Below are 144,179 nucleotides of genomic sequence, written 5' to 3' on the forward strand. Positions count from 1 at the left end.
TAGGAGCTCCTTCTTTTTTACCGCTGCGTAGTATTCAATTGTGTAGATATACCTCAGTTTTTTAATCCACTCATCTGCTGATGGGCATTTAGGCTGTTTCCAAATCTTAGCTATGGTGAATTGTGCTGCTATGAACATAGGGGTGCATATATCCTTTCTGATTCGTATAAAATGGTTAATTATTTCCCTGAAGATGTCAAACAAACTTATGTATCTAATTTTCATATTATCTTTATTAATGGAGCCCCCTCCTCCCCATCTTTCCTTTCTAAACCCCCAACTTATGTATGTTCTGTCCACTCAGCTCCCTCGTGTGGATTTGCTCATGTGAACTCATCAATAGATCTATACATTGCTACTGTTATGAATCGTAATGTAAATATCTGTGTTTTCCGATGGTCTTAGGCGGCCCTGCTAGTGGTTCTCAACCTGTGGGTTGCGACCCACAGATTAAGAACCGCTGCTGTAGAGCCTATAACCATCAGAAAACACAGATATTTACATTACGATTCAGAACAGTAGCAACATTACAGTTATGAAGTAGCAACGAAAATAATTTTATGGTTGGGGGTCACCACAACGTGAGGAACTGTATTAAAGGGTCGCGGCATTAGAAAGGTTGAGAACCACTGCTCTAGGGATTCACCTCATGTATCACCTCCTCAGAAAGTCTTTTCCTGACACCTACCACCCCCCCCAACCTGCACCTCTCCAACCTGTTCTCTACTTCATCACTGTTTATTTTTCTTTACATTTTTTATTGATTTTTAGAGAGAGAGGAAGGGAGAGAGAGAGAAGCACTGATGTGAGAGCAAAACATGGATGGGCTACCTCATGCACACACCCTACCGGGGATTGAACCTGCGACCTGGGCATGTGCCCTGATGAGAATCGAACCAGCAGCCTTTTGGTGCCTAGGACAATGCTCATCCAACTGAGCCACACTGGCCAGGGCTTCTTCATAGCATTTAAACACATGTCTTCAAAGTATTTAATGTTTGCCAAAACTACATAAATCATAACTATACAACTGAATACATTTCTACACAGTGACCTTCATAGATCCCAAAGTAGAGCAGCATCAGCATCCAGACACCCGCCCCCTGGCCCCTTTTGGGCCATTCATTCTCTTCTACTCCAAAAGTAGCCACATCCAAACATCTAGATTAGTTTGGGTGTTTTAAACTTATAAAATAGAATGTGCTCTTTCGTTTTATTTCTTCCATGCAATATAATATTTATGAGATTCACCCTTACTGTTGCTTATAGTTGTTGTTCATTCTCATGGCTGAACATCACTTCATTGTGTAACTATATAACACTATATTTATCTTGTTACTAGTGATGGACAATCCGGGACTATTGCAAATAATACTGCTCTAAACATTTTTGCCCATTATTTTGACGCACATATGTATGCATTTCTGGTAGGTATATATCTAAAAGTTACATTACTAGGTCTCTGAATAAGATTTTTTTAGGTTTAATATACACTACAAATAAGTTTTCTAAAGTGGTTGTACCAATTTATATTTGCATCACCAAAGTGCAAGAGGTCTACATTTATACCAAAACTTGATACTGATAATCATTTAGAAAATTTCAGCCATTTTGGTGAATGTGTTTTTATATCTCATTGGGGTTTTCATTTGTATTTCCCTAATGACTAACAGGTTTAGCACATGTTCACATTTCTTGGCCATTTGAATATTCTCTTTATGAAGTGCCTATTCGAATTTCTTGCCCATTTTCTATTGTGTAATCTATATTTTTCTTACTTATTTTTAGGAGTTCCTTATATAGTCTGGATATGAATCCTGCAATGTATATGTATAGGAAATGTCTTCTGGCTTAACTTTTCACTGTATTAATGATGTTTTTGATAAACAGAACTTAATTTTTATAAGGTTCAATTTGTAAACATTTTTCTTCATGGTTAGTGCTTTTATGTTGTTGTAAAATAGCTTTTCATCCCTAAAGTTCAGAAAGATGTTCCCATGCTATCTTCTGAAAGTACCGATGCTTTACCTCTCACATTTAGATCTACAATTGATGTTTGGGTATGAAATTTCATTCAGTTCCATAAATAGTTAGCCAATGGACTCATCATCACTTAATGAAAGGGACTGTCCTTCCCTCACTGTGAGCAGGACCATTATTGTCACAAATCAAATGTTCTTTTGGGTATAGGCCTGCTTTTTAATTCTTTACAATGTTCTTTTCTGAATACCATATTGTTTTATTAATTGTAGATTTATGATATGTGTTGATATCCACTAGTGTAAATCTTTCGACTTTGTTATCTACAAAATTGTCATGGGTATTTTTGACCTTTTAGCATTCCCATATACATTTTAGACTTAGCTTCTTTGTTTAGTCTTTCTCTCTCTCTCTCTCTCTCAAACATGCAAAATAGTAACTATGTAAAGGTGATGAAAAAGTTATTTAGCTTGATTGTAGTGATCTATTCACAATATATAGATATATCAAAACATCATGCTGTATCCCTTAAATATCCACAATTTTGTATATCTAAGATATCTCAATAAGTTGTTTAAAAATTTAATTTATGGCTTTAAAATATTTAGACATATGGTATGGGGGCTTCCATTTGCATTCTTGACAGGGCCTGGAAAATGTGAGGTGGATCTGTTCTTGAAATCAAAGGCCATATCTTAGTCCCCACTCCACCCCCAACCTTCCATAAATGCCAAACACAAACTCTGCACAAGATAGGTACCCTCTCTCACCAAAATGTTTAATTAACAAATGTATCCTTGATGAGTACACTTATGGTGAGAACATAGGTACTTTAGAGCTGGTAGGCCTTTTGTCACCTCTAAATTATACTTTTAGACATAGAGATATTTAGGCCCTATCTACTCCAGCCCTGAGCAAGATCACTGCATGCTCAGAAACTCTGCCAAGAAATGTACTTCTTCCTTCTTAACCACTTCCTTCCCCAAGAGCTCAGGCATTCCTTCAGAACCCATCTCTTGGGGCTATCAGATTAAACTGAGCAGGAAAACTGGTAGGAAGGTTAATACGATTGGATGCAAAACTTGGAATGGTTTAAATTCATGGGTTTCATTGCTAATTTTAGTTCCAGGGTAGGATATTCAAAGAGTAGACTGTGCCTCTGTTTAAATAATCTTTCTTGATGATGATGTAGAGTTAAATAAATTAGTTTTAAAATGTCCTGGAGACAGGCAAAAATTTTTTTAAACTTTTTGGTTTGTGTGTATGCCCACTCAGACCTGGTATAGATAAATACAGCCACATAAACTTGCCAGTTTAGGGGGTGGGGGAAGAAGACCAATACAATTTTGAGTTTATTACAAATGTAAAAAATATGATATAGACCTCCCACTGAGTTTCTCTGAACTAACTGATTTTGACTTAACCACTGTGGCACTTCTCTTTCTGTAACTCTTTTCATCATCCTCCCCAAACCCCAACCATCCCTCACCCAGAAAAAAAAGTTTAAAAATAATGTAAGAATAATAAATTAGATTTTAAATATCTTAATTTGTTTTCATGCTTTTGCTTAAATTCTTTATTTAGGTTTAACCCATTATTGCCATCTGGGCACATGGCACAGCATTCATTTTGAAATTAGAATCCTTATTTAGTGAAACTCTCTCATACTCATAGATCTACATATAATATTTTCTTTCCTGAAGTACCTAGAAATACTCTGTAGGATTTCAATTCTCAGAATGTCTCCACTTTGAGGTTTTAATAGACATTCTGTGTTCCACCACAGCATCTTCTATTAAGCAAGAAGTGCTTGATAAGCCAATAAATAAGACCAATAATTGCCTCCATGTTTATATTCAACTCAGACTCCTTCAGCCTTGTGTTCATCATGCATTTTGCCACTTAAGGCAAAGTCAAAGACTTCAGTTTGCTGATATTTATCTATTGCTTGCCAAACGATCTTCTGCTCTAAAACTCCCCAACCCTCCCCCAAACCAGGAGAAGAAAAGAAGTTTAAGTTCTTCTTACTTGATGCCTTTATTTGGTTCTTTCATATTTCTGAGGCTTACTTTTCATCCACGAAATTAAAAATAGAAGTGAAAGTCATCTTTGTTTTTCTAATTAAACCCTCATTTCATTAAATTGGCTTTCACTGGCAGGACTTAAAGGCATAGCCTTCCGCTCATTATCACCAGCCTTTATAATTCCTGCCATCATTACTTCTGTGGCAGATGACTGTGGTTTGTGCTTTGTTGTTGTTGTTTTTAAATCTATGTCCCTTACAGCTCTTTGGAAAGTGGCCATTCTTAACATGGAGGTTCTTCCATACTTCCAAGTTTATGTTTGCCAGATGCTCTAGGATAAATGGGTTATTCAAAACATATTGGAATTCTTTATGTGTTCTTCCATAGCTTAAGTTTTATATCCCCAAACCAATGAACTTAAATTTTTTTCTCCTTATGTATTTAAAAATTAATCACAGGAGAGTCCCTTGTCTCCTGCGCCCCACCGCCTCCGCCGAGGTTCCCAACGGGGTGACTCATATGGGCACCGGCTCCTGGTCTCCCCCAGCGCCCACCAAGAACACCATCGGCCGGGCTGCCCACTTGCCTCGCTCTACATGGGCGACCTGCACCCCAAGGTGACCGAGGCTGTGCTCTCTGAGAAGTTACCCCCTGCCAGGCCCACCCTATCTATAAACGTGTGCCGCGGTGTGGCCACCTGCCCTCGCTGGGCTGCGCCTACATCACTTTCCAGCATCGGCCAACTCGGCGCAGACACCGGACACATGAACTTGGAGGTTTTCAAAGGCCAACTGCATCGTGTGGTCCCAGCGAGACCCAGGACTTGGAAAGTTGGGTGTGGGCAGCATCTTCATGAAGAACCCGGAGGAGTCCATTGACAACAAGGCCTTGGATGACACCTTCTCCACCTTTGGGAAGATCCTGCCTTGCAAGGTGATATGTGAGGATCGTGGCTCCCGAGGCTTTGACTTTGTCCATTTGGAGACCCGTGAGGCTGCGCAGCAGGCCATCAACATTTTGAATGGGATGTGGCTGCATGACCGCAAAGTCTTCGTTAGCCCCTTCAAGTCCTGACAGGAGCGGGAGGCGGAGCTGGGGCTCGGGCCGTGGGGTTCACCAACATCTATGTGAAGAACCCGCAGATGGGCATAGACGAGCAGGTCCTGGAGGACTCTTCTCCCAGTTTGGGAAGATGCTGCGTATGAAGGCGAGGAGCGACGACAGCGGCCACTCCCAAGGCTTTGGCTTTGCCACCTTTGAGAAGCAGAAGGCTGTGAAGAACGGGAAGGAGGTTAGCAGGCAGCTGCTCTATGTGGGTCATGCCCAGGAGCGGCAGAGTGAGCTCAAGTGAAGGCTCCAGCAGATGATGGAGATGGAGCTGGACTGGCTGAACCATTATCAGGGCGTGAACTTGTATGTGAAGAACCTGGAGGACTCCTTGGGTACTGAGAGTCAGGAAAGAGTTCTCTCCTCACGCAGTCATCACCAGTGCCAGGGTGACGACAGAGGGCGGCCAGCACAGGGCTTGGTTTGTGTATCTTTCCTCTCCAGAAGAGGCAACGAAGGTTGTGACAGAGATGAACGGGTACATCCTAGGCACCAAGCCGCTGTACGTGGCGCTGGCTCAGCGCAAAGAGGAATGGAAGGCTATCTTGACCAACCAGTTCATGCAGCAGCACCACTCCAGTGTGTGGGCCCTGGATGGCCCCCTCTTGGACTCTTTCCAGCAGCCCTCCAGCTGCTTCCTGCCCACTATGCCCCAGTTTCATGCTACACGCGCAGGGATAGGAGGCCTGGAGGGGGTGACAAGTGCAACTGGTGAGCACTTTGGTGAGCACGCCTTGTTTCAGAGTCAAGAAGAGCTTCCAGAATCATATTTTGGTCTTCCTCCAGTTCTCAGCACAGTTGCTCTTCTTCCGTCACACCCAGTTCTGAATCAAAAAAGTATTTTTAAATAACTATGACTTCCCCCTGTATTGCAGCGAGCCCTGATACTGCTTGTTGGTACCTGTCACCAGATCTCCCAACTGTACTCATCCAGCCAAGTTCACAGATGTGTTTAAACAAGACCCCCCCCCCAAAAAAAAAAATTAGTCACATACATTTGCAAGACTTTGTCTACTGGTATATACAATGCTAGTGTCATTAACTCTAAAGTCCTGTAGGGTCCCCAGTCACCAAGTGTCTGAGGCCTAGAGAAGGAAGGGGGAGACAAATTGCCAAGCCACAGGAGAACACTGTGGGGGTCTCTGTGTTCTGGGGGCAAGGTTAAAGGTTAAACCTACATATTAAGACTGTCTGTCTAAATCAATGGTCCACCAACATCCACTATCAAACAAGCATCATGATTTTACAGTAAAAAGTTGTTTACTATGAGGTATTTTTGGTTACCAAAGCTCAATGTCTGTGGTAAAAATACATATAGGTTTTGGTGATACTTTTCTTCATCAACAAGTTCTTTTTGTTGTTATAGATGCTTATGTTACTGTCTTCTTAGCAAGTGCCAATAACTGTCATAGAAGCATAGCCAAAAAAAGGGGGGGGGGAAATACCTAGCCACTGGGCTCAGTAGGAGTCATAGAAGAGCATAGGTAGTTGTAGGTGCTGAATACAGTCTGAATGTGCCGGCAAGCTCCCAGAAGATGAGGTAGCCTGTGTGTGCAATCAGGAGAACAGCAAGGGGACACAGGAGATAGCATCATGGCTCACCCAGCAGGGCGGCCACATTCAGAAACAGAGTAGGAACTGAAGGGCAAGTGGGATGCTTATACGTAAGTAAATATTATAGCAGAGCTACCACTTTGGAATCGCCTACTAGAGTTCCTAAAAGCAAGTTTGGCTCCTGGGCAAGCTGAAAGAAGGGCACACAAACCAATGGAGGTATGGAGAAGGGTGTTTCTGTTACACACACACACACACACACACACACACACACACACACACTCCTCTTGAACAAGGCAAACTCCTGCCCTTTATCTTAATTCTCAGATTCCATCCATCTTAGCACTGGAGTTAGAGAGAGTATGGGAAGTTTAAAAACATAAGCATTATTAAAAATGTTTGTAACCCAAAGTGAATTCATATGCAGCCACAAAAACTGTCTTCTGACAGGTTAAATGGCTTAGGCCTTTTGTTGTTATTGGTGTTGAAAGCCAGGGCAAGGCTGTGTCTGCTGTCCAAGGTCACATGAACCCAGAATGAGAAAGAGGAGCCACCATTTTGCATAACTAAGCATCTAAGTTTTAAAACACTCCTCCCAGAGAAGCTCTTTGCACCTTGCTTCTTCTACATGACTAATCCTATTGGTTGGCAGCAATAAAGTAAAAACCCATGGCTCTGACTTTGCCCTAGACAGAGCACATTGTCAAAATCACAAACAAGAAAGGATTTTCCACAATCTCCCTGTAATTCAAAGTTGAATTGCGTAATCTTTGTTGAATCTTTCAGAGCAAGAAAAATAGCATTTAAGAGGACAAGAATGCATTTTTTTCCTTATGGAAGTAATGTAAAAACAGATTTGGGATTTTATATTAGAGTGGGAGAGAGAATTGAAGTATTTGCCTTCTTTTAAGATGAGGTAACATAGAATCAAATTTTGTTGATTTTTCAAAAAGTTAGTCCTAAATAAAAAATAGCAGTATATACAAATAAACCTGCAATTGTTTAAAGTATCTATATATATAAAAGCCTAAGCAACCTTTATGACCGAACTACCAGAATGACCAGAACGACCAGTTGCTATGATGCGCACTGACCACCAGGGGGCAGATGCCCAATGCAGGAGCTGCTCCCTGGTGGTCAGTGAGCTTCCACAGCCAACCTCCTCTGGTCCCTCCCCTGGGCCGGCCCAGCCCCAATGGGCCCTGGACAGGGGTGGGGCCAGCCAGCCAACTTCCCGTGGCCCCTCCTCCTGGCTAGCCCAGCCCCAATGGGCCCTGATTGCTGGCCAGGCCATGGGACCCTACCTGTACATGAATTCATGCACCAGGCCTCTAGTATTTTCATATATTTCTAATTTTAATAAAAAGAATGCAAATTATGGTGGACTTAATTTTTTACTTAATAGATAGGAAAATGTTATTCAAATGCTCCCTTTTCAAAGTATGGCCTGTAGACTTGTAGCATTTAACTCCATCTGGGAGTGTGTGAGAAACGAAGAATCTTGGGCCTGCACATGGACATATGGATCAGAATCTGCATTTAAACAGATCCCTAGGTGATGCACATGTACATGGATGCTTTTTGAGGCACTGATCTAAATAAACCATTCACCAAAGGCAGGATCAAGTAGGCTTGGGAAAGCCACCCTTCCCTCCTGCAACTGCACAGGAACTTCCAAGAAAAGCAAAACATTGTTGTGTTTGCTATGTAAATATAACATCAAAATTAGTCCCCTAAATGCAGCCTTCAAACATTTGGAGCCACCTTCTATTTCTTTACTTCTGCATTTCTTTCTCTGAAACACTTCCTAGGGTAACAGTTCAGTGTTTGCAGTTTCTTGGGTCTGTGACTTTGGATGCTTGAATAATTATGGAAATATAACAGAAAAAGGTAACACTGAGAGGTTTATAGAAAACAAAAATAAATAAGTAAAAGATAAGGCAGAAATACAAAAGAGCAACCATAGCATGAACTAGAGAAATAAATAGCTGTCTACATGATTTATATTGAAAATAGATGTATTTTTAAAATATAAAAATTATGCAAGCTAATAGTTTTTCATAGGTTTTGCTAATTAAAAATGGTAAATTCTCAAAGAGCACATAAAAGTAGAAAACAGAGAATAAATATGTCCAGAAACATCATCATGAATAGACAAACTTCTTTTGTTCTTTTAGTAGCCAAGCATCCACTTACCCTCTCCAGGGAATAATAATGCCACCTGTTTTCCTTTCGGGAGATTGCTCCTCTCTCTCCCTACCCAATCCAAATCTCAGGCTACAAGCTGTAGGTATTATCCTGCATTATCTGTGGGCATCATGGATATATGGTGGACCATGTGATGCACAGGCCTAAGCCAATAGCAATCTTACATTCTCTAGAGCACAGAGTTGATTTTAGTATGGGCACATGTCCCAAGTGAAGTCAACCAGGCCCAATGAAACCAGAGTTTTAAACTGACTAATCAGAAGAAAGACTTTCTTTCATGTTAGTGCTGAAATGGAGAGGAGGCGCAAAAACTGTGGCAGTCATCTTGCCACCACGAGGGGAGATACCATTCTGAAAATAGAGCCACCACAGAAAAAGCAGAGCAGAAACTGGAACAGAGAAAAACTGACTCTTCCTGATGACCCTGGTTGAAGCCTGGGGAAGAGATGTGCCTGAAAACAAACTAAAACTCTATACTTTTCAACTATCTGAACTAAAAATTTCCCCTTTTGCTTAAATCAGTTTGGACTGAGTTTCTGTTACTTGTATTCAAGGGAAATATAAGTAATACAGGGTGGTAAACGTTTGTATATTTCTATGTGCACAACATCTACATAGATGGGTCTTATCCTATGTAATAAAAGCCTAATATGCTAAGTATCTAGTAGTCCATTCAACCAATCAAAGCATAATATGCTAATGATATGCTAAAGCTGCTCAACTGCTCACTATGATGTGCACTGACCACCAGGGGACAGATGCTCCAACCAGTAGATTAGCTTGCTGCTGGGGTCTGGTGGATCAGGACTGAGCAAGATGGGCTGGACATGCCCTGGAGCCCTCCTGTGGTCCTTCCCTGGCTGGCCAACTTCCCATATCGCTCCCTGGCCCCAATCATGCACCAGTGAGGTCCCTCGGCCTGGCCTGTACCCTCTTGCAATCCAGGACCCCCTCGGGGGATGTCAGAGTGCCTATTTCAGCCTGATCCCGCAGGCCAGGCAGAGGGACCACACTGGTGCACAAATTTGTGCACAGGGCCTCTAGTTACATATAATTTCACACTCAGTTTATTCTTTACCTACTAATTTTTAAACTTCTTAACCAAAAAATATGTCATGAGCATCTTTCTGGGTAATTATATGGAGATCTATATTGGTATTTTATTGGATATATGATGGTTCTATAATTTTTACCATAATTAATTGAATCAGTTTCATACTGAGGGACATTTATAGATTATTTATATACATTGAAGAGAATCCTCATACATATATATTAATTTAACCCATACAATGATCTCCTTGGGATAAATTTTTGTAAGTTGTTAGGCAAAGGTATCTAATTTAAGATATATTACATACTCCCACACTGCCTTCCAGAAATCTATAGAGTTATGTTCACACCAGTAGGACTTGGACACTTCAGTGTTCCCTACAGTCACATAAACATCTACTAGTTTCATGAGTGAAAAATAATATAGCTGATTTCTTTTCCATTTCTCTATTAGTGAGAGTGACTAATTTTCCACATGTTTATCAGGCCTTGTATTTTCTCCTTGTTTGAACTGCCTGTTATTTTTTTACCCATATTTCTGTTGGAGTGGTTCAGTTTCATTGATATGCTAGAGTTCTTCATATGCTAAGCATAGTAATTCTTTCTCCTATATTTGTCAGCTTTTATTTTGTGTTTGGATTTACTTTAAGTTTATTACATGGTACAGAAAGTTTACATTATTATATAACCAAACTTATCAAAATTTAATTATGGATCCTGAATGACTTATATTGCTTAGGAAGATTTTTCCATTCTAAGATTATAAAATTATTCACCCATGTTTTCTGGTTTCTTTTTTAATATATTTTTATTGATTTTAGAGAGGAAGGGAGAGGGGGGAAAGAAACATCAATGATGAGAGAGAATCAGTGATCCGCTGCCTCCTGCACGCCCCCTACTGGGGATCAAGCCCTCAACCCTAAGCATGTGCCCTTGACCAGAATCAAACCCAGGACCCCCCCAGTCCGCAGGCCCATACTCAATCCACTGAGCCAACATGGCTAGGGCCTGGTTTCTTTCTTCCCTTTTCATATCTTTTCAAAAATATACATTTAAATCTTTGATCCATTTGGAAGTTATTTTCCTTTAAGGGATTTAGCTTTCTTTTTTCCCAAATGTCTAGCCAGTAACACTATGATTTATTGGAAATTCTTTTCTTTTCACTAATTTAAAATGCCATCTTATTTATCATATAATTAACTACCACATATTCCTGAGTCTATTTCTGACTGCTTTATTATGTTTCAATTCAGACTGTTTCTGTGCCTCCTATAGATGTTCTGTTTTAAATACAGTAATTTATAAATTTTAATATGTAGTAGGATAAGTACCCTTATCATTATTTCTTTTTAGTCCTTCCAAATTTTCTAGGCTTTTTCATTTATCCATTTTAAAAATTAATTTTAGGATAATTTATAAGTTCTTAAGAAAATATTGCTTCAATATTAAATAAAAATACACGGATAGTATAGATTATTTTGAAGAAACTGACTAGATTAGTAAGCTTAAAGTATTGAGTTTTTGTAACCTAAAATAGGACATATTTTCATTTACTAAATTATATTTAATGTCCTTTAGTAGAATATTTTTAATCAGTTGGCTATACTGCCCCTTTAATAAATGTAATAATACTGATGACAAAATATTAATTAGGAGATCACATTTGTACATTTAAAAGAGAATTTCTAATCATTTAATTATTTAAATTTTAATTTTAAAATTTTAAACAATTTAATATATCTTAATTAGTTTATTCATATATAGTTTTATTTACTATTTTGAATATAATTTTTCTTACAGTATCTTTTTTTGCCAAATTTATATTATTATTATTACAAAAATATCTTCTTATTTATAATTTTTGGGAGTTTTAAAGTTGTTTTTTTTTAAGTCAAGAACAGGTCCTAAATTTAATCAAATACCTTTTAGTATAATGAGATTTGTCTGATTGAAAGAAATCAATGATTTCTAAAGAAATCAATGTAACCAATATTGAATTGGATACATTCTTGAATTAATCCCACTTGGTTATATAGTAGTACTCTTTTAATGTATACCTAAATTCTCTCTGCTAATATATCAATCAGAATTATTCTGAGGAAAGAGAGAGGGAGAGGGAGAGAGAAAATCTGTCCTATGTGACTATCACACATATGCTGGTGTCATAAAATAATTTGAAAGGAATTCCTTGTTTTATGTTTCTCTGGAACAAATTTAAATCATATTGGAATAATCTGTTTCTCAAAAAAATAAAAAAAATTACCAAAGACACCTTCTGTGACAGAAGCTTTTTGGAAAAGATGACAACATTCACAATTTGCAATCTATTTCTTCCTGAAAACACACACACACACACAAAAGTCACAGGTTTGATTCCCAGTAGGGGTGTGTATGGAAGGCAATTGATCAATGTTTCTCTCTCACAATGATGTTTTTCTCTCTCTCTCCACCTTCCTCTTTCTCTAAAATCAATAAAAACATATCCTTATGAAGCTTGCAAAGGATTTTCTTACAATGATTTTCTCATTTTCAGTAGACATTTCCCTTTTTATTTGTTATTTTATTTTTTTAAATGTTTTATCTATTTTTAGAGAGAGTGAGAGAGGAAGGTAGAGGGAGATAGAGATAGAAACATAAGTTAGCTGACTCCTGCACACCCCCCTCCAGGGGATCGAGTGCATAATCCCGGTATGTGCCCTGACCTGGAATCAAACCTGGGGCCTCCTGGTCCACGGGAGGATGCTCAACCACACTGGCCAGGGCTTCATTGTTTATTTTACAAATTTGTGTTACTTCTCTCTTTTGTTCTCTCTCATATTTAGCAAATGATTTATTTGTTTGATTTTTTTCTCCCACAGAACCAAGTCTTGAATTTATTTATAATTTCTATCATTTGTTTCTTTATGAATACTTGCTTATTTTAAAAAATTTCTTCCTTCTGTTTTTTTCTAAAGTTATTTTGGTATTTGTTTTTCTAGCTAAACAAGTAACACCTTACTCACTTATTTCCATTGTTTCTTCTTAATATAAATTATATGATTTAAATTATTTTCTCACTTATATTTTAGACATTCTGTGCTGTGATTATATTATTTCTTTAACCTAAGAATTATTTAATAAAGATGTTTTGTTTCAAATTTCCTTATTTGTTTCTAGCATTGAATGCATTTGGGTTAGAGAACATTGTCTAATGTATTTCTAGTTTTTAGAACTTAGCAGTTTTATTCTTTCAAAAGGATGATAAATTCTCTGAATATCTATAGGTCCTTGGGGAAAAAAAGATGCATTTCTTTGTGTTTAGGGTTTGATATTTGACATATGAATATCTATCAATTACTATTACACATATTACTATTAAAATATACTATATTTAAATTTTGCCCTTTTTATCCATCAAGAATTGAAAGTGAGGTGTCACCTTCTACCATTTAATAATTCTTATAAATATATCTTTTATCTTCTGTAATTTTATATTTTATTTGTATTTTTACTAATAAGAAATAAGGAATAATTATAACTTCTCTGTAGCTTTTAACCTATATCATTAAGTGAGTATGACTTTCAGCTTGAATTGACCTCTGGCTGATATTAGGATAAAGTTTCTTCCATCATTTGATTTATTTACATCATTATGACATTACTTTTATCATTAAGCCAATATATCAGGACTTTTTGTCATACTGATATCATCTTCTGCTTTTAATATGCTGCATCTCCTTTCTTTGCCATTGTCTCATTTGACATTTGAAAAAATTGACTATTTTAAGTTCAAATAGCAATTGCAGTTATAATTTTAAATAATATGTTTAAACCTGTGGTTCTCAATATATCAATTTTCATTTACAGTAAAGCTATTTCTACTCACTTTGAGATATTAAGAACTAAATTTAAATTTTAGCAATACTACTCTCAACTCCCTTGTTCCAAACCTAGAAGGGCTGACGTTCAAATTGTTTTATTATTATTTTGTGCCATGCTTGTACCTCTAAGTTGGTGGTCCAAGGAAATATCTATTACGCTCCTAAAAATGGAACCAAGGACATAGCAATCCATAATAATTGTTCAAGATTTTAAAACTTAAATTTTAAAACTGAAATTTCTAGTAGACCACTTTATCTCATCACCTTGAATGACAACAGAGAGACTTCAAAACTGAACATTGTTAATACAAATGGCCCACTCTTGCTTTGCTCTACAGTGACTGCAGTCATTGTGTTTTAGTTTCCAGCCCCCCTTCTCATTAAAATGCAGAAGAGGAAAATGCAGTCAGTCTGACTCCCGTACAAACCACAGGAAAACAAATTCACTGGAGGGTAATGCTCCACGCCACTCTGACAGGGAGACCAATCCTATATTGATTAAGAAATTAGGCAGCTTGATCCCTTTCTGACTTTTTGAATCATAATATTCCTTATGGGCTATATTAAAAATTAACCCATGGCAGGGGAATAAGGGAGGAAAATGGGAGTGAGTATATCTTCCCACCCACCCAAATTATGGCCAACTGGCAGAAAAGACCAGACATGTCAGCATGTCACCCTGCTCGGGCTCAGAAGGAAAGTAATAGCCTCCATTCCTGTCTAGTCCCCAAGCAGCAGAGTGAATTCTGAGAATCACACCATTTTCTCCACAAGTTTGCCTTTCTGGCTGGCTGTGTGTGTGTGTGTGTGGTGTGGTGTGTGAATCTACATTCATACACAGATGCCTGCTGGAAATGTACTGTTTCAATCCCTCTGTTCACATGTAATTAACATTCCCACTCTCTTCTCACGCTGAACTTTGGAAGGAGAGCCCTTGCAGTGCCCCATGCCTGCTTTAATTAGGCAAAGAATGGGAATCGGGAGAAACCAGCTCTTCTAAGGGATTTCTTAGGGTGGGATGGCAAGGAAGTTTGCATAGAGACGGAATGATTTAGGAGGACTGCACTTCTTTTTGCTGCTTTAGAAACTGAAAGGGTTGTTTTCTTTTCTCTTTTTTCCCTGTTACCATTAAATTTTATTAACTATATATAAAGTATTAGAAATCTTTTGGATCTGATTATGGTTTCGGTCCAGAAAATATGTAATCCCCAATGAAAAATATATTAAAAGAACCAACTCCTTTCCAAAACTGTAGTAATCAGATATTAGTTTCTGAATAGCTGTGGCTTGGCTAGGAAGCTTGTCGCTTCACCCCATCTCTTTTTACTTACACTATAAAATGTTGAGAGTAATTTGTTTCCTTTATCAGTAGGGGTCTTTGCAGAAAAACAGCTGGCATATTTAAATGGGATAATTTGAGGATTGTTTAAAAAGAAACCTTTACAAAGGTGTGAGCAGGGTAGAGAGAAACCTCAAGTGATGGTGTAGTTCTTAGGCAAAGTAACACTTGGGGAACCATTCCCAACCTAGGCTTGAGAAGTCAAGGGTGGATATTGCTACTGGACTAGGGGGAAAAAATGAACTGGGTGGGAAAGGCCCCTGATAAGAACTGGGATCTTCAGTTAAGTTACATGGCCAGCCCAAATCAACCTGCAAGGAGGGCCCTGCTCTCACTCTCCTCTTCCACAGCATCTCCTCTGCACTCCCATTGGTCAGCCCTACCTCTCAGGGTAAAGGAGCCCATGATGCTGAGTGTAAGTCAGAGTCTTGGTGTACCGTCATGGCAGAAAGGGTGAAGGGGTGACTGGAAGAGATCGAGCACATTTCTATTAAAATCAGCCAATTGTCTACTAAACAGCTCCATTTGAAGAGTTCCTCAGTTCCAATATTTCATCATCTACATGAATTGAAATCCAAGGAGCATTTTCCTATGAAAATTGAGTCTCAGGATTGTAGGAAACTGTTATGATAAAGGGAAAGTAACTGGGCATTTGACGTCCTAAGATGTGTATTCCATACTGACGTCATCACGTGCTAGCGGTGTAATTTTGAAGGAGTCACTTCTGATCCCTAACACTGCCTGGCATCCAGCAGAATGGTGATGATAGACATGTCTTTTCTATTTTAGGCACAGAATTGTTGCTAGTATAAAATTATCTAGTGTATATGAAACTACTCTATGAACTAGAATAAACTTTAATTATAATTTATTTTGGAAAACTTTTTCTGAAGCCATGACATTTTCAACCTCTTTACAAATCAAATTTTCTTCCTTTGGAAAGGAGGTACTATTGTCAAAGTCGTTTAGTTGTTTAACAGTTTAGACGTTTGCATCTTATGGAAGTAAATGAGTGCTCAGAGTGTATACAAAGACTTTCACCAGGGAATTCCAATTTCCTTCATCACATCCAGGAAATCTTATTAAAAATGTCATATAGAGAGAGATTGCTTTATTCATTAATTACATTCAGTTGCTCCAGAGAGGGTCTAGCTTGCCAAGAGTACTGCTGATTTGGCTCTAGCTAGAGAAGTAAAGATATGATGCAACAGGCATTGCATTAAGGCTGCAATTTTCAACCTTTTTCATCTCATGTCACACATAAGCTAATTACTGAAATGCTGTGGCACACCAAAAAGCATAGTATATTTTTTACCCAATCTGACAAAAAAAAAAATAAAAATAGGGATAATCTTGATTCATTCACCCCGGACAGTTATTGTTGTGTTGGGTGTTGTCATTGTTTTTATTTGACAATCCAAGGGAAAAAAGGTTAGTGCTCCTGACTAAAAATTCTTGCAGCATACCGGTTGAAAATTGCTGCATTAAGGTATTGTTCTTCCAGCTCTCTCTCTCTCTCTCTCTCTCTCTCTCTCTCTCTCTCTCTCTCTCTCTCTGGAACTCTGAGTGCAAACCATAGGTATTTTGTGTTATATGTGCTGGGATTAGTCCAGCAACATGACTGTATCTTAATTTGGGAGACTTTAATAAACCTTTATTAGTAGACAATACAAGTAGACAAAAAATATATATGAAGTAGACCAAAAAAATGCAACAAAACAAAACAAACAAAAACTTCTAAAGAAAAGAAAAAAAGAGAAACCGACACAGGAAAAACTATTCATTTCAAATTTAAAAATACACAAAATGATAATAATAAAAATTTAGGCTTAAAAGTATTTAATAAATAAAAATTAAATATAAATAAATCAAATAGTCAAGATAAACTAGAGAAATAACCAAAAATACACCCAAAGAAAGTAGAAGACAATTCAATTCAAAAGATAAAAACAGAAATTACTTAATTATAAATAAGCACACAATAGAATATACATGTAAAGGCAAATGATTTTGAAAATGCCAATAAAATCTAATTTGTAAATCTTTGCTAACCTGGTCAAGAATAAAAACATTAAAATGATAAAGACACCAAAACTATAAATACAGGAATTTTTTAAAGTAAGAGAACATTTTTATACAAAGTAATTTTTAAAATATAATTGACTTTCCTAGAAATATAAATTAATAAGAATGCATCAAAAAATTAAAAACAAAACAGACCAGCAGCATAGACTAATTGAAAAATATAGTCAAAAGCCAGGACCAGAACATTTTATGGATGTTACATAATTGGATTAGACTATTTTTAGAAAGAGAACATAATAGGCCTTTTTACTATAAAGCTACATGCAAAGCCCTAAATAAAATATTACCATTTTTATTAAGATACTAGAGGCCTGGTGCATGAAATTATGCACTGGGGTGGGGGGGGGGGACTCCCTCAGCCTGGCCTGCACCCTCTCACAGTCTGGGAGCCCTCGGGAGCCGTCAGTCAGACATCTGTAGCGCTGCTGCGGAGGCGGGAGAGGTTCCCACCACTGCCGCTGTGCTCACCAGCCATGAGCCCGGCTTCTGGCTGAGCGGTTCTCCCCCTGTGAGAGTGCACTGACCACCAGGGGGCAGCTCCTGTGTTGAGCATCTCCCCCTGGTGGTCAGTGCACGTCATAGTGACCAGTCTTTCTGCCATTCGGTCGATTTGCATATTAGCCTTTTATTATATAGGATTATATAGGATAATTGACCTACAACATATATTAGTTTCAGGTATACAGCATAAATGATTCAATATTTGGATATACTGTGAAATAATCACCATAAGACCTCTAGCTAACATCCATCACACACAGTTACAGAAAAAATTAGCACTTTTAATAAAGAACTTCATTAATAGAATAATGTACATCATGATCAAAAAGGTCTTAATATGGCATTACTAAATATTGGAAAAATAATAGACAAATAGGCCTGTGGAACAGTATAGAGTATAAAAAATTCATAAACTGTGAGAAATAAACTTCTTATTTATATTGCTTACAAGCTACCCAGTCTATAATAGTATTTGGTTTTAGCCTAAATGGACTAAGATATAAATTGGTACAATGTCAGGTGCTGCTGTAACAAATATCTAAAAATGTGGAAGTAGCTTTGGAACTGGGTAATGAATAAAGGCTGGAAGTGTTTTGAGATGCACGTTGGAAGAGGCCTACATTGCTAAGAACAGACCTTTAAGGGCGATTCTGGTGAAGAGCTCAGGAGGAAAGTAGGAGAACTATAGAGAACACCCCAGTCTTCCTAGAGCATACCTAAGTCCCCCTGAAGAGAATGCTGGTAGCAACAGAGACTATAAAGGCCATTCTGATGAGGTTTCAGATAGAGAAGAGAAACATATTATTGAATAAAGACTGAAGAAAAGGCCATCTTTCTTATAAAGTGTCAAAGAACTTGACTGAATTGCATTTCGGTCCTAGTATTTTGCAGAAGGTAGAACTTGTGAGCAGTAAAATCAAATATTTAGCTGAAAATTTTCCAAGCAAGTGTTGAAATTATGGCTGGGCCCATTCTCCCTGCTTATGGTTAAATGTGGGGAGACAGAAATAACTTAAAGATGAACTAGTTAAGCAAAAAAGGAGACAGATATTTAAAATTTGAAAAATGTTCAGCCTGTTTATATTGCAAAAATAAAGAGAGAGAGAGAGAGAGAGAGAGAGAGAGAAAATGTGTCTGGGAGGGTATGGCCACGCATCCTTTTGGTAAAGAGAGGAGTGTGGACTTAATCCACACACCGTGGATTTAATTAGCCACTTCAGCAGGAAAACTGCCAGTTTGAACTGAAGCAGGAGGAATGGGAAGGAAGAAGGAAGACTGTTGGACTTCTAGGATTTTACAAGATGTGAAGCTAGAGAATGTGTGTTGTTCCTCAAGACAAGGGAAGAATAACTCTGAAGGCGGCTCAGGGATCATGAGGGCTGCCTTCTTGGTTTCAAAAGGGAAGACCATCCCTTCACTTTCAACCAGCCAAACTCATGGGATGGGGCTTCCCAGAGCCTTGAGGTCCCACCCTGGCCTGGCAAAGCTCAGGGCAAAATGGCCACAGGGTGGGAGCTCCCCTGCAGTGTGTCTGGAAGGTGGGCCCTCTGTCCACCAGACCTTCGGGGCAGAGCCTCACACCAAGGGGAAGTGTACTTGAGCTTCAAGATCTCATGCAATTTGCCTTGTAATCTGGACTTACTTGAGACCCGTTACTTTTTTCTTTCTTTCCTATTTCTCCCTTTTGGAATGGAAGTGTCTCTTCAGTTTGGCCTTCTTGTAGATCCTGTCAGGCAACAAATATTCTGCCTCGGGACATCTGCCATTGCTGGACTGCCCCAAAACCTCCTCCAGCTCTGGGGATAGACTCCATTCTCTTTAAATTCTATTCTCAAATATCTCACAAGACACTTCTCTGAGTATTCTGTCTAAGTAGAACTCCCAACACTCTCATCATACTTACTCTCCAATCCTGCTGTAGTTTCTTCAAAGGAAAATATTGTTATTCTCCCTCCCAGCCCTTCAATGAAAGCCCCATAGTTCAGGGATTTTGTGTTTTCCATTCACTGTTGTATTCCCAGTGTCTGGGACATGGTAGGTACTTAATGGGTACTTGTTTTCTGTTAGTTTAAGATCAGCACTATTTATATTCTACAGAGAATTATGTGGTGCACTTTGAGTCTCAAATATTTGCTATCCCTTCCTGTTGGGAGATTATTGCCCCCTTCCCCAAAGACTTCACGCAGAGCTGTGTGATTCTCCCTGCGCAGAAGTTTTAAGAGCCTGCTCATGGTGCCCATGTCTTCTCTGTCACTCTGTCACAATAACCAGCAATGTTCTAGACAGAGGCCGTTCTGTCTGCCTGAGCCCCAGAGAAAATGCTGTGGAGCAAAGCCAAGGTCGATCATATGGATCTGTATCATGCGTAGTAAATAAACTTTGTTGTATTAAGCCACTGAGATTTGGGGACTGTTCGTTTCCATGGTATAACCTAATTTATCCTGACTGATACAGATATCCAGGTAACCATGGACAAAGAGAGGGCTCGAGGGTAACTAAAACAAATTTGACAAATTACATAAATTTGCCTGAGCTGGCTCTTCCCAAACAATCTAGTGCTTTGCCATCAAAGTGGTCTCTTTGAAAAAATAAAAGCAACAAAAAAGCACTAGGACATTTATTTTGGCGTGATCAGAAGTCATTATTTAATTTCTTCATGGAAAAGTATTATAGGAAAAAGTAGCTAAAGTATCTTATGGATTTAAAAACTGTTTCCCAAAATTGCATTTCTTAAAATTGAGTAAGAGACTTACAAATAAAATGATTCTAAAACTTTGCCTAAGACCAACTGACTCAGAATCCTGTGACTGGTGTCTTCAAATCTGTATTATTTTTAAAGTTCCCCAAATGATTATGATACAACTAGTCCAAAAGGCAGTACTGGATGTAAATGGCTCTGGACTTAGAACTCTAGGAGACATGTGGGGGATACATAGGTCAGCAAGAGCCCTGGTTCACCCCACTTAAAAACACATTCAAAGGTATAGCTTCCATGATTCCTCACTGAGTCACAACACTTCAATTATCAATGGGAATCTTTGTAGAATAACTTTCTAAAGCAGAAAATATTTGCTTTAGTTTCAATTGTCATTAAATGGAAATGTGTTACGGTTTATAAAATTCTCAAGGCAGTATCACTTAGGTCTACTCTTGCAGAAATAGATAGGACTAAGGATGCCAATATAAACCCACAACAATTGTTTTCTGTGCAGGCATTGTGAGACTGACTTGGATCCAGCAGGAGAATTTCCTTTATTAATACAATATGAGTTAGTTGCTTATGTTATTTTACAAACTGTAATTCAGATGAAATAGCATCAGTTACCAAGACTCGAAGAGAAGACCAGAATTCGACTGTTAGGTGCCAGAAACTGCCAGTGTTGGATGTGAAGAAAGAAATCGAACACCATGTGGATATTTCCAAACACAGGCAATATAATGAAGGCTTGCTTCTTACACAAAAAGGCCTTTTACCCCCACTGTGCCTTGCCCCAGGATTCCCTCCCTCACAGGGATAAGAAATGAAAGAGTGCAGCCTTCTGAAGTTCTATTTGACTTTGATGGCAGTGTTAAAGCTCTCATAAAATTAAAATGTTGAAGGGAGGAAGAGGGGAACAGGAAGACATTAACCAAAGAATTTATATGCATATATGTATAACCCATGGATACAGACAATAGTGTGGTAAGCTTTGGGAGGGGGGTGCGCAGGATGGTGGGGGACCAAAGGAGGGGGGGAGAGGACATATGTAACACTCTGAACAATAAAGATAAATTTAAAAAATTTAAAACGTCAAAGGAGAGGGTGTTTGTGCTACCAATAGAGTTAGAGAAAATACACTCATCTGATACATGTTCTGAAAGAAAACCAGAAATCTTATGACAATTTGTAATGTATGTGCTTTTAAGAGCAAGGGACAAGCATACTGAACAATCTCTGTCCAAAATGAGCTGTGCAGTGTAGTGAGGGTCACCAAGCCAGAAGCCATAGCTGGGAGCAGTGTGGCTTGCTGGATAGCAAAGATCAGTTCTGCATGCTTTGGCAGAAAGCTTCAGCCTCATCCACATACACATGCAGCATTCGTGGAGACACAACGATAAACATCTACCATTGCTGACAGATGAAGAGAACTGGTCTACCACATCTTGGCTTCTTGGCCTTCAGATTCAATATGCAAACACAAATGAGATTTTTCTTTCCCATGAAGTAAGTAATTACTAGGTAAGTTATTTCAAGTCCTAGCATTACTACAAAGAAGAATAAATTCCCTTCTGGCACCATCTTAAAAGAAGAATTTCAATTGGATTAGATTCCTTCAATCTAGATGAACATAATGATACCTTCTTTTTAAAACTATCCCTCAGCTAAATCCCTTCCCTATCCCAGGCTTTCTTTATTCCCACTTAAAGATAGTTTTATTGCTTGGATTTTATAACCAAACTTTGCCAATATGAGGCCAAGTACAGATTTTAGTAAATTATCTGCCTAATTTGGAATAATTCACAAGTTAAAACACAAATGTTTGAATTATCCAGAAAACCAAGGCGATAAGTGTACACACATGCATACAGAGAGAAACAGAGACACAGAAAGCCTAGTCACCACAGGTCTACAATACCAGCTGATCCTGCTGATTTGCAATTTTTTTTTGCTCTAATCAACCTGTGAATTGAATAAAGCTGAGATTTGTCTAGAAAAATCTCCCTGTTTTTGCTTTTCTAAGATTTTAATTTGGAGTGTTTATAACTAACCACAGTTTTATATGTGTTCTCCTCTTCCTCATTATTTCAATGCACTTATTTTAATATTTAACAGATTAGATGTTTATAATCACAGGCTGTAGTCATCGAAATGTAGTTAGTTATAAAACTTGACTGGGAAAGATGAGAAAATTCTTTCAGGTCTTAAGTCTACTTTACTGATTTGAGAAGTGAAATATGCCCCTTCTTTTCTCACATGCTCCAGTTCTAATTCCTACATAATGGCCAACAAGTTTCAACTTTTTCTCAAAGATTATCAATGGAGCAAGGTCTTCTTTGGGTAAAATTGAGAAGAACATATATATTTGAGTTCTTATTTCTTATTTACCTACAAGATCTAAGACAAAAAAACAACACCCTCAATTATTTAAAAAGTTTTATAGTTTTGTATCATTTTCATTGATAATATATGTATTTTTGAAATTCGAGAGAAAAAATTCCCATTATGTTCTTTATCTTGTTTCATAGTATTTATTTCATTTATAATGTTTATAACAGTATTTTCTTATAATTATTTTTAATTTTTAATTTCCCAGGAACCAAGAAGTTTCATGAAGGCAGAAATGTACCTGTAGTATTCACCCCTGTGAAATGTATTTATAAGTTAACACATAAATTGATTTGAATAAATGAATGGGTCAGAATGACTAGGCTAATCTATACAGTGGGAACAGAGAGTCCTTTTGTGTTCTCACTAAACACAAATTGTCCCAGCCATCTACAGGACCTTAATTCTTAGTGCATAGATCAAACATCTGATAACATTTAGAAAGTAATCTGAAAGTTGAATGTGTGGGTGTTTTTTACCAACTTTTCAAAAGTTTCCAAAAATAATGCTTTGAAAAGAATAATGATTGAGTGCAGCCACTGTTACACACACATAGGTTAAGTTTCTGAGAGAGAAAGCAGTGGGTCAGCTGAGCTAGTAGTGGGATGCTAGTTTAGTATAGCATCACAGTGGTCCATACATTAAGAATCCTTGTCAGGGATTTTGTACATTAATATTCCTTGGGATCGTTTTAAATTTGGAACTCTGTGTCAAGAACTGGGAAGGGTCTAAGATTTCAACTTACATACAAATTAGCTGGCCACAGTTTCAGGGAGGCTGGCAGAAGATACAGGACTCTTGGATCAGAGTCAAAGAACAGTTTATTACACACAGTTTATTACATAACATTACCATAACACACAGTTTATTACATAACATTACCATCCTTCTCACTGAGCTCGGTTCCCACAGGCACTGCAAGGAGAGCCATAGTAGATCTGTACATGCAGTGTGCCAGGTACCCAAGCTCAGGGACTCCGAATCTTTTCTAAGGCACAGTGAGCATGCCTGCACTTCACTTCTAGAGGGAGACACTATATATTCCATGGCTGTTCACTATATAAACATCCTTAGAAATACGGCTGAGAAGAAAGGACAGTTCGTATCTCTTGCAAGATGTGCAGAAACATGACACTCTTGGAGAATTGTTTCCCAGCACCATGTCTCTGGAAGGTTTTTCCTGGGGCCTTAATTAAGTTTGTAGATACAAAAAGGTGTACGCAAAGATAACCTCCAGTATTCTACATGGCTCACACTCATGCTAACCTCGGGAGAATGAACTAAGATGAGTGAAGAGCTAGAAAGCCAAGTGTCCAGCTAAGAAGAGAGGGCAGGAAATGAATATGACTTTCATCAACTGGTTTGGGTGAATCTGACGGGAGTTACAGACTGATGCAGAAAAGCACCAAATATGCTATTCTTCTCTCCTATTAGAATATATTGTCATTTGGGGCAAGTTAAATCACTTGTTTACTTTATTCCTAATTGGAGCTTCAGAAAGCCAAAATAACCCTTTCAAAATCTACTTTACCTCTGCTTACCCGGCAGCTGCTTTATTTATCCTCAAAGACCAGAGAAGATACAAGAGCAAGAGTGCAGATATGTCAGAGGTTGCAACAATGAATGAAAAAAAGAAAAGCCATTTGTCACCTGCCCTGCATGGACCCAGCACTGCTGACATGGAGATCCTACGAATCTGGCTTTCTCCTGCTCTTGATGATGTACTCAATCTAAAAGCAAGCAAGATTTTGAAGTTTTGGAGTGTAATGGAGCCTCAGTCCAGCAGGGCAATTATGCCTGCCTTTTTTTTTTTTTTTTTTTTTTTTTTTTAAACCGATGCCTGCCTTTGTTCTTTAGAGGGAGAGCCCTTCCCGTACCGCAGGCCCTCGGGGCACACAGACAGTAAGTGTAAAGGTTTTTTTTTCAAAGATAATAAAAAGCTCTGGAGGATTTATAAACTGTTTCATCTGTCAGGAACTATTTATGCTGACTTGGCACTTAGAGTGAATTATTCTTATTAAGCAAAAGTTGAGAAAATTGCTTAAGTCTCACCAGAAGGTACCTGCAGTCTATCAGAAGCAAAGACATTCTATAAGCTATAAACTTAAGAGGAAAGAAATTATGCGTCTGTATGGATGTCTGCAGGGAGATAAATGAGTCCAGAGAGAATGTCTCTTAGCTTTGCTCCTCAAGCCGCTATGCTGGGCATCTTTCCATTCCCCCCTCCCCCCTACCCCGGAGGGAATTTAGGGATGGCATTAGCAAGGACTGCTTCCCAAGGACACGTTCTTCTTTCATTTCTCCAGTGACATCTCCCTCATACATGGTACATTCACTGTCATAGAGCAAGTGCAAATCTATTCAAGGACTTTTATAGAGTGCAAGGTATTGAGCGGAGTAGTCTACATGAATTATCTTATTACTTTCTAGCAACAATCCCATGAGCTACTGTACAAGTGGGGAACTGAGAGATTGAGGGATTAAGGAACCCAGCCAACATTGAATGATTGTGGTGATAGATCTGGGATGTAAACTCAGGCAGCCTGACTCCAGACAGGCTCTTCGAACCACTCCATATAATGCCACAGATGCCTCTCCTCCCAGAGGTCACAGGATTGATCGCCTGATTCAGCTGGTAACTCCTGAAACTTACAAGGGAATCTTACTGGTAGTGGCCACTTGGGCCAAATTCCGCTCACCTAACTTGCCTAATAACAAGCTTCAGTTCTTTTCCAAACCCTTTGTATCTTTTACCTTTTCCCTCTTGATGCTGATTTCAGAAAGTCTTACCAGTTCCAGTTTTTTCATAAATTTGCCAAACACACTCCATGTAGTGCTTAACACAAGGTATAGGGACTCAAGAAATGTTTGTCCAATGAGCTCAGAAGGCAGATAATTCCCATCTGAATGGGCTCATTAGCATCAAAACCATTCATTGCTTACATCCTCCCTTAGGACAGTGGTCGGCAAACGCATTAGTCAACAGAGCGGCAAACCGCGGCTCGTGAGCCACAGTTTGCCGACCACTGCCTTAGGATATCCATCTTTGCTCCTTCCTTTGAATATATAAATTCCCACATTTAGATCTTATAACATCTCTTCCATCAGTCTGGGACCACAGGCATAGCATGCCAAGCTCACTGGAGCTAATAGCCCTATTATAAAAACATTTTACAAGGAGAACTCTTTTTTTTCCCCAGTTCTTATTTAAATATTTAATCAATATTTCTAGAACTGCTCCATCAAAGTAAGTTTCCTAAGACTATTGAAAATATGTATTAGATTTGCATGTTGTTTCTGTCAAATGAGCATGATTCTAATAGCAATCAGCATCTAAGACATGATGTCCTGATATTCCCAATGTCACTAGAGCCATCTTTAAAACTATAAAGAAATAAAAAGGGGAGAGTCAAGATGGCAGCATAAGTAAACACCTATACTTGCTGCCTCTCACAACCACATCAAAATTACAACTAAAAGGCAGAACAACTACCACCCAGAACTGCAGGAAAGTTGGCTGAGTGGAAGTTTCACAACTAGAGAGGTGAAGAAAGCTCAGTGAGACTGGTAAGAGGTACGGAGGTGCGGAAAGTGCTGGCACCTGGATGTGCTGATCTTTTAATTGGGAAATACAAGCTCCCGCTTGCTCTGAATTCCAGTTCCGGGCGAGACTCTGGGGGACCCAGACACATATGGGGAGAAACTGGACTGTCTGGTATTGGGACAGGAATGCAAGAGTGGCTTTCAGAGGTGCTTGCAACGATCATTGTTCCTGCACGGGGGAGTGGGAAACGGAGACCCCAGGACCTCTCCAGTGCAGGGCTGATTGGCAGCCATTGCTGTTTGCTATGCCCTGGTGATTCCCAGAGACCCCGCCCCTTCCAATTTACAACTCCACCCAAGCTGTGCACATCAGTATTTGCATATGAATGGCTTGTCCTTTCTTCTTCTAAAATCTGTCAAACTGCAGCTGGGTCAGAGAGCCCCTTGTTTCACAGCTGGGTCTCGTCTGGGCACTTCCAAACCCCATACAAAGAGGAGGAATCTGCAGATGTTTCTGTAGCTCCTGCTGGGCGGCCCCAGACAGTGGCTAACCTTGCACCTCCTTGGAGATCCAAGAGCCAGTGTACCCAGTGATCAAAGTGAGACCATACCAGATTACAACTTTCCACATCCATAAGACACCCACTCAAGGGGCAGTCTCAGTGAGCACCAAAGCCCCACTGGAGCAAGTCCTGCCCCATAAGGGTGTCTCCTGTGCAACAGATCTTCCAGTGTAGACATAGCTGGTCATCACAGCCAATTGGCCTGGAGGTCAATTCCTCCCAGTGATACCAACAGCAATCAAGGGTTAACTACAATAAGACTATGCAAATAACCCACAAAGGGGTGCACCAAGAGTGTCTACCTCAGGTGACTGGGGAGGCTGAGCCACTGGGCCCTATGGGACACTTACCACAGAAGGCCACTCTATCAACTCAAGGAGACTTAGCAGCTACCCAGTACACAGAAACAAACTCAGGCAATCAGCCAAAATTCGGAGACAAAGAAACAAGTCAAATGAAAGAAATGGATGAAAGCAAAATACTGGATATAGAATTCAAAACCACAGTTATAAGGTTACTCAAGAATCTTCTAGAAACCTCCGAGAAATTTAGTGAGACCCTCAAGGATATGAAAAAGGACCAATCAGAAATTAAGCATACACTGACTGAAATAAAGAATAATATACAGAGATCCAACAGCAGACTAGAGGATCCCAAGAATCAAATCAACGATTTGAAATATGAGGAAGCAAAAAACACCCAACCAGAAGAGCAAAAAGAAAAAAGAATCCAAAAATATGAAGATAGTGTAAGGAACCTCTGGGACAACTTCAAGCATACCAACATCAGAATTATGGGGGTGCCAGGAGAAGAGAGAGAGCAAGATATTGAAAACCCTATTTGAAGAAATAATGACAGAAAACTTCCCCTACCTGGTGAAAGAAATAGACTTACAAGTCCTGGAAGCGCAGAGAACACCAAACAAGAGGAATCCAAAGAGGACCACACCAAGACACATCATAATTAAAATGCCAAGGACAAAAGACAAAGAGAGAATATTAAAAGCAGCAAGAGAAAAACAGTTAGTTACCTACAAGGGAGTACCCATACGACTGTCAGATGATTTCTCAACAGAAACTATGCAGGCCAGGAGGGAGTGGCAAGAAATATACAAAGTGATGAATAGCAAGAACCTACAACCAAGATTACTCTACCCAGCAAAGCTATCATTTAGAATTGAAGGTCAGATAAAGAGCTTCACAGACAAGAAAAAGCTAAAGGAGTTCATCATCACCAAACCAGTATTATATGAAATGCTGAAGGGTATTCTCTAAGAAGAAGAAGAAGAAGAAGAAGAAGAAGAAGAAGAAGAAGAAGAAGAAGAAGAAGAAGGAGAAGAAGAAGAAGGAGAAGAAAAAGGTAAAGATAAAAAAATTATGAACAACAAAGTGACAACAAATACATATCTATCAACAAGTGAACCTAAAAATCAAATGAATAAAAAATCTGATGAACAGAATAAACTGGTGAGTATAATAGAATCAGGGGCATGGAAAGGGAGCAGACTGACAATTCTCGGGGGGCAGGAGTTGTGGGGGGTGCGGGAAGAGATTGGACAAAGAGCTTACACCTGTGGACAAGGTGGGGGGAGGAGGCCTTGAGTGGGTAGGAACTGGGTGGAGGGGAGCTATGGGGGAAAAAAAAGAAGAACATCTGTAATAATTGGAACAATAAAGATTTAAAACAAACAAAAAAAAGTTGGGAAGAGAGAAAATGTCTAATTAATAGTGTAGAGAAAGATCCTTAATGATACATAAGTTGTGTCTGAAACATTACCACAATCAATCAACAATATTCACTGATCATTGTTTTCCAGAGCTTCTCATGTCTACTTAGCTACTCTTGGCTATCTCCCCTGACTCCTCTTTTTCTCCTGATAGAATACGCCTATCAGCTGGTTATTAATTCTGTGGCAAATACTATCACTAAGAACTGACCGGTAAGAATGAAGCAGCCATGGTCAGTTTTCCATAGAAGGATACGTCTTCCTTTCAGTTGCTCAGACCCTCACAATCCCAATTCTATATTGTGAAAGGTCACTAATGCTGAGTTTTTCTTCAAGAAATCTAGAGTTCACTGTCAACTCTGGCTACTCCTCAAACTCACCTCTGGTCAAATGATCTTATTTTCAGTGGATCCAAGAAAGAAAGTCCACTCCCTTCTATTCATTAGACTTGTAGCGCAGAGTCCTAAGTGGACTTCAAAATAATAGACACATTTCAGGCAAATATAACAGGGTCTGGACAATAGAACTGCACTGAAGGGCTCCATTGGCATTCAGCAAAATTCTTGCAAGTGATTTTTGCCTTTTCCAAAGTAGGATCTTTGCCTCCATCCACCTACCCACCATTCCCTTCCCTCCATTTCATTACTAGGCTAAATCCTTCCCTGGCTCCAGTCGCCCTCATTAGAAGTCATTAGTGACTTTTTTTTTTACTCCAACAAGTCTAAGCTCTAAGCTCCTCCTGGCTTGTGTGACCCTCCATAAATTCATCTCATCCTCACTATCTGTTGGAGAGCAGATTTTGAGATGGAGATGGGAAGCACTGGGCTTACTTTGGAAATTGATGCCTGTGGGCAAAGACAGATGTTAGGCTGTAATACAGGAGGCTTTAATATAGTCACAACAAAGGCCTCTGACAATCTCATGGGGAGCCTGGAGCTGGGACAGCCCTGTAGAATTATCTTTTCTTTTTCAATCCTCACCTGAGAAGGACATGCTTAGAGAGAGGAGAGAGGAAGAGAGACACATCAATGTGAAAGAAAAACATCGATTAGTTGCCTTCCACACGAACTCCAACAGGGCACTGGGGATCAAACCCAAAACCCAAGCATATGCCCTGACCAACAACCCTTCAGTGCACAAGACAATGCTCAACCAACTGAGCCACTCTGGCAGGGTTAGAACTGTCTTTCCATTAAGGCAAGAAGCCCAATCTTTACACCTTAGTGTTAATCAATCTCTGGATATGGGTTGCCCTGAAAAGAGAATGAGACCTTAGCCCAGATAGGTCTCTTCAGCTGAGGTATATTAAGATTATATACTCCTTGAGGGCAAAGACTATATATATATATAAAATTGATTTTTAGGGAGAGGGATACAGAGATAGAAACATTGATGACATGCTCCCCATTGGGAATCGAGCCCACAATCCAGGCATGTAGCTTGACTGGGAATCGAACTGGTAACCTCTTGGTTTCTGGATCAACACTCAATCACTGAACCACACCAGCAGGGCAAAGACCATGTTTTAATTTCTTGTGCATTTACATACACAATGTATGAAGAGTGCTGTAAAAATGTACACGATCCTCAAACACACACACACACACACACACACACACACACACACACACAAATGTATTTAGCACTTACTATGTGCCAACCACTATTTTAGGTAGTGGAGTTTCAATGGTTAAATAAGATAGATAAAATCCCTCTTTTTATAAAGATTACATTCTGTTTATTAAGAACTAGAAGTTAGCCCTAACCGGTTTGGCTCAGTGGATAGAGCGTCGGCCTGCAGACTCAAGGGTCCCAGGTTCGATTCTGGTCAAGGGCATGTACCTTGGTTGTGGGCACATCCCCAGTAGGGGGTGTGCAGGAGGCAGCTGATTGATGTTTCTCTCTCATCGATGTTTCTAACTCTCTCTCCCTCTCCCTTCCTCTCTGTAAAAAATCAATAAAATATATTTTTTAAAAAACTGGAAGTTAGTCAGCTACTTATTTTATCTCAACATTTTATTAGTCATTATCTAGAATTCCTAATAGTTAAAAAGAAACCCTAATAGTCAAACCTTACGTCTTCCTTACACAGTGAAGCTATGCTGTGGTAATAAATTAACCTTGAAATCTCCGTGACACAACACAACAATTTATTTGTCACCATCATCATACCCTGATGTGGGTTGTGTGGCTCTCCTCCATTTGGAGCTGTACCATCTGGAACACATGGTCGCCAAGTTCCCTTCCCTTCATCAGGGAAAGGGAGATCTCAAAGGCACACTGGCTCTTAACTGCCTCAATCCTGCTGCTCCAATTCATTGGCTATAATTAGGCACATGGCCTTAATCTGACTGCAGATTCTGAGAAATATAACAGAACAAATAAAGAAGCATGGAGCACTAATTGTCTCTGCCACAATAGCCAATGTCTATTGATTATGTCCATGTGACAGTATCATTCTACGTGTTTAAAGGTTCTGCACCTAATCCCACCAGGGTAGGGTGAGGGTTCCACACAAACAACATTTCTCAGACATCAGCTGAGCGTCCTACAACAGAACTCAATTCGGACACTGTACCTAAAGACAGTGTCATATCCCACAGGTTAAGGGTCAGTCCTACAAGACTGCCCCTCGCCACCATCCCTCTCCCCCAGATAACAATCCAAAGTCCAGGTTATCACCTGTGCTTCTGATTGACCAGTTATAATTGGAGATTCCAACAACCCTCTCTTTAGGTTAGATTAATTTGCTACAGCGTCTCAAAGAACACAAAGAAACATTTTACTTACCTGATAAATGGCTTATTTTAAAAAGGATGCAACTCAGGAGCAGCCAGATGGAAGTGCTGCATAGGGCAGGGTATGGGGAAAAGACATGGAACTCCCATGCTCCTGGTCCCAGGGATGCCATTCTCCCAGCTTCACCTGTTCACCAACCCGGAAGTGCCAATACCGTCCTTTTGGGTTTTTATAGTGGCTTCATTTCGTAGGCATGAATGATTAAATCATTGGCCATTGGCAACAGATTTGACTCACTCCCCTCCCTAGAGCCTTCTAGACACATGCTTGGCTCTCTTTGCAACCAGCCCCCAGCCCCCATCCTTAGGTTTAGTAAAAAAGTACCTCATTAACATAACAAAAGACAACTTTGTTGGCTCCCCTTAGTTAAGAAATTCCAAGGTTTTTTCGCAGTCCTGTGCTAGAAATAGGGACTAAAACTAAATATATATATTTCTTATTATAAATCACAATATCACAGTGCTTAACATTGATTACTGACAACCCTATGAGGCAAATCCCAATATTAACTCCATTTTACAGATAAAGAAACTGAGGCACAGAAAGGGTGAATAATTTACTTGAAATCCCGTAGCTAGTAATTAGTGGAGGTGAGATTTGGATTCAAGCTGCAAGATCCAAAGTCTATGTTATTTCCACCAGTTATACTTTAACAATTAAATAAAGACCCTAAAAGAAAGGTCTGTCTTCTTTCAAGACAGATCTTTGAGAAACACCCATTAGAATAATGTCTTCTTTTCCAGGTGTGACCTAAAAATACTAATCCAACCTAGTGTAGAAGTATCCCTTTTCCAAACCCTTCTTGTAACACGCAGTTCTTTCCAGGTTCTGCATGAAAACACTCGGGGTTTAAAGTTTTTGCTTTTTATAACAGTCATTAGTAGTTCAAGCATTGCAATGAGCTCCCTTTGAACAAATAAGCCATACCAAACAGTCTGCCAAGAGCCTGACTATTAAGCTGAAAACTATTGATGATTAAAATTTTATTGTCCCTCCCCAGCTAAAAAAATTCTATGGTAACATGCACAGAGGCTATTAAAACATACATGTTCTTTATGAATAGGAGTCCTCAGTGACTTGAGAAAGCAAAGTCCTTCTCAAGGGCTCAGATTTTATGTAGACGCTTTCATTCCTCCTAGTGTTCCCTGACTGCTCCTATTCTTGTTTCCATGACAACAAGGAGACCGTAGATAATTGAAATTAGGTTTGTCTTCATGATGGTTTAGGAAGCTGGCTAACTTTAAATGCCTGCACATGGAGGGGAGAGAAGGGCCTCTATTGCCACCTGCTGGGCTCCCCAGTTTTCCTCAGCCTCTCCAGTTCACCATCTCTGATTCCACGTCGCTTGGCTTTTGGCTTCTTTGGCAGGCTCTACACCCTCTGACATTTGTCAATCTTTCTGTTTCAGTTTAGATGGAACATTGTTGTGAAAGAGAAATAAAAACTTAGCCCTCAGCATCAACTACTCTTTAAACTCATGCTAATTCATAAACAAGGATCATAAGTAACCACTTCTCCACAGCACTCAATTGCTTCCAAGTGTTTTTCATTAAATCTAAGTGAAAACACTTCCCAGGATGCAATTTTAAGGGAATATTATTAATCACATGCCTTGATTAGCCTTGGACAGTGTAATAAGTGAATTGGCTGGATAGAAATGATTTTCTTCTTTCTGCATGCCCTCATTTTACAAGATGGGCATTACTAAAGTTTTGGGTTTCCTGAAAAGTAGAGGGAACTATGAAGGGTGCTTTCCCAACGGGATATTGATTTGCAATGATGGTTGGCATTTAATTCCATATGGCTTTGCTTTTTAACTATCGGATTACAGAGGAACTATTGATGTGGACATCTTCAGGGTCTGAGGAAAACTTTGCAAATATTTTCTAGAGCACTTACGGTAATAAACAATTCAATTTAACAACGTAGATTTAAGAAATGAACGAGGGCTACTAGTAGTTCAAAAATTTGTGTGAAGTTTTTACTGTCCTCAAACTCTTCATTCATATGTGTTCACTGCCCCTCAGAGTTATCTGAAAACACATCGCCGGGGAAAGGGAGATGCCAACAGTTCCACAAATAAGTAGAAGACACGCAAAGAGACTGTTATTGGCAAAACAAATTAGCATGGATGGGTGAATGGAATTCGGGATTAAAGATTTATGATTTTAAACAAAAAATGCATACTGTGTTCCTGAATGGAACTCATATTGTAAAAACGTTGATTTTTCCTAAAAGTGTTTATCAATTTGATTCAATGCAAATCAATATCTTAACAGAATTATGTTATTTGACACACTTCATTCTAGAATTCATCTAGAAGAAGAAATAAGTAAGAAAACCAAAAAAATGTTTGAAAAAGAAGCAGGCTTTTGCTGTACAATATCAAAATATACTCTAAAGATATAGCATGTAAACAGTGTGATACTGTTGCAAAGATAGGAAAATAGATAAATAGAATGGCATGGAACATTAAAAATGGTGCCATTTTTATTAGGATAAACTAATTAACAGTGCTGGAGAACTTCATTGAACAAAAATGTTAGATCTCTACCATGCACCAGATAATAATAAAATCTCAGATGAATTAAAGCCTACATATGAAAAATAAAAATTGTTAGAGGGAATTTAAGAGACCGACCTATAGTCTTGGTGAGGAAGAAAGCTCTTTCAGCTGGACATCATACTCAGAAAGCACAAAGAAAAAGTCTAACATATTTTACCACATTCAGATGTATGGCTCCTGATAAGACATTGCTCTTTCAGATACAGCATTGCCTATAGTGGGACTTAAGGGAAGCCCCCGAAGCTCCCTTTAATCCTGCACCACACTTTATCATGCAGTGTAGAAAGGAAAGGACTGAGCACCTAAGTGAGGCCTCACATTTTGACCAGAGCCACCTTTCCTGACCCACAGACCAGTAAGTGCCCCTGGAGCACTGCCTCTCTCCAGCACCGCCCCCCCTCCCTTAATTAGAATGGTGAGCCAGCGTTCCTTAAAAGACCAACAGTACTAATCTCCTTGGGAATTATATCCCTGTTTAAACCCCACCAGAAGTTCAAGCTTCCCAGAGCCTCATGGAGACTCTTACCACAGACTCATCTGTAATTCCCTAGTCTGACTTTAGCCACATTCCACATGTCCCTGCCTCCAGCTACAGAATTTACAGCCCCGAATGTAAAATGAAAATGTGGGGCCCCTTGTTAAAAATTAATAAGATGCATAGCTGGCATGGCTCAGTGGTTGAGCATCGACCTATGAACCAGAAGGTCAAGGTTCAATTCCCAGTCAGGGCATATGCCAGGGTTGCAGGCTCAATACCCAGTAGGGGGCCTGCAGGAGGGAGGCAGCCCATGAATGATTCTCATCATTCAATTTCTCTCTCTCTCTCTCTCTCTCTCTCTCTCTCTCTCTCTCTCTCTCTTTCTCTCTTTCTCTCTCTCTCTTCCCCCCCTCTCTCCCCCCTTCCTCTCTGAAATCAATAAAAATATATCTTAGAAATTAGTAAGAATTTCTTAATGGTTGCAGTACCCAAGCATGGGGCCCTTCTAAGTGAAGGGCTGCAACACATGTTGTATTCTCATAAGGTTGTTCAGTTCCCTACTCTACCTTTTTTATTGCCTTATAGTTTGTTGTCAGCAGAATACCCTGTATCTTCCATTTCTCCTCTAAATGGTCAAAAGAATTCTTCTTACTCTAAATAAATCTTAGCTGTCCCCAAGGACATTGTCAGATTCCCTTATCCCGCATCTCGCAGGGCCTGGGGATGGGGCCTCTCTATTTCCCATTGCTTTCCCTTTTTAGAACTTCTGTGTCTTTTTCAAAAATCCAGTTTCTTTCAAGCTCAAGTCATCCATTTATACCCCCCAGTATCTCTTTTATTGCGGTCATCTCTGAACCTCTCCCTTTTTCACCCTATAAGTGCTCAGGAAATAATTGTTGAGAAAGTTAAAAAATGATCTGTATAATCATTCTGAAAACAAACAAAAAACTGGGTAGCAATCAAATGTAACTTGACAACTGCATAGTAAGAGCAGTCATACATGTGTTGTTTTTAATCCTCACCCAAGGATATGTTGAGAGAGAGAGAGAGAGAGAGAGAGAGAGAGAGAGAGAGAGAGCCAGTACTGGGAATCAACCCTCCAACCAATTGAGCCACCCGGCCAGAGCAGAGCAGCCATACTTAAAGCAAAGCATCTGTTTTGCCTGAATCACTCACAATATCTAGATATTCGCATTCTACTTCTATGTAACTTTCATCAAAAAAACTGGCCAAAGCATGGCCTGTTATGAACTAAGTTGATATCTGTACCCTAAATATTTATGATTGTTCCTTAAAAAAGCTGAGAGGAGGGGCAGATGAAGTCACTTGATAAGACTTCAGGAGTATATTCATGTCCCTTTTATAGTTTGTTACCAAAGTAAAAAATGACAAACCAGTCTCTGGCCTGGTGATGCCTGTGCCTGCCCTGTGAGAATTTCTAGCCTCATTGCTTCCGAATACTGCCCTCTTCTGGCTAGAGCGTGCTTATTGCTAGAGCTGTGTGAAATGAGCCTGCCTGAGCAGAGAAATGAAATTGGGGACAGAGACAAAGATTGTGAGAAAGTGAAAATTAGAAAAAGGCAAGTGTGGGAAGAAAATGGCAAAAGCAGATTTATACCCCTCCTCACCTTTAGGTTCACTCACCACATTTTTCCTGCAGAGGTTCTCTTATCCAATGCCCTCCCGAACAAAAAACAGACAAGTCACCCAACTTGTCCCATTTGCTTTGGCACAGCTGAGGGCTTGGAAAGATGAAGCCAGGACTATTCTGATCTCTTCACTGTCCCCGCCCCTCACCTTCCTAGCACACGAATCCTGCACGCACCCTTCCTTCTTGCCCAGCCGGTCCTCTGACTTGCTGTCCACGTCGCTCTCCCAGAAACTGCACACAACATGCCCACTTTTGAACGCTGATGGGAGCCTTGCCTGATTGCCCAGCTGTACACAGGTTTTTCCCTCTAGCTCTCAGTGCCAAAAGGTATATGGAATTGCTTTACCACCTTCTGGATCTGGGTTCTTAACCTCTCTGGAAAACAGCACATTGATAATAGGAGTTGGGCAGGGGCACGTCAGAGAGAGAGAAAAAAAAGGCAATTTTAGGCAGAGCAAGTAACTGCAACGTGAACTTTGATAACTTTTTTTATAAGCGGATCCAACAGTCTAAAGTCTCTGTATTCATCTCCCCTACCGCGGCCAATGCCATTTGTCAATGTAAACAACGTAGAACTTTCCACTATGTTTCACTTTACAGCACATCTAGAAAATGCTGATATTGGTACCGCACACTAGCGTTAGCCAGCGGGGCTGCTTACAGCCAGAGGCCACCTCCACAGACCCTAGCAGACAGAACTGGAAGGCCGAGGGGATTAATGTGTTAGCACATCAATACCGGGCATACTGGTTAGGAAGCTGTGGTCTAGAAAATGTGCCAGATTCAGGCCAAGTAGCATGCTTTATCAAAGTATCAGGAAATCCTGTGGACAAACCCCAGGGAGCAATAGAGAAAAACAAGCCAATTAGAGTGGAAACAAAACATACCATCGGCAATCCTTGGGGTAGAACACAATCCCTGTGGCCTTCCGCTTGGGGTGGTGTCCTTTAGTGCCCCGTCTGCCTCTACCAGTTCATCCTGTCAGGGCCAGCTCCAACCTCCCTCTGCCAGAAGGTCTTGCTAACAATGCCAGTCCTCTCATCTGCACTGGCTGCAGGAGTTAGGGGCTCTACAGCATCGCTTGTCACAGTTACACACCGTCTTGGGTTGGTCACTGATGTTTAATTGGAGCATGCTTAACCATATACCCAGGTTCTCTGGCCTTCTGAGGCTGCAGACCTCTTTTCCAGCCAAATAATCAGTATCTAAGCCCCCATGAGATCCTGTCAGAAATCCCAGTCCTCTACTGAGATGATTCTGAGGATGACCGGAGAGTACGCACCTGCCTTGGCTGTTGCTGGCCATCCGTTGCTCCTAACTGCTGCTTGGTGTGGTCCATGCAGTTCCAAGTGCTTTTTCTGTTTTTCCATGTGTAGACATGGACTCCCCTCGTACTTCACAACTCCATCCCACACCCCAGCACAGCTAATGAGTGAAGGCTTGACGATAATACACAGAATTAGAATGCAGGAAAGGAACATTCAAAACTTGGTATCAGCTCCACTGCTATAAAGGTAGCCATTCACATTATTTTGCAAAATTCTCTCTCTCCTCTTTGTTGCAACTAAATCCTCAGGAGACTAAACCCAGGACTAAACATTGCATATTTAAAATGCCGTTTAGAGTGTTTCCTTAAACAGTTAACAAAAAAAAAAATCTCTCCTTCAAAAATTGATACTGCTATTCCTGACATATGAAAATAGCTGTAATTTTTTAATTTCACTTTTTTTTGGTCTTAATTTATCCATCTTGTCTGTCTCGATGGTACAAACAGTGTCCTGTCCTCCTGGGTTTGTGTCCAAATATTGTCAATTTCCTTCAAGAGGGAAAGTGGCCCCCTAACAAAAAGCCAGGGATAGATTTACCTTTGAGGTGCATGGCAAGACTACTATTTGTTCCTCCAAATTCCACTCACCTCTGCCTCCTGCTGCTGCAGTGAGAACACAATGTCCAGCCCCCTGTGCACTTAGGAACGCCACGTGGCTGAGATTTAGCCAACGAGTGTGAGTGGAATGGTGAACATTTCTTCCAGGTCTGGCCCATACAAACCTGCAAAATGTGTAATTCCATGCAATTTTCTCTTTGTGGCTGGGCTGTAAGGAAGGGAGCTCCCAGGGCAACTTTTGAGTGTCACATGTTGAAAATGGCAGAGAAGCGGCTTAGGGCCCTGCATGATTTCATGGAGTTATATATCATTAAACTGTTTACTTGCTCCAGGCTCTTTTTAAAGCAAGAAATAAGTGTCCCAATTATTTAAGCCATTATACTGTTTGGGTCTGTTTGTTATAGCAGCTGGCCCACCTTAATACAAGCTGCAAATGGATATGCTATTAGAGATGCCCTGGCTCAGACATGGAGTTAGCAGAGGTCTGTGTTGTGATAAAGGACATCAATGGTCCAGAAGAGGCCCACTCCCCATGCCTTCTTGACTTCCATTTCACCATGTAGGTTTCATTATTTTGGATAAAGACATACTACTTCTAAGAAACTTCTTTTAAAACAACTGTATCATCTGAAAAGATTAAACCACTGTCATCCATAAACCCCCTTAATGTAGATGACTTTCTTACATTTATCTCTCATGAAATACCTAATGAAGAGCAGAGAAAGAGACCCAGGCAGAGAAATGTTGAAGGGAAGGTTGGGAGAGATGGAGAGATATCTGGAGGATGGAAATATCTGTTTCCAAAAGAAACAGAAGTCTGGGCAGTAGTCAGTGGAAGGTGGGGCCCTGGACAAACCTTGACGAGTGAAGGGGAAGGCCAGAAGGTTCAAAGAGGGGAGACGAAGACATTGAAAGCAAACTTTTCTTGATAATTTGCTGGATTATGGTCCTTAGATCAGGTGCTTTGGCCCACCCTTTCTCTACACTTTAAGCAAGTCATTTTGATGGTCCAGCATATTTATAGATGTGCACATGGCCCCTCAGGAAAGCCCTGGTGAAAATCATGACATTGGGATTTGCTCACACTGTATCTGCACTTTCAGAATTTGGGTATTTTGACTATTTTCAGTCAATACCTTACTGAGAGATTCCTCTAATTACCTACTACTTTAGCCTATGCCCCTATTTTCCTTCCGTAGCTCATGAAAAGGACAGACAGATGGGCAGGGCAAGGCCATGGAGTCACTGGCACCAAAAGTCAATCATCAAATAATTCAACTGCATTTGTCCATTCATTCTTTTTAAAACAAGTATGTACATATTACAGAATCCATTTTATGGTTAAAAATATTAACAGAACATTAAAATTACAATAATTAAACATAACATTAACTATCTGCATCCACATTTGTACATGCTGGGCGATAGCTATGTATTCAGGGGTAGCAAATCTTGGGCCCACTGCCCCTATTGCATGTTGGCTATGGTGCCCCCTCACTAATGCCAGCAGTGGAGGTGGCCAGTGTCCCTCAGGGAGCTGAGGGCTCTACTTCCCTGATCAATAGAAAATTGTATTGGTCCTACCCTATGCCACATAGATGCTTCTTTTTTAGTTGTCTGTTGCTGCCATAACAAATTACTACAAACTTAGTAACTTAAACACCAAACATTTACTTAGTTATGGTTCTGAAGGTCAGAAGTTCAACCCTGGATTCAACATATAAAAACAAGTTGTTGGCAGGGCTGCATTTCTTCCCGAAGGCTCCTTACTCATTGGGGTTGTTGGCAGAATCCAGTTCCTTGTGGTTATAGGACTGAGGTTCCAGTCTCCTTGCTGGTAATCTGCTGAGGCTGCCCTTAACTCCTGGAGGCTTCTCTCGGGTCCTTGCACTTAGTTCCCTACATTTCAGGACCAACAACAGGGTTTTAAACCCTTTATATGCTGCCATCTCTCTCGCCCCTATTTTTCCTTCTTCTTCTTCTTTCTCTCTCTCTTTTTTTTTCTTATTCTTCTTGTAAGGACTCATTATATCACATTGGGCCCATCCAGGTAATCCCAGATTCTCTTCCCATTATAAGGCCCATCACCTTAACCACATCTGCAGAGTCTCTTTACCATGCAAGGCAACACAGTCACAAGTTCTGGAGACTAGGGCATCAACATCCTTGAGGGCCATTCTTTTGTCGAACACATTCTCAACTATGAATCATCTGAAAAAGCTTGGCCTTTAGGGTGATCAGTGTGAATCAATGAGAAGACCCAGCCCTCATGATGCCTAGGTCAGGCTTCTTTACCACACTTGCAGCTGATGTAAATGCATGCTGGCTTAGTGTCTTGTTTCTAGCAGTAGAACTAAACGACACGATGAGGACATTCAGCACCTGTCCCTGGCACCTCCATCTTCCTCTGTATAAGAGTAGTATTTGAAATGTAAACCATTCAAATCCAATCCTAGGGAAATGTCAGAAACTAAGTTTGTCTGGGTGTAGAGAACATAAGACTTTTCCTTCTGAGTATATCTACTTAAACATTTTTGTAACAAAATACTAAAAGAGCTAAGCATAGCCCTGGCTAGTTTGGTTCAGTGGATAGAGCGTTAACCTGTGGACTGAAAGGTCCTGGGTTCGATTCCGGTCAAGAGCACGTTCCAGGGTTGCGGGCTAGATCCCCAGTAGGGGGCGTGCAGGAGGCAACCAATCAATGATTCTCTCTCATCATTGATGTTTCTATCTCTCTTTCCCTCTCCTTTCCTCTATGAAATTAATTAAAAAAATATTTTTTAAAAAGAGCTAAGCATAAAGATGTACCATCCTGTGATGACTTAATGTTTTTCCTGGTGTACATTCTTCCTATAGCACCCAGTTTGGCCCCCACTAGAAACTTGACTGCTTTTCATTTGTGCTGTTTCTTCCAAGTGCAGGAAAATCTTATTTTTTTTTTCCTCTTCATTTCTGGTCATAGTGCACACAGAGTGGGCAGGGCAGAAACAGGCACAGCAGTTCCTGTGGGCCAGAAAGTGAGTCAGTAGGAAAGTAGTCAATGGTAAAAGAAGATGGACTGTCGCCAGAGGAGGGAATGGACCCCTCAGCATTGGGAAAGGAAGAGGGCCAAACTTCCTGCCCTTTAATCTGATACCGGATTAAAGCCATATGAGTTGTTGGTTTAGACAAGGGTGCAAAGAAAAAATGCTACTAATGTCAGAAGCAGACAAGTACAGAAGGACCAAGGGGGTACAGGACTTGGCATGTCTGCCCTCGGTTTCTTCCCTGCTCAGAAAAGGGTCTGCTTGACAGTAGCAGCTTCTTTACCATGAAGGACTCGGGCCGGTATTCCCCAGACTGAGGCAGTGTCGTCTGGGAGCCATTCTTGGAAACACTGGGACCCCATTTGGAAACACTTCCAAGGCTGCTTGATAAGGCTGTCGGGAAACCTCTTGTTGGGAGCGCTAACCGATTTCCCTGCTGCTCACAGCAGATTCTTTCTTTTCGCTCCCATTCCCAGGACATGCTTGTTCTGTCCCCAGTGGTCCCTTCTGATAGGACAGGCCCTCATCTTTGATGTGAAGTCAATGTGCAAAATGAGCATCAAAAAGTCCTGAAATTCTTCCCATAACCTCAGCTAGAGGGGAATTCAAGATTGTGCAGCACCAGTTAACAGAGGGAAAAGAGGTGTTTGGTGTCTGGAATAACATTACGGCCCAGATCAGTAACTGCCTGGGTGAGGGTAAGAACTCCAATACCTTCATCTAGTTACTAGATTCTAGTACCTGCTCTTCATCCTTTAGGAGAGTATCTATGGGAACCATGAAAAGGTTCAAAGTCATGGCTCCTGGAGGTGCCAACCATTGTTAACAAAATTATTTCCTTTTGAAAGTACACAGCTCTGCACAGGTGTGAGCTGACTGCGGTGAGGGCAGTTGGCAGAGAGCAGATGAACTCTGTCCTATTAGAGGGACTTTGATGACTCGCCTTGATAATGGTGGGAACTCTTAGACTGATGTCCTTACAACTGAGCTTGCTCTAGATTTACTGATCTTGTATTACTATTATTTTTTTGACTTCCAGGAAAGGCAGTACGTGTGCAAACAGCAGCCGCTGTGGGTGCCAGAGCCCCATAAGCAGAGACTCCGATGGGGCCTGTGGTGCTATCTGCTGGCAAGTCCAGGCCAAACTGGGGAACACCACTGACTGTGTCTCCCTCAGGGGGCAGCGGCCAGCATAGCCCCAGGATTTAGAACAATCCAGGACAGAAACTCCATGTAATTCTTATGCTAAAAACAGCATCAACCTCACTGGGCTGCCCATAAGCTCCCTGTGGCTGGGAACCCCCCACCCGCCCCACCCCCCCCCCCCCACCGAAACACCAGTCTCCTTCCTCCTGTCTTCACTGCTTCCACAGCACACAGCTAGAGCCATCCCACCCTGAACGTACCTGGTCTCGGACGCTCAGTAGGGTTGGCCTGGGTAGGACTTGGAAGGGAGCTTGCTCTAGATTTAATTCCGCGGAACATTTGCTGGCGGGTGGGGTGGCCCTCACGCTGGCTCACGGGTTCCTTGGACGTCACAGTTCCTACAGAAGCTCATCTTTTCCCACCACTTCAAGAACTCACAGGCTTGATCATTCCTCCAGATAAAGTCGTTTCGTTTTATATATTTATTTTCTGTCGTGCTGTGAAAGCAAAGTGCCCCAGAGTCTCTTCATAAAACCCTGAGTGGCAACTCATTTCCAAGTGGAGGCCAGAAGTTTTCCTTTCCTTCCTTGCTCCTTGACTTTGAACGTTAGCAGAATGCAGAATTGTCTTTTGGAACACCACACTGTTCAAATGTTTGTCTTTACCTCTGTTTAGGATAAATCCAGACCGGCAGGCACACTGTAGGTATGCTAACATTCCCATTTGCCTGAGTTACTAAACATTGTACAAAACTTTTCACCTTTGTCAGCTCATTTGTGTGAGTCTAATTAGTATAATTAATGATGGTATCTAGCCTATAAGTGGAAATGGATGAGCTTATGGGTTTGGAATTCCAACAGTTCTGAGTTTGCTTTCCTGTTCCATCCCTGAACTCAAGCTCAGTGTGACCCGGGAAGACTGTTTAGTCTAAGTATCAGTTTCCTCATGTGTAAACTAAGGATACCTACATGTAGGGCGGATGTGAGATATACGTAATCTGATGCATAGGAAGCACTAATCCACAGTACAATGACTATGTATTAAATGTTGTTGCTTTTGTTAGCAAGACTAAACCATTCACTGTGAGTCATTAAATGCTATGTCTTTCACAAGACGATAATGTTATGGTCGGGGGCTAACTGTGCTATGTACGGTCATGAATGCAAGCTTGCAGGAACCCAGCAAATGCAGAATGGCCCTGAAATTCAGCCACAAAATGAACAAAGATCTCAAGCAAAGCTGCTGGGAGTCCAGACGAAGCAGTGCTGCCTGGGGGAGCAGAATTTCCTGGGCAGAGCAGCGCCCTGGCCCTGGCCTCCTCCCCGGAGAGCCCTGCCTCTCTGAATACACATTCAAAGACTCGAAAACACAGGGCAGTCTCACAACCCACTTACTGTGCATGGACTTGGGTGGGGAGGCACAGCACTTCCTGGCAGGAATTTAGGACTCAACAATAAAACACCTCTAAGCCCCTATGAGGGCATGAGAACTCTCGCTGGACTTCTCCTATAGAAGGAAGGGGCTCCACCCATTTGATGAATCGCACTTGAGCAATCTCCTGACATCTGAGGCTGGCACTGGTTCTGAAATTTCCCTGTTGCATTTCTCACTTTTAGTAAGAGAATATGCGTTAGATATGGTTCCAGTATTAGAAGTGCTCAGCCCTTTTTTGAATGTCTCTCCTGTTGAATGATCTCCTAGAGAAAAGAAGATTCCAAATCAACAGCTCAATTAAAAACACTTCCCTGGATCCAAGGGAGCAGGGAGTGGCATGTTATTTCAGTTAGCACAGGATTGGGAAGGAGTCCAGCTTTCCTTGGGAGTAAGGAGTTGCCTGAAATCGCTACCCAAAGCCTCTGTTCACTGAATAATAGTCCTGATTGCGAGGTTCAAACTCTCACTCAGGGAAACAGAGTGGGGGGAAGATGGTAACAGTTGGCTCTGAAATTTCCTTGAGACAAAAGTGCCAGGTCTGAGGAAGGGCGGCCCACTTGTGATTCTGCCTGACACCAGTGTGACATGCGCAAGCATTTGCCCACCGCACAGTGATTACGCGTGTGCCACCAAAGCAGGGGGCTTCCAGTGCTAGGACTTCGATTCATTCCAATTTCCATTGTTCCTCTCCTCACCAACTTCTCCTCCTTCTCACCACACCCAGATCTCTTTCAAAAGGATTCATTCCTGTAACACTTTCACAGAGAGAAAGGGCTTTACTTGGTGACTTTTGGTTTACAGGATCGTTGGTGAACAATCAGTCTGTCTGGCAGGAAGGTACGCCCACAAATATTGCAGGGAACCAACTGGCTCTGGGCACTTCTCCAAGCAGCTTCATTTAAGGAATCGAGATCATAGAAACCTTTGGCTGGGAAGTTAAAGAAAAAAAAAGAAAGAAAAGGAAAAGAAAATGGTAAAATGGATCCGTTTTCATTGTGGAGAACCATATTCTACTTTTTATGGAAAATATTTTCAGGAAATACCTGTTGACTGAGGCTTTTAAACAAGTTATATTACTTTGGCCAAAAAAAAGTTCTGTTCACTCAAGGGTTGAGGAAAGTTTGCTATGAACCAGAGACTTTTTGCTCCCTGGATTTTAAAAAGGGAAAGACATTGTTTTATGTGTTACGATATGCATTCTGTACTAATTATTAACATCTTTGTTTACACATTATTATGTTGCAAATATAACTTTTGACTTTTTTTTCAGTTGACTCTAAATATAAACTTACAAAGGAAAGAGAACATGTATTTGTATTTTCTTCTTCCGTAATCCTTCAGTGGAATGTTTTTAGAGGCCAACACTGACAGTCACGAGTGAATTTAAGATAAATTATATCATAAACATTTATCATCTCTTTAAGGCCATAAACTCAGAGATTCTTTAAGTAATTAAAGTGAAGAATGCAAACAGAATAGTTAATCTGACGAAAAGAAGTGCCCTTAGGAAAACAAAGAAGACAGCTGAAAGATGTACAATCTTCATTGGCAGAGCATAGGAAAAAGGCATATGGCTTTATTTTAGAGAAACAGTGTGGGATTTAGCTTTAATGAACCTTATTTAAATAGAACTACTTTAGTACATTAAATTGATTATGTCTTAAAATCTCCCAAAATAGGCCCCCAAAGTGTAGCCAGGCCCTCAAAAATATATAACATAGTTTTCCTCATTTTCATAGCATATATTTCCTCGTTAAAGCCCAGGCAATTCTCAGATGATTTCTATCTCCATAGCAAACTTCAGATTCCTTAACATGCCTACTTCAATTATTGGTTTCTTTTCTTCATGGAAAATTAAAATCCAGCAAATCTAGTATTTCTCCTTTGGATAAAGCAAGTGTCAATTTCTACATAGGATATGAAAGTGTTTTTCAGTGCTTTGAAAACGGTTGCAAAAATAATGGCACTGACTTTCTTCTTACTCATAAGGTTTAAAATGGACTAAAAATTCCCGAGTATTCATTGTCAGATGACTCATCACATCTCTCACAGTGTTTGCATCGGGCTCTGACTTTGGATCTGTAGGAAGGGTTATTTGAACTCTATGGCTACAGTAACTCCATCGGGTGGAAGTGGTCATGGGAATTCTTTTGGCCTAGAAAGGAAAGACACCTTCAGAAATAAAAATAACCCAAGGTCAACGGAAAATCACAGGGGGTGTGGTTGAAGGGTCTAATTTTTCCAACAATAACAGATGAATGAACCCACCAGGGCTTTCAAAATGGTCATTTCTTGCACCTCTTCTAGACTTGTGATAATTATGTTCAAAGCAGAGAAAGTGATAAAGATTGGAAGTGAACAAAACACATTTTTGATATCAAATGAGAATTGCTGGGCGAGAGCTTCAATGAGGCAAACAATCTCTTTGTATGCAAATGCTCTAATTTTCATCTTGAGTTTTTTTCCCTTCTCTACTCAGAGATCCTCTCTAACAAGAACTGTGAAAAGTTGAATTCTAGAAGCATCTAGAACTTTATTATGATAATCTAAATTCCATTGTGTGGGTCGTTAAAAACTCTTTTAGGTGACATCTCTAATAGGAGTGCTTTAGATCAGTGGTCGGCAAACTCATTAGTCAACAGAGCCAAATATCCACAGTACAACGATTGAAATTTTTTTGAGAGCTGAAAACTGACTTCTGCGCATGGGCCATGAAGTTTCAATCGCACTGTACGTGCGCACCCACATGTGGTATTTTGTGGAAGAGCCACACTCAAGGGGCCAAAGGGCCGCATATGGCTCACGAGCTGCGGTTTGCCGACCACTGCTTTAGACTAAATGATACTAAATAACCTCCAAGGTACCTTCCAGCTCTGGAAATCTATGGCTACTTAAGGAGAATGAAGGAACTGAATAATACTCCTCTTAAAACCAAGAATGATACTCTTTTGAGGGGAGTTAGAGGATCAACTGAGAATATGACAACGGTAGAAATGAGAAAGTCAGAGCTTATATGGTAAAAATACTCTCTGAACTACTTTATTCTCATACCCTAACAGAATATGCATAAGTTTCTGTAACAAGGCCACACATGGTAGTGTATGGAGTTCCAGTTTCATTTGGCTTGTGCACTGCTTAACAAAGTACTAACGGTAAAGTTTTAAAGATGTGGATATTTCATAAATCTAGATGTGGATGTCTAGATTTCCCGTTTCTTTTGTATTTTTGAAAGGCATGACCCTACTGTGCTAAATTTCTTAATGATAGCACAAGCTGAAACCGGGCAACAGCTGCCTACTTCAGAGGAAGCTAGTGCTTTCCAGCTCCCATAGTCTTCACTGTCCCTCTTTTCATACCTGGACCAACTTATTCCATTTTGGAACCTGATTAGTGGACTCTGTAAGCATTTGAGTTTGGTACTTCTGTTCTACAAACTCTAAGATGCATTCATATTTGCAAACATTCACCAGATGGCCCCAAAGGTGTGTTTTTTTAAGCTTCATTGTTTTTAAATATTATGTTTGATAACATATGAAAGTAACTTTTGAGAAAGATGTAAATTCCAGCGGGTCCCTCTCCTTGTGCAGTTTTGCCAAGACATTGTGTCTTTATGTCTCAACATCTGTGGGCAACACTTTGGGCAGGCATTCCAGAACTATTTTTTCCTATTCAACTGTAGCCAGGACAGTAAATATTGCTGATTTTAGTTGTGTGAACAAGAGAGAAAAGAATATCTCTACTCTTACAGGTTTAGAGAGAAATGTCTCCCCTTATGTACCCAAGTCTTTTCACCCAAAAACTTACCACTAATGGTCCTGACTTCAGGTTTCTTAGGTTCTGGTCTCCTTAACTCTTTAGGCAGCAAGTTGTTTTCATTATGCCATTTTTTCAGACATTGTGGCTCATGGATGGCAATCGATTTTGTTCCATATTCACGACCACAAATGTAGCAAATGATTGTTGGTGGACGCCTAATCATTGCTGGCTACAAATAATAGAAAATTTCTATTAGATAATGTTTAGGAAATTATATTTTAAAATTATAAAATGTGGAAATTACATTTATTATACATTCAAATTAGCTAGAAAATCAATGTTTTTTAAAAAATTCCAATCAGTCTGTTAAAGTTCACCTTCTTGAAAATTAAGAGAACCAAGTTATGTTTTCTGAGTGGTTGGGGTCAAGTGAGGTTGTGGGTTTGAGAGGAGGATAGAAAATAAAGATGAGCTAAGCATAATTTTACATATTGGTACTTGATAAAATATATTTTTTCCATTTAATAAATATTGTCTTCTGACTATTCTCCATGATGGGAGAATACAATGATAAATTAGGTATGAATCATCCTCTCAAAAACATCAGACTCTAGTACCCCAATATATATGAGAAATAATGTGTCATTGGAGAGTTTATAACAGTGTTATGCTGCCCACATTCTCTCGTGTAAACAACTTGGTACTACAAGTTCCTGGGATTCTCTGCCATTTTTGACATGGAGTAGGCGCCACCCACAGGCAGAATAGCAACTCAGTTACAGGTGGAAGTTAGTGGATGTATACCCAGCTTCCTCCCTCAGGCTAATTCCAGACAGTCTTCCAGAAGCCCCCACTGGGATTGCATCTCAATTGTTCATTAATACACTATCTAGGCTTTCTTCTCTTCCCTGTCTCTCCTCCCACTACTTTACTGGGGTTTCCTGAGATTACCTCCCAAAAAAGTACTTGAACTCAAATCCTTTTCTTAGCATTTGTTTCTAAGAGAATGAAATCTAAGGAAGAGTGAAGGTAAAATGCACTAGGGATCTTCTACTTCTATTGAAAGTTACAAGAATAAGGATAACCAATGGACACAGACATTGGCGGGGGAGGGTGTTAGGGCATGTGCCGGGGAGTAGGGGAGGCCGGTGGGAGGTCAATGGGGGAAAAAGGATACATATGTACTACTATTTGTAATACTTTAAACAATAATAAAATAAAATAAAATAATAAAATAAAATAAGAAACATTGCTTCCAAACAATCCAGATAACCTACAGAATCATAATTTTTGAGGCCATGGAGACTTTGAGTTGCAAGATAAATTAATGAACTAAAGGAATTGCCTAAGTTTGATGGTGGATCAGCAGAACCAAGAGAAAACCTCCCACACTCCAACTTTACGTGAGTCCTGACAGCAGTTGTCTGCTTCATAAAGGGGAAGGACAGATGACCAGAACCTCTCTCCCCTACCCAGGAGGTCTTACACCCAGTAACAGGAGGTGACCAGCTAATGCTGGAGAGAGGCAGGAGCATTGAGAGAAACCATCACTAAGACTAGAACTCAGGGCCTGCCTAAATCTGAGGGTAGCGTTAAAGAATTAGGCCTTGTACTGAGTACCAAGTAAGAGCAGTTTACTGCTGGGAGATGAGTGACAATAAGAGGACTCCCTTTCTGTTGCAGGCATGCAGGGTCCACCAGGGTCTGAGAGTGCAGCAGGAGAACGGGGAGAAGCCCTTTGGCTCCAGGCCTTACACTAAGTGCAAGACAGGGCAGTCTACCAGTGGGGGAATTTAAAGGCGGTAGTGCACAGAACATAACTAAAGCCAAGACCAGGTCCAAGCCCTGCTAAATTACAGACTACATTGACAACTACTTATACTCACAGCCTGACAGAAGAGGCATACTCATTTCTGGGCATAAGTATAATTTACCTCAGAATCTTACAATGTCCAGCATTCAATCAAAATTATAAAGCATGTGCCCATGCACACACACACAGAAATTAGGATCCATGAGATCTTAAGCATAACCAGATCAAGGCATAGCTTACATATTGTGATTATCAGCGTTTTTAAATACTTATTTAAAAATAATTATTTTAATTAATACTTAAAATAATTATTGAAAATAATTCTATGTTAAAGAACCTAGAGGTGGGCAGCATGCGTAAATATATGGGAAATTAAAGCTGAGAGATGAAAGCAGGTAAAAATTATTCAAGAAAACCAAAATGAGCTGAAACCGGTTTGGCTCAGTGGATAGAGCGTCGGCCTGCGGACTGAAAGGTCCCAGGTTTGATTCCGGTCAAGGGCACGTACCTTGGTTGCGGGCACATCCCCAGTGGGAGGTGTGCAGGAGGCAGCTGATCGATGTTTCTCTCTCATCGATGTTTCTAACTCTCTATCCCTCTCCCTTCCTCTCTGTAAAAAAATCAATAAAATATTAAAAAAAAAACACAAAAAACAACAACAAAAATGACAGGAAACTGTTAAGCAGGGAAATAACCTATAACTGCACTTAAAGTTAGTCTGGTTGTAATGTATCTAAATAGGCCATCAGGGCAGCACATCGCTGAGAGCTTGAACTCCTGTGGCTTTGGGGATAAGGAAATCATGGTCCAAGAGAATGCCAACGTTTTATCCTAGGTAACTAGGAAGACGATGGTGTGACTTCCTGAAAGGGGGAAGTCAAGAAAGGCAGGTTGGGGAAGGAGAAAAAAATAGAACCTGTTCTGGACCTGTTGCATTTGACATAATGATAGAATTTAAATGTGAATAAATCCAGCCTAAACTGGAAATAGAGGCCTGTAATTCAGGACTAGTGAGCTCCGGCGCTGTTCACACAGAAAAGACATCTAATACCATGAAAATTCCAGAAAAGGAGCATATAGAGTTTGGAGAAAAATTCTTGGGTGAATATCTACGGTAAGGAGATTGAGCAAGAGAAAGACATAAAGGTTCAAGTTTGCAGTTCAAGTAACAGGGAATGGAGATAAAAGACTCCATCCAGAATTCTGGAAACACTTTTGGATTCCAGAAAGACGGTGTCAAATGCTACTTTGTCAAATACTACAGAGAGGAAGGGTGGTTGAAAAAGATAGATTTGGTTCCCAATAGATTACAAATCAGTGACTTTCGAGAGTTCAGTTGCAATGGATATAAGAATAAAAACTAAATTTTTAGGAGGTAAACAGCAGATCAAGGAGAAGAGGAATATATAGTACGTCGAAAAAGTTTTCAGAGAGGAAATCTGAGAGTTAAGTACCATTGAGGAAGAATTTGTGTTGTTGTTTTTAGGATAGGAGTATGTTTGACAGAAAGAGAGAATGCAGGCCTAAGAGGAAAGGGATAATCAATTTTGAAAAGGCCTCAGAGGAGGCAGGAGGAGTTGTAATCAAAGGTGTAATGGGAAATGGCAGCCTCCCAGGCAGGGGAGGAAATAGATGAAGTTATGGAAGGTTGTTGTAGAGAAGGGAGGCACTCATGGAGCTCACATAAGGTGGACTTAGTTTTCTAAGGATGAGGCAGAGCAATCTTCAGAGAATAAAGAGATTCAAATTCTGGAAAACTGAATAGTGAAAAATACTAGGATTAGGCCCTGCGAGGAATGTAATGTGATTTAATTAGGGAAGAATACTCACCTAGTAATGGAAAAGACCCAGTTATGTTGAGCTGCAAGAAATTATAGTGGAATTAAAGGACCTTTTCCAATATGTTCTTAAGTAGCACTGGATGGCATGAAAGCAGAAACTAATTTGGTGGTGTGATCTTCCTGGGGAAATAAAACATGGTAAAATGTGTGTGTGTGTTTTAGAATTAGCCTGCTTTACACTAAGATTGTTGGAGGTTACACCTGCAGTGCAGAAAGCACAGAAGAAGATTAAAAGCAGAAGAAAGTACATACATGATGTCTGCATAGCCAAGCAGAAACAACAGATTATGGGTGAGTAGATCCACCATTAATTTAGACCAAGCAAAATGGAACATGGAGTTACTCATTTGCGGATCTAAGTTGTTGTTTTTTTAAAGCACATTAATTTGAGGTAGAAAAATTTTACTCTATTATTCTGTATTGCATTATGGTACTAGGTTGCATTCATCAAAGTAACTAAATGCCAGTCCTTCCTTGTTATTAGCCATGTAGCATCTAACATTTAAAATGTGAATTAAAAATATTAGTGGAATTCAAGACTTAAGAGAAAGGATAAAGCAGAAGCAATAATTTTAGAAATATCCAAAAGTTCCTTACTATGTTTTACATATTTATTTACTTGAAACGTTAATTAAATTCAGGCTTTTTGGCTTAAAAAGGAAAAGTTATTATTTTTGCTTTGAGGATAATGGATTTGTTAAAATTCCCTATGGAAAGTATGAGACAAATTCAGCATTTAACCAAGCGTATAAGCAAAATAAATGGCATGGGTCATAAATGAAGGCATTCATGTCACATTGTCAGGAGGTTTCTTTTAGAAGGAAAAATTAGAAGAAAAGAGGCAGACACAGAGGCCAGAAGATACACACAAAATAACTTAAAGGGATGTGGGAGAAAATTAATACCATAAAAAGGCTGAGATGTTCCATATTATATTTTCCAAAGCATGCCGCGTGCTCTGCATTTGTGGTTGAACTGCAGTTGAACCTGCAACATATTCCATACTCTTAGGTTTTAGACATCTCACTCCTAACCCATGCTCTGGGGAAGCGCAAGCAGCCCAGGCACAGCCGCAGAGAAAAATGCATCCCTGTGGGTCTGAACGGAGATAAGAGACCCTCTTCTGTTTGTCCGTTAATTTCACAATCGTCAGCCTGAAATTTCCAGGGAAAACGGAACAAGCTCCAACTTGTGGTTATTGCCAGTACCCCAACTGCCAAGTTTTACCCTTCAGTCTCTCTGTCCAGCTTTCAGAGGGAAGCGGATGTGGGGGGGTGGAGAAGACGGGAAGAGGAGACCCTAAGCCGGCGGGAGGGGCAGAGGCCTTTCCTGGCTCCTGTGCTCATGTGACAGGGCCTCGCAGAGCAAGGCCGGGCCGCGGGAGGTTTGCCCAAGGACCTGTCCACACCGGACCTTGCCGGGCCTGCCAACTCCAGGAAAGTGTAATCACAGGAAGGCAAAGGGGAAGCTGATAAGTCCGAAGTTTCTGCAGAGTCAAAGATTCCATCCACAGCTTTCCTGTCAACATTTCAGATATTGGAGGGTAGAGGCACTATTAAAACACTGAGGTGAAAGATTTTTTGAAAAGTGGATCTCTGAATCTCCATCAGAGCTACTTCAGGTGTAAACTGTTTTATGGGAGGAGGGGGACCACGTGCGGTTACTCCGCAGTTTCCTGGCAAGTTCTGTTTAGGCTGGATACAGACGGGGCACTTGAACACTTGAGGGAGAGCTTTCATGTGTGCATTTCTTTTAACTTGAATCCAGTAATTTTCATATGTTTCCAATCATTTTGCTGGCCCCTATTGGAATTATCATTTCATGTTCTATGCACATTTTTTTTTTTCTTTTTGTTAATGTCTTTTCTCTGTCAGGAACCCCACATGTTCAATCTTTCAGGCTGGGACTGAGCAATGCAAAGGGAACTGAACATTTAACAACTTTTCTCTTCCTTAGTGTCATTCATCCATTCATTTTTACAATTTAAAACAAACAGCGATAGTACCACCATTAAAGCAAGGGGAAAAGAATAAGGACCGAGAAAAGAGGGTGGTGTGGTGAACAACCTTAAAGGAGGTATTCCTGGGAGAAGAATGGTCATAGTTCCATAAAACTAGACCAGGATGCCTATTTCAATCAGCTCTTGCTGACCTCCCTGATAACTCAGGCTGAAAGGAACCCACTGACCTACACAACTCAATAGCAAATAGAGCATACAGAGGAAGTAAAACAATTGGTTAGAAGGGAAAAAATATTTCTAACATTAACTATTATTGCATGAGTCTTAACAAAGGAGATATTGAAACTAAAACTAAAATGGAAGTCATGCCCTAGCTGGTTTTGCTCAGTGGACAGAGCATCGACCCGCACACTGAAGGATCCCAGGTTTGATTCCAGTCAAGGGCATGTACCTTGGTTGCAGGCTTGGTCCCTGGACCTGGTAGGGGCGTGTGCAGGAAGCTATCAATCCATGTGTCTGTCTCTCCCCCTCCCTTCTACTCTCTCCAAAAATCAATGGAAAAATATCCTGGGGTGAGGATTAACAAAAACAATAAAAAATATTTTTTTTAAATGTAAGTCACTACTAACAGTTTTACAAAAGATCAGAAACACACTGCATTTGGTCATTTCTTGTATTAATCCCATAATACATACTAAGTACTAATAGTGTGAAATTATAGTTGTGCAATATTATTTACAGGAGAGTTAGGAGAATATGATTAGAGGATGTAGCTTTTTGAAAATCTGATGTGAAATACATATTAGTAAGTGATAATTCTGGGCAATATGCCCCTTTGAAATTCTGATGGCTATGATCATCTCCTCAGAAAAATACACATGTATATAGAATTATGGATAAAATTTTGAATAATTGGTAGACTCTATAAAACTCATCCATTAACCATAGGAAGTGAGCTGTTGGGCATTAGTCAGAGACATTTTTTTTTCCCCCAAATAGATGGTCCTTTATATAAGGAGCCATTTGGGACTATTTAAATGCCTCAAGAATTTATGAAATACACCACTTCTTGCTTTAGGGTTATCTTAAGTTTTGTTTTGCCGAAAACAGTCCCTATTATACCCATTGTCATTTATTCTCTAAACTGTTCCTATTTAGTCAATAAATTATATAATCACTCTACTTCCAATCCTCTTTATAAAAACATCAATTAATAAAATATAAGCAATCGAGAGATTAAACAACAACAAAAAAGCTCAGAAATATTGAAGCTGTGGACTGTAAGACTGCCAATGAATTCATTTAAATATATAACAAGGCAAGATGACTATAATTTCTATAGTCATCCAGAAATTATGGTTAGAGAATATAAAAGAAACACACCTTGACCAATAAAAATGCTTATAAAAAATGGCAAGGGAAGGAGAGGTACAAAGATTTTAATGATACTAAGTTCTTTAGACCTCTCATGGCCATCAGTCAATTAAAGCAATATAAAATTAAAGCATGGAGTTAAAAGTTTAATAATTTATCTTTGTTTTTTTTTTTAACTTTGGTGGGTCCTTTAAAAACTATTATTTTTAGTGAAGAAATATTTTTCTGAGGTTCTGCAATATCATTAATTATACTGATTTCTTTTTGTCAAATTCAAGTAAAATAAAATACAATATCTATTAATAATAACTTGGATACAATGAGCTCACTTCTATGAAAATATCTGTATATCTTTATTTATATTGTAGAGGCCCGATGCTCGAAATTCATGCAAGACTAGGCCTTCCTTCCCCCTGGCACCCAGGACCCGGGCTTCCCTCACAGCCCCGGCTTCGTCCAGAAGGTTGTCCAGAAGGACGTCGGTCTAATTAGCATATTACACTTTTATTATTATAGATGTTTGTCTACACAGAGCTGTGTTTGGAATGATATTCACTAAGGTCAAACTAATTTGGGGGTAATTTTATGCTAATTTTGATACTTTCCTAATGGCTTAAGTTTTTGTGATGAATTTGTGTCATTTTTATAAGAATAATTTTTTAAAGTAAACTCGAGTCAAAACTTAAGCAGAAATCAGCAGTTAATGGAAAAATCAGGTGGAGCTCAAGTAACTTTCTGAAAATTCCTTGAATAACTGATAAAAGATTATAGTCAAGGCTTTGTATAATAATACAGTTTAGTATCATAATTAGTAATTGAAACGGGAAATAATATTAGGGATGAATACAGCTTTGCATAGCATAAAATAACAGTACAATGTAAAATTAAAATATTAATAGTATCTTAAATTATATTACCAGTATTCTAGTACACTGTTTTATTGTGTCAACTGTGCACAGCTGAATATGCATCAGTTAAATCCTTGCATGATGCAACTCAACCGATGTCCTAGAATTCTGCTCCATTACTTTAAAAAGCAGTAACAAGGGCCTGGAAAAATAATCTGAGGACAGCATTTAGCATGAGTCTGTTTCTATCATAAGATAATCTAAATATAGTTCTTCTAGATATTTTAATTTTGTTCAGGCTTGTTTTCTTGGCTTGGTTGCATTAGTCAAAAATAAATTCACAAATAACTAAATGGGACCATATGGTATTAGCCAGCATGTGTTGAAAGTGACAGCCAAAAAGATAATTTGGGGGACGGCTGTATTGAACCATCCCTTGGGTCCTGTGTTGCCCATTGTGGCTGGACTGACAAATCACCATAAATTTTCAGCCTCCCACCTGCCCCCTTCCCCTCTGCACTTGACTGTGTTCTCCACAAACTTGGTCTGTCTGATGTGACACCAGAAATTTCTGTGGTTTCCCATGGCTACAGAATAAAGGCCAAATACTTTATACTGAGTTCATTCATGCCCAACCTTAGCCCCATGAAACAGGTCTGCTAGCCACACCAAACTCAGCTCCATTCCCCAAGTGAGAGGCCACACTCCTCAACTTTGCTGTCTCCATGATTTTACTCATCTGTTCCTTCTAGCAACAAGCATTTAAATTGAATATAGCAACTGCATTATGCTGGAGGTTATGGGGAAACCCAATCCTTAGCTTTCCTTAGTAATAAATGCAAACAAATAAACTACTAAATCAGAAGGCAACATTTGTAAGTGCCCTGATAGGGAGACAGAATGCTATGGGAGGCAGAAGCAGGAAAAGGGGGAAGAGTTTTGATCAGAAGACAGTGACGAGGGTGATATTTGAAGTGGCTTTGTTGAGTGGGTAGAACTGTACTGATGTGGTGAGTGCTCCCTCAAGCAAACATCATGATCTATTCAGCAACTGTTCAATAGTACTCTAGTATGCTAATATGGAAGTTATATAGTCCATAGTGAAAAAACTGGTTAGAGGAAGTGTGAAAGTAAGAATCAGTCTGTTCAATATAGGACTGAAATAGGAGTGGCCAGACCTTGAGAGCATAGTCAGTGTTGTCACCTTTCCTGTGTCCTCCAACCTTCCCACCTTGGTGCTGGTCCATCCTCACGTCATTAGAAGTTAGTCATGACTCAGGGGCTGGGTAGGGATTTGTACTAGAAGCAAGTACTTTCTATGACAAGATAGCAGCAATAACCATGTTGGGGTATTGTGCTATTGTGGAAGTCAGGCAGAGAGAGGGCTATTAAAAAAGTAATGCAAAGTGTCTTGATCTTGTTGAGACCCAAGTTCAAGGATGAGGACTTAATACCCATGAGATGGAATCAGATCAAGAAGCTGGGGGCAATTTATAATTTTCATATACTAAAACAGCCGTGGGCAAACTACGGCCCGTGGGCCGGATCCGGCCCGTTCAGCTATTCTATCCGGCCCGCGGAGCCGAAAGAGCGGAGGGTTCTCTTGCTCTCCCCTCCGCTCCTTTACTTTGAATTTATATTAGTTCACACAAACACTCCATCCATGCTTTTGTCCCAGCCCTCCGGTCCAGTTTAAGAACCCATTGTGGCCCTCGAGTCAAAAAGTTTGCCCACCCCTGTACTAAAACATCTTGATTCTCTCATATTGAGGAAATACAACCTCGTTCTGCCTGCACTGAAAGAGACTGAAGAACTCTCAAGTGATCCTATCTAATAAAAGAGTAATATGCAAATTGACCGTACCTCCGCTACGCCCACAAGCCAATCAGGAGTGAATATGCAAATAAACCCAACCAAGATGGCTGCAGCCACAGAGAACAGGAGGGAAGCTTGGGTTTCCCCGGCAATGGAGGAAGCCAAGCTTTCTGCCTGCCCTTGCTGGCCCAGGCCTGCACGCCAGGCTACAAAGTTTCAATTATAGAAGATAAATAAATCCAAACAGAAATGGCAGCAGCCACGGAGCTGGAGAGAGAAGGAGGCTAGGGTTGCCCCCGGCGATGGAGGAAGCCAAATTTCTGCAGCCCTGGCCTGCTTTGGCCTCCGCTTAAGGCTACAAAGTTTCAATTATAGAAGACTAGAGGTTTGGTGCACAAAATTCGTGCACGGGGGTGTGTGTCCCTCAGCCCAGCCTGCACCCTCTCCAATCTAGGATCCTACTGGGATTGGGCCTAAACGGGCAGTTGGACATCACAATCCAGGACTGTTGGCTTCCAACTGCTGGCAGTCCTGATTGCCCCTAACTGCTTCTGTCTGCCAGCCTGATTACCCCCTAACCACTCCCCTGCCAGCCTGATTGATGCCTAACTACTCCCCTGCCAGCCTGTTTGCCCCTAACTGCCCTCCCCTGCAGGCCTGGTCACCCCTAACTGCCCTCCCCTGCAGGCCTGATGCCCCCCAACTACTCTCCCCTGCAGGGCTGGGTCCCCCCCAACTGCCCTTCCCTGAAGGCCAGGTCGCCTCCAACTGCCCTCCCTTGCAGGCCTGGTCCCTCCCAACTGCCCTCCCCTGCTGGCCATCTTGTGGCGGCCATCTTGTGTCCACATGGGGCAGCCATCTTTAACCACATGGGGGCAGCCATCTTGTGTGTTGGAGTGATGGTCAATTTGCATATTACTCTTTTATTAGATAGGATAGAGGCCTGGTGCATGGGTGGGGGCCAGCTGGTTTGCCCTGAAGGGTTTCCCGGATCAGGGTGGGGGTTCCCTTGGAGCATGGAGCAGCTGGGTGAGGGGCCTGTGGTGGTTTGCAGGCTGGCCATGCCCCCCGGTGACCCAAGTGGAGGCCCTGGTATCTGGGATTTATTTATCTTCTATAATTGAAACTTTGTAGCCTTGAGTGGAGCCAAGCCTCCTGCTTGCTCCGTGGCCGCAGCCATTTTTGTTGGGATTTATTTATCTTCCATAATTAAAACTCTGTAGCCTTAAGTGGAAGCCTAGGCCAGCCAGGGTGTGTGGAAAGCTTGGCTTCCTCCATTGTTGGGGCAACTCAAGCCTCCTGCTCTCTCCAGCTCTGTGGCTGCCGCCATTTTTGTTGGGCTTTATTTATCTTCAATAATTGAAACTTTGTAGCCTTGAGAGGAGGCCTAGGCCAGCCAGGGTGTGTGGAAAGCTTGGCTTCCTCCATTACCAGGGAAATCCAAGCCTCCTGATCGCTCCATGGCCACAGCCATCTTGGTTGGGTTAATTTGCATACTCTCTCCTGATTGTCTGGTGGGCGTGGCTTGTGGGCGTAGCGGAGTGATGGTTAATTTGCATATTACTCTTTTATTAGATAGGATAAATAAATCCCAACAGAAATGGCTGCTTCCATGGAGTGAGCAGAAGGCTTGGCTCCGCTCAAGGCTACAAAGTTTCAATTGTAGAAGATAAATAAATCCCAGATACCAGGTCCTCCACTTGGGTCGCCAGGGGGTGTGGCTGGCCTGAAAACTTCCACAGGCCCCCCACCCAGGCTGCCCCACGCCCCAAGGGAACCCCCACCCTGATCTAGGACACCTTTCAGGACAAACCAGCTGGCCCCCACCCGTGCACCAGACCTATTATTCTATCTAATAAAAGAGTAATATGCAGATTGACCATCACTCCAACAAACAAGATGGCTGCCCCCATGTGGTCAAAGATCCTGCCCCCCATGTGGACACAAGATGGCCACCACAAGATGGCCAGCAGGGGAGGGCAGTTAGGGGTGACTAGGCCGGCAGAGGAGGGAAGTTGGGGGTGACCGGGCCTGCAGGGGAGGGCAGTTGGGGAGGACCCAGTCATGCAGGGGAGAGCAGTTGGGGGGTACTAGGCCTGCAGGGGAGGGCAGTTAGGGGTGACCAGGCATGCAGGGGAGGGCAGTTAGGGGCAAACAAGCTGGCAGGAGAGTAGTTAGGGGGTGATCAGGCTGGCAGGCAGAAGCAGTTAGGGGCAATCAGGAAGGCAGGCAGGCGAGCAGTTGGGAGCCAGCAGTCCTGGATTGTGAGAGGGATGCCCGGTGGGATCGGGCCTAAACGGGCAGTCTGACATCCCTTGAGGGGTCCCAGATTGGAGAGGGTGCAGGCTGGGCTGAGGGACATCCCACCCCCCCATGCACAAATTTCATGCACCAGGCATCTAGTAATAATAATAACAACACTAATGCAATGTGAAATATTGTGAATAGATAAAGTGTAATTCCACCATCCAATGGACCATTACTCAGCAGTAAAGAAAAAACTGCTGTTATTTGCACCATTATGGATGAAACTCAGAATCATCATGCTGAACAAAGCAAGACACAAAAGAGTACATTACTGCCTGATTCCATTTAGATAAAATCCGAACTAAGCTATGATTGAAAGTCAAATCAGGGGTTGCCTGGAAGCTGGAGGTGGAAGAAGGAACAAAGGGGATAAGCAAGCTTTGGGGGTGATGAAATGTTCTATATCTTGATTATGGTGGTGATATAACAGGTATATAAAGCTGTCAAAACTTATTGAATTGCCTGTGTTTAATGGATGCAGTTTAGGGTTTGTAATATTAATCCTCAATAAAGCAGATTAGACACCACCCCATCAGACCTGGTTTAGTGAAGTACTTTTGTATTGCCATGTTCATGCAATGCAGTCAGTTAAAGTCAGCAGTACACACTGTCAGATGAAATTCCAAAATCAAATACTGTATTTGAGTGGCTTTTGCCAGGGACTGGAGAATATTTTTAAGTGGTCTAAATTATAAACCTTTAACTTGTCTCTCAAGAAAATCTTCCAGTTGAAAAAAAGAAAAAAAAGGGGGGGGGGAGAAAACTAAAGAAAATGAGAAAATGTTTTATTTAATTGAGAATTTTTCCCCTAGGACATTAACATTTTTTGCCACAGAAAGTACATGAGGCCGCAATGCCATCCACACACAATCCCATCCAGCAGAGATGGATCCGTTTGAGAAGCAGGCTTGTTCCCCTGTGCCCGGGTGCGTGGCATCTGGTCTGCTGGAGACATAACCGACACCAGCTTCTCATCTTTCAGGAAGAGGAATTTCATGGCCCTTTAGTTTATGAGTGTGAGTGTGTGTGTATGTGTACACTAAAGACATAAAAGGTTAATCACTTCCTTCAGTTGATTTCAGAAATATTGAAAGGCTCCCTTTGCCTCAAACTAGTCATTCCTTTATAGTATTTTCTTCCGTTTTGTATTTGACCTTCCTCCAGCCCCAAATGATCATCTTTAGGCTTATTCCCCTCAGGAAGAGGCACTGAGAGCTTTGGCTGGAGAAGGTCCTAAGTACAATCACATATCTGCTCCCCTGGGGCACAGACTGGGAGGCAGTGGTTGGCTGCGTTTATTTGCTGTCAGTGACGCAGTCCGCCTGTTCTTTTTGAGGAGGTCGTTTTAGTGGGCTGTGCCCAAACAGCCATATCAAAATGTAAAAGGTGCCTTTTTTATTACCAAATATGTATGCAAATGAAATGCCTGGCTCTTTCCCCTAGTAACATGTTTCACACATTACTTGAAAAGAAACAAACAAAAATGCAGAAAGTTTAATGGTCTCTCTTTCTCTTTTTTAGTTTTCATCATAACAATTCCTGCATCAAAACCGCCATATGCCCTTTGTTCCTATGGGAACATTCATTAACCTCAGAGTCAAAGAGAAATCAAGGAACCCAGAGGTGAGAAAGCATCTTGAAAGGGAACAGTCCAATTGGCTTTAACCATGACTTTGAGTAAATTAAAGGTGCTCCACCTTTAACATACTTTCAAACCCTCTGGTTGTGATCATTCATCTGCATGGTACAAGTCACAAGATGCAAAGCTTGAAAATGGTACCCATGGGAGAGATACACATGACAGTCCGTACCCCATTCCCAGACTCCACCTTGATCCCACCCTATGTGTTAGTGGCACTTTGTTCCTCAGATGGAGCATGACTGGGAACGAGCACAGTATGGCCAGTCTGCAAATATCTGGATTTAATCAGATATTTTTCAACTGCACAGAAGCCAATAAAGCAATGGGATTCTAAACAGTGATACTCAATTTGCTCTGGGAGCAGAAAGAACTCAGAGAGATCTGTTGAAAACACAGCTGAGAGTGATTCGGGGGTTTGAGACCTGCTCTAAATGGAAATGCATCTAGAGGAAAGGCCGTCTCGCGGGACAATGGCGGCCCAGCTGCTGTGGCTCAGGAGGAATTATCTGGTTGCAGGCAATGTGCCAGGCACTGTGCTAGGTTCAGAACCGAGAACTGGCCCTCACAGTGGGAATAACCACACTTAACTCACCACCTTTACTCAGGAACTATTTACTTTTTCCTCAGCTCTTTCTCTGGGGCAGTAAGTCAGGTAGACGGTTCCCTGTGTGGCAGCCACAGAGCCCATTCCTCCGGAAATCAGTCAAGGCACAGGGCAGGGTGAGAAAGGGACCTGCTGAGTGGAGGAAGCATTTTCTTGACTTCTCTGCCCATTGGTATGTTTGAGTTCAAATGGATTAGTTCTGAAAACTACTCTCCAAATGTGGAACCTCTCTAGATTCCTGGACTTTTTTTGTGGACTTTCTGTGGCCCTGTAAAATTCTTAGAAGGTTTGGCTTCCAGATGTCTGACCCACAAGCATGGCCTCACTGTTTTTGGAGACTCCCACAGGTGATCCAAATGGAGGTTGGCAGCTGGGGTGAGTTTCCCTACACTCAGGTATTAAGTGTGTGTGTGCCAGTGGTCCCTGCACATGACTATCACACAACGATGTGGGTCCCTTCTGACCCAGCTTGTCCTATTTAGCATCTCACTATGTTACCCACCAGAAGTATCTCCCTTCTGCCTTATACTCTGGGATCTCAATTGTAAACTAATGGACCAAAAGCCTTTTCAGCCAACAGGCATGTTTTCCTTGAGCAGCACAATGTTCTTAAAACTTTTATATGTGACTATCTTTAGGTGAGACTTACTCCAGGATACTACAGGCTCCACCACTCTCTATTGCCTAACATGTAGCCTGCCTAGCCCTGAAAGCATCAGAGCATTTGACTCTGAGCAGCCAGTTTTCCCACTCTCTCTTCCTACTCATCTCCCCAATAAAAAGTATTTACCTTATATCTCATTTGTAAGAAATGACCCAAACTTATGGTTAATTTTCATGGATGTGCCAATGGCTAAAGAAGGTGTATTACCTATCTAGGGAATTTGTAGCTGCTATCTCCTATAGAGTCAGTGATATTCATCAAAAATCGGAATCTCTGACTGTGGAATTAAGACAGTTTGCAGAGAGCTTGACAGGAGGCTTGAAGCCTATCCTTAGGCAACAGAAGTGCCTACTTTAAGGGTTAAGACTGGTTTCCAAAGCCATGTGCATATAGTAACCATTGATCCTCCAGTTTTTCACTTGCTGGCGTATTTTTTGCTTCCATGACTGCTAGCTGGATCCCAGGCTGTCAAAAATAGGGTCCTTCCTGCTAGGGCCTGAGGGACATATGTGGTTACGCAGTTGTAGGAATGGATGTCATTGCATATATTGTGTTCTTTTCTCCATGTGACAATATTAACCATAAAGAATTTGAGTCTGGGACTGGCCAGTGTGGCTCAGTTGGTTGGAGCATTATTGTCCCATACACCAAAAGGTTGTAGAATCTATTCCTAGTCAGGTTGTGGGTTCCATTCCCTGTCGGTTGGGGTGCATGCAGGAGGTAACCAAATGACCTCTCTCCCTCTCTCTCTCTCTCTCTTTCTCTCTCTCTCTCTCTCTCTTCCCCCCTCTCTAAAATCAGTAAACAAATCCTCTGGTGAGGATAAAAAAAAAATTGGGGCCTGAGCTGCTGTTTTAGATTTTCCACACTGTTGATCTCTTCCATTAGGCCAAATAATTGAAATATCTGTGGTAAGTGCACAGGGCATACCATAGAATGCAGAAAGTTTGGATGAGGAACTAAGAGGAAAAGTGTTCCTCCCCATACTTGAGGCAAAAGAGTAAAACCTCTTTTAGAAATCCTTGTGAATATTCCAATATTGAAAATGTCTGACCAAATGGCAACTAACAATTAGCCAGTGCTCTCTAAGTGCCCGGCACTGTACTAAGTGCCCCTGTTGTACAAACCAGGAAACTGAGGCACAGCGGTGCGTGGTGAGGCTGGTTTCCACTCAGACAGTGGGTCTTGGTCACGGCCACGTGAGCAGGGCAGGAAGGAGCTGACGAATGATGACTCCCCAGGTGCCATCTCAGGCCCTTTCTTTCCTTTTAACCTCTCACAGTGGGGAAACTGAGGCTGGGGAAGTTTTATAATTTGCTCAATGATATGTGGGTTCATTGGGCAACTATTACTTGATTCCAGCTGCTTCTAGAAACAAGGGGGAAGGTCATCAATGGTCAGCAGAGTATCATGCTCTAGGTCTTATGTGTCCACACAGTCAGCCATTGGGTGGGATTTGAGAGAAACCAGCAAAATTCCCACATTGCTCTCTCTCCATTACCTCAAAAGTTCATTTCATTGGGTTCAACACATCCCTCTCTTTATCCACTTACAAAATGCAAATACTCCTATGAGATTTTCCTATGAAGGAGTTTTATCAGATTTTCCCAACTTGATTGCAACCATAAAAAGGGATGAGGTTGCTGGGGGTGGGTGGGGGGAGGGTAGAGAAGTGCTGAAAGAAAAAGGAGCTCAGACTACCAGGCCAGGCCATCGAAGACTCATTCCCAAAGTTAGAATTTTGCCTGTGGCCATTTAAAGTTCAATTTCAACAAACTTGACTGAGAATGAATGTATAAATTTCCATTCCCCCAGGCACATCCTACACAGGCAGACAAAGTACAAACAGCATTTGAATATATAGGAATAACCCGCATAGCTCAATCTCAAACCTCAACAATTTCAGAGCTTGATTGTCTAGAAACCACTGGTATTTCACATTTACTTCTGGTGTTTTCAAACAATCATACTCAAATGTCACATCTGGAAGGATCATTGTTTGAAATGAAATTGTTTTTTGAAATCACTGGATGCCACGTAAAAGAATTTTTCCAATCTAACCTATTGGCCAACTACTAGAGAGTCCATTACCTGTGATTTGGAGTTTTGCTTCTTTTAACAATAAGAAAGACTTGGTCATTCATTTGGAAATGCTGTTAATATTCAAGAACCTTCATGTACCTGATTTTTAAAAATAAACTGTTGATATTTTGAATATATGCTTGCATTTTAGTTCTTTAATTGCTCAGCCTGAGATACAAAGCTGGGAAATCTAAGTCAAAGAACAAATTCCAAATAAGATTCTCTGTGTCTGAAGGGAATATGGTTTCTTAGCTGAAGTTGTTTATTCTTTTCTCATCTGAGAAAAAAAAAACTGCTTTTTTTGTGATCGCTTAGAATTATATTGATTAGAAGATAGGGTATTTAAATAAATCTCTCTGCAAATTCTTGTAAGAATTACTTTTCTTGAAAAACATGGACAGAGGATGGCCCCAGTATTTGGTTTCTCTGTGTGGGACCAGGCCTGACCCTTCTGGTCAGATGGCTTCCAGGTCACAGGGTAAAATGAAGTAACAAAGGAGCAACGGGGTCAAGACAAGAAAACCACACACTGAGATGATCATTCAGGTTTTCCAGCTACTATAGGTAGAACGGGGTGGGGGGAGGGGAGGCACTTAGGAGGTGGGGATTTCCAATGCCTGATTTGTTTACAATTTATATGCCAAAGGGCCCCCAGCTCAGGGGGAAGGCAAAGGAAAGAAATGTTCGAATCAAAAAAAGAAAGAAATCAAGGATAGGCCAAAAGAATTCTAACACCAGGAGACAATTTTTTTTCTTATCAGAGTCGTTGACCCCAATCCTTCCCTCTCCTCTCCCTGTCCCTCTGCCTCCAATTCCCTGAAACTTTAGTGATACTTTTATGTTTTCAACTTCTCTGCTTAAATAAAGGTAGCTTGGGATGTGAGAGCTTCTTGGGGACCTTAAGTGACAGGATCAAAGCATATGAGCTGGTGCCTGGAGCAGGGATATTGGAAAGTTACAGAGTTCCTGGATTTATTAGGCCTTTCTTCAATTTGCAAGACATTTCTTACATAGAAGACAGCCTCATAGAGGTAACATTTGAAAGAGACAGTGGATGTAAGGACGAGGTGAATCACATAATGTAAAGGGAAAGCAAGAGATGACATCCTAAGTCAAATCCTCTCAATGCTCCACCTGGTTGTGAAGCTGAACTTGAGCTTCACATTATCTGTGAGAGGCTAGTCACAGGGACAGCCACCTCAGTTTCAATAGGAATTCCTTCAAGGTTGTGTCGCACTACTTTTGGAGAAGTTCTAAGAATTTTGGGTGATATTTTAGTTATTGACCTTGAAATTCGGATTTCTAAAAATGATATATATCCACTCAGTCATGACAGAAAGATGTGCTAGACATCCAACACTAGACAATATGGGCATCTATGTATGTGGGGCTGGAAGCAAGGAGATGCAGGTGGCAGGGAAAAGTGTTATCCTTCAGTTTTTTTTATATTAAGAAGCTATACAGCCCTAGCTCTATCAGTGGATAGAGCATCAGTCTGCGGTCTGAAGGGTCCCAGGTTCAATTACAGTCAAGGGCACATGCCCGTGTTGCAGGCTCGATCCCCAGTGGGGGGCGTGCAGGAAGCAGCCAATCAGTGATTCTCATCATTGATGTTTCTATCTCTCTCTCCCTCTTCCTTCCTCTCTGAAATCAATAAAAATATATTTTTTTAAAAAAAAGAAGCTATACAACAATTTTGCAAAGGATGCTGTTACTCTAAAATTTGTAACTCCCTCCCACCCCGACACACACATATTCCACACACAATATACAAGATGGGGCAAAAGTAGGCTTATAGTTATTCATATGGAAAATAATAATAAATAGTAATATAAGAATAAACTATGTTTTGCATACTCACAACTGTAAACCTTCCGTTGCCTCACCCTGTATATACATGGATTTCTTTGGGTTGGTTTTTAGAAACAACAGTGCAGAAGAGAATTGTCTTGTTACCTTAAAGTTGTTCTTAGTACACCTGAGAGCTGTGGGATCCTAAAATGCTGCCCTGATGTGCGGGCATGATTGGCACCAAGGAAAGATGACGTGGCATATGGGGTTGGATATTAGTGGTCCAGCTGCCAGCATCATCAGGGGGCAGTTTGTGAGGTTGAGGCTGGCTTTTATGACATCAGCAGAGATGAGGAGGTGAACTAGAGCAATTGAAGATGATTATAAGGGTGGAAAACCCTAGAAGAATCCCACTGAATGTTCTAACATCTCCAAGAGTTCCAACTCATTCTTGTTTGGGAATCATAGAGGCAAAGAGTTCTATGAACCTCAGCCTTGATTTCAGGAACTCATTGTAACTGAAAGTATGAAGAGACAAAGGACTAAGTAGCTTCTTAAAATGAACTTTTTCTCTCTCATTATACCTCTTTCTCTCTCATGTAATAGGCTTGATCAGCTTGCCTGGTATTCCATTGAGAAGATAAAAGCTAACAGACTATAGCTCCTTCATCTTTCCATTAGCACCTCCAAACTTACCTCCATTTGCAGTCGAACTCTCCCTGAAATGAAAAAGTGCCCACTCTGAACTGGGATCCCAACCCCTGGGGACCATTTCTCCTTCAGGTTTTACGCTTACCCTTATCATTCTACTTTTTCAACCTTCCTCTCTCCACTGGATCACAATCCTGAACATTCAAATATAGTCTGGAAGTTCCCATTTTTTAAAGAAACTTCTTTTAATCCATTATCTATTTCTAGCCTATCCATTATTTCTCTTCTAGTCACCAAAGCCAAACTTCTAAAACCACATCCAGTCTTTATCAACCATGCACTCAGCAACCCTCACCACTATACTAAATGTGTTCTTTTCAAGGTTATCAAACTAAATCCATATTGCCAAATCAGAGAGATTTTTTGGCCCTCATCCTGTTCAACTTCGGCATTCCACTGTTTTCCACACCCTTATTCTTGACATCTTTTCTGATCTCAGTTTCCGTGGCACCATACTCTAGTCTTTTCTCTAGTGTCTCCAGGCACTCATTCTCCAGCTCCTTCCTTTCAGATCCCCAAATATGGTAATGCCTCTTAGCTCAGCCCTGGGTCTATTTTCATAACCCTATCCTCATTCTGATGACTTTAAATATATGTCATACTACACAAATCTATACCCCAGCCTAGTCTTTTGAGACCCAGATTTATATATTCAGCTCGACTTACCCACTTAGATATCTCATAAGCATTTTGAGTGTGATATGCCCAGAATAGAACTATTTGTCTTAACCCTCAAGAGCTACCCTTTCTCAAGTCTTTCTCACCTTAGAAAATGGCACAACTAGTACAGTTGCTCAAACTAGACATGTGGGAGTCATCCTTGACCCCCTTCCTCACCCTTCCACGTCCTAACTATCACCACGTCCTAACTATCACATTCTCATTATACCTGATCTCCATCTCTGCTACCAATATCCTAGGCCAAGCATCATCAGCTCTCACCTGGACTCCTGCAGTAGCCAAACTGATGCCATGATGTCCACATAGCAGCTGGAGAGAACGATGCTGTTTCTGCAGCTTTATCTTGTGTGTCTGTCTCCTGTTCCATTAGGCTCTGGCACCTGTGGACTTCCTAGTTCCATTTAAAGGTCTTTCTTACCTCAAGGTCTTCACACATGTTTCCTTTGGCCAGAATGCCTTGGCTAATGTGTTCATACCTTTTGTATCTCAGCTAAAATGTCACTTCTTCCCAGAGGTTTCTTGACCCAAGAATATCCACTCCCACCATGAAACACTGTCATATCACACAAATTTCATATTTATTTCATATTTCCTCCACAAGTCTCCATGAGATCAAGAACTGTGTCTATCTTTTTTATGACTCTATATTTAGTACTTAGCCAATCTCAAACAGTAAATATTTGTTGAATGAACAAACTTCTGTCCTCTTTGTTCTACTTAACACTCACAGCCTGGCAAGATAACCATACCCTTTTTGTATCACACATAATCCTCTCTCTTAGTGACATGCAAAGGTAATGAGCCTTTGAATCTGGCTCTGACACCCACTACCACACCCACTAGGTGACTTCGGTCAAGTTGCTTAACCCTCAGTTGCTTCACCTGGTAAGTGGGGAAAATAATATATGTCTTTTAGTAATAGTATGAAGATTAAAGTGAGATCATGTATATAAAGTGCTGATCAAGAAAGTACTCAAAAAAGTTCCCTTTCTTCCATGCCTCCCAATAAACAAATACTTCTTACCTAATAATACATGTGCATACATAAAACTTTTGATGAGACACCATCCATCCTGCCCTTCTGAGTCTTTCTGATGGTGGCTTTCCTATTGAGATTTTTGCCTTTAGAAGATGAGACACTTAGCCATGAAACAGAATTTATAACATTAAACCAAATATGTAACTGCTGCCCTAAATAACTAGAGTTTGTGTTATAAGGGTACCTTCTCAAATATATTTGGAGGTAACACAAAGAGAAAAGGAACATTTTTGATAGTGTAGAAGACATTACTTTAAAAGAAAACACCAGATGGCAGCACCAGACGCTAAAGAGGTATCTGAAGGGACTTTTAGCTCAAACCTGAGCATAAAACTACATTGAGAGAGACGATCATTTATAGAAAAGATAGTTTCCCTACAGAAAAATAATGCCTACTTTGTAATGTAATAAAGGCTTTTTAGAAAAGAGAATTCACATGTGACCAGCATGATCCTAAGGAAATAACCCCAAGCATTATCTAACCAATAAACAGAACAGATTGCAAAGTGCCCATTGAGGTCTTGGAAGAGAACTTGCCTTAGTGGCGTTAGTTTATGTTTAGAAATGATTGAAAGGTGACAGAAGCATCTGTGTCCTAAGAGAAATGAGCCAATCTATGTTGGAAGAACATTCTGAGCAGAAGGTAATTCACTCTGCCAGCAAAACAGTCATGTTGCCCGACTGGAGTGAATTGTTTTCCAAGCACTGTGATCATGGTTCTGAAAAGATTTTCCTCACTTGAATTCACTACAAGACTGAGCCCCCGGAGAACATCAGGCAAGATCATTGATTCTAATCAGAAGTTAGATCAAGGATTCTAGAGGGAAAGTGTTAGAATTGACAAGAGAAGAAATGAAGGAAACATTTGAACTCTAAAAAGAATGCATGTGGCCACGGCGGTGTGGTTGAGCATCAACCTATGAAACAGGAGGTCACAGTTTGATTCCAGGTCAGGGCACATGCCTAGGTTGTGGGTTTGATCCCGGTGAGCGGCATGCAGGAGGCAGCCAAACAATGATTCTCTCTCTCATCATTAATATTTCTGTCTCTCTCTCCCTCTCTCTTCCTTTCTGAAATCAATAAAATATATTTTTAAAAAGAATGCATATGCATCATAGTCAGCCAAAAGTCGACCATCACAGGCAGATGAAAATCTGAAATCTAATAATGCATAGGGTAGTGGTCTTTATGGAAAATGTATGGTTCACTGCACTATCTAAATTTTAAATGATAAAAGAAATACAGCAATAGACAGGGTCAAATCATAAACCAAAGAGAAAACTACAGTTCCCAGGAGAGCTTTTCTGCTGAAAGTACCACTGCACAGCAAACATCTTTTTTAGCGAAGGAATAAAGTGCATTGCTTCCAGAGTATTATGCCTCTCTGAAGCCTAAGGAGATTTCTCCATTGTCATTAAACCAAGCTTGCTTTAAATCTGGCAACTAAAGGGACCCTATGTTAGATGACCTTTCTATGACCCCCACTAAAGCCTGCATGGTCCCCAAATAGGCCAGCACACATCTGACAGCCGTGGGCGCCAGGTTCTCACTGACACATGCCTTTTCACGTCTGGGAGCAGAGCTGGCTGTGCTCTCACACAGCCATGCCCTCTAGATGCCCTTGCTCTGATGAACTCCCCCTATGCTCAACGCACGAGTCATCGGGGCCCTTGCTGGCCTCTCCTTCTGACATTCTCCCCTCCAGACGACTGCGTGAGGCAGGAGGTGTCCTCTTGTGAAGCCGTGGGGCCAGGCCAGCCTCTTTTAGCAGTCGTGACTGAGTGAGAACATGCTGTGCTCAGCCTGTTGGCTCCACTCTTGGGAGCACAAAGTATGTGTTATAACAACAAGCCCAAGAATCCTGACCACACTCTTCCCTATCTCAAGATCTGTAATGAGAACATTTGAAGTAAATGCATACAATCAGGAAACAGGGCTGAAAGTCACACAGGAACAGAGTTGCTGATTATGACCCCGAGACACGATCCTTTTGCTCTTTGAATCCAGACCTCACATGTTTTGAAAGAAAAACAACAGCCAGAAGATGGGAAAAGCAGATCATGTTTGTGAGACCAGCCTGCAGTCCTTGCCACACTTAAGAGTTTGGGTTTTCATCCGGCAAAGAAACCAGCCATTCTTTCTTCAAAGTTCATCGGAATACTTAGCCAGCTTCTGTCAGTGTGACTCTTCAGCTTTAGGATCATTATCTTGAAATCTTCTAAACCAGCAAGTCCATATAATGTCATTTTAAACATGGAAGTTAGAAAAAAGTACTAGATATTTGCCAAAATAATGCAGTGAAAGAGCAAGGAAGAAACACCGAATTAAACATAAAAGATCCCCCACCCCCTTTTGGTTTAACACTTTGCAATACCTTGAGTAACCTCAGTTTCCCCAAAACAGTCCATTTATTTTTTATTTTTATTTTTTCAAAACAGTCCATTTAAAGAACCATGCAGGTGGGTGTTTCAAGTAGCGAATCGAAGAAGGAGAAGGAGAAGGAGAAGGAGAAGGAGAAGGAGAAGGAGAAGGAGAAGGAGAAGAAGACTGACCACATCCTATTTCTGATTTGACATCTGTAAGCTGTGACACAGACAGCACATCCATCCGCCTGGCTTAAGGGTAGGACAGAGTCATGGACCGTGCCCCGTTTTGCAGGTAGCCACCGTCATGAGCATCCTTCCCCAATCCTGGTTGATGAAGAAACTTCAGGTGAAAACCCAACAACACTTCACCCTATGACTGAGAACCCCTGGGTCATGCTTATTTATAACAATTGCCCTAGTGGCAAGTCAGAGCGTGGTGTCCAGCCCAGATACAAGGTACAGAGTAGCAGTGGGAATTCAGCACTTCCCAGAACCAGGAACACATGCCTCCCTTCTTGGGTGTCTACACTGGGTTAATTCCCCACATACTACAATCATGTAAGCGTTAACAGAAAACATGCCGCATTCGCAGAGCACGTCTATTCCTGCAAGTGCGCCAGTGTTTAATTATTGCTAAGGTCATTTGGGGTTTTTGACACAGATTCTATTTTAGTAAGATAAACTCAGCATAACTCAGCATTGCCAAAAATGAATTCCTAAGGTAGATGACTAAAATAAACTGGTAATAAATATTGGCTTTTGGAACGGGGATTATAGCTCTGTAACGTAGACATAGCATTAATGACTCATTTTCAAATAACAGTCTCTCCCAAGGATTATTAGTAGGAGGGGTCAGGGAAGAAAGAAGTCCTCTCTCTCTCTCTCTCTCTCTCTCTCTCTCTCTCTCTCTCTCTCTCTCTCTCTCTCTCTCTCTCTCTCTCTCTCTCTCTCTCTCTCTCTCTCTCTCTCTCTCTCTCTCTCTTGCAACAAAATGGAAGAGTACTATGAATCTGCCAGGCAAGGATGTTCTTATGTCTACTTTGCCATCAGAGATACAGCCCCTGGAGTGGGACAGGGGTCAACTTGGACAGGCTGCAATGAGTCAGAAATAGGCATCGAAAGAAAGCACTCCAGGGGTTGAGACAGTTGATTCGGGGTCTGTTTTCTCTCGTTCCCCTGGAGGCAGTATGCACTCCCGGGTCCACCCAGGGCATCTCATGTGGCATGAATTACCTTATCAGTCACAGTGGGTGCTGCCACGTGCCTTTGCTGCTTGAAATTAGTGGACTCTTTCAGGCCACCTGTACTCTCTAAAGTCAAATTCTGAACGCGTGGCCCGCTTGGTTGAGCCTTACAACTTCTCAGATGCACCAGAAGGCGCTGGGGAGCAAAGGTCCGGCTACAGTTTGGGCAGGACTCAAGCTGAGCTTGACTTGGCCCCTCGCCAGGTACAAGGGGCTGAGGCTTCCTCTGTGGGAATGGCCGGCGGAGCTCCCTGGGGAGCCGGTCATTTTCTATTTTCCACTTTTCCAGGCATTTGGGCTCATGAATAGGAAGGGAGAGGGAGCCAAATTCCCTGCCACAAATGTAGCAGATGAGAGTCCTTGGTGGAGCTGGGACGCCACCAGAAGCTTTCTTAAGACCAGTAAGGTCATTGCAATTGTTGTTGTTTGGTTCTCTGGGCCCACTACCCTTGGGCTTGCAACTTCTCTGGTGAACAAGAAGACGGTCTGGCAAGAATGTGCGGCCACAGGATTCGCAGGGTAGCAGCTGGGCCTGCGAGCTCTGGAACGCTGCCTCGTTCAGTGCCTGAAGAGTGTAGGACCCATTGCCGCCGCCCAGAGGCTGTGGTTTGGAGGGTTCTGGCCTCCGCTGGTTCTTGGGCAACTTGCTGTTTTCAATTCGCCACTTCTCCAAGCACTGGGGCTCATGAATGGCGAGTGATTGGGACCCAAATTCTCGGCCACAGATATAGCATATCCGGAATCCGGGCCTGCGGGAAGGGATCACAGGTGGGGTAGGCTGGCTTTCTGACATAATTCTCTTACCAGGCCGTTTTGAGAGGATCACAGTTCCAGGCCTAGTTTTATGAGGGTTTGTCTTTATTTTTTCACCAGGATTGACTTGCTCTGTTTCTGGTAAAAGGCTAGAAGAGGAATCACTAGACAGAACAGCTTGGTTGATAAGGAAGGTAGGTTCTTTAGAGCGATGGAAAGTTTGTTGCAAGTTTTTGGAAACCCTTTTCTCCTTTCCTCTTTCCATTAACAAAAAAATCTTTCTCTAGTCCTTGCTCTGATTTCAGCCCAGTTTCATTTGGGACTTCTTCTTAGAGCAAAGAGTAGTCAGGTTGGCTGTCCTGGGGATCCACATTGTAGCCAGTACTTTAGCCCTTCAACTCATAGCTTCATTGAGGGGCCGCAGTCTGGAGCACTGCAAAGTCCCCATTGAACTCCCCGTGCCTCGGAGATCTGTGGGAGAAACAAATCCAGAATTATTACACACACACACACACACACACACACACACTCACACACACCCTGTTAGATTAAAAGTTCATAAAGAGCAGAATTTTTTTGTTTTACTTAGTATCTCTGGCTAGCACAGCAACTAACACATGGGATTTTTTCAGTGTTCAAATAAAGTTCAAGAAAATTTCCATTATGAATTGCACTGTCACTATATTGAAACTAGTATTCTACCCAAAGAAAGATCGACATTTACTGCACATCATAGACACACCTGACACAAACCATCAGAGGCACCGTGGTGAGGTTGTAAGAGAGAGAACCAAGAATTGTGAACATTAGATAATGAAACCACAGGTCACATGAGAGGACCTCCTCCCACTGCCTGCGGGAGTCGGGATGTTGCAGTGCCAGGATCCCTTTGACAGGCCTTTGAAGCCTACAGACTTCTTTTTAGAATAATGATTTTAAAAGCAAAAAATAATATTCTTACGATGACAAGTAAAACTAATTTTATGGAAATCATTTATCAAATATTTTTATTTGCTATATATATTTTATTTGAGATATAGCAGTGTGCCAGACTTTTTGAGTGTCTGAGGTTAAAAACTCCTACAGAAGAAGTAATTCAACAGTGAATACCATGAGAATATTATGAAATAGTAGAAGCCCGATGCACGAAGATTCGTGCTAGAATGGGCTTTCCTTTCCCTGGCTGCCAGCACTGCCTTTCCACTCCGGCCCAGCCCCTTTCCACTCAGGCCCCGGAGCCGCCTCTTTCCACTCCAGCCCCACCTTCCCATGCTGCCCAGAGGCCCTGAGAGACTGGGGGTGGGGCAGAACGCCTGCGTCGTCGCCATGGTGCCTGCCCCGTCACTGGGCACCTGTGTATGCAAATTAACCACCATCTTTGTTGGGTTAATTTGCATATCACTCCTGATTGGCTGGTGGCGTAGAGGAGGTACAGTCAACTTACATGTTTGTCTATTATTAGGTAAGATTATGAAACCTTTCAGAGGGAGTGTAAATGTCTTATAATCTACCAGGTATGCACTTTTATTTATTATGGGAATGGAGTATTAATAAATTGTGGCCATGACTGTCAAATGAAGAATGCAACTCAGGCCTGTCCTCTTCCTGGTGGGATATGTACAGATCTTCCCTGGGGTGAAGAAGCTCAGACTGTGTGTGATGGCCTTTTTATAGCCATTATGCTCGCTACCCTATTTTATATCTATCTATCTATCTATCTATCTATCTATCTATCTGTCATCTATCTACCATCTATCTTCCAAATATTTTTTATAAAAACATGGCCAATGCTTTTCCCCAAGCAAAGCAGAAGACAGGGCTGATAAGATCTCATTTTGGGCAGAGCCTAGGAGTTGTTACCTTGGGGAAAGGCATGAGACAATATTACCCAGGGTCTACAATCTAGCCCCAAGAAAAATTATTTTCCAGAAGTCTTAGGACCATCTTCACTTCCTGAAGGATGACTTGGACCTGAATTAAAGCTTTGTAGCATCCATTCCCAATCACAAACACTGACCATGGCAGACATGAGTTCAGGCAGAGCGAGGATGGCAGTGCTAGCAACATCAGAATTCTGTTTGGGCTTTGTGCTCGATAAAGGACCAAAAGAGCTGTGAGATCTGTGCCCAGTTCCTGTATTTTGGTGCCAAGAAAAGTCTGAATCTTTGCAGTTAAGACTATCAAATTAGGTCTGGCACAGAAAAGGGAGCTATTTTTCATTTTGACAGATCCTAAGACAGTGATATTAACACATGTGACAAAAGAATGTGTTGGCCCCAGAGTGGTCAGCACAGAAAGTGAAGCTTAGAGAAACAAAATGTATCACTTGATCAGCATCATCCAAAGGAGAACGTGAATCTAGAGAGCACAAGGAATCTGGTAAAATTGTTTTATCAGCAAATGGGTGAAATAATACCCCAAACCACTCTGCTTTGTTGCTTTTGATTTCTTGTTCACCGAGGATCTCCTCTTTTAGTTTCCCATTTTCCTTGATACCAGAAATTTTCAGACACCAAATGTAATTAAGAAGGCTCTGACTGGGTAGCTGGGTTGGTTAAATCATTGTCCCAATAAGCCAAGATTGCAGGTTCAATCCCTCCCAGTCAGGGCACATACAAGAATCAACCAAGGAATGCATAAGTAAGTGCAACAACAAATAGATGCCTCTCTCTCTCTCTCTCTCTCTCTCTCTCTCTCTCTCTCTCTCTCACACACACACACACACACACACACACACAGAGTTCCCAGTAGATTAGAAAACACTGAGAAAGCCCATGACTTGCCCCAACAACTCCTCCATTCCCCTTAGGATAAATAAGAGAACTAATATTTATTGAATGGCAACTATGCATCAAATATTGTGCTAATTTTTATATACATAATTTAATTCTCAAATGATTATGAGGCAGGTATTATTTTTTCAATTTTATAAACAAAGAAACTGTGACTCAGAAAAGATGAATAACTTGCCCAAGACAGTCAGTTTCTAAATGACAGAACTGGGAATCAATTCCAGCTCTCTTTGGCTCCAGTACTCGGCTCTTTCCATTATTCATTCTGCCTAAAATTCTGCCGACAGAGCTTCTTCTCTTTCATTTTTGTCCCTGTTTTAATGGATGATTCATATGCCCCATGGAAAGGTAACTAAGTCCCCGCACCAGCCTTTAGGAGAAGGAAGAGGCAAAAGGGAGGAGGGGAATAAGGCATAGAAGAAGAGAAACCTCTGTGATGGAAAAAGCATGAGAGACCGATTGGGGCTACTGAAGACAGGGTTTTCCCTTAAGTGACAGGGATCATTTATTTTGCTGTAAGTGGTGTTCTAGATGAAACTTTCCCCTGCAAGGTGGGCAATGCACATCCTTTTCCTGATCTCATCAACATCCTTCAAAGGAATTTCCTACTAACCAGGGTGGGGATGGATGAGGGGGAACTGGATGCTATAACGGGTGCAGGGTGAATGTGAAGGCCGCCTGAAGGGGCCAGATGGTGTTCAGTTTGCAGCCACTTCAGCACTTTGATGGGGAATGGATCTTTATTTTTGCAGGTGTGTGTGCACTGCAAATAATTTCTCTGAAGCAAACACAAGCATCATAAAATTCCCAACCGAATCTTCATCTTTTCTTTTTGTATCATCTCTTTCTTCCTCCAATGTCCTCCTGAAATTTGCTTTATTGTGATTAAAGGTAACAAATTATTAAAGATGAGGTAGCTGGAAGTGAGTGAAATTCTTGGAAACTGAAAACTTTATGAAGTTGTTGCCAGTGATTCTGACAAGGCACGGCCTGGTCAGCTGCTCTACTCTATAAATTTGATCTAAAAGCAAAAACACTGAAAAGTACTAAATGCATATACTTACGTTACTTAAGAAATTGGCCTGTCACCAGACATATTGTAAATAAATGTTGCTAGTTTATAAAGGAACCACTTTGCAGAGCCAGCTAGTTTTACCCCAAGCGTCCATGAGAAATGTTCACTCCAATTAGCCTGACCATGTTTGCACATAGGAGATTTAAAGACTGTTTTGGAAGGCTATGTTTTATCAATATGATGCCATTTTCCCATGCCCTTTGGGGTTCATGGGAAGGGAGAGACAAACTCACAAGGATGAATACAATAACCTTGGAAATGCAAAACCCATCTTGGCATTAGAAGGTGCTCCTCTATAAAAGAGGGAAGAGAACACAACCAAAGTGATTAAATCTCTTTTTAAAAAAATTTAGTCCTTAGGAACAAAATAAACATGTGATACATGAGCCCTTCCCTTATGAATTGTATAGAATCCAAATTCTTTAAATGGACAAATGAATAAATAAGAAACATGGAGTTGGGGCTAATGCTTACTTTTAGCAAAATTGTAAAATAGAGGAGGTTTGTCCTTAATATCCTCCATCCATCCTGTTCCACAGCCTCTACTCTCCCCTGCCCAGTGCCCTCACATACTATTTGGTCTTCCTTACTTATGAAATCTCACTTTCAAAAAGGAGCTGACAGACTTATTCACATCAAGGTCTATGATTGATGAGGTAATATCCCTCCCAGAGCCTGGCAGAAACAGCTAGTTCCTTACCAGTAGTAATTCTGCCCAACTCACTCAAATTAAGAGAGCGCCAATTTTTAGCTGTATATACAAATTCCCAGCTACAACTCTAGAGGCTCCTTTGTAGCTAGTGAAGTATTGTGTGTGACTTGTAAGAACTCTTCTTAGAATGCAGGGGTCTAACTTGTTTCTCTTCCCTATGTTCATACTGATGCTTAGAACGTGGATGTGATGGCTGAAGCTCTAGCAGCCATATATGACCAGATTATATTCACGGGATCTCGACAAGGCAGAGCAGAGACCTGGATCGACTTGAATACCTGATAATGTTTGAGCCACCATACAAGTAACTCCCTGGGACTTTATGTGCATAAAGAAATAAATGTTTATTGTATTTTAGCCACTTTTTAAGAGTCTCTTACATGAAAACCTAACTCAATTGAGATATAGTTGTATTTTAAATAGTTGTCATTTGTTTCACATAAAATGAATTCTAAGAGAAATATTTCAAATTTTAGGATATTTTTTGATGAAATAAAATTTTTTTTGAGAAAGTGTATGTTTGGGGGCAAAATTGACTTATTAAATATACTTTTTTCCTGAAAATCAGAAATATAAAACTTGAAACTGGAAATACTGAACTAATGGTTCTTTAAAAATTGATTCACAAACCATCCTTTCCTAGATTTTTTTGTTGGAACAAATTTGAATGGCATATTTTACTTCTGGAAAATGAAACCTAGTTTTTTCCATGATGAGCTTTTGAAAGAGCAACGAGGCATCGTTGTTGGGCCAGTTATTAACTCGCTGTCTCTATACTCCAAATGCTCTTTTCTGTGTTCAGCTCTGTGGTGCTGTCACTGGGACCCTGCGTACCCCATTTCTGTGTTGCCAGCGGGCCCTGAGTTATGTTCTGCCAACAGTGGAAATGAAGGGAGAATGCAAGGTTGGGGGACAAAGAGAGGACTTGCTCCTTTCTAAAGGCTTCCTGTCTGCTTGTGCTTCCTGTGACGTCACCCCACCAACACTGCATCCCAGAAGAAGCAGTTCTTCCCTGTAGTTTACAGTTTTTCAATCCTTGCAAACCAGACTCACTCCCCTCCCTGACCAGATAACATCACCAGTCAGTCTGTGCCTCTCCTTGAAGATCTGACAAGGCACTTCTAAGTTTCTATCATTCAAACCTTTTCCCTTTGATACTTCACCCTAGGAATGGTGGTTGTCACCTCCTTTATATAGAGGTGTTCTCTTTTATCCTGCTAGTTACTAGGTAACAACTTCATTCCTAGTTAACAAATCTTTATGTTAAATTGTCTTTATTTAAATAAGTGTATGAATTCTGTCTCCTGGCTAATATAACTACTCTGGGACTATAAATAATAAAAATATGTGATATTCATGCTGTGCATTACCTTACTATTTCAATAAATATAAACTCAAATAAATGATTTCATAGCATCTTAGAAAATAATATGGAGCTTATCTTAACATTCAACCCTCAACTTATTCAGACACTGAAAGCATATTTTTGTAATTTTTGTACCATCATCATGCTTCAGAGCTAGAAAATGCTGCTCTCCCACTTGTGACTGAACTAAATCTTAAGAGGAAACCTGCCATTTGGGACATATTCACATTTTCCTTAATTTCATATGACACTTCTGCTGCTGACTGCCCAGTCATAAGGACACCACTGCCACAGGGGATGTCAAAATAAAGGGATCACATTCATAGGTTGAGTGACCAGGAAGTGTTGAGAGGAGCTGGCTCAGCTCACTCTAGCTGCTTCTCTGCACTCCCTCTGGGAGCCCTGTGGGCAATGGCATTAGCACTCCTCAGTAATTCTGATGTGAATGGGCAAAAGGCCAGGTGAGAGCCACTGGGAACTGAAGATGATATGGCTTTGAAAAGACAGGAGCAGCATCTGAAAGGTCCACAACGGAAACACATTAGCCTGAGGCTTATGGCTTCCAGGGAATATGGCTGTCCATACTGGCATTTCTATGCTAATTGTGAACAGTGGAGAGATTTCCCTTTTCTTGTCTCTCTTTCATTGCAAAGAATTTTAAATCAACAAAGAAATTCCTTCACTTTCATTCAACCTAACTGTCAGGTATAGACATAAGAGTCTATGGTGCTAAGAAAGCTATGGAAATGGAAAATACGAGAAGGGCACACTTTACTCTTCTAAGTAGAGCCTTCTGCAAGGACATTTAAGATGCTGAGGCTCAAAATACCACTCTGTGACAGCAATTGTTAGATTAAGCCTGTAATTTTCACTCTATATTGAGTATCCAAATCACAGACTACTCAAAAGTCATGAATGCCACACAGGTGTGACCATGTAATTGTAACACAGACATTTGGTGTGGTAGAGAACTGGTTACCGAAAGCATCTGAATCATCATAGTAGAGGCCTGTAATGTATAGAAATTCAAAGAATAGACAGAAAAAGTGAGGGAGTCTGGCCATTGAACAATAAACAAGTCTACATATCATATTTTCTGATATTTTGGATAGTTCTATTCCAATAACAGAGCTCTATTCCAAATAACTTTCTCGAGACTTTAAACCAGTGGTTCATAGGCCAAATCTGGCCCATAACTATGTTCTTTTTGGCCTGCATAGAGCTTAAAATGTTTGGATTAACTTCCATTATATTAAAATTGGGAGATGTCATACAAAATCTAGATTTTTGGTTTCTTTTGAAAAAGTGGAAAGTTTGGCCATCCAGAGCCCACATTCCAATGTGGCAACATCCAACATAAGCTGATACTGAGTAAGGACTGTGTCTATAGGTCAAGAGGCCAGACTTCACTCTTCCAAAGTTTTTCATCAGCCCCTTGATCCATTACTTTATAGTTCATGCTTGATTCTCAAAGACTTATGAGTTCATGACCATTTGCAATATTTGCTTTAAAATGTCCCTTTCCCCAATTTTTCTCAATTCAATATTTGAAAATCACTTTAAGGAGCACTTGTCCACAGGAATCTGGGAATCTAGTTGAAGTCTTTTCTATGGAAGATAGTTACTAAAAGAATGAACTATGTATTGGTAACAATTCAGAAAGGAAACTTCCTAATAATGTATAATGAGGCTGAAATACTTGATTCTAGGATGGAGGGAAGTACCTAAGGGGAAAAGAAGGAACCAGTGTCCTGAGAAGGAATTTTCATACATTATTGGAGGGTCATAGGAAATGATGCATCTAATTTCAGAGTAAAAAAAATTAAGCAGCCAATGTTTAGATCAGCCACAAGAGAGATGGTGGGAAAAAAATAAAAAAGGAAAGAAAAGAAAAACCAACAGGCAAGAAATGTGTTTTGGAGACCATCTGAACTTATTGGAGACATTCCCATAATTATTTAGTTATCCGTTAATATAATAAGAACAACTCTTCTGGTTAAGACAATGGTCCTTGATTTACCATTAAGTGAGTCTCCAGATGAAGAATGTTGGATTTGTCTAAAGAAAGGATCTGTCAATAAAAAGAACCATAACTAGGCTATTAACAATATATTGTTGACTTTCCAAGAATTGGGCTATAAATATTTCATAAGAGAATTAGCTTTCTTGTAGGAATTACAGAATTTGGTGCATTTTTTTCTTTTGCCAAACTGACCATTTTGTTAGGTACCACTGATAAATAAGTTTAAACTGCCAATGTGTAAGAAGAGCACAATAGTTCCTTCTCAACCTAGAATGGGATATCTGCTATCCACCAACTGTCTAAAATTGATGCATTATGATGAAAAAATAGTGGAGGAAAACTACAGATAACCTTGTTTTAGTATTAAATTTTTAAAAATTGCAAATAGATGTGTGTTTACTAGCCCCCATCATGTGATACTGCTTGCTTAAAGCTCCCATGTCCTCACGCTCATGATTTATTGTCTCAGAGTGCTAACTCAGTGCAATGTCTTTGGCATGGACTTCCAAGCCACAGAGTGATAGTATCGGGAGTGTAGTCATCGGACTAGTGCGTCCAGGTGGAAATAAACAATGAAGAATACAGCTGCCTTTGAAGGGAGCGTCTTGGCCAGGATACTTGGCACACGGGAGATGGGCTTCGCTGTATCCTGGAGGAACCTTTTATTAACCACATCACCCACTTACCCCACAACAGCCTCAAATTGTACCTTAGCACTCTCTACCTCCAGGAGGTCGGTACCTCCCAGAGCCTGGCTAACACTTAAATGGATCGTCATTACAGTTCATTACAGACATCAACACCCTTTGTTAATAACGCTTTCTCCACCCAAAGCTGTTTCTGAGGCAAGTTCCTGGGAAGAAAGTCAAAAACAGGGCCGAGCCCATGAGGCAGGCTGGCTTTCTGCTGTGTGTTATGAATGTGCCTCTGTTTTCTGATATGCTCAGCATGACTCCCCTGGTACTGACTCTGGAGACGTGGAGGTTCATGTACAAGCTGAAGGCTGTTTCTAAACAGGGGCTTTTTTTTATTGCTGTTCTCCTTGCCTCTCTCATCCTCCTATATAAATGTCATCAAAAATCTATTGTCATTCCACTTGACATTTCTAAATCTCATGCACAAGGCCCTCTTTCACAGACCAGATGGTTTAACCTCTCTGATGGCTCAGAATTCTCCATACTACCACCTTTCATTGCTCAGGAGTCTTACAAGGGAAAAAGCATACATGCTGGAGAAAACCACTGAAAGGAGTCTCCTGGTGGAACCCATTAATTCTCCATGTCCCCACGGCCCAAGCCAAACATGAAGTGTGTGGGAACAGCTCCTTATTTGTAAAGCTCCTAGTCTTTTGTGGTTTAAAATTTACTGAACGCCTTCTTGCACCCTATACTCAATAACTCTCAAATAGCAAGGAAGTCAGTGAGAGTATCAATGGCTTCGTTCTGTTTTCCTTTAGTAAGTAAAAAAGAAAGAAGATCCCTGTGTTTTTGAAGTTATACCTAGGATCAGAAAGATTGGGATATCTGATTAGAAGAATTCAATTTAAAGTTAACTCTGAGGATGCTCATTTTTTTTCTCTTTCTTGTGTTTTCAACGGGCTCTTATTCCACCTCTGTGTTCCCTTTCAATTTGCTTCATTATTTCTGTTATCTGGGTCTCCATTCTAAGACCAGAAGGACAAGGTGCCATTAGGAAGGTGTGGCATCCTGTGGCTGACTCTACTGCTTATTTGCTCTGGAGGGATAAGGCAATGCCAATCAGCTTACCTCTAAAAATGTGTGCTTATATTTTAACTCCATTGAATTCTGGAGAAAGCAAAATAAGAAGTGATGGGCCCATCTTTATCTTGTAATTTTATATATTGGAAGTCCGCCAGGGATTCCCCCGAGGCTAAAATCAAGGTATCACCAGGCTATGGTATCTTGCTATAGCAGTACTAGCAAGGGAACACACACCAGCAGAAAGGGAACACTGTTGTGAATACAGCACTCTGCCAAAGTGTTGCTCAGCTAGTCTGCCATGCTGTGCCCAGAATCTTAATAGTCGGCTCACAGTCACCCAGCTCTAGATTCCATTGGAAACACCATGGGGGTTGCAGGGGAGGGGGCACTCCATCCCAGGGACCTTGCTGAGATGCCCCTGTCAGCCCTCTAGAATGAGAATTACAATTCACTCCATAGCAACAAAAGTATAAATGTTCACCTAACATTATATAGTGGGGTCCAGTACCTCTAGCTCTGCTGGGAACCCTCACCCAGTGTGACTAAGGAAATAATCACCTCAGATTCTGCGTTCTTTCCGTGTAGTCTATGTATCTTTGCTGTCCACACTTCAAGTATGTTCTCCCTTTTCCTCTCTATGTTCTTTGCTGCTGCATTTGTGTATTTGCATCAGGTAGAGTCTTTATTGACTAGTTTCTTCAGAAACTTGACTTAAATATACTCCGTTCCTGGCTAACAAACTACATTTCTTGTTAATGAGAGTGCTGTATGCACGACAACATTTTCCTTCTCTCCTTTCAGCAGTTTTCTCAGGACTGCCCCCGGTCTTCTCTAATTGGAGGTGGATAGTTAAACCCTTCCTAAGTGGAAAGGGTCACTTCCAGTTTGGATTCTGAGCTGAGAAGACATTTCCATTTCGTAGAGTCATTTCCTATTTGGAAGTGTAGGGTATCAGAACATGCCACTTTGGCATAAGGATTACTTTGAGCTGAAGGCAATTGAGAAAAAACAGACACAGGAAAGCTCTCTGCCCTCCCTCTATTTGCCTAAAAGCAGGGCAAACATTTGTAAAGGTGTCTCCCTTTCCCAAACCAGGAAGGGCAGAATTCACCAGGAGACAACTCTAGATTCTTTACCGTCCACAGACAGGCACTGAGAAGAATCTATATAACAGCAATACTACATAGCCTTTATCTTCTCTAAGTTTTGCCCATATACTCACCTTCCCAGTTTGCTGCCCCGAAAAGCCTAAATCCCTTTTTCTTTGTCTTGTCACTTCTCCACAAATTTATGGTTCTTTGTTAAGATGCTACTTAAACCCCAAATTCTTACCAACCTTTGTTTACTCATTACTGAGTCCTCCCATGTGTATGCACAATGCCCTTGTTAATAAAACTTGTTTGCTTTTCCCTTGTTAATCTATCTTTTGTCAGTTTATTTCACAAGTCCAGTCACTGAGCAAAAGAGGGTAGAGAAATTTTTTCCTCCCCTACAGAGTTTTAGGATAAAAAGGATCCCCAACATCCCACACCATGTCACTTTTTATATAAGCCCATTAAACGGCATCAATAGTTCATGGTCATTACTGGTTAGTCATCTCATATGCATTAAATAAGCAAAGAAAAATGAAATTTGGAATATACTATACAAATAGCATAATATTAGGGATGTTGACTAGAAAGAAGAGATAGGCTTCATTTAATACATGGGAGAGACTGAGTATTTTGTCCATAATTGTGTCATATTTAGAACTTCTCTCTAGATAGAAGAGAGTCAAAGGAAAAATTATTGCATTAACATAATGTAGTCACCCCAAACATGGACATCCCTTGCTGTTTTCCTGCCTGTGTGCTACTTGTCAAAGAAAGACCTACTCAGTAGCCTGGTCGGCATGGCTCAGTGGTTGAGCATTGACCTATGAACCAGGAAGTCATGGTTTGAACCCTGGTAGGGGTGTGCAGTGCAGGAGACAGCCAGTCAATGATTCTCTGTTATAATTGACTAGAGGCCCAGTGCACAAAATTCGTGCACTTGGGGGGAGGTCCCTCAGCCCAGCCTGCAACCTCTCACAGTCTGGGACCCCTCACTCCTTACTGCTTGGCTCACTGCTCCTTAGTACTGCCACTGCTGCTCTTTAGTGCTGCTGCCACTGCTCTAGCCAGCCATGAGCCAGGCTTCTGGCTGAGCAGTGCTCCCCCTGTGGGAGTGTACTGACCACCAGGGGAAGCTCCTGCATTGAGCATCTGCCCCCTGGTGGTCAGTGCGCATCATAGTGAACAGTCATTCCACCTTAACGGTCGCTTAGGCTTTTATTAAATACTAGTGGCCCAGTTTACGAAATTCGTGCATGGGGGCGGGGGGTCCCTCAGCCCAGCCTGCACCCTCTCCAATTGAGGACCCCTTGAGGGATGTCTGACTGCCGGACATCCCTCTCACAATCTGGGACTGCTGGCTCCTAAACACTCACCTGCCTGCCTACCTGATTGCCCCTAACTGCCTCTGCCTGCCTGCCTGATTGTCCCTAATCCCTCTGCCTGCCTGCCTGACCACCCCTAACCTCTCTGCCTGTCTGCTTGATCGCCCCTAACTGCCTCCTGCCTGCCTGCTTGATTGTCCCCAACTACCCTCCCCTGCCGGCCTGATCTTGCCCCCAATGGCCCTCCCATGTTGGCCTGATCTTGCCCCCAACTTCCTGCCCCTGCTGGCCTGATCTCACCCCCAATGGCCCTCCCCTGCCGGCATGATCTTGCCTCAAACTGACCTCCCCTGCTGGCCTGATCTCACCCCCAACTACCTTAAAACCCCTCCTCAGCCCCCCACCTTAGGTTCTGCCTTCGCAGTTCACCCAGATTAGGTTCTGATTGGTCAGTTTATATGCCAGTCAGTGTCAAAAGCTCCGCCTCCTAGGCAGCCATCGGCTCCTCACAGTTCACCCAGATTTGGTTCTGATTGGTCAGTTTCTATGCCAGTCAGCATCTCCGGGCCTGTCTCTGGGCCTGATCAGAGAGGCGGGGCTGATCAGCAGCCCCTGCAGAGGCCTGGAGAGAAAGAGAGGTGTGCTGCTGGCCAGGCCCTGAGAGAAGGAGAGAGACAAGGGCTGATCAACAGCTGCCATGGAGGCTATGGTTCAGACCCTGCTTCTCTCTCCAGGCCTGATCTGCAGCCCCCTCAGCAGTCAGTGCTGGGCTGCTGTGCCCACAGCAGCAACAGTCAGTGCTGGGTCGTCACGGCAACCCAGCACTGACTGCAGGACTGATTTCCAGTGTTCGGTCGAACCTTTGGTCATTACAGTCACTGCCTTTTAATATATATAGATATGTTTCTATCTCTCTCTCTTTCTCTCCCTTCCTCTCTAAAATCAATAAAAATATATTTAAAAAAGAAAAAAAAAAAAAGAAAGACCTACTCAGTAATTGAGCCTCTGAGTGTGTTGCTTAAAGCTTTGGTGAATGGTTGGTCTATCACTGTGTCTCCAGACCTCAGTGGAGGTCATATAGTCTATTGCTGAGCCAGGTCTCCCTTAGTCTGCACTGGTGCAATTGACTATTTGGTTCTAATTATAGAAGTTTACATTTTCATAGGTGCATTTCTTCCCTTCTGGTTTTATCACAGCATGATCCTTTAAAATGGATCTTGATACCTAGATATTAATAATTAATCTTCATTTTTTAGGTCTGATGATGACATTATAATTATATTTTAATTGCAATTTTTATTGAGATAATTATAGATTCACATGCAGTTCAAAGAAATAATAGAGATCCCTTGTACACTTGCCAAGTTTCCCCCAATGGTAACATTTTGAAAATTATAGTATAATATCTCAACCAGAATATTGATATTGATACAACCCACTTTTACCTACACTCATGAGTGTGTATATATTAAGCTCTATACAATTTTGCCACCTGTGTACATGCCCACCACTATAGTCAAGATAATGAACAGTTCCAACATCACAAGCATCTCCTGTTTTGTCATTTTATACCCACCTCCTTTTCCCACTGTAGCCTCCATGTCCCCATCTCTTATTCCCAAAAATTGCTAATCTGTCCTCCACTTCTAAATTTTTAAATTTAAAAATGATGTGGGAGGGTGGGTAGGTGGGAAGTGATAAACCAAAGAACTTGTATGCATATATCCATAACCTATGGACACAGACAATAGGATGGTGAAGGCCTGGGGTGGGCGTGGGCTAGAAGGGGTCAATGAGGGAAAAATAGGATATATGTAATACTTTTAACAATTAAGATTTCTTTTAAATGTTATGTAAATGGAATTATATAGTAAGTAAGCTTTTGGGACTGGCTTTTTCCTTCTCAGCATAATTTCTTGGAGAGTTATCCAAGTTGTTGCATACATTAATAATTCCTTGCTTTTGCAGTAAACTCTTTGACATAGCTCTTAGCAATATCCTTTTCTGATATAGCTCCTTGAGCAAGGGAAATAAAAGAAAAAAATAAACAAATGGGACTATGTCAAACTACAAAGTTTTAAACAGCAAAGGAAACCATCAAAAAAAATGAAAGTACAACCTACTGAATGGGAGAAGATGTATGCCAATGATACATCCACTAAATGGTTAACAACCACAACATATAAATAACTCATACAATTAAAGGAATCAAGTTAAAACATCAGCAAAAGACCTAAATAGACATTTCTCCCAAGGGGACATACAGATGATCAACAGACATATGAAAAGATGCTTTACATCACTAATCATCAGGGAAATGCAAATTAAAACCACAATGAGATATCACTTCAAACCTATCAGAATGGCTATAATCAGTAAATCAACAAACAATAAGTATTGTCAAGAATGTGGAGAAAATGGAACCCTCTGCACTGTTGGTGAGATTGTAAATTAATACATCTGCTATGGAAAACAGTGCATGTGGATAGGTGTGTGTAGATAGTATGAGTATGTAGGGATGTGAGTGTGTAGGTGTGACTGTGTAAATGAGTTTGTAGATAGATTTGAGTGGTGTATGCATACTTGAGCGTGTGTGTGTGTGTGTGTGTGTGTGTGTGTGTGTGTATGTATGGGTAGTCGGATGTGGTTGAATGAGAGAGAAAAAAGAATGAGTAATTGATATAAGTAACTGGGAAGGTAAATTGAAAACAAATTATTAGTATGAAAAGTATTATAGCTAATCTCAGGAATTTTGATTACCCTACAGGAAATGAGGAATCCTTATGGATTTTCTATAACATACATATAATTGAAAAAAGATCTTGAGTAACAAAATCTGGAGAATATCAACATTTAACATTTAAAGACTACACAAAAGAAGTGCTCTAGTTCCCGAAGTTCCCTAAAAAGGATCCATTGTAGAATTTCCTCTAAAAGCAAACTTTTAGTAGAAAACCAGATCACTCTGATTTACAAAATGTAATTTGTACCTAACTTCATGAGACTATGTGTATTATACAGAGCCAGACTTGTATGTTTCTTCCAATTCTGAAATTCTGTTTAATGTTGGTACAAACAGTTGCCTCCATGTCCCATCTTACATTACTAGTAGCTGACATATGTCTAAATATTTTGATTAAAAATCTTGACAAATACTTTTGGACCAGAAAGTGAATTTCTGCTGTAGAAATTTGCTTCATTTAAATAAAGCTTAAAGAATTAAAAAAAATTGTATTTCCAATAGCATCTTCTCGTTGGATACTAAACCAATTCCCATTTCCCTTTCTGTGTGGCATGGATCAGGTTGTTCAGATCTTAGTTTTGATACTACCACATCTGGGGGAAAAGTCCAAGTTCAAGCAAACTATGAAATGCAGTGGTAAGGTCTTATTTGCTAAGAAAAGCAGAAAAAGTGGCTTATAGCGAGGAATTAAGCATACCCCTCCTGTAAACTCAGACCAAGTTCCTTTTGGTAACTCCAAAGTGCCTTTTGGTTGTGAAATAGCATAACTTTCTATAAGAAATAGCATAACTATATCTTGTGATATAGCATAACTTTCCTGTGCCTTACTTTCATTTTATGTTTATGGGATGATAATACTTATCTTACAGGGTTATTTTAAGGATTAAAAGAAAGAAAACATGCTTTAGCACACTCTGTGGTAGGTAATAAGTATGATGTCATTATTGTTATATATGGCTTTACACTCCCATACTTTCATAAACAACTGGAAATATAGTTAGGAGACTATATAATTTTGAAATAATTCTCATTTGCTAAAATATTCTGAGGAATCCCAAAGTTTTCATTCAACTAACTCAAGTCACATTTTATTTAAAAAAAAAACATTCTAACATGCAATCCTAAAAAAAAGAAATACTTAAAAGTTATGAGAAATATGAGAAAAAAATCTAAAATTATCAAATCTAATCAGCACAAAACATGTTACTTAATTCCCCATCCCTAATCTGAGCTGATTGGAACAGAGCTGGGCATTGGATGGACAAAAGGCTGCCAACCCATAGACTCCCCAGCAGTCTCTGACATGTCCTGACATGAAAAGATGAACTGGTCCAATCATATTCCTCTCTTGGGAAGGATAATTGTTAGCAGTGGTTGTTAAAAAGAAGAGGACACTGAGAAAGAGTTGCGAAGTTGAGCAGCAGCATGAAATATCGCGGCAAATAAATGATGCATAAGCAGAAGACAGACTAGAGGGAGAGGAAGTGACTGTGGGTGAAACAGAGTAGAGCCTGGCAACAGGCTAATGGGACACTCAGGTGAAAGTCCATGAGGCTGCCACTGCTAGCTGGGTACAACAGATATGTGATGTTCTTTAGACTTCATATCTTTCCCTATGTCTAGAGAATATCTGTGCTCCTGGTTCATTCTGATATTCCTGTTAGAAAACAGAAGAAGTCTTTGTCACAATGTCCCAAATAAGAAATGAAAAATTACATTCAGGCATTATCACTTTCAATCATATCAGGTATAAAAGAGGAAGCAGGTCACCTCACAGGTAGAAAAACAGTGACCAGGTCAGGTTCACGGAGCTTGGCTGTGGACAGGCCTCTTTCTCCACTTCTCCTAAAAAGGGAAGCAGGGTTAGGTCTCTAGTTCTGCTCAGACTTTTGAAACAATTCAAGAAAGAGACCTGATGAGCATAGGGCTGAAAAGCCAATGGGGGTGATACCTGATTAACACTCTATTCAGCAGAAATAAAAAGAATATCATTGAGAAGCTCCTTTGACTTTTCTCTAGAATTCTGAAACTTTCACGAAAAATTAACCTATTAATTATGTTGGTGTCTGAAACAGAAAACAGAGTCTACTCAACTCTTTGGCTAGAAATTCCCCTGGAACATGTAGTTCTTGTGCACCCTGAGGCCTGGTTGTGAGATTCCCTTGAGTTTCCATGCACATGTATCCTTATAATAAATGTCCCACTGTCAAATAACATTGCGTTCAGTAAGAAGGCCTGCCCAGAACTCGATTTATTTATTAATCCATTAGGTCCAGAATATTGCCTCTGGCAGTGGAGCTCAAAACAGATATTTTGTGACACAATTTTTGCATTCCCATCACCACCACCACATTATTCATTGGAGGTATTTCCAAATAACCTAATTCTTCCGCCCATGAGTGAACAGGCTAATTATTACAATATGTTTACTTCAATTATGCATCTGTTAGAAGTCTGTCACTGCAAATAAGGATAATCCTACTCCAGTCACTTAAAGAAATAGAGACCTATCTTTTTTTTTTTTTTAATCAAAGTAAGTCATTTTTTGAAAAAAAATCAGAGTCTCAACAGTATCAATGCTTCAGTGATGGTCGTGGCCTTTCCCTCATAGATGCAATTACTACACTGCTACTATGGAATTATTGAAGTGATGGCATTCTTCCATCTTCATACAGAATGAGTGGACCAATCCTAGGGTCCCCAATCCTAAGGTCTAGTAGAGCTCTTTTCTTGTGTGGGTTTTGAGTGATGGTTTGTGGGTAGCCCAGCTCTGAGAGTTCCATCAGTCTCAGTGCATGGGATACCAACAATAGTCATCACGAGCATCCCTCTTCCTTTCATTCTCCTCCTTCACCTTTCCTGCCCTTTCAAGCCCAGAAATGCCATCTACAAAGGCTACTCTGCTAAAAGACAAGCATGGCAAAGAACTTCCAAGCTGACTATAAAGGTTTTTCCTTCTTCTCTATCTTGAGAACTATTTTCATTACCACAAATGGCAGAGTGGGAAGGTGTGGATAAAATGTGCTTAATAAGTCCTCATTTGCTTTCAGTGGACTTTGGACATTCTTCAAGTGCTTTGCTTTTTTTATTTGCCATTCTTTCCTCACAGTTGTCTTCTCAGGCTTCCACTGAAGTATTGTGATCTGGTTTTCATTTATTTATTCATAGTTTTTCTAGTTTTCTCATTTTTCAAATACCAGGATATTATAATACCACTAGAGGCCCGATGCATGAAGATTCGTGTAAGAATGGGCCTTCCTTGCCCTGGCTGCCGGCACTGCCTTTGCTCTGGACCAGAGCCATCTTTCTGCCTTCCCACGCTGCCCAGAGGCCTGGAGCGGCTGGGGCAGTGCGGAACACCTGCGTCCTGCCCCGCCCCCGGTTGCCCCCGGCCGCTCACCTTGTCCCTGGCAGCTTGGTGCCTGCATATGCAAATTAACCTGCCATCTTTGTTGGGTTAATTTGCATACTCACTCCTGATTGGCTGGTGGGTGTCATGAAGGTGGGCGTCACTTTTATTAGTGTAGATGATTACATGAAAACATATAGAATGGTTCTGAAATATCTTAAGACATTAAGGAATCAATATTTCAAAATGTATAGATTTAGGGTCTGTCCTATAAATATAGGGAAGAATGGCACAATTTTAGGTGACAAATCTTGATCCTTTTTGATTAACTGTTACATTCCAGTCATAACAATAACATTGAAAGAGATTCAGTTACATTTAAAGATTATTAAGTTGTTGGTGAATCACAACAGGACTTATTTTATTTAGGCAAGCAATGGATTGTGTCTATTTAAGTGATCTGACTTAGAACAGTATTCCTTGCTACTTGTTAATGAACATTTCCTGAGAGCCTCTGTTGAAAACTTTATTTGGAAACTTTTTATCACCCATAAATAACTCAATAGTTAAAGTAATTAAACTTCACTTGATGCACTTAACATAGGAAATAGGCTAACTGAAAAGCAAAGTGTGGTTTTAATTTTTATGGATTGAATTGTCATGTGTTTCATATATAAGACAGTTCACTTGGAACTGAGCAGGTAAAGCAATCCAAGATCTATCTATTTTAATGTTGCATGAACATTTGGTATTTTTGAGAGGAAATGCCATGGACTGATTCAAGTAATAATGTAAATGCTAATTTCTTATTACACATTCCTGATTTTAGAATGAGCTATAATAACATAGTTTTTCACAAATTAAAGATATGTGTTTCCATCCTCTCAATGAATATGTACAGTTGCTTAGCAAGAGGCTGGAATTTTATTAGTTATATTTATTATTACTTCATTTAACACTCTGCTTCCAATTGCTCACACACAAATACATACACATATGCATGTGCACACACACACGTACCCCTCTACACATCGCTCTCCATATTCCTTCTAGGTCAAGAGAACATATTGAGAGTCATTGTCACAATCTTCACTTAGCAATGAATCAATGCCAGGATACTGGTCCATCGAACACTCACTTGGCAATGACATGCTGGATTATAACCAGATCAGATGGTACTAATAAGGACAATTGCTGGCTATAAATCTCACTGAAAATTGAATTCTGAGTCTTTCTCCAATTGCTTGTTTCTTTTATCTCCAATCCTCACTACTTCTCATTTTGTTCTTTGTTCATTTCACAGTAATTTTAATTAAAAATAAACTCTGACCATATCTTTGACTTGGGAGAAGTCACCCTGGAGGTGAGCCAGGCTGAGATGATCATGAGGATGTTTTCCTTTTCCCAGCTCTCCAACTAGGTTCTTGATCTCATTGTGGGCTTGCATGGAGGGAGAGTGGGGGGGGGGGGGGGGGGAGCAGTAGAAAAGGTAAAAGGGATTGGTAGACACTCTAAGAAGGATTAAGCATCTTTTCCCCCTATATGTTTGCCTAAAATTATTTGGCAGAAAAATAAATATCTTACCCTGTTCTAGTCATTTCTTATACTTTCTTTCTGCTCACTTTCTCATCTTTTCTTTCTGCCTTTTGCATCTTAATGCATCTCCTTTCCCATATTCTTGCACTCCTGTTTTCATTCTACTCCTTTGATATTGTATAACCTTTGTGATACTATACCAATTCACACTGGGACAGTTATCTGTCACTGGCATGGCCAGTGACCTCTTCCAGATATTTTGCCTGCACTCCTAGGTTTACTGAAAGGCAGGTGAATGGCCTTGCCTTGCCATTTGCATGCTATTTCAGTCACAGGGATGAATAACCACTCCCATCTCTACCACCTCTAATCCATCTTTTTTCAGAGCAGTCATACTCAACTACTTAAATTACAAAACAAATCCTAAACCTGCCCTGACTAAGTATCCCATAGTTGTCTCACTACTCTCAAAACAAATCCAAACTCCTGACCATGACAGCCCTCTGTAACCTGGGGCCTCCTTAAGCCTTTGCCTTGGTCTCCCCTTTACTCCCTCTGCCTGCTCCCTGCTTTTTCAGGTTCACATTTCAGTTCCTCAAAGAAGCCAAGTTCACACTCACTCTGGGGTGGGTCAGGGGAGGGAATGGAAAGGGGCTCCGTACATGCTCTTACCACTGCCTATAGACTGTTACTCTCGTTCTTTGCATAACCTTCTCATTTTGTCCTCCAGGCCTCTATTTAAATATCATCAACTCAAAGAGACCCTTCCTGGCTACTCTTTCTCAAATAATTTCTCTCTTTCTCTGTCTCTCAAACACACACATGCATGCACATGCACAAACACATGTGCACTGACACACATGCACACATGTAAACACACATGCACATAATTGCACAAGTAGATAAACATCATGCACACAGAGACACATATGCACATATATGCACATACACATGCACACATGTACCACTGCTACCACCATCATCACAGTTAGGTTCAGTGACTGTTTTCTTTTTCTTTCTGTTTTTATTAATTTCTGAAAGAGAGGAAGGGAGAGGGAAAAAGAGATAGAAATATTAATGATAGAGAAATATCATTGATCAGCTGCCTCCTACACATCACCTACTGGGGATCCGAGCCCACAACCACGGCATGTGCCCTGACCTGGAACTGAACCAGTGACCTCTTGGTTCATGAGTCAATGCTCAGTCACTGAGCCATACTGGCTGGGTGTGACTATTCATTTTCTTCACAGCACTTACTGAATGTTTTTGTCTGTTTGTTTACACATGTAGTATTGGTCTCCTCCATTTGAATGTAAACTCCAAGACATTGGGGCTTGTTTAACTCTCTCCATAGTTATATATGCAGCACCTAGCCCAGCGCTAAGCACATTCTAGGTGCTAAAAAATGTACTGAGCCTCAAATGAGCTGAGATTAGCTTGATTTTATATTAAACTGTTAAACAGAAATCTAGCTTATTATTTAAATAGAGGAAAAGAACATATAAGGACTTTTGAAAAGGAAGAGTTAACAGCTAGTTTTGTGTTATTTGTTCTAGTCCTTGTTCAACCCTTATAATATTAATTCAAGGGATTACTATTCTAGCTTTAGAAGTGTGACTACCGAACCCAAGAGAAATGAGAATCCAGTTAAGGACTATGTACTGGGTCAAGCCCTGTCCCTCATGGAAAAGACTGCTTATCAAGCCGTGAGCAACCAGCCTTGGTGTCACAGAGCTCCCCTCCCCCACTCCATGCCCCACCCTCTGAGAACAGGCACACCAGGTGGCTGTATGACTGGGTAGACACATGCACTGGGTGCTATATGGCTAGGCAGCTTATTCATATATTGCCTCTGTTGACCATGTGCATTCTGAACGCAGATGACTCTCAAAGCTTAATTCTCCTTGGAAATACCAGACACTCAAAGAAAGTTTCGAGGCCACATGCCTTCAACTGTTTTTTTTTTTTTTTTTTTTTTTTTTTAATAAATCTTTATTGTTCAGATTATTACAGGTGTTCCTCTTTTTTTCCCCCTAGCTCCCCTCCACCTGATTCCCCACCCCACCCCATGCCCTTACCCCCCGCCACTGTCTTCATCCATAGGTGTAAGCTTTTTGTCCAGTCTCTTCCCGCACCCCTCACACCCCCTCCCCCCCGAGAATTGTCAGTCCACTCCCTTTCTATGTCCCTGATTCTATTATATTCACCAGTCCATTCTGTTCTTCAGATTTTTTATTCACTTGATTTTTAGATTCACTTGTTGGTAGGTATGTATTTGATGTCATTTTGTTGTTCATAATTTTTATCTTTACCTTTTTCTTCTTCTTCCTCTTCTTAAAGAACACCCTTCAGCATTTCATGTAATCCTGGTTTGGTGGTGATGAACTCCTTTAGCTTTTTCTTGTCTGTGAAGCTCTTTATCTGACCTTCAACTCTGAATGATAGCTTTGCTGTGTAGAGTAATCTTGGTTGTAGGTTCTTGCTGTTCATCACTTTGAATATTTCTTGCCACTCCCGTCTGGCCTGCATAGTTTCTGCCGAGAAATCAGCTGACAGTCGTGTGGGTGCTCCCTTGTAGGTAACTAACCGTTTTTCTCTTGCTGCTTTCAAGATTCTCTCTTTGTCTTTTGCTCTTGGCATTTTAATTATGATGTGTCTTGGTGTGGTCCTCTTTGGATTCCTCTTGTATGGGGTTCTGTGCGCTTCCTGAACTTGTAAGTCTATTTCTTTCACCAGGTAGGGAAAGTTTTCTGTCATTATTTCTTCTAATAGGTTTTCAATATTTTGCTCTTTCTCTTCTTCTGGCACCCCAAAAATTCGGATGTTGGTACGCTTAAAGTTGTCCCAGAGGCTCCTTACACTATCTTCATATTTTTGGATTTTTTCTTTTTGTTTTTCTGGTTGGGTGTTTTTTGTTTCCTCATATTTCAGATCTTTGGTTTGATTCTTGGGGTACGTTGATCTACAGTTGAGTTTCGGTATATTCTTTATTTCAGACAGTGTATGCTTAATTTCTGACTGGTCCTTTTCCATTTTTTTGGCATTCTCATTAAGGTCCTTGAAGGTCTCATCAAGTTTCTCGGCGATTTTTAGAAGATTCTTGAGTAACCTTATAAATGTGGTTTTGAACACTATGTCGTCCATTAGTTTGCTTTCCTCCATTTCTCTCATTCGTGACATGTTTCTTTGTCTCCGCATTTTGCTGCTTCCTTATGTTGATGGAGTGGCTTTGTGTGGTAGGTGACCTATAGGGGCCAGTAGCTCAGCCTCCCCAATCACCTGAGGTGGACGCCTTTGGTACACCCCTTTGTGGGCTGAGTGCAAAGTCTTGGTGTAGTTAAGCCTTGATTGCTGTTGGTACACTGGGAGGAATTGACCTCCAGGCCAATTGGCTGTGAGGACCCGCTGTGTCTATAATGGAAGAACTGCTGCGCTGGAGATACGCTTATGGTGCAGGGCTTGTTTCAGTGGGGCTTTGGTGCTCACTGAGTCTGCCTCTTGAATGTATCACTTATGGATGTGAGGAGTTGAAATCTGGTGTCTCACACTGACCACTAGCTACACTGGCTTCTGGATCTCCAATGGGGTGCAGGTCAGCTACTGTCTGAGGCCACCCAGCAGGAGCTACAGCAAGAACTACAGTTTTCTCCTCTTTGCTTGGAGTTTGGAGGTTTTGGAGCTGTCTGACCCGGGCTGCAAGTTTGCTAGGTTAAGCTGTGATAGGGCAGGCCATTCATATGCTAAAGCTGCTGCTTGGAGCTTGGGTGGGTTCATAGATTGTGCAGGGCGGGGTCTCAGGGTGTGACTAGGCTAGGGCGTGGCAAACAGCGATGGCTGCCAGTAAGCCGGCTCTGTGGCTCCGACCCTGTCCCCGCATCCCACGCCCCAGCACAATAAACAATTGTTCCTGTGCGCAGCCCTGCAAGCAAGCCTCCCTCACTTTCCGACCCCACAGCAGACAGTCCAGCTTCTCCCCGTAGGAGTTTGGGTCCCCCGCGTCTCCCCAGAAACGAGTTCGGAGTAATCGGGAGCTTATCTCCCTTCGGGTTGAAAACAGCAGCGCTTTCAGTCACCCGTCGCCAGCCCAATTCGCGCGTCTCCGTACCTCAGCTTTTCAGCGCTTGTGCACCCCTCAATGCTGTTTGCTCTTTCCTTCTAGTTGTAGAACTTCCACTCAGCCAGCTTTCCCGTGGTTCTGGGTGATAGACGTTCTGTCTTTTAGTTGTAGTTTTGAAATTGTTGTGCGAGGCAGCAGTTTAGGTGCTTACCTATGCCGCCATCTTGGTTTCCGCCTTCAACTGTTAATGTATGGTTTTGGAAAATATTTCATCAGAACTCCTTGGAGATTAGAACAAGGATCAACAAACTACAGCTTGCTAGCTAAATGTGGCCAGCTCTCTCTTTTTGTAAATAAGGTTTTGTTGAAACACATTCATTTACATATTTGTCTTTGACTGCTTTTGCCCTACAACTAAAGAGTATATGGCCTCAAAGACCTAAATTATTTACTATTTGAATATTTATAGGAAAAGTTTCCCAACTCCTGAATTAGAGCATATAAATGAGATTCCCTTTTAACAGTGAAACTGATACCATTGTAATTAACTAGTAATTAATAACATGAATGGAGAAAACAGAAGGCCAGGTCTTATAGGTATGTCATTCGCCAGGAAGCTATAAGTTTACATTCCCCAGGGAAGACAGACACATGCCCAGTAAAGGGAACTAACAAAGGTGCTTGCTGTCAATCACACCTGAGGACAGAAATGATTGGCCAGAAATAATTCTGAGGCCAGAATGCAAGCCTGAAGATATTTGGAATATTTAATCCCCTGAACAAAGGAATTTACACTCTTGTGCTTTGAGGACTTTTGGGACTCTTGTTGCTTGGGGCACACGCTCCTGCATGTACACAATGGACTACCGGACTACAACTAGCCTGATGATGTACTGGACCTGTCTCCAACATGGCAAGGAAACTCTGGACACTAGCTTTGATTTTAGCGTTACTGAAACCCCAGCTATATTGTTTCTATGACTGGACAAAGGGAAATGAGACTTTGAAAACACAGGGATGTAATCCCATGTTAAAACAAAAAAAATCCCTCATTCTACCATGTGAGTCACAGAAAATTATTTTTCTCAAGATATCGTAAAAAGTCAACCCCCAGCACCCAGCGGGGATAAGGACCCCCCACTTCATCTGATAACAAAACATCAATTATTAATCAATGTGAATTTACAAAATAGCACTCAATACAAACAGAATCCTACCAAGTTTTGCTTACATAAAATTCTATCAGCCTCCTGTTAGTCTTCTCTCAAAAAAATGCTTGTCTGCATATTACACTCTGGTCATTCTACTTACAGTTTGTCATCACTATTAAACTATTGACAACTTGTTTACATTTCCCACCCTGCTGCTCCCAGCATAGTGTATTGCCATACTTGTATGCTGCGATATTTTAAAAATGCTTCTGTTTTTAAGACTCCATAGGAATCACCACTGCTTCCTTAGGAAAGTTGTTTTGGAATTGTTCACATTCTTTACCATTTACAATTGTACATATTCCTGAAAATGTTTCAATCACCAGAGACTTTGGAGAAATTTTTTAAAAATAGTAATATTAAACATTCATTTAAATGATATGTACACAGAGAAGAAAAAAATCCCTAATAAGGTACAATTTACAAACAAATTTTTCTTAAAAATAATATATAAAATTCTAAAGCAAACAGAAAAATACAACAGAAACAAATAATACTTTATATTCTTGGGCTCAAAAGAAGTGGATATTTTGTGATAGTGATAGCAAACTTGGAAAGCCTAAGGAAGTGTTTCTCTGTAGTAAACATTTGAATATTAATATTTTTCTCTCAATTCATAGTAATGCATGAAGCATTTAATCTGATGCTTATTTTACCAAGCATAGATTTTTTTCTCTGTAATTGTGAAAAACACATTGTTAAATAGGCACTAGAATAGAGATAATAAATAATGTTTCCTTGCAGAAATTATGAGCCAAGAAATTTTATCTTTTCTTCCTTCCTTGTCTAGAACAATGTCTGGCATATAGCAGACACTCAGTAAATGGATGAATGAATGAATGAATGAATGAATGAAAGAAAGAAAATTAAGTTCAAGTCACATTCTATATAATAAAAGCCTAATATGCAAATCGACTGAACGGAGGAACAATTGGTAGAATGACCAGTCACTCTGATGCCCACTGACCATCAGGGGGCAGATGTTCAATGCAGGAGCTGTCCCCAGAATGCAGGCCCTAGGCCAGCCAAGATGGGTGCCAGCGGGGGCTCCCTGATAGCCCTGCTGGTCGCCCCGCAGAGGGAGGTGACCGGAGGCAGGGGTGGCAGGGGGCAGGGCGGGCCGGCGAGCGGGCAGTGGCAGGGGACCGGGCTGGCGAGCGGGTGTGGCCAGGCCGGCCAAGGCGGGTGCCAACGGAAGCCTCCAATTGCCCTGCTGATCACCCACAAATTGGCCCTGATTGCCGGCCAGGCCTAATCCTACCTGTGCATGAATTTCATGCACCAGGCCTCTAGTTCTATATAAATAGGTTTAAAAAATACATCTCTTTTTCTGGAATCATCATTCTTAAATAAATTTATCACTTTATATTTCTGGTTTTTGCTGAGCATAGAATCACTTAAAATCAAATTACAGTAGTCTGAGCCTAGCTGCTCATCCTTAGTGAGGTAGTTTTCTGTGACCAGATCCCGCGCCCATGCAGGGCAGGGAGACAGCGCTGAACTTGAGCCTGGACTTTTGAACTCTGGGAATTTGTTTCCCACAACTCGTCTCCGTGCCCAGGCAGGGCAGGGAGACAGCGCTGAACTTGAGCCCGGACTTGGGAATTTGTTTCCCATGACTTGTCTCCGCTCCCAGGCAGGGAGACTGAGCTGAATCTGAGCCTAGCTCAGGGGTGGGCAAACTTTTTGACTCGAGGGCCACGATGGGTTCTTAAACTGGACCGGAGGGCCGGAACAAAAGCATGGATGGAGTGTTTGTGTGAACTAATATAAATTCAAAGTAAAGGATCGGAGGGGAGAGCAAGAGAACCCTCCGCTCTTTCGGCTCCGAGGGCCGGATAGAACAGCCGAACGGGCCGGGTCCGGCCCGTGGGCCGTAGTTTGCCCATGGCTGGCCTAGCTGCTCATCCTTAGGGAGGTAGTTTTCTGTGACCAGATCCCATGCTCACGCAGGGCAGGGAGACAGCGCTGAACTTGAGCCTGGACTTGTGAACTCTGGGAATTTGTTTCCCACGACTCGTCTCTGCACCCATGCAGGGAGACTGAGCTGAATTTGAGCCTAGCTGCTCATCCTTAGGGAGGTAGTTTTCTGTGACCAGATCCCGCGCCCACGCAGGGCAGGAAGACAGAGCTGAACTTGATCCCGGACTTGCAAACTCTGGGAATTTGTTTCCCGTGACTAGTCTCCGCGCCCAGGCAGGGAGGCAGTCCTGAATTTGAGCATAGGCACACGACCTTGGGGAGATTGTTTTCTGCAACCAGATTCTGTACCCACACAGGGAAACAGCGCTGAATTTGAGCCTGGGGTGCAAACCCGGGGAGTTTGTTTCCCATGACCAGACCCTGCACCTTAGCAGAGAGGCTGCACTGAATTTGAACCTGGATGTGCAGACTTGGGGAGTTTGTTCCCCACGACCAGACCCTGTGCCCACACAGGGAGGCAGCGCTGAATTTGAGCCTGGGTGCATGGATACGGGGAGTTTGTTTTCCACCGTGCACACCCGCGTGACCAGAACCCACACCCACACTAAGTGGCAGTGCCACCTGACTTTGATTCAGGGCAAGCACACTCAGAAGGCTGTTTACTGCAGGGTAGAAGTGGACCTCCTGCCAACACAGTGTGACTGAGCAACCCAGTCTCCCAAGTAGATCGGGGACCCTGAATCTCCATGCAAGAGGCAGCAGTGAGCACCAGTGACTAGACTCTGTTCCTCATTGCGTGCGCCTGGGATCCCTGATTCCCAGTACATTCACACTAAGAGGCAGTGACTCCAATACTTGGTGTATGTGCACACAGGGACCTGATTCTCAGTGTGAGGTAGCACCAAGAAACAGAGACTCTTATACTCGATTCTCAGCATGGACACAGGGAGCCTCTGACTCCTGACACGCAATAGGGGACTTTGATTTTTGGCACACGCCAGTGGGTTCTCTGTTTCAACGTGGCACAGGCCACACTAAGTCCCTGATTCTAGGTGCACACAAGAGGCCACACTAAGCGCCTGTGACTCTGACCCAGGGTGAGTGTGGCTCCCACCAACCCACAACAACTGCACGTCTTGGCGTCAGAGCTCTTCAATGACACTTGGGGGGTGCAAAACTCCACTGCACATGGCCCAGGCCCCCACAACTCGACATTTGAACCTTCTGGTGATAGTCAGAATGGAGAGACAATGAAGCAATCCCCAGAGGAAAGAAAAGGAGGAATTGCCAAGAAAGGAAATAAGTGAAGCGGAAGCATGCAACATGACAGAAAAAGAATTCAGAGTAATGGTCATACAGTCCATACACTGGATGGATGAAAAAATCAACAACCTATGCAAAAATCAGGAAGAAATGAAAAATAATATAGCTACAATCAAAAACACCATGGAAGGCTTCAACAGTAGACTAGAAGAAGCAGAGGACCGAATTAGTGAGTTAGAAGATCAGGTACAGAAACAAGCCCCATCTGAACAGAAACTAAAGAAAAAAATTAAAAAGCAGGAGGAGAGCCTACGGAAGCTTTGGGACAATGCAAAACAAAATAACATACGTATAATAGGGCTGCCAGAAGGACAAGAAGAGCAGCAAGGATTAGAGAATCTATTTGAAGAAATAATGACAGAAAACTTCCCTGATATGGGGAAGAAAAAAGTTACTCAAGTACAGAGAGTCCCAAGCAAGATGAATCCCAAAAGACCCACACCAAGACATGCCATAATTACAATGGCAAATGTTATAGACAAAGAGAGAATCTTAAAGGCTGCAAGGGAGAGACAGAAAATTATCTACAAAGGATCCCCCATCAGATTACTAAAGGATTTTTCAACAGAAACACATCAAGCTAGAAGGGAATGGAAGGATATATAAAGTGATGCAAAGCAAGGGACTGAATCCAAGAATACTCTATCCAGCAAGACTATCAATCAAAATTGAAGGGGAAATCAGGAGCTTCACAGACAAAAAAAGGCTAAGGGAGTTTATCACTACCAAGCCAGTAATGCAAGAAATGCTAAAGGGAATGTTGTAAAAAGAAGAAACAGAAAGGTAAGATGGAACACAACCTCAAAAAATAAAAATGGCTACAAACAAGTACCTTTCAATAATAACTTTAAATGTAAGTGGACTAAATGCTCCAATCAAAAGACATCGAGTGGCTGAATGGATAAAAAAACATGACCCATATATATGCCATCTACAAGAGACACACCTCAGAACAAGGGACTCACACAGACTGAAAGTGAAGGAATGAAAAAATATCTTTCAGGCAAATGGAAATGAAAAATAAGCTGGGGTAGCAATATTTATATCTGAAAAAACAGACCTCAAAGTGAAGGCCATAACAAGACATAAGGAAGGCCACTTCATAATACTAAAGGGATCGATACAACAAGAGGATATAACCCTGATAAACATATATACACCCAATGTAGGAGCACCCAAATACATAAAAAAATCTCCTGGAAGATATCAAGAGACAGATCGACAACAATATAATCATAGTAGGGGACTTTAATAGACCACTGACATCACTGGATAAATCCTCTAGACAAAAAAATCAGCAAAGAAACAACAATCCTAAATGACTCACTAGATCAGATGGACTTAATTGATAGCTTCAGAACATTTCACCCCAAAGCTGTGGAATATACATTCTTCTCAAGGGCACATGGGACATTTTAAAAAATAGACCACATACTGGGTCACAAGCAAAGTCTCCCCAAATTCAAGAAGATTGAAATCATACCAAGCATCTTTTCAGACCACAATGGCATAATATTAGAAATAAATTACAATATAAACAATCCAAAACACTCAAACACTTGGAAGCTGAATAGCATGTTATTAAATATTGATTGGGTTACCAATGAGATCAAAGAAGAAATTCAAAACATTCTGGAAACTAATGACAATAAAAACACAACAATCCAAAACCTATGGGACACAATGAAAGCAGTCCTGAGAGGGAAGTTTTTAGCTCTACAGGCCTACCTCAAAAAAACAAGAAAAAATAGTAGTAAATCATCTAACACTACAACTCAAATAATTAGAAAGAGAGCAACAAGAAAAGCCCAGATTGAGCAGAAGGAAGGAGATAATAAAGATTAGAGCAGGAATAAATGACATAGAGACAAAAAACAAACAAACAAACAAACAGAAAAAACAACAATATAAAAGATCAATGAAACCAAGAGCTGGTTCTTTGAAAGGATAAACAAGATTGATGAACCTCTAGCCAGGCTCACCAAGAAGCAAAGAGAGAGGACTCAAATGAATAAAATCAGAAATGATAGAGGAGAAATAACAACAGACCCCACAGAAATACAAAGGATTGTTAAAAAATATTATGAACAACTCTATTCCAACAAACTAGACAACCTGGAGGAAATGGACATATTCCTAGAAAAATACAACCTTCCAAAACTCAATCAGGAAGAATCTAAACAGCTCAATAGGCCAATAACTATGGAAGAAATTGAAGCAGTCATCAAAAAGATTCCAGCAAACAAAAGCCCAGGGCCAGATGGCTTCACAGGAGAGTTATACCAAACATGCAAGGAAGAACTAAAACCTATCCTCAGACTATTCCAAAAAATTCAAGAAGAAGGAACAATTCCAAGCTCATTCTATGAAGCCAGCATCATCCTAATACCAAAACCAGGTAAAGACAACACTATAAAAGAGAATTACAGGCCAATATTCCTCAGGAACATAGATGCCAAAATCCTCAACAAAATTCTAGCAAATCAGATCTAGCAATACATCAGAAAGATCATACACCATGACCAAGCAGGATTTATACCAGGGATGCAAGGATGGTACAATATCCACAAATCAATAAACGGGATACATCACATAAACAAATTGAGGGAGAAAAATCACATAGTCATATCAATTGATGCAGAAAAAGTATTTGACAAAATCCAACACCCTTTCTTGATAAAAACTCTCAGCAAGATGGGAATAGAAGGATCATACCTCAACATCATAAAAGCCATATATGATAAACCCACAGCCAGCATCACACTCAATGGACAAAAACTGAAGCCATTTTTCCTAAAAACCGGAACAAGACAGGGATGCCCTCTCTCACCACTCCTGTTCGATATAGTACTGGAAGTACTAGCCATTGCTATCAGACAAGAAGAAGAAATAAAAGGCATCCAAATTAGAAAAGAAGTAAAACTGTCCTTATTTGCAGATGACATGATACTGTACATAGAAAACCCTAAAGACTCCATCAAAAAACTAACAGACTTAATAAATGAATTCGGCAATGTAGCAGGATACAAAAATTAATGCCATGAAATCTATGGCATTTCTATACACCAATAGTGAATTTACAGAAAGAGAGACTAAAAAAGCAATCCCATTTACCATCGTACCAAAAAAATTAAGATACCTAGGAATAAACTTAACTAAAGAGGTAAAAGACCTATATGCAAAAAACTACAGGACACTGAAAAAAGAGATAGAGGAAGATATAAACAGATGGAAGAACATACAGTGTTCATGGATTGGTAGAATTAACATCATCAAAATGTCCATACTAACCAAAGCAATCTATAGATTCAATGCACTCCCCATTAAAATACCAACGGCATATTTCACAGACCTAGAAAGAACTCTCCAAAAATTCATCTGGAATAAAATAAGACCCTGAATGGCTGCAGCAATCCTGAGAAAGAAGAACAAAGTAGGTGGGATCTCAATACCAGATATCAAGCTGTATTACAAAGCCACTGTTCTAAGAACAGCCTGGTACTGGCACAAGAACAGACATATAGATCAATGGAATAGAATAGAGAACCCAGATATTGACCCAAACCACTATGCCCAATTAATCTTCGACAAAGGAGGCATGAACATACAATGGAATCAAGACAGTCTCTTCAATAAATGGTGTTGGGAAAATTGGACAGATACATGCAAAAAAATGAAACTAGACCACCAACTTACACCATACACAAAAATAAACTCAAAATGGATAAAGGACTTATACATAAGACGGGAAGCCATAAAAATGCTAGAGGAATCCACAGGCAGCCAAAATCTCAGACATATGCCAAAGGAACTTCTTCACTGATACTGCTCCTAGGGCAATGGAAACTAAAGAGAAAATAAACAAATGGGACTACATCAAAATAAAAAGCTTTTGCACAGCAAAAGAAACCATCAACAAAACAACAAGAAAGACCACTTCATGGGAGAACATATTTGCCAATGTTATCACTGATAAGAGTTTAATCTCCAACATCTACAGGGAACTCATACAACTCAACAAAAGGAAGATAAACAATCCAATCAAGAAATGGGCAATGGACCTAAATAGAAACTTTTCAAAAGAAGACAGAAGGAAAACATGCCAAGAGACATATTAAAACATGATCGAAGTCACTAATTATCCGAGAGATGCAAATCAAAACGACAATGTGGTACCATCTCACACCTGTCAGAATGGCTATCATCAACAAATCAATAAACGACAAATGTTGGAGAGGATGCTGAGAAAAAGGAACCCTTGTGCACTGTTGGTGGGAATGCAGATTGGTGCAGCCACCGTGGAGAACAGTATGGAGTTTCCTCAAAAAACTAAAAATGGAACTCCCATTTGACCCAGTAATCCCACTTCTAGGACTATATCCCAAGAAGCTAGGAACATCAATCAGAAAGGATATATGCACCCCTATGTTCATAGCAGCACAATTTACCATAGCTAAGATTTGGAAACAGCCTAAGTGCCCATCAGCAGATGAGTGGATTAAAAAACTGTGGTACATCTACACAATGGAATACTACTCTGTGCTAAAAAAGAAGGAATTCCTACCATTTGCAACAGCATGGATGGAACTGGAGAGCATTATGCTAAGTGAAATAAGCCAGTCCGAGAAAGATAAATATCACATGATCTCACTCATCTATGGGAAATAATGAACAACATAAACTAATGATCAAAAACAGATCCAGAGACAGGGAAGCATTGATCAGACTGTCAAACCTAAGAGGGAAGGTAGGGGAGGGTGGGGGTAAGGGGGAGAGATCAACCAAAAGACTTGTATGCATGCATATAAGCCTAACCAGTGGACACAGACAACAGGGGGGTGAGGGCATGAGTGGGGGGGGGGGGCGGGGTTTGGGAAGGTAATGAGGGGATGAGGACAAATATGTAATATCTTAACCAATAAAGAAATTAAAATAAAAAATAAAAAATAAATTTATCACTTTAGATTTCTGTTTTTTGCTGAGCATAGAATCACTTAAAATCAAATTACAGTAGTCTCCCCTTATCTGAGGTTTTGTTTTCTGTGGTTTCAGTTACCGCCATCAGTTGTGTTCTGAAAATATGAAATGGAAAATCCCAGAAATAATTCATAAGTTTTAAATATGTGCCACTGCAAGCAGCATTCTCACACCATTCCTCTCTGTCCCACCCCAGATGTGATTCACGCCTTTGTCCAGAATGTCTATGCTGTTTCTACTCCTTACCTATTCGTCATTTAGTAGCTGTCTGGGTTATCCGCTCTACTGTCGTGGTATCACAGTGCTTGTGTCCATGTAACCCCTATTTTACTTAATGCCCAAAAGTGCAAGAGTACTGATGCTGGCAATTTAGATATGCTAAAAGAGAAGCCATGAAATGCTTCCTTTAAGTGAAAAGATGAGTACAATAAGATATTTTGAGAGTGAGACCACATTCACATAACTTTTATTGCAGTATATTGTTATAATTGCTCCATTTTATTATTAGTTATTATTGTTACTCTCTTACTGTGGTTAATCTCTTACTGTGACTAATCTATAAATTGAAGTTTATCATAGTTATGCATATATAGGAAAAACATAGTATATAGATATATAGTTTGGTACCATTCTTGATTTCAGGCATCCAGTGGAGGCAGGGGATACTTTGAGTGTATCCTCCTTGGAGGGGGGAAACTACTGTATGGCCTAGAGGAAAATTGGGACAACATGCAAGACAAAACTGCCCAGCCCTCACCAGTTTGGCTCCATGGATAGAGCATCAGCCCACAGACTAAAGGGTTGCAGGTTCGATTCTGGTCAAGAGCATGTACCTTGGTTGCAGCCTCGGTCCTTGGCCCCCATAGGGGCATGTGTGGGAGGCAACCAATCAGTGTGTCTCTCTCACATTGATGTTTCTCTCTCCACGTCTCACCCCTGCCCTTCCACTCTCTCTAAAAATCAATGGAAAAAATATCCTTGGGTGAGGACTAACAAACAAAGAAATAAACAGCAACAAAAAAACTTGCCCAACCTTATTCAAACTCTTGTGCATGGTTCCACTGGGAAGCAGTCATGGAAGCAGTCAATTTGTTTTCAATACTTGTTTCACTACTTATAAGCCAAGATAAGCTGGCTTTTTAAAATTTAATAATGCCAATAAAGATAGATAAGTAGATTCATGTAACAGAATAGAGTCCAGAAATATATGGTCAAGTCACATATGTGGTCAGTATATTTTTGAAAAAGATGCCAAGGCAATTCAATGGAGAGAGGAAAATCTTTTTTAAAAATGATGGTGAAACAACTGGATACATGTAAGGGAAAAATTAATATCAACCCTCTACTTTCACCGCACACAAATATTGACTCAACATGGATCCTAGAACTAAACATAAAAGCTATATAAAAATATATAAATATAAAAAATACAAAGGCTTCTAGAAGAAAGCATAGGAGAATATCTTTGTGACCTTAATATTTGTAAAGTCTTCTTAGGCAAACTATGAAAATCACTAAACTTAAAAGAAAAAGAATTTAAAAACTTCCTTCATATAAATTAGAAACTTATGCTCTTTAAAATACACCACTAAGAATTAAAAGGCAGGATTTATATCATATATATATATGTATATACATATATGCATATATATATATATATATATATATATATATATATATACACACACATACATATATATAGTCATATATCAAGCAACCTAGTTTATTTTAATGGGCAAAAGCTTTGAATAGGTTACTCACAATAGAAAGTGTATGAATAGTCAATAAACTCATGAATTAAAACTCAACATCATTATTTGTTAGTCATTAGAAAATGCAATTTAAAACCACAGATATGCCACAGAAATATTACAACCACTCTGGAGAAATGCTTGTCAGTTTCTCAAAAGTTAAATCTATACCTGCCTGATAACATAGGTATTCTATCCCTAAATAATTAAGCAAGAAAAGTGAAAATATAAGTTCACAAAAAGACATATACAAATGTTTATATTAGCTTTTACTCTTAGGGAAAACTAGAAACAACATAAGTATACATCAACAGGTAAATGAATAAACAAGTGATGACATATTCATGCAATAGAATATTAATCCACAATAAAAATGAACAAAACTACTGATACACACAAGGACATGGACCCTTCTCAAAAATATTATGCTGAATTAAATAAATCAGATACAAAAGAGTATATACTGAATTATTTCACATATGAAACCAATAAAACAAGCAGAGCTGAAAAGGTGGATAACAGAAAGATACGTGATTACTTGGTGGGTAGATGGGTGAGTGAGGAATGGACTACACAGGTTATTGGACATGTTCTTGTGCTGATATTGTTGGTGGTTACATAAATATAATCATTTGTCAAAACTCATCAAATTGTGTACTTAAAATGGGTGCATTTTATTGTACGTGAATATGTCAGTAAAGATGACATAAAAAGAGAAAATATAAATAGTCAAAAATGTGAATAGAAATTTAATAAAAGAGACAGACAAATCTCCAGTGGCTCATGTAAAAATGCTCAACTTCATTAGTCACCAGGGAAATACAAACAAAACTACAGTAACATATAATTTCATACCCATTATAAAGTTAAACATACACCTGCCTTGTCATCCATCAATTTCAACCCAAGGTCTAAACCCAAGATAAATGAAAACATATGTCCACCAAAAGATTTGTGCAAGAATATTTATAGCAGCTTTAGTTATAGGAGACCCAAACTGGAAACAAACCAAATACCAATCAATAGAATAGACAAACAAATGTAGAAAAATGCTGTAATGCAATAACACTCATCTCTAAAAAGAATTGAACTAGTGATATACACAGCAACATGGAAGATTATAAACAAAGAGGGGTTGGTGAATATATACTATAGGCCCAGGCACGAAACTCATGTATGTGGGGGGGAGTCCCTCAGCCCGGCCTGCACCCTCTCCAATCTGGGACCCCTTGGACATCCCTCTCGCAATCTGGGACCACTGGCTCCTAACCACTCACCTGCCTGCCTGCCTGATCACCCCTAACCACTCTGCCTGCCTGCCTGATTGCCCCTGACCCCTCAGCCTGCCTGCCTGATTGCCCCTAACTGCTCCCCTGCTGGCCTGATTGCCCCTAACTGCTCCCCTGCCAGCCTGATCACCCCTAACTGCTCCACTGCCTGCCTGTTCACCCCTAACCACCTCTGCCTCGGCCTCTGCCACTCACTCCAGAATGACATCCAGAATGTCATTCTTTCTAATTAGCATATTACGCTTTTATTAGTATAGATTATGCTATTTACATAAAGTTCATGAACAGCCAAATTATTCTCTAGTGATAGAAATAGGAATAGTGGTTGTTATGGAGGGATGATTGACTAGAAGGGATGTGAGTAAACTTTCTGGGTAATAGAAATGTCCTATATCTTGATTAAGGTGTATATATTGATCAAACTCATTGCTTTTAGGAACTTGAATTTAAGTTCCTAAGATCAGTTCAATTTCAAACCATGTAAATTTTATCTCAATTAATTTAAAAAATCCACCATGTCAATTGAGTAACTATAGACTTTATCACCCTTTTCTTTCAACAATAATTTGGCTAATAAACATATAATCTTAGGTTAATATTCAAAACATATTTTATCTACTTTTCTTTGAAAAAATATTTAAAAAATCATCCCTTCAAAAGAAATTTCATTCTTTTAGCTAGTAGAACATTTAATCCATATTGCTAGCATCATGCAATGAAATAAAATATTTGCTATTTTGTTTAGTAGTACTTGAAGTATTTCTTACTATATACTGGTGAGAAAGAAGTGGAAGAGATCAAGATTATCTAAAATAAGTACCCCTTATTAGTTCAAAGGTAAGATTTGAGACGAACATACCTTCTGAGAACCTCACCTTGTAACATTTGTTCTTTGTCTATCTGTTTGGGCTTTTATGGTGGGCTGCTGGTAGAAAGAGGAGCAGAATAGCTGGGAGCTCCCCGGTTCACATGCCCTCTTGCAGGAGTCCCTGTAGTATGTGAGGCTGAAGGAACAGGAACCCTAGCCTTTGTCGCCTGGATGTATCCTGGCAACCTGTCAACAAAAGGGACAGGACTGAGTTCTCTAGTAACAGATTGGAAAAATCCAAAACAAGGGGTGAAGAAACTCAGAAATAGAGAGCAAAATGGCCTCAGCTTTCTTTGAAGTGGACTCCATGAACTTTACCAATGGACTAAGCATCAAACAAAGAGAGTCTGGTGAACTGAAGTCACAAGGATCGTCTTGGCGTGAACACAACTTTTTTCTTTTCTAAGGAAGAAAAAGAAGCAAACATTACTAAATGTCTTATTGATCTTTTCTAGAGTATTCAAAAAAGTTCATCTATTTAGGAGAGCTGGGCCTCTTCTAAAAGGGAGATGGATATTCTCCATGACTCCCAATGGATGTCTGTGCTTTGGTCTAAAATGCAAGAAAATACAAGATGTAGAAGCTATGGTTAGTTTATTTTCCAATGTGCCCTAAGATAGCAAACATTTTTTAAAAATAAGGTCAACTTTTTAAAATGTATCTGAAATAACTTTTTTGAACCTCTTTTTTAAAATACTGAGTCATTATGCTAATTGTGGTGAATGAAATGCTCTGCAAGCATTAAAGCTCATAAAGTAAAAAACAGTCCATTTCTATGGCAAAAAGTCCATAATACTGTATATTTCTAAAAAGAGAAGCTACAAAACAGAATAAACAGTATGATATCATTAAATTCTGTGTGTGTGTGTGTGTGTGTGTGCGCGCGCGCACATGCGTGCTATGTGTGTGATCTTAACTCAAAGAACAAACACCAAAATAAGTTCTATACTTATTTTAGATAGTCTATAGTTACTCAATTGACAAAGAACATTCACCAAAATGTTAATTGCTGAATGATGAGATTAAAACATCTTACTGAATGTTTCTTAGAGTTAGGAGTTGGGGAGGGAAAGAACCCTAACCTTGAAGATTCCAAAACTGTACCTCATCCCCAGATAAATGAATTGGGATACAGGTGATTCACAAAACTGTTAGCTGTTGAAGTGATTTCAGACCACACTCTAAAGTCCCTGTTGGATAACAAAGTTCCACATCCTAACACTCTATAATGCTCAAACTATGGATAGATACATCCTCTACAGAGCTTTACAGATATTTCAATTATACTATCACATAAAATAGTTCCAGTTTGAATCCCTCTTCTGAAACCTTTCATAATACACCATATATAAATGCTGAGACATGTCTACAGTGACCTAAGAGCTGCTGTAAGAGTGACTATCTATTGAGAGGGGGCAAGAAAACTTAGTTTTATATTTGGCTTTTTACCAACTTGTGGGTCCCTGGCAATATATTTCTTACTTTACACTGTATGCTTTCTCAGCCCGATTGTGAGCTAAAAGAGATACTTCTCTAAACAAATCGCCTAATAAATAAACACTATCCCAAATGCACACACAGTATCCAGGCCAGCGGCTGGCTATTTGGGTCAGATGGCAGGACAGATAGGAACTGCTGGCCTAGAACAGGACAACCCCGGGAAAACACAGAGAGGGCAGGTATTTCCATGCTAAAATAGGTCAAAGAGTTCTTCCTCTGGACTGCTCTGGGATGCCTGGAAAACAGCCCCTGGAGCAGTGGGCATGTGTGCTAGCTGGGTAGTAAAGGTGTCTTCGCAGGCTGGTGGGGTTACCAGGCCACCAGCTGCCTTCCTGCAGTCACAGGAGCTGCTTCTGAAACTGGCTGCAGGGGAGCCTTTGTTTTCTCTGTAATTATGGGCTCATTTGAAATTCATGGGTTTGTAGTTTCATCTTAAATTGAACTCCCTGGTGTTCAAATTTATTTCATCCTGGCAAAACAGGCCTTCCTGGGTGCCTGCCCCCTCTCTAACTGGGCTCTCTCTCTCTCTCTCCTTCCTCTCTCTCTCTCTCTCTCTCTCTCTCTCTCTCTCTCTCTCTCTCTCTCTCTCTCTCTTCAGCTTCCTCCCTTTTTCTCTGCCTTTTAATAGGGCCAACACTTTTAAGTGGCTTATTTTTTTAAAAATCAAATTCAAAGACATCTTGGACATTAAATAGCTCTTACAACACAACCTTTTGATGATTTAAGTGTAAATGAAGCAGAAACATATGGATTTCATTTCCCATAAATCACACACAGTCCCTTAAAAAAAATTAAGGGAGAATGTGCTCAGCACGACGTATTCTGTTTGGTTGAACCCAAAACGTCTGAAAAATACTTGGAGGCTGATGAATCCAAAATATTTACCCACCCCTATTTATAACATGGTGGGGGAAAGCCCTTGATTCTTGGTGACAGCCAAACTGCTCACATCTGCCCAGTGGTCAACCAGCAACCAGCGAGAGCTTGAAGATAACTGTGTTCCTTCTTCTGTTCCCACTCCAGACACTTCACTCACCTCAGATCAAAGACGCTGAAGCCCTTACTTACACAGAGCTGGTCTGGTGTGGCATTGCTCGGGCTTCTCTCATCTAAAACAACTGCGAGTTGTTTCATGCTATTTGATGTCCGGTCATGTTTGTGTCACTGTGGGATGATGCCAGCCTCACCAATAATCCAGATCTGACCCCTTGTGGCAACAGCCCCGCCACAAGGAATTCTGGCTCATTTCCCCTTCGTAAAACCACAGCTGTTGTGCCTGCACACCCCCTGACTTTTTCATTAAAGGAATAAATCATGGTTTTTATGTAGCAGAAAAGAATGCTGCTCCCTGGCAATATCACTGACGGTCCTGTTGTCTGTCTCTTCATTGATGCAAAGCCCAACTCTTACTCTGAAAACTACTGATAAGTTTATTTAAACTGGGCAGGGACTATGTGTGCAAGAATTTTTCTTTTTTTCTTGTGTTTTTTTTTTTTTTTTTTTTTTTTTTTTTTTTTTTTTTTTTTTTTTTTTTTTTTTTTAACAGCAGCAGCAGGAACTCAAACAGGATGTTTATGAAGTTTGGGAAAATAGGTCCACTGGGCTTCTTGTTCCCTTCTACAGAGTTGTTTACTTGGCCTTACCACTTAGCTCAGACACAGCGAGTGCCAGCCACCTGACACCCCTTATCTCAAATCCTTAAGTAACCCTACAAGGAGAAGTCTCAGTACCCTTATTTTATGGATGATAAAATTAGGAATAGAGGTTTTCAATGACTTGCCCCAATTGCAGAGTTAAATCTGGGTTTGAAATATATGCCTTTCTAGTGCCCAGCGACTCCCCTTCCATGGCCTCCAGTGACCCCTTGCTGTCAGATTGCCACACAGAACAGTCTGACCTCCAAGGAGACTCCTTTGTTAAGACACGCCTTTTGTCACAAGAAAATACCAGGTACAGATTGAGTTTAATATACTACATTGAACATTGCAAAATGTGTCCTGTGGAAGGTTAGAAACAAAAGGGGAAGATACGAGAGAAACCAAGATGGCGGCATAGGTAAACACATAAACTGCTGCCTCGCACAAACAATTTCAAAACTACAACTAAAAGACAAAATGGACATCATCCAGAACCACAGGAAGGCTGGCTGAGTGGAAATTCTACAACTAGAAGGAAAGAGAAAAGCACACTGAGACTCAGAGGAGCTGCAGGAGGCAGAGGTACTGAGACCCGTGAGCGGAGAGGACTGGCAACTGAGTGCGTGGCTGGCTTTCTCAAGCAGGAGGGAGACAAAAGCTACTGACTGCGCTGAACTCCAGTTCCGGGTGAGACTCTGGGGACCCAGACTCATACGGGGTGAAACTGGACTGTCAGGAAAGAGAAAAGCACACTGAGACTCAGAGGAACTGCGGAAGGCAGAGGTACTGAGACATTCATGCAGAGAGGGCGGGCAACTGAGTACACAGCTGGCTTTCTCAAGTGGAAGGGAGACAAAAGCTCCTGACTGCACTGAACTCCAGTTCCAGGCGAGACTCTGGGGACCCAGACTCATTTGGGGAGAAACTGGACTGTCCGGCAGTGGGTGAAACTTGAGGGCGGCTTTCTCTCAGAGGTGCTTGCAGTGATTACCATGGGACACTGAGACACTGGGGCCTACTAGGGCAGGGCTGATGGGAAACCAATGCTGTCTGCTCCGCCCTAAGACTCCGCCCCATCCAAGCAGAGCACAGAAGCTTTCGCAAGTCTTGTTTCATAAAGGTGTCTCCAGCACAGAAGTTCTCCCAGTGTAGACACAGCTGATCCTCACAGCCATTTGGTCTGGAGGTCAATTCCTCCCAGTGATACCAACAACAATCAAGGCTTAACTACAACAAGACTGTGCACACAGCCCACAAAGGGGTGCACCAAGAGTGTCCACCTCAGGTAACTGGGGAGGCTGAGCCACTGGGCCCTATAGGACACCTAGCACACAAAGCCACTCTATCAACTCAGGGAAGCAGCCAAAATGAGGAGACAAAGAAACAGATCACAAATGAAAGAAATGGAGGAAAGCAAACGATTGGATATAGAGTTCAAAACCACAGTTATAAGGTTTTTCAAGAATTTTCTAGAAAAGGCCAATAAATTTAGTGAGACCATTGAGGATATGAAAAAGGACCAACTAGAAATTAAGCATACACTGACTGAAATAAAAAATATTATACAGAGATCTAACAGCAGACTAGAGGATCGCAAGAATCAAGTCAAAGATTTGAAATACAAAGAAGCAAAAAACACTCAACTGGAAAAGAAAAAAGAATCCAAAAATATGAAGATAGTGTAAGGAGCCTCTGGGACAACTTCAAACATACCAACATCCGAATTATGGGGGTGCCAGAAGAAGAGAAAGAGCAAGATACTGAAAACCTATTTGAAGAAATAATGACTGAAAACTTCCCCCACCTGGTGAAAGAAATAGACTTACAAGTCCAGGAAGTGCAGAGAACCCCAAACAAAAGGAATCCAAAGAGGACCACACCAAGACACATCATAATTAAAATGCCAAGAGCAAAAGACAAAGAGAGAATATTAAAAGCAGCAAGAGAAAAACAGTTAGTTACCTACAAGGGAGCACCCACACGACTGTCAGCTGATTTCTCAATAGAAACTATGCAGGCCACATGGGAGTGGCAAGAAATATTCAAAGTGATGAACAGCAAGAACCTACAACCAAGATTACTCTACCCAGCAAAGCTATCATTCAGAATTGAAGGGCAGATAAAGAGCTTCACAGATAAGAAAAAGCTAAAGGAGTTCCTCACCACCAAACGAATATTACATGAAATGCTGAAAGGTATTCTTTAAGAAGAGGAAGAAGAAGAAAAAGGTAAAGATAAAAATTATGAAAAACAAATACATATCTATCAACAAGTGAATCTAAAAATCAAGTGAATAAAAAACCTGATGAACAGAATAAACTGGTGAATATAATAGAATCAGGGGCATAAAAAGGGAGTGGACTGACATTTCTCGGGGGGGGAAAGGGATGTGGGGGGTGCGGGAAGAGACTGGACAAATATCGCACACCTATGGATGAGGACAGTGCGGGGGGGGGGGGTAAGGGCAGAGGGTGGGGTGGGAACTGGGCGGAGGGGAGCTATAGGGGAAAAAAGAGGAATAATTGTAATAATCTGAACAATAAAGATTTATTAAATTAAAAATAAATAAATAAATAAACAACAAAAAAAGGGGAAGATACACTTTAAATACAGACTTTTAAAACTGAAGAAAAAAAAGTACATTTGATGTATCCAAGTCCTGACCAACACATCTTAAATCCCTGAGGACTCCTTTCAGGGGGGTGTTTCTCAACCTTTTTTTCATTATTGCTTCCCTTTCCAATTATATATATATATATATATATATATATATATATATATATATATATATATAATCCCCTCAACCATGAACTTTTAATAACATAGATATATCTTATATTAGCTTATGTATTATGTCCCTTTGGTGGGCCACAAACCAATGTATTATCTAAAATTATGTCACCTCCAAAGCCAGTTTTTACTGCCTCTGTGGGAATGCAGGCCTAACAGATATACATCCAAAGAGCTGACAATGTTGGCCTCAGATAATCTTATGGTCAAGCTGACATACAGAAAAAATAACCAAGAGGCCACAGAAACCATGGAAACCCTTCCTAAATTGTCAAAACAAAAAAAGCACAGCAAATTGTTCCTTAACTGTATTCAAGAAATAAATGCATTAGTTTAAGAAAGGCAATAAGTGTATCATATTTTCTATGCACTTGAGTGGTTTTTATCATAAAAATGGAACTTTTGGAGCTGAGGTATACTTTAAAATAGCCTCTAGTCCAGCCAACTGTCTTCAGACAAAAAGACAGTACTGGCTTAACTTTTTTAAATTGACGAGGCACCTAAGCAGAGGACACTGTTATTTATTTATGTGCCACAGATTTAAACTCAAACTCCAAAAATTTTTTTTCAAAACACTCTCTTGCTTTATCTTTGGTATAAATGCAAACATTGCAAGGGCGGATAGAAGGATTTCTTTCTTTTGATCCCCCTTCCTATGCTCATGGAATATTTCTTCAGTATTCTATCTTACACTCTATGGATAATAAAATATTTTGTCTATACTGTGCTATAAAACCTCCTGTTTCAAGGGCCTGAGATTTTAAGTATCTGTTGAGTCTAGATGACGCATCACACGTTCTGGTTTGCCAAACTGTGCACGCACAGCTCTCCGCCCTGCTGTCCCACTTCTTGTTCAATACCCACTAAACCAAATCAAGCACAGTACTTATATGTAGTAGGTGCTCAGTAAATATTTGCCTACTAAGCTGGGTACACACTTTGTTAAAAGTGATAGTAATAGTGACCAGGCTGGATGAAGATAACTAAAACTTACAAGATGTGAAGGCCAGATTAATACTTAAAGTTTTCTACTAAATGTAATATAGACATTTTGAAATAATTCTGCCTTTCCGTTTAGAGAACTGGCAGAAGTCCAATGCCTTGTGGCATGTGAACAATAAATGTTTAATAAATACTTGGTCACTAGTTTATTGCCCACAGATTTTCAAAGCTGGTTTAAATTAAGTGGTTCATGGCTGATAATAGTCTAATATTTACCTTTTCATGTGCATTTTATGAAAAGCATTTCAACTCTTAATTGAAAACAGTAAGTTATAAGGAATTCCCTCTTAGTCTCATTTTTTCCGTAAGTCTCACAGGGAGGACGTTTCTTCTCTAGTACTTTGCTTCCCGGTTAGTCCCTCCTCCCTGGCACCTTTAATTGCTGCTATTCTACTGGCTTCTTCCCCTCAATCTTCATTCAGTCTCAGTGTCCTGTCTTAAAAACTTAATCTGCATTTGCTCTGGGCACCCACCCTCTTCTTGGTAAAGAGTGGTCTATCACTGCCTCCATCCTCCTCACAGCTTCCCTCATTTGTTTAAGCCTCTCTAGTCTATCATCTGGATTCTATTCTTTTCTCTCACTTGAAGCATCTTCTAAGACATCATTAGTGTCATTTCAATCAACTCATACAAGAGTTTTTCCAGTTTCCATTACCCACAATAATTTTGATGGATTTTATGTCAATCTCACACCTATTAGAAAATCCTCTCCTCACTTAAATACCCATTGAATAAAAAGTACAAATTCTTCACACTGACTTCAAGACCTGATGAATAGAAATATAATCTATCCAAGAAGTAAAGCATTCAAACCTACAGTCCCAGCCTGCAGTTTCTAGTGTAGAGACTGTTGGTCACCGCCCTGAGGGAGTGGGGAGAGAGATGGCCCTGGTTAGTAAGCAGCCCTGTATTCTGAGACCTAGAAAGGAAGAAGAGAGGTTACTCTAGTCCTGTGCCAGGCAATTTGCTATTGAGTTCTCTCTTTGCTATTGTAGGATGAAATTTTCTGTCTCTCCTCCCTCCCTGATTTCCTACAAGTTTTCGCTGAGATCGAAACATGGCTAGAGAAATAACTTGTGAAAACTTTACCAAGGCATTGGTCAATATCAGCAAGACCAAGTTTGTTTGCCTTGTAGAGGCCATCCCTGAACTCTGCAAGAAGCCTCAGGCTGACTCTTGTAGATGCTATTTCCCCATCGTCCCAGGGAGCTGTGGAATGAAGCTAGACAGTGCACATGGTAAGGGAAACCAGCAGAAGACAAGATTTTCCAGACACCCACCCTAGTCTGACTCTGTTTGAACCAAAATGAAACTTGATAGGAAAATCGCCCTCTGAATCAGTAGTTCTCAACCAGAGATGATTGCTCCCTGTCTAGAGTTATTTCTGGTTGTCACATATGAGGTGGAGGGAATGTTACTGTCATCTAGTGGGTGGGAATAGAGGCCTCGGGTGCTGCTGAACTTCCTACAATGCACAACTCAGCCCTGCACAGCAAAGAATTATCTTGTTGAAATGTCAATAATGCCAAGGCTGAGTCTGATGCTCTGGACTCTCCATGTGTTCAAATGAGAAGGCTTTCTTTCTAGAATAGGCTGTGTCTACTGGCTCTTTCCAGACTCATGATGCATAACTAAGGGATTGCATTACAAATGAAGCAGCAGGCCCAGAGTCTAAATAGTTTAGTCATCCTTCTGTAGCCAATAAGGGAGGACACCTTTGAAATGTGAACGCAGGCCCTGCCTGCCTGACTTCAGAGCTTACGTTCTTTCCCACATCACCTGCCCTGAGCAGTGAGACGGCACTCAGTTGTATGTGACTAAGGCTGAAATCACTCTGGTAATGCAAAAGACAGATAGAGAAAGTGTAAGGACAGAGAATTAAACTATCTTCCCCTATGAAGGCTGTAATGGAATTAGAGTGGGTGGGAATAAAGCTAAGAGCTGTCTGAAGTGTGGGCCAGTACATACTCTGGGTATGAGGACAGAGCCCAGTTACAGGAAAATACTAAGGCAAGGTCAGCTCAGTTGCTCAAGGGCAGCCACACCAAAGTTTGCTCCTAGATAAAGCAAAGACAGGCAGAGACTCTTGTGAAGTGATAATCCCAGTCAGGCAAACATGGTCTGAACCAAGTTCTGCCCTTGAATGTGCCTTGTTTGTTATAGTCCCTGGGCCTTTAGCCACCCTGCTCTCCTGTCACCCACAGGAACTTCCACCCCAAGCAACTTCCCCCTTCCCGCTTTATGTCCCTAATGTTCTTTCTCAGAACAGCCACTCAATAAACAGCCATTGAATTTTGAACTTTTTGACTAGGAAGATACTGGTTTTGGTTCCTATTGTTATTATTCACAATACATTATGTCTCCATCAGACTCAGAATGAAAAATGTTGTTTTCTATAATTTTGGAGTTCCTACTTTAAAAACTATTAGCTATGCCCTGGTTGGTGTGGCTCAATGATTAAAGCATCGGCCAGGGAGGGGGGGGGGGTAGAGAGAGAGAGAGAGAGAGAGAGAGAGAGAGAGAGAGCTATTTCTGAAGTCTATATTCTATTTCACTTCATTGTGAAAAAGAGGCATCTAACATCCAGAAGGAGTAAAATATCCATCCAGTTTAATGTAGAGCCAAGAAAAATATGGTCCTTCTCACTCTCTTGATATTACACTTATTTTCTTGAATGGAATATATATATAAATGAAAACAGGGCATACATGAAACAATAAATTCTTTTCCCACCCCTGACTCACTAGGTTCCTATCTAGGACCTTCTCCCTCAGTAACCTCTGTTACCAGCTTCTTGTGCATCCTTCCCAGATACCTATGCATTTACAGATGTAAACTATGTGTGAGCATCACCTCCTGACCTGCAGGCTGCTGCACTTCCCATTCCTCTCTGCGACAACTGTGGCTTCTATTGCTCAAGACGATCCATGACAAAACAGATGACACATTCATGCTGCTGAAGGGAAACTCGGTGACTCAGACACAAATTGTTCCATACACCTTTCATCCTCATTACCAGGTAACTCTGCCAAGGTCAAGTGGTGACATTCTGATTTACCACTGAGCAGACTGGACACAATTCACATTTGACGAGAATCTGAAATTCAAATACCAAAAAGAGAAAAAAATATTTTCTTAAGGCCTCCGGTTTCGTAATTGAACTTGCTTTTTTGCTTTGTTGAAAACATTATTTTCCTTTTAGTTCAATGAACACCATCTATCTGAAAGAATAAAAACAGGACTCTTCCCCAAATCCCTAATTAACCACCAAACCTTTAAATTCAAGATCCAGTTTTACTACATTCCTGAAATCTCCATTTAGCATCTCAGAGAACAAGGACCACGGAGCCTCACTGTTTTGACTAGCCAGATTAGGTTGAGCCAAATCCAGGCTTCAGGTATGAAATGCAAATTTGGCTAACTATGGCTCTTCCATTTACAAGAACCTGCATTCAGATATATCAGAGATACATTTCTCCTGGCTATAGAGAGCTTTTTAAATAGTGACTTCAGCCCTCCTAAGGTTTTTGTCCGGGTTGCCTGAAAGTGGACAATTTTCACAAGTTTGCTTTGGCACCTGTGGCATGAATTTTTATTGAAAGTCACAGTTGTTTTAGTGGGCACCACCGTCTGCCAACAGATCTCTGTAGGGGCCTCCCAGCCAATTTCATGAGAGCTATGTGCACCTAAAACATGCCAAGCTCTGTAAGGCGTGACCTGTCCTCCAATTCTTTGCTCCCCTGAACATGGCCACTGACTCATTTGCACTTTGATCAGAGAGCACACTATTGAGTGTTTCTGCAGAATTTCTGAAATCAAACAGCCATCTCCCTATAGAAGACTCCTCTGCTTCTTCCCTACAAAGATTCCTTTTTCTCTAAAGTTATACTAATTTATTCTATCAAATCAGACAGGCAAAGCAACACAAGAGAGATAGGTTCATTGGGAACATACATTTTCCATGGAATTAAACAAAATAAAGATTTGGTTGGGAAGAGATGGGAATGTAGCCTAAAACCCATTCTCAAAACGCCTTTTAAATAAACTGTGGGAAAGATGACTGATTTAGGAGGTTTCAAATAAATATCCAGGGGTATTTTGAGACCAGAGGTATTTTGTGTCCAGGTATTTGATGATGGGAAAAAAAAAAAAAAAAGACATCTGTTATAATTAAGAAGGCTAAAAAGGGCTAATTCCAATGTAACCCTGATATTTGGGGCTAGTGATCTGAATCCAAGCCAGCAAGCTCAGTGTACATTCCTGATAACCTATAATTAAGTCCCTATCTCCTTCCCAGATACTGGTCTTGCAGAACCTGTTACTATGAACAGTGCATTGCCCCGGAGAGAGGGGTATTAACACTGACGCCAGGCCAGACCATCAGATATGGCCTGGAGACCCCCAACACCTGGGGGCCTTCTTGCAAGGCCTGCGAAAAGGACCGGAAGCATAATCAATGTTTGTAGGACAAGGACCACAGGGAGATATAAAGGAAAGCCCCATGCATGTTTCTTCACTCAGATTTGGAAGGCTGTTCCCTGAGTCCACCAGTGTATTAAACAGTGTCCCTCCTTTTCTTTGAAGCATCCTTGATTTTCTTTGGTCTTCTGCAACAGCTGGTTTCCTGACCGGGAAATCAACCACGCTTGGCTTTTTTGGTCTCCGGTGAGGGGACAGGGCTTGGGGCCCGGGGGCGCAAGATAGGCCTCCGGAAGGTGCGCCCTGCTGATTTTAGCAGAATTGAACCGGGGGACTCCTGGCGCTCCCGGACCTCAGCTGAGGACCAGCCGGCATCTGGAGAAAGTGGACGGACACTTCTGGACCTGTCAACAGAATGGGTAACATAGGGGCCCCAGTCAGTCAGGCCCACTCCAAATGAGTGGAAGGGGGAGCTTGATCACCTCGCCGAAGTCATAGGACTTCATCAGTTAAATTGGTCAGGAATCGGGTGGACTGCTTTTAAACTCTGAGTGAATGTCTGGTGAAAGTGTGTGAGTGTGGAGGGAGAAGGCCTGCCCTCTCCTATCTTTTGTGTGGCTCCATGACCTTGGTTACAGAGTCCAAGTGGTCCCCAACCTGCGGTTCCGCAATTTGTCATATAGCATAACGGTGACTCACCCCCAAGTGGAGGTGACCAGGCACGGGGTTTATACAGGTGCACCTTAAGACAAATCTAAGCTCCCAAGGGACACAGCCAGGTGGGCATCTGAGTGAGGATCTGTGAGACAGACAAGTGAGGATCGAGGCTTCAGGTATGAAATGCATACCTGAACTCTGGTCACCCCCTCCCTTGTCTGTCTCTCGCCACCAATCATCATGGGGTCAGGACAAAGTAAACCCACTGTTCTCAATTGCATGTTGAAAAATTTTGAAAAGGGTTTCAATGGAGACTATGGTATTAAAATGAACCTCAAAACACTGAGGAAATTCTGTGAATTAGAATGGCTGGCCCTCGGAAGGCTCCTTAGATAAGGGACTGGTCAGGGCAGTCTGGAATGTAGTCATGAAAGACCCTGGACACTCAGATCAGTTTCTCTACATAGACAGCTGGTTAGAAATTGCTCAAACCTTGCCACCTTGGGTCCGGTTCTGTGTGTGTAACAAGGGACAGAGTAAGGTTTTGGTAGCAGGAGTGAAGAGGCAGGCAGGGCAGATGCAGGCTAAGGAGAGGCAGGCAGGGCAGGAGCAGGCTAAGGAAAAGCAGGCAGGACAGGAGAAAGCAGAAGAGAAGCAGGCAGGAGAAAAGAAACAGGTCCCTCAGAAGGGAACCCAACCCCCCTGTTCTGCCAGGACCCCCTGAGGAAGTCCTGCCAGTTTTACCACCTCCATATGTGCCATAGGCAGCACCAAGTGCTCCCCCCGCTGGTCTGGAAGGTCTGGAAAGTCTAGAAACACTGCCCCCCTCCGTCTCTCCTCAATCGGGCTCTCCAGAGCCAGTTGGGCAGCGCTTGCATTCAGCCGATCAAGGGCCCAAGCCACAACCAGCATGTCAGATGCCTCTCAGGGAGATTTGGGGTGCCCAAGTGCCTGGTGAAGATGGGACCTTGCAGGAGGGAGGGCCAGTCTATTATTATCAGCACTTTACCACAAGTGACATCCTGAATTGGAAACATCACACCCCAGCTTATTCTGAAAAACCTCAGGCCATGGTAGACCTAGAAATGATTTTCCAGACCCAGAAGCCCACCTGGGTGGACTGCAAGCAGCTCCTTTTCACATTCTTTAACACTGAGGAGCGCATGAGACTAGTAGTATCAGAGGCTCAGAAGTGGCTCCAGACCCAGGCCCCGGCAGGAGTATTAGATACAGAAAGATGGGCCAGGGAGGCCTTCCCAGATGAGGAACCTGATTAGAACCCGAACTCAGAAGACGCAAGGGCCAGGCTAGAAAGATATCGGCTGGCCTTCCTCCAGGGGATCAGGGCCAGAGCCAAAAAGCCCACCAATATGGCTAAAATCTCTGACGTTTTCCAGAAGCCTGACGGAAGTCCAGCAGCTTTCTATGAGAGACTATGTGAGGCATACCGAATCTACACTCCCTTTAACCCTGAGGCTCTGAAAAATCACACCATGGTAAATGCCGCTTTTGTAGGCCAAGCCCAGCCTGATATCAGGAGAAAATTACAGAAGCTGGAAGGGTTTGCAGGAAAAAAAAAATGCCACTGAACTGCTGGAGCTAGCCAACAAGGTTTTCATCAACCGAGACAGTGTGGCAAGGAGGAAGGAAGAAAAGACAATACAAAGAAGGGCCAATATAATAGCGGCGGCTTTTAGAGGCTCAGGCTCCCAGACAGATCAGAAAGGGAAGCAAGAATACAGATCAGGGGGAAAGGAAGAGCGAGCCTGAGACGAGACCAGTGTGCCTATTGTAAGGAGACAGGACACTGGAAGAATGAATGTCCCAAAAGACAAAGTAAGAAAACTGGGCCCCCTTTTCCACCCAGTCACTATCAACCAGAGCCACCTGAAGCAGATCTCATTGGGCTAGCAATGGCTGATTCCCACTAGGACAGACCAGACTCTTCAGCTAGGCCCCCACGAGCCCATGGTCAGAATGAAAATTGGGGGCCAGACTGTGGACTTTATGGTTGATACAGGAGCTGAGCACTCAGTAGTCACACAGAAAATAGTGCCTCTCTCGGGAAAGGAGGTCACCATTATTGGAGCTACTGGGGACCAGACCTAGAGACCATTCTGCTGCCCTCACCGATGCCAACTTGGTGGTCATCAAGTAATCCATGAATTCCTGTATTTGCCAGATTGTCCAGTGCCTCTAATGGGTAGAGACCTTTAGCCAAAATGGAGGCAGAAATCACTTTTGCTCCAGATGGCTCAACACAGCTTCGCCTAAGTGAGGAGACCTCCCCAATGATCCTGTCCCTAGCAGTGCGAAGGGAGGAAGAATGGAGACTTTATACCCCCCAGTCAAAGGCCTCACCATTAGAACCTGAATTAGAGAAAGAATTCCCACTGGTCTGGGCGGAAAGGAATCCTCCAGGTCTGGCTAAGGACCACGCCCCGGTGCTGATTGACTTAAAGCCTGGGGCACAGCCTGTCAAAAGCCGCCACTTAGACCTGCTTCAGTGGGGACTTGTTAAACGATGCAGGTATCCATGGAACATGCCATTCTTGCCTGTCAAAAAGCCTGGGACTAATGACGACCACCCTGTACAGGATCTACGGCTGTTAATGAGACTGTTATAACCCTGCATAACCATGGGGCCATATACAGTATAAGGAAAGGGGCTCTTGATGGCCGGAGGAAAAGGAATCAAAAAATCAGAATGAGATTTTCAAGTTACTAGAAGCAGTCTGGGAGCCCAAGGAAATAGCTGTCATCCATGGCAAAGATCACCAGAAAGGGAAAGACTCAGTATCAGAAGGAAACCAACGTGCTGATGCCGCAGCCAAGCTGGCTACTAAAGAACAAATGGCACCGTCACGGATCATGTTGGCCCCCAAATTACATGAACCTCCAAAGTACACTCCTCAGGAAGAGGAATGGGCCCAGCAAGAAGGGGGCAAGAGAACAAAGGAAGGCTGGTGGATACTCCCAGATCATAGGGTCTATGTCCCAGAACAGTTAGCCCATAAGGTAGTCCTCCAGCTGCATGAACTTACTCATTTAGGGAAGACTGCCCTAGAAGCTTTGTTGCATGAACTTACTCATTTAGGGAAGACTGCCCTAGAAGCTTTGTTAGGCAGATACTACCTAATTGCCCGTCTTCCCTCCTTGTGTGCCTCAGTCTCTCAATGTTGCCTCCTCTGTGCTCAGAACAATGGCAAACAGGGTCCTGTGGGACCAATAGGAGTTCAGCGCTGTGGGTAAGCTCCTTTTGAGGACTTAGAAGTAGATTTTACAGAAATAGGGCCTAGCAGAGGAAATAAATAACTGCTAGTTTTTGTTTGTACCTTTTCAGGCTGGGTTGAGGCATATCCCACTTACACGGAAAAGGTGAGAGAAGTCACTAAGACATTGCTGAAGGGTATAATTCCACGGTATGGAATGTCTCTGACCATAGGGTCCGATAATGGCCCAGCCTTTGTAGTAGAACTAGTACAACAGGTAGCTAAGGCTTTAGGAATTAAATGGAACCTACATACAGCCTACAGGCCTCAGAGCTCAGGGAAAGTAGAACGCATGAACCGGCTAGATTGTGTGTCCCATCAAGAACAGATGAGTTCTCCACCTGGTACTAGCCTCGGGTTCCGGCGGCACTCATAAAAAGACAAAATGAGAATTATTAAAAAGATAAAACCAATGATTATCCAGAAATACCAGAGCATATTACCTTTAGGAGGAGATAAGAAAGAGAGATTAGTATTAGGGAGAATTCAGCAGGGCATTTCTAAATTCCTTGGAGCAGGTTGATCGGCCAGATCCCCTGTCTTCTTGAGAGTGATCCTTAGAGGGTGTTTCTAGTCAGAGGTCACCTTCCACTCAGGCTGGGCATCACTTGCCTGGTGGGCTGCCTTCACCCAGGAGTGGTGGATCCAGGTATTCAGTCCTGCAACCTTGAGAGCTGTGGGGGTGGTTAATATGACTGGATAGGGTCCCTTCCAGGTGGGCGTGAGGGGCTCCCTTTTCCGGTTCTTTACCCAAACCTGGTCTCCAGGTTTATAAGGATGTACGGCTGTTCCTAGAGAGATGGGTAGTCGGTCAGTAACCCCTCTGTGTACTTCAAAGACAGTTTTTCTGAGTCCTTGTAGTTGTCTCTGGATTTCTAAGTTCCCTATTTCCCCCAAATCTCCCTTTGGCCGAATTAAGGGAGGGGGTCTACCATATAGAATTTCAAAGGGAGAGAAAGCAGTGAGCACATGTGGGGACTCTGTTTCTCATCATGCGCACACAGGATCCCTGATTTTCAGTGCATGCACACTGAGCACCTGTGACTCCAGTTCTCAGCTCATGCCCTCACAGGGACCCTGATTCAAGGTGCGAGGCTGCGCCAAGTGACAGATACTCCAATACTCGATTCTCAGTGCATGCACACAGAGTCTCTGACTCCTGGTGCAAGCTAGGGGAGTTTGATTTTCGGTGTACGCCCACAGGGACTTTATTTTTTCAGTGTGGCACATGCAGGGTCCCTGATTCTAGGTGCATGCACAAGGCCACACTGAGTGCTGGTGACACTGATTCTCTGCATGCATGGTTCCCACTGACCCACAGTAGCCACACATCTCGGTGTCAGAGCTCTTCAGTAACATTTGGGTGGTGCAATGCTCCCACTGCACACATCTCAGGCCCCTGAAACTTAGTGTTTGAACCTTCTGGTGATAGTTTGATGGGGAAACAACAAAACAATCCCCAGAGGAAAGAAAAAGAGAAATTGCCAAGAAATGAAATAAGTGAAAGTAAGGCGTGCAATATGACAGAAAAAGAATTCAGAGTAATGGTCATGCAGTTCATAAACTGGATGGATGAGAAAATCAACAACCTATGCAAAAATCAGGAAGAAATCAAAAGTGATTTAGCTACAATCAAAAACACTATGGAAGGCTTCAACAGTAGACTAGAAGAAGCAGAGGACCAAATTAGTGAGTTAGAAGATAAGGTAGAGAAACAAGCCCAATCTGAACACCAACTGGAGAAAAAAAAATTAAAAAGCAGGAGGAGAGTCTAAGAGAGCTCTGGGACAACACAAAATGAAGTAACATACATATAATATGGGTGCCAGAAGGACAAGAAGAGCAGCAAGGATTAGAAAATCTATTTGAAGAAATAATGACAGAAAACTTCCCAGATATGGGGAAGAAAAAAGTCACACAAGTATAGAGATTTCCAAGCAAGTGAATCCCAAAAGACCCACACCAAGACATGTCATAATTATAATGGCAAATGTTAATGATAAAGAGAGAATCTTAAAGGCTGCAAGACAGAGACAGAGAGTTACCTACAAAGGATCCCCCATCAGATTATCAAATGATTTTTCAACAGAAACACACCAAGCTAGAAGGGAATGGAATGAAGTATACAAAGCGATGCAAAGCAACGGACTGCCTCCAAGAATATTCTATCCAGCAAGGCTACCAATCAAAATTGAAGGAGAAATCAGGAGCTTCAATAAAAAAAAATGCTAAGGGAATTTATCACTATCAAGCTAGCAATGCAAGAAATGCTAAAGGGAATGCTGTAAAAAGAAGAAATAGAAAGGGAGGAAGGAACACAGGCATAAAGCACAAACAAGTACCTATCCTATCTAATAAAGAGGGAATATGCTAATTGCCCATCACGCTCTCACAAAGATAGTGGTGCCCACAGCCAATAAAGAGGGAATATGCTAATTGACTGCCATGCCCTCAAATATGGCAGCGCCACAGCCACAAGATGACAGCACCTAGTCCCCTCAGCCCCGCCGGGGTGGCAGGTGTGCGGCACAGAGGGGCCCGCTCCCCAGTGGGTCCGGCTGTGCTGCGTGCCTGTCTCCAGAGTCCCCCAGTCCCTTCAGCCCCCCAGCTGCCCAGGGCTGGCCCGAGGCACAGGCAAGTCTTGGGTGGCAGCTGCCCAGCCACCCAGGGCCGCCTGAGGCTCAGGTAACCATTGCTGGCCAAGGCTTGTGCTGCCAGCAGTGGCAGCAGCAGAGGTGTGATGGGGGCATCGCCTTCCCCTAATTGCTGGGTCACCTCCCGCCCCTGAGGGCTCCCGGACTGTGAGAGGGGGCAGGCCAGGCTGAGGGACCCCTCTCCAGTGCATGAATTTTCATGCACCGGGCCTCTAGTAAATAATAACATTAAACATAAATGGACTAAATGCTCCAATCAAAAGACATCAAGTGACTAAATGGATAAGAAAACATGACCCATATATATTCTGTCTACAGGAAATCCACCTCAGAACAAGGGACTCACATAGACTGAAAATGAAGGGATAGAAAAATATCTATCAGGAAAATGGAAATGAAAAAAAAATCTGGGGTAGCAATACTTATATCTGACAAAATAGACCTCAAAGTGAAGACCATAACGAGAGACAAGGCCACTTCATAATTCTAAAGGGATCGATACAACAAGAGGATATAATTCTGGGAAACAAAATGCAGGAGCACCCAAATGCATAAAAAAAACTTCTGGAAGATATCAGGGGAGAGATTAACAGCAATACAATCATAGTAGGAGACTTTAATACCCCATTAACATCACTAGATAAATCCTCTAGCATGTTAAGCGCCAAGCCTGTTTTGTCTTCCGGATGGAAAGTATAGTGTCAGTCACCAGTGACTGACATGGAGCTTAATGTGCCAGACAAAAAATTAGCAAAGAAACAGCAATCCTAAACAACTCACTAGATCAGATGGACTTAATCGACATCTTTAGAACATTCCACCCCAAAACCAGAGAATATACATTCTTCTCAAGTGCACATGGGACATTTTCAAAGATAGACCACATACTGGGACACAGGCAAAGTCTCTCCAAATTCACGAACATTGAAATCATACCAAGCATCTTCTCAGATCACAATGGAATAAAATTAGAAATCAACTACAATAAAAACAGTCACAAAAATTCAAACACTTGGAGGCTGAATAGCATACTATTAAACAACTAGTGGCCCGGTGCACAAAATTTGTGCACGGGGGGGGGGGGGTTGTCTCTCAGCCTGGCCTGCATCCTCTCCAATCTGAGACCCCTGTGGGATCGGGCCTAAACTGGCAGTCAGACAACCCCCTCGTAATCCGGGACTGCTGGCTCCTAACCGCTCACCTGCCTGCCTGCTTGATCACCCCTAACCACTCTGCCTGCTGGCCTTATTGCCCCCAACTGCAACCCCTGCCAGCCTGCTCACCCCCAACTGGTCCCCTCTGCTGGCCAGCTTGTCCCCAACTGCCACCCCCCCCGCCCCCGCCAGCCTGATCACCCCTAACTGCCCTTCCCTCCTGGCCTGATCACCCTTAACCACCTCTGCCTTGGCCCCACCACCATGGCTTTGTCTGGAAGGACTTCTGGAAGGCCTCATGGTCTAATTAGCATATTACCCTTTTATTAATATAGATAGGATATGACATATTGCCATAACTATAACATATGTACCAGTATTACTTTATGAGAATACATACTGCATGCGATAGGAAGGCATCTAATACATTACATTGTATATGTTGTAAGTAGTAGGAAATACTGTATTCATAGCAATAATATACACCCTGTGACTTCCCTTCCTGCTTTGGGAATGGTTCCCCAGTTCTTTGAACATTTCCTGGCCCCTAATGTATTTTTTTTTTTGTCCTTCAGTGTAACTTTATTTACTGTTTATTGCACATGATTTGAGGTCTTTAATTTCTAACCACCAAAGATTCAAAGGACTATTTTTTCCATGAAGTTTAACATTAACATCAGTGAATTCATGTATTCATGTGTTTTTACTGTAAATATCTGAATTATTCACATTGTCATAGATCCTGAACTCATAAGCATGGACCATGCACAGGCTGGCAGCAAGCCAGGAAGCCACGCTGCAAGCAAACAGATACTCTGCATAAGGAGAAAAGTCATAGCACAACATTTAATGTCCAACCTGAGTCACCTCAGAATGTTACATATATTGACTTCTTAATTCATATAGTATCAGGAACTCAGCTGCTTGGTTGGTGACAAGGTTGACCTGGTTTCAGGAGGATTATTCCTGAAATAATTAAGGAAAGGGGGGCTCAATCTTTTCTTGGTTGCTTGCTCCTCCCCAGCACCTTCATCTTTCTTCTCACCCTCAGCTTCTTGGGCATCTTCTCCTTCACCTTCACCTCCTTCTTCTTCCTCCTTTGCATCCTCAAATTCTTCCTTGGCACATTCTTCTTCTTCCTCTCCTTCCTCTTTGTCAGCCACTTCCTTCTCTTTCTCCTCCTCTTCAGCTTCTCCTTCAGAGGGGGGGTTCATCCATAGCTTCCTCGGCTTTTGCAGCCTCAATGGTCTCCTCCACCTCGATCTGCTCCTCCTGGATGTGGCTGGTGTATTAAGAAGGGAAGGAGTGAGTGGACATCAAGTAGGAGCTAGTCTGTAAACCACCTTAGGCAGATCGACCAAAGATCTGGGAACTCTGGGAGTAGCCACTGGCTATGCTTCCCATGCTGGTGAAAATGAGCTGGGTCTCCTCACCTTCCAAGAGTTTCCTGTAAGCTTCAATGACAATGTCCAAAGCCACATTGAGGAGGTCCTGGTATTCTTTTAAATATGCCATTTCACTCTTTGTAGTTCTCAACTCATTTTCTAATTTGTTGATTGTGTCCTGCATAGCACTAACATGGGAGTTCTGCTTATCCTCCAGCTCTCGCAGCTGCTTTCCCAGAGCTTAGTTCATGCCCCAGCATGCTTTGATCTCCAGGGTCTTGGCCTTGAGCAGGCGGCAGCTTTCAGACACCTCCTCCTTGGCAGCGCGCACCCCATAGGTGTTCTTGGCAGTGCTCTCGGTCAGCATGGTGAAGCAGCTCTTGTACCATTCTTCTGCATTCTGCATGTTCTTGGCAGCCAGCTTCTCGTACTGGGCGCGGATATCCTTGAGCATGGCAGAGAGGTCGGACTTGGAGAACATGTCCATCTCCACAGAGATCTGAACATACTGGATCTGCACCTGCAGCTCGGCAATCTCCTCTTCATGCACCTTCTTCAGAAAGGCAATCTAGTTCATCAGGCTGTCGATGTACTTTTCAAGCTCAGTGCTGGTGAGAGCCGACTCATCTGCATCTTTGCGTGCCTCCATCAGCCAGCCCTCTGCGTCATCATGGTTCAGCACCTCTTCCTGATAGCATGCCTGCAGGTTGCTCCCAGTCCCTTCCAAGCCCTAGTACCTGCTAACTGCCCACTGCCCTCTCCTCGCCAGGGATGGGGTGCAGTGGGCTGGGGCACAGTGGGCTGGGGCACAGGCATCCCATTTTCATTAAAATGTTCAACCCCGGCGTGCTCCACCGGTGTCCACAGGTGGCCCGGGGGCAGACAGTGATCCCAGAGACCCTGGCCACCCCCGCCTACCCAGGTCCCGATGGAGACCTGGACCCCATGGGCAGCATCAGGCACAGCCCACCAGGCCTGCCCAACCCCGATGGCTGCCTGGATCCCACAGGCGGCATCAGGCGCTGACTCCTTCCCCCCTTCCCACCTGGTTACCTATTGCGGCCTGGACCCCACGGCGGCATCAGGCTTAGCCCGCCACGCCAGCCCGACCCCGATGGCTGCCTGGACCCCGCAGGCAGCGTTAGGTGCAACGCGCCAAGTCTGCCCGACCCCAATGGCTGCCTTGACCCTGTGGTGGTATCAGGTGCAGCCCACTAGGCCTGCCTGACCCTGATGGCTACCTGCACCCCGCAGGCAGCGTCATGCGCTGCCCGCCCCCTGCCCGGTTACCTATCACAGCCTAGACCCAGCAGGCGGCCTCAGGCACTGCCCGCCTGGCCTGCCTGGTCCCGATGGCAGCCTGGACACTGAGGCGGTGTCAGGCGCAGCCCACCAGGCCTGCCTGACCCCGATGGCGGCCTGGACCCCATGGGCAGCATCATGCGCTGCACCCGCCCCCCCCCCGCCAGGTTACCTATCATGGCCTCGACCCAGCAGGTGGCGTCAGGCACTGCCCACCTGGCCTGCCCAGTCCCCCATTGTGGGCTGGACCCTGCGGGTGGCATCAGGCGCTGCTCACCTGGCCTGCCTGGTCCCTGATGGAGACCTGGACCCCGCGGCGGCATCAGGCGTAGTCCGCCAGGCCTGCCCGACCCCGATGGCTGCCTGGACCCTGCAGGCGGCATCAGGCGCTGCCTGCCCCCCGCCCGGTTACTTATCACAACCTTGACCCAACAGTCAGGCGCTACCTGCCTGTCCTGCCCAGTCCCCCATGGTGGACTGAACCTCGCAGGTGGCATCAGGTGCTGCCCGCCCCTCCTGCATATGAAAATTTACCCTCCATCTTTGTTGGTTTAATTTGCATATCCACTCCTGATTGGCTGTGGGCGTAGCGGAGGTACGGTCAGTTAGCATTTTTCTCTTTTATTAGTGTAGATGGGTGGGTTGCCAAAGAGATCAAAGAAGAAATAAAACACATCCTGGAAACAAACAACAATGAAAACACAACAATCTAAAATCTTTGGGACACAGTGAAAGCAGTCCTGAGAGGGAAGTCCATAGCATTACAGGCCCACCTCAAAAAACAAACAAACAAAAAAACTGGTAATAAACCAATTAAATCTGCAACTTGAAGAATTAGAAAGAGAACAACAAGAAAAACCCAGAGTGAGCAGAAGGAAGGAAATAATAAAGATGAGAGTGGAAATAAATGACATAGAGACAAAAAAAAAAAAAAATACAAAAGATCAATGAAACCAAAAGCTAGTTCTTTGAAAGGATAAACAAGATTGATGAACCTCTAGCCAGGCTCACCAAAAAGCAAAGAGAGAGGACCCAAATAAACAAAATCAGAAATGAAAGAGGCGAAATAACAACAGACCCCACAAAAATATGAAGAATCACAAAAAAATACTATGAGCAACTCAATTCCAACAAACTGGTCAACCTAGTAGAAATGGACACATTCCTAGAAAAATATGACCTTCCAAAACTCAACCAGGAGGAATAAAAAAATCTGAACAGGCCGATATCTATGGAGGAAATTGAAGTAGTAATAAAAAAAACTTCCAACAAGCAAAAGCCCTGGACCAGACAGCTTCATGGGGGAGTTTTATCAAACATTCAAAGAAGAAATAAAACATATCTTCCTCAGACAATTCCAAAAAATTGAAGAGGAAGGAATACTTCCAAGCTCTTTCTACAAATCCAGCATTACCCTAATCCCAAAACCAGTTAAAGACACCACAAAAAAAGAGAACTATAGGCCAATATCCCTCATGAACATAGACGCCAAAATTCTCAACAAAATTCTAGCAAATGAAATCCAGCATTACATTAGAAAGATCATACACCATGACCAAGTGAGATTTATTCTGGGGATGCAAGGATGGTACAATATCTGCAAATCAATAAATGTGATACACCACATAAACAAACTGAGTGATAAAAACCATATTATCATATCCATTGATGCAGAAAAAGCATTTGACAAATCCAACACCTTTTCTTGATAAAAACTCTCAGCAAGGTGGGAATAGAAGGATCATACCTCAACATAATAAAAGTTATATATGATAAACCCACAGTCAATATCATACTCAATGGGCAAAAACTAAAACCATTTCCCCTAAGAACAGGAACAAGACAGGGATGCCCACTCTCACCACTCCTGTTTGACATAGTACTGGAAGTATTAGCCATTGTGATCAGACAAGAAGAAGAAATAAAGGCATCCAAATTGGAAAAGAAGAAGTAAAACTGTCCTTATTCGCAGATGACATGATATTGTACCTAGAAAACCTCAAAGACTCCATCAAAAAACTACTAGACATGCCAAAACCGGTTTGGCTCAGTGGATGGAGCGTCAGCCTGCGGACTGGGGGGTCCCGGGTTCGATTCCGGTCAAGGGCATGTGACTTGGTTGCGGGCACATCCCCAGTGGGGGGTGTGCAGGAGGCAGCTGATCGATGTTTCTCTCTCATCGATGTTTCTGACTATCTATCCCTCTTCCTTCCTCTCTGTAAAAAATCAATAAAAATATTTAAAAAAAAAAAAAAAACTACTAGACTTAATAAATGAATTTGGCAATGTAGCAGGATACAAAATTAACACCCAGAAGTCTATGGCTTTTATATATACCAATAATGAACTCACAGAAAGAGAAACTTAAAAAGCAATCCCATTTACCATTGCAACAAAAAAATTAAAATACCTAGAAAAATTTAACCAAGGAGATAAAGGACCTGTACTCAGAAAATTACAGGACGCTAATAAAAGAGATAGAAGACATGAACAAATAGAAGAATATACCATGTTCATGGGTTGGTAGAATCAACATCATTAAAATGTCCATACTACCCAAAGCAATCTATAAATTCAATGCAATCCTCATTAAAATACCAACGGCATACTTCAAAGACCTAGAATGAACTCTCAAAAAATTCATCTGGAATAAAAAATGACCCCGAATAGCTGCAGCAATCTTGAGAAAGAAGAACAATGTAGGAGGGATCACAATACCAATTATCAAGCTATACTATAAAGCCACTGTTCTCAAAACTGCCTGGTACTGGCACAAGAACAGACATATAGACCAGTGGAACAGAACAGAGAACCCAAAAATCGACACAAGCCATTATGCTCAATTAATATTTGACAAAGAAGGCAAGAGCATACAATGAGACAAGACAGTCTCTTCAATAAATGGTGTTGAGAAAATTGGACAGATACTTGCAAAAACTTAAACTAGACCAACTTACACCATACATAAAAATAAACTCAAAATGGATAAAGAACTTAAACGTAAGATGGGAAACCATAAAAACCTTAGAAGAAGCCATAGGCAACAAAATAGCAGACATTTGTTGTAGCAATATCTTTACCGATACAGCTTCTAGGGCAGTGGAAACTAAGGAGAAAATAAACAAATGGGACTACAGCAAAATAAAAAGCTTCTGCACAGCAAAAGAAACCATCAACAAAACAACAAGAAAGCCCACTGCATGGGAGAACATATTTGCCAATGTTATCTCCGATAAGGGTTTAATCTACAACATTTACAGGGAACTCATACATCTCAACAAAAGGAAGATAAACAAACGAATCAAAAAATGGGCAAAGGACCTAAATAGACACTTTTCGAAAAAGCACATACAGAAAGCCAAGAGACATATGAAAACATGCTCAAAGTCACTAATCATCTGAGAGATGCAAATCAAAACAACAATGAGGTACCATCTCACACCTGTCAGAATGGCTATCATCAACAAATCAACAAATGACAAGTGCTGGCGAGGATGCGGAGAAAAAGGAACCCTCATGCACTGCTGGTGGGAATGCAGACTGGTGCAGCCACTGTGGAAAACAGTATGGAGTTTCTCAAAAAATTAAAAATGGAACTGCCATTTGACCCAGCAATATAACTTCTGGGAATATATCCCAAGAAAACAGAAACACCAATCAGAAAAGACATATGCACCCCTATGTTCATAGCAGCACAATTTACAATAGCTAAGGTGTGGAAACAGCTCAAGTGCCCATCAGCAGATGAGTGGATTAAAAAACTGTGGTACAGCTACACAATGGAATACTACGCTGCTATAAAAAAGAAGGAATTCTTACCATTTGTAACAGCATGGATAGAACTGGAGAGCATTATGCTAAGTGAAATAAGCTAGTCAGTGAAAGAAAAATACCACATGATCTCACTCATTTGTGGAATATAAAGAACATTATATACTGATGAACAAATATAGATACAGAGGCAAAGATACAGACTGTCAAACTATAGCAGGAAGGCTGGGGAGATTTGGGGGTGCTGGTAAGAGATCAACCAAACGACTTATATGCAGGCATATAAGCATAACCAATGGACGCAGACACTGGTTGGGGGGGGTGTGAAGGCAAGTGCCAGGGGGTGGGGGATGCCGGGGGAAGGTCAATGGGAAAAAAAGGAGAAATATGTACTACTATTTGTAATACTTTAAACAATAAAATAAAATTTAAAAAATTAAGTAAATAAAAATAAAAATCAGGCTAAAATCTCACAATGCTAGTTATTTCATATTTATAAACAACTTTCTTAATAAATTTTCATCAAAGCCAAAAAAGTTATGCATAGCAGAAAAATATATATACATAAAATAGATTTTATTGGTGCTCTAGTGAAAATTTTTTTCATAACAACTGAAAAGAAACATGTTATTTTACAATTTTCACCTTCCCTTCAATTATACTAGCTTTAATGTTTTTCCTTTGACTTTCCCTGGGTTAGACAGAGCTCTTAAACCTCAAGATTGTAAAAAACAAGAAGGCTTTCCAAAATCACGTGGGTAAAGTTTCAACCTGCTGTTAAAAATACCACTGGTGGGGCCAATGCCTCATTTTCTGGGCAGGTTTCAAAGGCTCCATGAACTTAATGCCACCCTGGGCAACACTGCACTGCAGGGAGCGTGGAGCTCTGCACACTCTGTCTCTGGAGAAATACTGAGGCAGATCCTGGGAGCTGTCCCACCAATAGCCATTCTCTACCTCATTTGCCCTTTCTTGTTTCCCACTAAAGAGGCAAAAAAAAAAAAAAAAAGGAATATTAATTTCCAATCCTTCCTTCCACCAAGGATAGTTGTGTTATCAAGCCCTGGCTAAAAAGATAAAAGAAAAAGTCAGAGCGGTGCTTCTCAAACGTTACTGTGCATTCAAATCACCCAGGATCTTGTTAAAATGCAGAATCTGGGTCATTAAGCAGGGTGGGGCTTGAACTATTATTTTTAATGAGTCCCCAGGTGATGAACTGTGTGATCTGAGGACCACAATTTTAGTAGCAAGTTATTAAAGGTCATCTGGCAAGGACTTTCCTCCTTGATTTGGACTGAGATGTGCAAGGAAAAAGCTGCTTCCTGTCCTTTCCTCCAGCTTATGGCTTTAGAATAGGATTGAAGAAGGATGCAAGTGTGGGCTGCATCAGCCATCTTCTGTCCAGGAGGGGTGGAAGCCAACATGCTGAGAAGAGCAAAGTAGAAAAATAAAAAGTGTCCAGGTATTCAATGATGTCATTATGCTACTGAAGTTAACTAATCTTGGGGCCTCCTACCTGCAGGCTTTTTATTTTAATGGGATGATAAATATCATTATGGCTTAAATCACTATTTGTCATGTTTCCTATTGCATGCAAGCAAACAATTCTTATTTATTACCTGAACTAAGCTGATCCATTCAGGACTGGGCTTATAACCAATCAGCCTAGAGGCAGATGCCATGTCTACAGCCCATGGTCTACAGAGTCACTGGGCCTGGACGATGGTAATTCTATGGTTGCGAATCTTCTAGGAGCAGAGGGCATTCAGTCATGTGTTGCAGGGAGAGAAACTTATTCTTCGGATGGTAGCAATTTGTTTTTTAATGACTGGCATAGAAGTAGGGAATTGAAGAATGGAGAGTTTCATTATTCTAATGAACCTATTCTGAGGAATGAGAGAATAATTGTTTCCCATGATTGGGGTAATAGGGTGAAGTTAGCTATTGAAACTCATTGGCATTCAAAAGCATTTTCTGATGTTTGATACTATGGATATGGATTACAGAATTAGAGTAAATTAACTAACGTGTATTATTTTGGAAAAATCTCACACTTGCTTCTCCTAGTAGTGAATAAACAATGAGTGGTGTAACTTTGTCAACATGCATTTTTATTTTTTGCTGTACCTTAAGTATCTTTTATTGCAAAAAGAACTCTGATCTTCCCAGTTTTGCCTAAATATTTGGTAGCTTTCTTTTTATGGTCTCAATTTTCTTATTTATCAATCAGTTAGGTTACAATCTTACCTGCTGTAAAAAAATAATAATAACAGTAAGTTAAATTAGGTAGAAATTTATTTATGTCTCATTTAACAGTCTGAGTGAAAACAGTCCAAGACTAAGAAGCAGTTTCATGGTGTCAGGGACTCAAGCTTCTTGTATCTTTGTTGCTCCACCATATGGAGCTTCTGATTCATGGTTTAAGGTAGCTGATCAAGTTCCCACAATATATCTCTGATCTAACCAGCTAGAAGGAAAAAGTAAGAAATGGCAGGGATGTCTCTCCCATTCAGAACCATCAAAGCCTTTAAGGAACAAGTGCCCAGATAAAACTCATGTTTTATTACTAAATAAAGAAGTAAAGAGGCATTTGCAGGGGGAGAGGGGGGGGTCAAAGGGTCTCTGGCACACTCATTCATCAGATGGCTTAAAGCAATTGTAGGTATACTTGAACAATATATATATTTTTAAATGGCCTCAAATATTGCTCTTTAGAAACAACTGCAGGTGCTTTAATTGCCAGTATGATTTTCTAATGAATGTACCTTTATAAAGAAATTCTAACCAGTCAGAAATTAAGCATACACTGTCTGAAATAAAGAATATACAGAAACTCAACTGTAGATCAACGTACCCCAAGAATCAAACCAAAGATCTGAAATATGAGGAAACAAAAAAACACCCAACCAGAAAAACAAAAAGAAAAAATCCAAAAATATGAAGATAGTGTAAGGAGCCTCTGGGACAACTTTAAGCGTATCAACATCCGAATTTTTGGGGTGCCAGAAGAAGAGAAAGAGCAAAATATTGAAAACCTATTAGAAGAAATAATGACAGAAAACTTTCCCTACCTGGTGAAAGAAATAGACTTACAAGTTCAGGAAGCACACAGAACCCCATACAAGAGGAATCCAAAGAGGACCACACCAAGACACATCATAATTAAAATGCCAAGGGCAAAAGACAAAGAGAGAATCTTGAAAGCAGCAAGAGAAAAACGGTTAGTTACCTACAAGGGAGCACCCATACGACTGTCAGCTGATTTCTCGGCAGAAACTATGCAGGCCAGAAGGGAGTGGCAAGAAATATTCAAAGTGATGAACAGCAAGAACCTACAACCAAGATTACTCTACACAGCAAAGCTATCATTCAGAGTTGAAGGTCAGATAAAGAGCTTCACAGACAAGAAAAAGCTAAAGGAGTTCATCACCACCAAACCAGGATTACATGAAATGCTGAAGGGTGTTCTTTAAGAAGAGGAAGAAGAAGAAAAAGGTAAAGATAAAAATTATGAACAAAATGACATCAAATACATACCTACCAACAAGTGAATCTAAAAATCAAGTGAATAAAAAATCTGAAGAACAGAATGGACTGGTGAATATAATAGAATCAGGGACATAGAAAGGGAGTGGACTGACAATTCTCAGGGGGAAAGGGGTGTGAGGGGTGTGGGAAGAGACTGGACAAAAAGCTTACATCTCTGGATGAAGACAGTGGCGGGGGGTAAGGGCATGGGGTGGGGTGGGGAATCAGGAGGAGGGGAGCTAGGGGAAAAAAAGAGGAACACCTGTAACAATCTGAACAATAAAGATTTATTTAATAAAATAAAATGAAATAAAATAAATAAATAAAAATAAATTCTGGATATTAAACCCTTAAAAAAAAAAGAAAAAAAAAAAAGAAATTCTACAGTGGCTCTACATTGTAATTATCCTCTTTTCCTCTATTTCACTCAATTCAATTCTCTTTAGTTCACTACCTTCTTAGATGGATCCAGTACATTCTTGCGAATACAATCAAAGAAACTCTACAATCTCTCAAAGTATTTGTAAGTGAATACCCAGCTTGGGCCTAACCAACAATCATCCTAGTATACTGACAAGTCTGAAGAATGGATAAGTCTCCATCAAGTCCATCAAGTCTCTGTATGCAAAGGGCCCAAGGCAACTCCTAGCAGTGAAATATTCTGAAGGGAAGAAGGAATGTTTTAGATACATTGGTTTATTTGGACAAAGGGTAAGGATGATTCTGAGACTACCTCCATTTCTGTGTGTTTCTCTAGTCTAGCCACCATGATCTCATATTTTTACTTAGAGACAAAGAATATTGTAATGAAACAAGAATGAATAAAAACTAATATAAACAAGATTTTTGAGAGTCCATGGCATTGGCATATGGATGGTAGTAACACTCATAGTAATGTGAGGGGGCATTTGTGTTAACCGCAATAGTCAGAGTTTTGGTCTCAGTGCCATTGCCCTTGGCATGTGGCATTGTATTTTGGCTCAGCAATTGCAGTATTGTAGCAGGGACACCTCTGATGTCACTATTGAAAGAACTGCTACTTTATTCATTACCACTGCCATAATAATTTGGAGAAAAAGATCACAAATGGCACATTGCAGTCAAATGCTTAGGCTGTGGAGTTTCCTAACAACTATAGCAAGAGTTTCCTAACAACTATAAGGATTACTTCAGAAGAATTTGAGGGCTCCTGGTTTTTACAGGAAGTAGGTAGAGTGTAGCCAGATAAATACTAATTTGTAATTGTCCATTTTCCTTCTTGCTATGATTATTAAGAAAATTTATTCTTCATTCAATACTTCTCACAATTCTACATTTCCCAATGATTATTTAATGTGTATCATTCAAAGGAAGCCTATATGTTCTCATCTTTGGCTGGCTAATGCCCACATCACTTTCATTCCCATTTCATTGGCCAAAGCAAGACAAAACTGTAGGAGGTGGGGAATGAAAATTATTACCATATGCTCAGAAGGAGGACAATCAGAATGTTTATGATAGCCAAATGACTGTCATTGCACGTAAACAGTGAAATGCAAATGACATATGATAGAACTGGAAATCTTAGTTATGATGATAGCTATAACCAAACAAGCAAAATTACTCCACCTAATTTTGATGCCAACAACTGCATTAACCCCTACCCTCCCCGTCTAATGCAACTCTGCATGGCTCCTAAGATATGGGGTATGCATGCATGGCCTAATAGCTAAAGAATAAGAAGAAAACCATGATTCTATTGATCTACATTACATTGAAAAATCATCCATGCAACAAGTCCCACATTCGTGTTTAAATTAAATTTCATATCAAAGATATATTCTACTTTGCTCTAGAATGGCTACTGTGGACAGGGCCAGGACTAGGAAAAAATGTGAATAGAATATGACTTGGAGTCATTTCATCACCTTTTGGGGTAATACCATCTTTCCACTCTCCATCACTGCTTTCCAAGTCTTCCACAAGTCCAATGCCCCCATCAAAGTTTTCACTTTTTTAGGGACTGTTTCTATATCTAAATTCACATTCAAAATTTAAACTGTACTATGATCTATCCTTTGTTAACCAATATGAAAAAATAACTTTTTATAGTGTTCATGGCTGAAAGCAATCGAATATGTAATCCTTTCCACTAATAAATTTACAAATTAACAAGGACTTTCAATACCTTATGCCAAAACAGAGAAAAATAGGAATTTCAGTCTTTAGGAAAAGAATTATGGGAGATCTCTTTGAACAGAGCTTCCTTTAGGGGTTTCCCTTAAATCACTCCATAAACCTTGAAATGATAGTTATAAACATAACGAATAACTTTTTATTCTCCTGCTATTAAAATAGCCTAAATGATACCATCTGATGCTGGCAAGGATGCAGTTTGACTGGTCCTTCACTACACTGCCTTGTATTAGATTAGGAATACTTTTTTGGAAAGAAAGCCTTGGATTACCAACTCAATAGATAAATCAAGGCTTAAATCTTAACTGTTGATGAATGTTAAACAAAATGCAAAAGAAATGTTCAAATATTCCTACACATGATCCCCTCTCCAGGCACACTACTTCTTTTAGTGTTTTATCCACCACATGTGCTCCCTTGCTTCATGGTCTTTCATATGGCCTTAGCAGTGTCTGAGGTACCCTTACCCTCTTTTCCTATCCCACCTACTTGTTTGTTATTTCCTTATTTGTTAGGCATTATTTAACAGTTACTTCCTCTAAGAAGTCCTATAAGGTTCTAGAATTAGGGGGTTGAGCCCCATTTATGTGTTTTCATAGGACATCAATTTCCCCATTCGAAGTACGGGTCACTCTTGTAGCCTGGTCTGCATCACCCATAATAAGAAAAGCTTCATCAAGACAGGGATGGTGCCTCCCTTGGTCATTGTTGCCTTCTTAGTATATCATGAATAGCACTTGACATAGTGCTCACAAAGGATATTTTGAGTAAATTAAGTAATGTACTTAATATTATAGAAAATTGTCTCTTCCTAATATATTAATTGATTGTACCCTTGGTAAAATTTAACTATCCTAGTAAAGCATATAATAAATAAATATGGACAGTATATTGCATTAGACTTGGATGAGGTGCATTAATAGATTACCCATAAATAGATAAATAATCCCACTACTAGGTTAAACAAAATATGTAAAAAATCATAAGCACAAAGATGCTTTCTAGAAAGTATTGTTTATCAAACTTAAATATCAGAGGTATTCCAAATATTCATCAATGGGGGTTATTTAAATAAATTATGGTGTGACACCTGAATAGAATAGAATAATATGTAGCCATTAAAATGATGTTATAAAAAAGGAGGTTGAGGAGACTATGTCACACATGGGAAAACCTTATAATATAATGTTAATTGATTGTAAAGCAAGACACTACACTGTATAGACATCATTATTCTAACCATGTGAAAACATGCATCTGAAAAGAAATAAATTAATGATTGTGTTAGAGTGGATTGTGGGTTATTTTTGCCTTTAGTCCATATTTTAATTCATGTAATTGTTACTTTTTTTAACTAAACTATGTTATAAAGATATTTGTGATTTTAAAAGCCAAATATTATACATTATGGGTGACAAAATAAAAGTCTGATTGACCATTATGATTGAAAGTTTAAAAGATAAAATGCTAAGACTGGAAACTACTAGTGACTAGACAAAAGTGGAGATATTGTTCAGTGTGCTGAATTAACAGGAAATAAATTGCTAGTCCAATAACAAATGTTTCTTTTGCAGAACTCTCTTTATCCAACAGAATGAAGGGTAAAGAGAGTTCAGCTCCCCAAGCAGGGAGGAAGGCACACCTGGCAGGGGCAATGCTACTCCAGCCTGTGTCATTCTTCTCTGATCTGGGTAAACAGAAATGCTAAATTTTTATGAGAAACACCGGAATGATTGGTTGCCAAATGCAGAAAAAAATGTAAAGGTAGAACAAGCAAATAGCTAACTAAGGGAGTGTTTCAGAAAGGAAATATCATGTCAGGCCTTGGATTAAAGTAAGTAGTTTTTTTGCGAAGGGAGTGTTCACAGCATCTATGAAATGCACACTCTGTCCCCAAAACAAAACCCATCTGTTTAAGATTAAAATTTGTAATAAACATTTAAAAGAAGGAATGTAGAAGGCAAATATATATTGTAAAACAAAATCTACACTCTTGGGATAAGTGAAACTTCCTCTAAAGAGATTATACTTCACAGCAAAAGAAATAACAATTAGATGCACCGACACCACCTTAGCAGAGATACATTCAGTTCATTAAGAGGGAAGAATATTAAGCTGAAAATTAAGCAAGTGATCCTATTGTATAGAATGCCAAACTTCCTGAGAGGCAATTGACAAAAGAAAAAATAAATGTATCTTATCTAATAAAAGAGTAATATGCGAATTGACCGTCACTCCAACACACAAGATGGCTGCCCCCATGTGGACACAAGATGGCCACCACAAGATGGCCAGCAGGGGAGGGCAGTTGGGAGGGACCAGGCCTGCAGGGGAGGGCAGTTAAGGGTGACCAGGCCTGCAGGGGAGGGCAGTTAGGGGCAATCAGGCTGGCAGGGGAGCAGTTAGGCATCAATCAGGCTGGCAGGGGAATGGTTAGGGGGTGATCAGGCTGGCAGGCAGAAGCGGTTAGGGGCAATCAGGAAGGCAGGCAGGCGAGCAGTTGGGAGCCAGCAGTCCTGGATTGGAGAGGGTGCAGGCTGGGCTGAGGGACACACACTCCCATGCACGAATTTCATGCACTGGGCCTCTAGTATATACATATAAAACTAAAAATTAGAAACAAAAATTATATATTTTAAAACCATGACTTAGATATATTGGCTATTCTAAGAAGTTACTTGTCAGGTACTTCAGTACAGAATCATGGTTTACTAATTTGCATTTGGACAAGCAAATTATTACAAGCATACATTCAAAAGAACAGATTTGAAAGAGCAAAGCTAGGGCAATAGAATACTGAAGGTTGTTGTTTTTTTCTCCCTTTTTAAAAGTTTTATGGCTAAGCTTCATGCACATGGACACATATTAGATATTTAGTAAGTGGAAAGAAATG

At 41.2% G+C, this 144,179-nt stretch overlaps 1 protein-coding gene and 1 pseudogene across 2 annotated transcripts; one reads left to right on the plus strand and one right to left on the minus strand.

The window, feature by feature from the left end:
- Nucleotides 1–1,412: 1,412 nt before the first annotated feature.
- On the plus strand, nucleotides 1,413–28,839 carry LOC308252729 (polyadenylate-binding protein 1-like; annotated as a pseudogene). The gene is made up of 3 exons: nucleotides 1,413–1,427; nucleotides 4,463–5,822; nucleotides 28,784–28,839. The product of its transcript is annotated as a polyadenylate-binding protein 1-like (transcript).
- Nucleotides 28,840–40,023: 11,184 nt separating this feature from the next.
- Nucleotides 40,024–110,173, minus strand: LOC308255123 (zinc finger protein 474-like). The gene is made up of 5 exons (XM_080682087.1): nucleotides 110,032–110,173; nucleotides 72,142–73,376; nucleotides 47,419–47,599; nucleotides 42,441–44,542; nucleotides 40,024–41,011 (listed from the first exon to the last, which is right to left on the minus strand). Exons 2-4 carry the CDS (start codon nucleotides 73,168–73,170, stop codon nucleotides 44,391–44,393), a joined length of 1,362 nt encoding a protein of 453 aa, XP_080538213.1. The 5' UTR covers nucleotides 73,171–73,376; nucleotides 110,032–110,173; the 3' UTR covers nucleotides 40,024–41,011; nucleotides 42,441–44,390.
- Between the last annotated feature and the right edge of the window lie 34,006 nt (nucleotides 110,174–144,179).

This window comes from Plecotus auritus (genome assembly GCF_963455305.1).
Source record: "Plecotus auritus genome assembly, chromosome: 7".
Lineage (NCBI taxonomy): Eukaryota > Metazoa > Chordata > Mammalia > Chiroptera > Vespertilionidae > Plecotus > Plecotus auritus.

Coding starts and splice junctions, on each gene's coding strand:
- LOC308255123 (XM_080682087.1), bottom strand. CDS start 73,170: ATGGAAAGAGGAAAGGAGAAAAGGGTTTCCAAAAACTTGCAACAAACT. Junction 47,600..72,141: donor CACCCACTGTGACTGATAAG/GTAATTCATGCC, acceptor TATTATTTGTAG/CCAGCAATGATTAGGCGTCC. Junction 44,543..47,418: donor TGAAGTCAGGACCATTAGTG/GTAAGTTTTTGG, acceptor TTAACTTCCCAG/CCAAAGGTTTCTATGATCTC.